We start from the raw sequence: 140,375 nt of genomic DNA on the forward strand, positions 1-140,375 counted from the left end.
TTTAAGTTTGCCCTAATATTCAACAACCAGTTCGACGTGCTGCAGTGGCCTCATTCATGGTTTTACTGTGTGTTTTATTGATCTACCTGAGATGGCTTCGTGAGGCGACGTGAAAGCTTCTGCTTGAACACAGGGACCTGACCTCAACTTGAGCAGTCAGGCCTGTTCGCTGCAACAACGTGAACATTGCAGAGATGAAAACTGATTTTGCAGGATCTATTTTGCACTAAAAATATTGGACATGCTTCAGTGCACCTAGGGGCCACCACTTGGGGTCAACTTGCATACTGCTAAGTGTCCTTAGAGATGTCACGGGACTAGTGCTTCTCAATGCAAATTTAAAGAACTCATGAAAAGAGCAAGGTGTGTGTAAAATTATAATAGAGGGGAAAGCTTGGCTTCAGAAGATAATCCTCTCCTTGACCACAGACCTTGGTAGGGTTTCCTGCTGCAGGTTGACTTAGGGGCTGCATCTTACAGCAAACTCTGAAATTGGATAGTACGTCTGTAGGAAACCACGTGATGGATGTAAAGCCAGGGAACAGAAGTGAAGACCAAGCAAAGCACGTTCTTACTCTTATACGAGATCAGCCTGTGTCCTGTCTGGAGGGTTCCAGGGTTCCTGCGTGCCCCAGCCCAGGACACACAGACAAACAAAAGCCAACCGGTCCAGAGGTGAGAGGAACTCTGATGACCAGAGACCACCAGTAGACATCTCAGTCTGGAAAGACAACTGATGGGAAGCATTTGGATGAAAGCTTTGGCACAATCAAGTAAATTTGGTGAAGGAGGGGAATTTTAGATTTGAAAGGTGATTGCAGGAATGTCTTTCCAAGACACAGAACAAGAGTGGAATGCATTATCCCAGGCAAAACATGACTGCAAAGACTACTGTTCTGGAAGCACGTCTGTGTAAGATCATGAATTAACCATGAGAGACTGGTATGGTGAAGCTTTGGAGCTGAGCACGGAAGTAGAGAGGAAACATGTAGCAAGCTAAGCTATGCGTTGATCCGTGGCCATGATGCTCCTCAGGCTCCTCTAGATCCCAGCACAGAGCAAACCGGTGCAGCTGGAGCCGTGTGCCTAAGATCACAGCAGCACATGGCCCAAGTGTCGGAAGCGAATCGTAGCCCGCGATCTGCATGATCCCACGTGCAGTGCGGGATATAGAGAAGCATCGTCTAAGTCATATCTGATTCATATGGCCGTCGCATCAATGTGGAGTCATGATCCATTTGAGATGCATTCAATATTTCTCCTTATCATTGTTCATTTCCTTAGCAAGTGTCTCGATATCCTCATTAATCTTTGTCTTGCACATTCCTGGTCTTATTCCCCCAAAGGAGTTCTCATATTGCCTCTTCTGTTTCCGTGATACTTTCCATAGATGGGAACCCCAGACTTGAAAGGGGTAAAGAGCTCATTGACATGAGTCTTAGGGAGAAATGACTAGGGACTTCTCCTGCTGGGATTTCCAACGGAGGGGTCCAATGGGAGAAAAAGCTCATCCTCTCCAACCGTAGAAAGGCCCCGGGTTCTTGGAACAGCACTTCACTGCCCTCTGCATGGCATTTATCACGCATTAGAGTAGGTTGGCACCCCAAGGGAGGTGCCCACCACATTGCTAGCTGCGGTCTGGTACCCGACTGGTTATACAGGGTTCTGAGAGTGTTCTATGTTTTCTTCAGCCATATATTCATCATGACCACAAAACGTTATGTCTTCTCCTTATGTCCTTAAGGTACTCACCAGTTGGGAGACAAAAAGATCATTGAAGAGAATTGCATTATCTTGCTGGGGTTTCAAAGAGTTCTACCCTGAGGAAGAAGCCATAAATATTCATAACAGGTCCTGCTTCCCTGGATTCTGATAGAGATGGAGACTTTGTAGGTTTTTAAGAAGGGTGTTTAAGACGTTAGCTTTGGTTGATAGCATATTTGTTTTTAATAAAACTCAACAAAATATATCTGTCTCGCATCTCCCCAGGATATTAGATTTTTGCTACATTTGGTTTCCTAATGTCCTTTTGTAAACTGGAAGGACAGGGGAAAAAATCATTCATTAGCAGAGGGAAAATTAGATAATCCACTGCCTTTCTGGAGGTTTTGTCAACCGACTGGTCTGACCTTCAGGATGACGTTCTTCATTTTGCCCTTATCTCCTTGAATTACTGCTATGCTAATAATGCCTGATTTTGTGTTATTCCCATGGTTGGATTTTCTCAGGGTTTTTTACTGAGGTCAAAGCTTTCAGATATTCCATTGTTATTGCTCAAAATAAACATTCTCATTATTGAACTTAACCTGGGACTCAAAACAATGAAAAGTTTTCAAAAAGGCAGAAAACCAGGAGATATTCAGCTCTTTCAACTTTTGGTTTCAGAAACTTTATCGTGGTCATTCCAGGAAATGGAGTCTACCCAGGCGGCGAGGATTCAAAGGGGAAAAAAAAAAAAAAAAAAAAAAAAAAACTTCTGAGACGCACATAAAGAGAGTCTCTGGGAACAGAGCACTTGGCCGACGTGAAGCTCTGGATGTGCACCGTCCAGGGCTCTTGCCTCCCTCCTGGCGATGTATAATTACCTGCAAGTGCTGAGGTATTCCCTCGGGCTGTCTGCCTGGACCCCTTTGAAGACCAAAGAACTATTTCAGATTTTCAGATTCCATGGCAAATATTCTCAAAAATAATGTGTAGATTCACCTCTGCTTGCGTATCAGAAAATTCAATCATCGTGGCTTGAAAGTGTGTCATGTAACACCTGACTGAGTAAGGACTAAATCCAGGGCCTCAGCACACACGGGCAAAGGTAACGCAGTGGACAACGACTGCTCTGAAGGCCTCCAAATAGAAGATGGCCCGTGATTCTGTAGGTGGAACAGGACCATCTAGCTATTGATTGGCACCCCCGTTGGAATGGAAATAATCAACATCACCAAGAAGCCCATCATCACCAAAGCCTTCAGTCGGAGTTTCTCCCAGGCATCCCGAGCTCCTCATGAGCTTCCGAACTCGTGTCTCAAAGGCAACGGGCCCCTCAATCACCATCCCCCAGGCTGGAGCACCTGCTTCTCCTGCCACAATATGAGCTGGTCCTCAACAGGAACCAGCACACTTATGTCTGTCTTTCCAGAGCCCCGTGCACAGCCTGACACCCTTCCAGGCCTCAAACAAGGATTTATTGAGTCAATGAGTGAACAAATGAGATGATGTACTGTGTTTCAAAAATCTATCTACCGTGCCTGTGATATGTAGAGATGGGAAGCCCTCACGGGACAGTTGACTTTGTCACTCTTTACCATATACGGTGTGACCGACGGAGCTGGGGTCTGACGTCTGCTCCCCTCTGCTTCAGCATGCTTGCACCACCAGTGTTGCTTGGCTTCCTTCTTTCCTTATTGATCTGGATGCATCAGGATGCTGAACCTCCCCCGTGACTTCTTTCTTTCCTGCTTGCCGCCTCTCCATCCCCCAGTCCCATGGCCCCCGACACCAGCTCTGACTCGAAATCATGTTGCAAAACCCAGCAATTTCACTCATGCGGAACTCTTAACTGCTGACCTGATTTTCACAGCAGAACGATCCAAATGTCCTTGGCCGTCAAGGGGGCTCCGCGTATTCACCTGCCTGCACACCGCAAGGTGTGCAGATGTGGGATGAGCAGCTCTGTCGTCAGATCCTGAACGTGCGGCCTGCCCTCCCGGCTGCTGCCCTGCTCGCTCTCTCAAGTCAGCGCCCCCAGCCCACCAGAGAGCCCCTGTACCACAACGACTCCATAGGTGCAGCCTCTCAACTTGGACACACGTCTCTTGGGGTAAACCCCTCCAACAGCCACCCAGGTCAGCTTCCATCCTCGGGTCATGAGGGGCTGCCGCTGGGCTTCCTGAACGCCCCGTGCCGGGTCCCACCCTCCATTCCTCGGCCCCAGGACTCAAACAGGTGCTTCTCCTTCTGGATTCCAGGCTAAAATTTCCTGAAGGCAGATCTTTTTCCAGATGTGTGGAAGTCATCCATGATGTGCTAGGCACCCTAAGAAGTGAACAAGGTGGATTTTGGCCTAACTTTATAGAACTTTCCACCGGGACAGGACAAGCAGACAAGGAAACTGGCAGGTTTGCAGGTGGTGGTCTGTGCTGATGAAGGACCCCTCCCATGGGCGGAGTCCTCTGCCCGGAACACAGCCACGGGGGATGCCTGGCTCTGGCCCCTCCCGGGTCCAGTCGGTTCTGGGGTAGGCAGGCCAGGACCGTTTCAGAGCTAAGGACTATTTCCAGCCAATATCAGAGATGTGGCTGCTACTCAGGCAGGGAGGAGACCCATGAGACCCAACTGTCGTCTTCCCCAACTGGGGGAGTCCTCAGGGCAGAAGCTGGGGTGACATGTGGGGAGGATCGCAGAGCCAAGGCCAGAGCGATGTGTTCACCCCGCAGGCCCGGCATGGAGCGTTGTTCCTGTGCCCTGAAAACACAGCTTAGACGATGAGATTTCAACACCGGGCAGCCTCGATACCCTAGAATAACATGATCCACTTTGGGCCTCGTTGGGCCTCCCAGCCTTGGTCTTGGACTGTTTTTAGCAAACATTTTTCTAAACTTCCAATTAAAATCTCTTTTCAAACCAGTTCACATAAACTTCCTGCTTCTTGCCACCTGTTCTCTCGAGATTTTTTTTTTCCTCCTGTCACTTAACTTTTCCTGAATCAAGCAACATTTCTTTCAGGAGAGGCATGAGATATATAGGAAGGATGCAACTTTGATCCTCCCAGATATGGTTCTGATAGGCAAACAGAATGATCAATAAATATGTATGGAGAACCAACGACGGCCATAGACTCTACAGCAGGCTTGACAGGACCTCGCAGAGAGAAGCCGCTCACTGCACGACGGTCAAGTTAATATGACCAAGGGGCCAATAGGTGCCCCTTCCCTTTGTTCAGGAAATGTGTGGCTACTGTAACCAAAAGTAAAGAAGCATCGTTGATTCCTGCTTTGAAAGAAATAAAATCTTGGGGCTTTTCGGTGGCTCAGATGGTGAAGTATCTGCCTTGGGCTCAGGTCATGATCTCAGGGTCCTGGGATGGAGCCTCACATCGGGCTCCCTGCACAATCGGGAGTCTGCTTCTCTCTCTCCCTCCTGCTTGTGCTCCCTTTGTCTCCCTGTCAAATAAATACATACATACATACATAAATCTTTTTTTAAAAAAAAAAGGAAAGAAAGAAGTAAAATCTGCCACCACAGGCATGTTCTGTGCATATGAAATAGAATTCAGTTTAGAAACAAAAAAAAGAAAGAAAGAAAGAAACAGGGGTGTATGGGATAGCTGGGTGGCTCAGTGGTTGAGCATCTGCCTTTGGCACAGGGCGTGATTCTGGGGTCCTGGGATCGAGTCCCGCATCGGGCTCCCTACATGGAGCCTGCTTCTCCCTCTGCCTTTGTCTCTGCCTCTCTCTCTCTCTGTGTCTCTCATGAATAAATAAATAAAATCTTTAAAAAAAAAAAAAAGAAACAGGGGCGTGGATAAGAACATATCCACATGGACTTGGGCAGAGGGCAGGGATTGTGTCCTAAGGGGATTGATTTTTATTTTTAAATTTGGAAGACAGCAGCCAAGGGAAAGCGAGACAGTCATCATAACGGGCTAACTGAAACTGGAAGCGCTGTTAGAGATTCCATTTTCTTTTTTTTTTCTTTTTTTTAATAATAAATTTATTTTTTATTGGTGTTCAATTTACCAACATACAGAATAACATCCAGTGCTCATCCCATCAAGTGCCTCCCTCAGTGCCCGTCACCCATTCACCCCCACCCCCGCCCTCCTCCCCTTCCACCACCCCTAGGAGATTCCATTTTCTGTTATAATAGGGATAAAACTTGGAGATGGAAATTGTCACTGTTTTCATTACTAGAGAGTCCTTAAGCACCAAAAACGTTAACTCTATTGAATTGTAATCACCTGATATTCAATCCTTGTTACAATCCTCCAAACCGGTGTCCCCGCAGGGGGAGGCTTTTGCAAGTTTGATTTCTGCAAAACAATTTGCAATTCACCAAAATATATTCAACACAAAATCTAATCATATTAATATCAGTGCCTGAAATGAACAACCCGTGACAAGAGGGGAAACGAAGAGAGAAATGAGCCCCCTTCTCCCGACCCGAGGAGCGCGGGCACCGGGGCCGGCTCCTGCCAGCCGCAGGGGCCTCTGCTGCCACCGCCACTGAGGGGACACGCGCGGGCATCACTTCTGTCTGCAGGTGCAGCTCAACTCACTGCAGAAGTTCCATCCTCTTGCGATTTCCTGTTAGAATATTTTCTCCCAGAAATGACTGTGATTGGAGGCGCACTTTGCTAAAAGGAAGTGTGTCTCGGGTTAGAAAAGCCAGGGGCTTCCTAGGGTAATTTAGGGTTATTTTTAATATCCAGGGTGATGTTGTGCATCTCGGAATGAAGATGTTGTAAGACTTAAACTGATAGCGCTTCTGACAGCAGAATGGCAGAAGGGAAGGCAGGGTGGGCAGGGACGCAGTCTGACGGTCTGACGGTGGAGTGGGGCCACGCAGAGCCACGCGGGAGAAAATGCCAGCAGGAGGCAGCATGTGAGACACCCAGGTCTCAGATCACAGCATCCGTATGACTGTGTCTTTATAAACATGGACAGAGGAAAAGCTAGAGGTAAAAGCACCAAATATTGGTAGGGGAGGCAAAAGGGCTCAAGGCTTAGGGGGTCGGTCGGGGATGGCATCGCAGGTGAGCCAAGTCCTATAAGAAGTGGGGCAGGGCGGCCTTGGTGGCTCAGAGGTTTAGCGCCACCTTTGGCCGGGGCTGGGATCCTGGAGACCCGGGATCAAGTCCCACGTCGGGCTCCCTGCATGGAGCCTGCTTCTCCCTCAGCCTGTGTCTCTGCCTCTCTCTCTCTCTCTCTCTCTCTCATGGATAAATGAATAAAATCTTTTAAAAAGAGAGAGAGAGAGAGAGGGAGAGAGATGGGGCCGCAGGACACAAGCTCCCCACACGGAAAAGACACACCTTCAGTTCTCCAGCCGTTTGGCGATCTCCCTCCAGTCCCAGGATGTCAGGCTGTGACGCCGACATGGAGGAGCAGGTGCGTGGATAGACCTGAGTCCGATCTCCCCGTGGGGTTGGAGACGTGGGCGTGCTCGTCACGGTGAGGCTGCTGCAGCTGCGTCCGCGACGTCGGTTCCGTAATTCTCGAGCCAACGGGTGGGTGTCCCGTGCTCTGATCCCCGACACACCAGGGACCTCAAAGATGCAAAGCGAGTGAAGGCAGGGGAGGGGAGGCTTTTCTAGGAACGAGGCAGTTTGTCCAAAATTATGGCAAGAAAGCAGCCAAGTCAGAAAATCGACAGGTGAATTTCGGCTTTGGATCTCAGGGAGTTCGGGTTGTCAGCGGGAGAAATTGACCTAAAACCATGAAGCTGGGGGCGTCTGGGGGGACTCAGTGGGTGAGCATCTGCCTTCGGCTCATGACCCAGGGTTTTGGGGTGGAGCCCCACATCCAGCTCCCTGCTCAGTGGACTCTGCTTCTCCCTCTAACACTCCCACACCCCATGCTCTCTCTTTCTGTGTCAAATAAATAAATCTTTTTTTTTAAAGGCTGTAAAAACCACAGAGTAGAGAGAGCCCCAGACAAGACCAAGCGTGGGGTGCAGGGAACGGGGGAGTCCTGCTCTGCCCTCTGCCGGCTTCCTCCGGGGGCCCACGCAAAGAATGGAGTAGCTTTCCTTAGAGTCCCCAGAAAAGTTCTAGGAAAAGGATTTTGTAGTGACGTGGCTCCAGTGGCTCCTTGACTCCTTAACCCCATTCCTGGGTCTGCAGTGAGAAAACGCTGGGGTGCAGGCCTGAGGGCCTGTTCACACTGACCTCCGTGGACACCAGGACTGGGAGCCACACGGGGCTCACACCCAGAGGTCTCGGAAGAGAGGAAGGTGAGGCACCTGAGAAGCGAGGCAGCCCACACGCCTTTCGGACCCCAGACCCTGGGCCGGTCCGTCCTGAGACACTGGCTCCGCGCGTGTATTTACAGATGGTCAAGGCTCCAACAGTGAAGCTCCAGGAAAGCTCCTAGGCTTTGGGAAGCTCCCCTTTGCATCTCTCTCTCTCTCTCTCTTTTTTTTTTTTAACAGCAGCAATTGCTTTTTATCTCGCATTTCCTTTTGACAACAGTCACCCGCGCAGTACGAAGTGGTTGTGCATCGGAATAAGTGTCACGGATGCGATGTCTGTAAAAATAAATCAACCCCCGTTAAAGGACGGGTTTACTCAAGATCCGACTTCTTGCCGAGGAGACGGAGGATGTGGAAGGCAAGGGCCCCATCTAGTGGCCGCGCTGCCCACGTGATGGCAGGTCGCTTCGCCCGCGGATTTGGGAACCCAGCTCTGCTGTTTGGGGAGAACTTCTGCACCAGCCGGAGGAAGACTGGCCATTAGTCTGTACATTCAAAACTAAGCCTATATGTAAAAAAAAAGTTAAAGTTATCAATTATACTAAATAAAATTCAATAACTTAAAAATGATGGGATGAGCACTGGGTGTTTGTTATATGTTGGCAAATTGAACTCCAATAATAATAATAATAATAATAATAATAATAATAAAAACCTAAGCCTAGACCAAACTGCAAACCATGAGGGCGTGCATCGGAGGGATGGGTCTACAGAAACTACTTGCATTTCCTTTGGTTGTGTCTGTGATATACTGAGCCCTGCTCCTACTTCCTGCGGGAAGCTAAGGTCTCCGGCACGGACTGGGGAAGCCTGCCCATGATCCCAACAGGCGCGCTGCATTCATGGTCGCGGGACCTCACACGGCCACCGCTGGCTTGACCGCAACGGCCAGCCCCGGAAGCCTTCGTAACCTGAGGCTACATGGAGGTGGCAAGTCCCCCACATGTGTCATGTTATGGCGTGATATGACATGACAGCATTTTATTTCTTTTTATTTATTTACGAGAGAGAGAGATAGAGAGAGGCAGAGACACAGGCAGAGGGAGAAGCAGGCTCCATGCAGGGAGCCCGACATGGGACTCGATCCTGGGACTCCAGGATCACACCCTGAGCCAAAGGCAGGCACTGAACCACTGAGCCACCCAGGGATTCCCATGACAGCATTTTATAAGGTGAAAATCCACTACCATGAGGAAGACGTGTATTTTAGGAGAACGTACAGATGCAATAAGAATCCGTGAGAATGGGATCCCTGGGTAGCGCAGCGGTTTGGCGCCTGCCTTTGGCCCAGGGCGTGATCCTGGAGACCCGGGATCGAATCCCACGTCGGGCTCCCGGTGCATGGAGCCTGCTTCTCCCTCTGCCTGTGCCTCTGCCTCTCTCTCTCTCTCTGTGTGACTATCATAAATAAATAAAATTTTAAAAAAATAAAAATAAAAAAAAAGAATCCGTGAGAAGTAAAATAAGGGAGTAGTTCTCTTGGGTTGGAGGGAAGAGATTGTACCTACTTCTCCAGGTACAAAATTGCTCTTGTCACATCTTAAAACATCACGAAACACACAAACACATGTCATGACGCGGGTACTTACTTGTACACTAGAGGTCTAGCCACCTGCTCTGTTCCTCGGCAGGATTTCCGTTGCGTCTGATGTGAAACTGGGTCTGAGCGGCTTCGGGAGACAAGCGGACAGAGGTCTGTTTTCCCTGATGTTTACAGGTTTCAAAGAAAAGAGGGAGATACTTGTTTAAAAGTTGGAGTTCTCCGCAGTGTCATCTGTGCTGTCCAACCAATTCCTCGAATAACAGAATGTCAGAACAGAAGGAGCCCTGGGAAGCCTGCTGGAACCTCTGTAATTCTGTAGAAAAATGAATCGGAAGGCCAGAGAGGTCAGGTGCATCTCCCAAAGCCACACAATCACGTGGGAATGAGGCTCAACTCCCAGCCCAGGGCCTTTGGAGGCAGACTTCTACACAAGTACACAAATACAATTCAAGATCGGAATCACATCCAGGGCCTTGTTCGGCGTGACCTTGCCTGCCTTCAATCGACACTTGCAACGTGCCTGCCAAAAGCCTGGGATAGAACAGTTAACCTATGAAGTCCGAGGCGGAGTAGATGCATTTACGCAACAGCTTTATTTTGTCCAGGAAGCGAATGGAGTTGATGGTGCACAGAAAAGACTTATTTTCCTTGCAAAATGTTTCATTAAAGTATTTCCACTTCTCAGATCCACTGAAGTCAGATCGCTTCTATTAGATTTTAGATAAACTGTTGTCAATCAACAGCCACAAGGTAGGTTTCAATATTCACTATTGAACCTTGATGAAAATACCACTCTGGGATGAGAAGACACAGACCATCGTATTCAGAATCCATGCAAAAGAAAATAAAACGACACTGAACGTGAAGGACCGGGCAATATGTGATCCACCTAGACCTGCCATTTGTGTTTTTAAGAACATTATAACATTTTGTTATCAAAGGCACCCAAAGGTTTCCTCAAGAAGGCATCTGTTGTCACATTGCCTATACTTTGAAAAATGTGCAACTTCCCATCAAAGCAAGGGTGATCTAAGCTCCCTGTGCCCTTGACTGACTCAGCACTGACCCTCGATAATCAGTTCAACTTGCCAACATTGGTCATAAGAGGGCTTGATTGTGAGTATGCATGAGAGGCAATAAAGGGATTGAATCTCAGAGGAAATGTCTAAAAATCCTAAGAGGGCCCGATGTGGGGGAGTTAATTGCACGGTCCTTCAAAACCTCTCCAAGATCCCACAAGGAGGGGCCCTGGGACCCCACTCCCCATCAGCACAATTCAACTACTCTGTATTCTACACAATCCCCTCACTTCCTACTGGCCTGGCCTTTCCTTGACTTCCAATATAATCATTAGGAGAAGCCTTCCAGTCGGCTCAGCTGATAGCATCAATCAATCAATCAATCAATCAATCACATCTAAGTGGACCCTTTGGCCACAGACCCAAGGCCAGCCTATGAACCCACCGTCACTGGTGGAGGAGCAGGTTTCTAAATCAATCTGGGCAGAAGGATGTGGTCTTGGGGCTCACACTGTCCCTGACAAACACCGGATGCCCCACAAATGGTGGCTGTTGTCCTGAGAGGCTGTGGATACATCAGGCTGTGACTGATTTGTCTCAGATGTGTGTTAATTTAAGGAAATCCACCGCACATTCTTTCTGCAAACGCAAGAATAAGCCTTGTTGAACGGTGTTTCGTAGAGGGGTTGGCTTACCTGGTCCATTGGCTGAGCGCCCATTGGGTACCTGTGTTGTTCAACCAGTATCTCTTAAGTTCAAAAGTACTTCCATAGTAATATGTCAAAGTATGTGTAGTCGAGAACTAACCATACCCACAGAGCATTGGCGTTTGCTCCCCCTCCCCCGCCACGCCCAATCCTGGAAGTTCATCTCTACAATGTCCTGCCTGATGGGAATATCTGTTTACCTGGGGCCATGGGCCACACAGATCTGATCATCTACAGTGTCATTTATGGTGGGACACGTGGTATCAGCTCAAGGTCAAGAGGGTCTGGTGACTAAATGTCGGACGGGTGGACAGTATCCTAAAAAATACTCTGAAGACCAAGGCTTGGGAAGCTTCCCTGGTTGGCAAACTCCATGCATCATCGTCACACATGATTGCCAGGAGAAGTCAGTGCTGCCCACAGTTGCTGGGACAGGACAACTGGAAACTCCGTGCCTGGGCGTGTCCTGGTCACCGCCCCCAGGCCCCCTTCCCTTGGCTGACTTTCCTCTCTATCCCTCTGCTGTAACAAACCACAACCGTGAGTGTACCAGCTTTCCATGATTCTGTGCATCCTTCTAGCACATTATCAAATCTGAGCTTGTCTTGGGACCTTCCTAAGTCTGCAAAGTATGATTATCCTTTGTTGAACTTCTATGATTTAAACGACTAGCCAAAAGAACTTCAAGTAAAATGCGTGTGCAATTTAGAAAAAGGACAAATGTAAACACATGTACAAAAATAAGCCACGACAGGTGCATCTCGGGAGTTAACATTCAGCCTCGCTGGGGGAAATGCCTTCATCAGGTGTTGGTCAAGGGCTAGGAGAAACATCCTTGGCCTTGCCAACTTCTCTCAGTGTCCTTGTTCCGGCTCATTGGAAGTCCTTTTCTCTGACCCGGCCCGTGTTGTTCTGTTATGTTATACATTGTTACTTTCTTATATGCATCTGTCTGCAGTTGCCCGGATATTTGGCGTGGTTCTCGGAGATGTGCTGGAGCTGGCTTGGCTGGTGGCAAAACGCAGTCATTAGCACCTCTGCCCTTTTGATCCCCACGATGGTCCCTTGGAGTCATGATGGGTGTGTTTACAATGAGGGCAGTTGCAGAAGCTACAGATTAGGCTTTCCCTCCCCTGCCCCTCAAGGCAGTTCAACATTTACCTGCAAAACACGAGCCTTTAACAATTCATTTCTACATCCATCTGCTGCATTTAACCACCAGCTATAAACCATCAGCTACAACTCCCATCTAGACTAGAATCCCAACCTCTGCCCAGAACACTGGCTGTTTGCATGTTTGTGCTCCAAGCCACATCTTGTAGATCACACCGTATGGAAGGGGGTCTGTAGGTCCTATCTTTTCAGTGGACGAGTCGCATCCAGAGGCTGAGCGACCCCTGAATAAGTGTCTCTCGTTGCAGTGAAAGTATCCCTCTTCGTCAGTACTTCCCTTGATGCAGGACAGGTTCTGTATTTCTTTAATTTCCAATTCTGATGGATTGATTCTTCTCTAAAATACAAAAAAAAAAGTCCTTAGAAAAAAGAAAAAATAGGAACTCTACATTTTTAATATGAGATCTAAAGAAATAATATTTCTGTTAGAATGTTATAAAAGTCTCTAAACTTTCTAAACTCAATTTCTACACTCAAGTTTTTCCATTTCTAACCTCCTAACTTCAGTACTTTACCCTCCAAATGCTCCTGTAGGCTTAACTTCCTGAGGCCAGGAAGACACTGTTCGTGGGCCACACCGAGTAGCACAGATGACGATCTGATCGCTGCCAGAGCAGGTGAGCGTTCACCTGTTAATGTTACTATGCTCCCGGTCATGAAGGTTATACATTCCTATTTTCCATTGTTAGGCACCAGGCCTCGTGAGTGAGAATAAATCACAATTTTGAAACTCAGTTTCATTTCATGTAATAATTGATCATGGACAAGCCATTGAACCCTAACCAGGTTGTTCCAATTAAGTAAATTTATCTATAAACCCACTGTATACTGATCTGAAGGCTAAGTCTTTATAATGCAATGAATTAAGTCTATTGGAATTCATTGAGATAATCATAAGGCAATTGATCAGATCCCCAATTAGTTGATCCATATCATTTATAATGACAACCAGGACAGCTCAACAGGCTCACCCGTTACAAACAGATTTTCTCTGACTTTTAGCTCTGTGCTCCTCTTACAATATTCTAAGAAAATGAAAATTCAGAAGGTCTCCTAAAAGCCAGAATCTGTCTTGAAACGGTTATACATAACTTATATTGAAAAGATAAAGCCCTACATGAGACACGTTGATGTGATGGCTAGATTATCTAATACAAATGCGGTGAGTAAATGCAGAAGAGTAAGCATGAGGCTCCATTTGATGGAAATCAGTGGAGGGTGTTGCAGTGGGTTACATCTTTATTGGTACTGGGGAAAAAAATTCATTAAATCAGGATGATGCTCTAACTACATGCTTCTGTAGCATACAGTTCATGTTAACATCAGAGCTAAAGTGTCAGGAAATGATTCAGAACCCTTGAAATGCACTTGCTAAGTGGACGCCCTCCGGAGCTGCTGAAGATCTGGAAGACAGGTGAGTACGGCCGACTCCAGACAGCCCCCCACCTCTTGTTAGGGAGCAAATACAGTACTACTGCAAGAGCGATTTGTGGGACGATGTGATTGGCTCTTCAGATAGTGTCTCCTTAAATTTTAGCAAAATCCTATGAGATGAGTTCTATTATGACCAGACCCACTTTGTTTGACAGAGGAGGGTAGTTTTATGTGATGAAGCATGTGTCTGGGAAAGTCTATGATGATCTGTTCCTTTTGGGTGAACTGCAACTCTCTCTAAAATATCAATGTCAAATTTAAATCTTTTCAAGAGAGGGAAAACTTTCCGCATTTATCAAAATTGCAAAGGCATAAAAAATCTTAAGCAGGGCAGCCCGGGTGGCTCAGCGGTTTAGCGCCGCCTTCAGCTCAGGGCGTGATCCCGGGGTCCTGGGATCGAGTCCCACATCGGGCTCCCTGCGTGGAGCCTGCTTCTCCCTCTGCCTGTGTCTCTGCCTCTCTCTCTGTCTTTCATGAATAAATAAATAAAATCTTTTTTAAAAATTGTAAGCAGTTGTGTTCTGTGGATATGTATTTTAAAGTGACATTTCTTACCCAAGGAGTAGATCCCATAAGAAATCTGTTTGGGATAATTTAGATTATTAGAGAGCCAGTTACCACTACAGCAGCCATAATTGATAATAGCTCTAAAGCTTTTAAAGTACCATCTCTCCTTCTATGTGAAAGAAACTCTGCTAAATACTTTATATTTTCTGTAAGATAGCTAACATTGTCTCTATTGCACGGGAAACTGAAATTTTTAGAATTTAGGTGATGCACTGAAGGTCAGATGGTTCATAAGTGGTGGAGCTTCTCTGACTGCAGAACTGTATTCCCTACAACGGTTTCCTCTTGATGCAAAGGATAATCCTAAGAAGTTTGATGAGAATCCTAAGAAGTTTATGCATTCTAATAAAAAGCAGTAGAGTTGAGTGAAGACGTGTTATAGGAATAAAGGCAGTGAAGCATGCGGGCAGGAAGACACCAGGTGTCGGGATCCCCGGGTGGCTCAGCGTTTGAGCGTCTGCCCTCGGCTCAGGGCGTGATCCTGGAGTCCCGGGATCGAGTCCTGCATCGGGCTTCCTGAATGGAGCCTGCTTCTCCCTCTGCCTGTGTCTTTGCCTCTCTCTGTGTGTCTCTCATGAATAAATAAATAAATAAAAATCTTAAAAAAGAAGAAGAAGAAGAAGACACTGGGAGTCTAACTAAGCCTCTTCTCTTTGTCAGAGGAAACAACAGAGGCTGCAGGGGACGGGGAGGAAGAAGAGAGAGAGACAGGAAGAAGGCATCATCTCGTCTGAGAAGCAAAGGGCATGGCGAAGGGGGATTGCTCTCAGCTTACTCTGTTTTTTCCAGGGATTGGCAAAACCAGTTGACAACAACAGAAACCGCTAAGCGCTCTCAACCTGCTAGAAATGCCCCTGGGAATGGCAGTGGGGGGCATAAATATAAATTGCACCCAGTCCCTGCCTTCAAGGGGCCCCCAGACAAGCAGAGGAAAATGAATGCAGAAAAGCAAAAGCAATGAGCAGCACACTCTAAATTCACCCAGGAAAGGAGCCGCCTGGAAGCCTGAGGCTTTTCCATGTAATGGTCTCGATATACCTGCTGGTGAGCGTATCTACAGAAATGGTACACTTTCCCACTCCGGGTATCTATTGAAGTCATAGCTACAAGTGAAAAAAAGTTTTAGAAAGCTGCAAAGGGAAGGATAAATGTCCTCGATCGCCCACATCCGTTTGTACCCTCCACAACCATTCATCATGGATCTCCATGCTTCCAGGCATTTTTAATTGCTGTGACATCGATATCTGTAGCTGCATTTTTATTTTTAAAAATTTTTTATTTTGTTGGCAAATTGAACACCAATAAAAAATAAATCTAAATTAAAAAAAGACAATTCAAAAAAAACTATTTTAAAAAAGGATCATACTGATGGTTCTTCAAAAAATTAAAAATAGGACTACAACATGACTCAGCAGTTGCACATCGAGGTCTTCACCCAGTGGAACTGAGAGCAGGATCTCGAGGAGGTGTTTGCACACTTGTGTTCACAGCAGCATTACTCACGCAGCCGGAAAGTAGCCCAGCGCCTGTCGACAGATAACACGGACAACAAATACAGACAATGGGATGTTTTTCCAGCCTTTGAAGGGAAGGACATGCCGATGCGGGCTACAACATGGATGAGCCTTCAGGACATGATGCCGAGTGCAATCTGCTGGATGCAAAAGTCCAACATTGTGTGGTCCCGTCCACCTGAGAGTAGTTGAATCCGTAGAGACAGAGCTGAAGGTGGCTGCAGGGCCGGGGAAGTGGGGAGAACTATCTTTGGGGGGTGCCCCATCTCAGTCCCAGACGATGAGCGCTTGGGGATGGACGGTGGACACCGGGACCCAGCAGTGAATGTGCTTAGTGCCACAGAGCTGTCCACATAAACAGGAGCAAAATGGTCAACTTTCCATTATCTGCATTTTACCCAAATTAAGAGTCATGTTTTTAAACAATGATTTGCTGTTTTTCGACAATGCTATTGATGGGCCGTCCTGTCATGTGGGTGCATGTAGCCCCGCTCCTTGTTATTATATGAAAAGACTGAATGGATTGTCCCCCTATTTCAAGCACCTGCTCAGAGCAGGGTCAGGCCCAGGGCCCAGGACACCAGGGCGCGCATCCCATAGCAGGGGGTTGAGAGCCCTATATCAGTAGAGATCCGGCAGGCCACAGGCTCCTGACCCTGGGAGCTGGGCAAGCACAGCTGAGCAGGCCTGGACCTATGCCGGGACGGCCGGGGATCTAGGTCACTATCCCAGGCAAGGTGGGGTAGGAATGTGCCACTGCAGCGGCTGCAGGAGATGGGAGGACGGCCTCTGGGTGCAATGGGGTGAGCGCACAGGTAGCAAGACAGAGAAACAGCACCTGCTGCCCGGGCTCCGGCTGTTTGATCCCCGGGGCATGCTCTCCAGGATGGCAGGCGTTTCCAGCACATTCCACGAGAGGGACGTTTAATAGGCTGCTAGATGACACTTGGGCACGTCTGCATTTACTGCGACCCTGCTCAATCAGTTCCGCAGTCCTTTGGGGTATATACGCCTCTGCTGAGCGGCGAGAGGGCAATTGGCCTCTCTCGGGAACATGCACTATTGCACCCCTTTTCCACCCAGACAGGTGCACCCTACGATCCCTGCAGGAGTCAGTGCTCCCACCACGAGCGCGTGCGGGGCTACCCCAGACGCCGGCAGTTGTCAAGTGCTTAAACCTCTGCCAACCAGATTGGCTAAAAACAGTTCCACATTTTCATTTTAATTTCTGTTGCCTTTGTTGTTAGTTGGAGGGCTTTTCTTTTTAATAATTGGTCATTTGTAAGTTGTGTGAAACAACTTTGCCTTTTTTAAATTTTTATTTGTTTTTCTTAGAGATTCTCAAAAATGATTTATATGCTATAGCCTTTTCCTGCCATGTGATTTGCTTTTCTTTGGGGGAGGGGGGGTTGTTGGTCTTTGGACTTTTTTTTTTTTAAGATTTTATTTATTTATTCATGAGAGACACACAGAGAGAGGGGCAGAGACACAGGCAGAGGGAGAAATAGGCTCCATGCAGGGAGCCCAACATAGGACTCGATCCCAGGTCTCCAGGATCAAGCCCAGGGCTGAAGGCGGCTCTAAACCCCTGAGCCACCCAGACTGCCCAGGTCTTTGGACTTTTTAACAATACTTTTGTTCCACACATATTTTTATATTTTATACTGACCAATGAACCAGATTATTTATTTATTTAAGAGAGAGCGTGCACATCTAGGGGAAGAGGGGCAAGCAGACTCCAGGCTGAACACAAAGCTCCACCTGGGGCTCGATCCCAGGACCTCATAGCAATTCAATTTTTCACCTGAGCCGAAATCAGGAGTCGGATGCCCAACCAACGGAGCCCCCCAGGTGCCCCAAACCAGTTTTTAAAAAATGGATTCTGGATTTTTATATCATCCTTATAAATAATTCCCAAATTGTGTTTTAAATGTATCCATTTTGGGGATCCCTGGGTGGCTCAGCGGTTTAGTGCCTGCCTTTGGCCCAGGGCGTGATCCTGGAGTCCCAGGATCGAGTCCCACGTCAGGCTCCCTGCATGAAGCCTGCTTCTCCCTCCTCCTGTGTCTCTGCCTCTCTCTCTCTCTATGTCTATCATAAATAAATAAATAAATAAATCTTTAAATAAATAAACAAATCCATCTTTCTTTCACGTTTTTATGCACTCCTTTTATATTAAATCCATTGACCTATCGGGACTCTCTTTTGGTGTAAAGAACGGGTCTATATCAAACTGATTTATTGCAGTGTCATTTCTTAAATGACCGTCACTTTCTCGGTGATTTAACATGCTTCCTTCATCCCGGATGAAAGTTCCCTATGATCTGCGGTTTCTGGACACCGTACCTGGGGTCCCCTGTCTGTACTGCCTTCCTGGGGCCCCTACAACCAGCAGCACAGACCAGGAGCTCTCACAACAGACTCCTTTGTGTCCCCATCCTGGAGGCTGGAGCCCGAGATGCGGGCGTGGGCAGGGCTGGCGTCCCCCGAGGCCTCTCTCCCTGGCTTGCCCACGCCGCCCGCCCCCCGCCCCATGTCCTCACATGCTCTTCCCTCTGGGTGAGTCCGTGTCCTCATCTCCTCTTCTATCAGAGACACCAGTCAGATTGGATCAGGACCCATTCTCACGACCTCAGTTTACCCTAATCGCCTCCATAAAAACCCCATCGCCAAATACAGTCACATTTTAAAGTCCTGGGGGTTACGGGAAGTTAGGGCTTCAACACAGGGAGTTTGGCTGAGAAACAGCTCATAACACCATCTTATAACCACAGATAAAGGATGGTTTCGTTGGAAAGATAAAATCAGTCGGAAGATAAATGCCTGTCTGTTTAAACCATGATGACTCAGGTTATCCACCGTCTGCCTTCAAAGCCTTGCTGATGATCACGGATGGACGTCCCAACCTCTAATGTCTCTGGAAGCATATCAGACGAGAACACAAATTCAGGAAGGAATCTGTGAGTCAGAAGGTGCAGAATTCCAGATATCTGCTCTACGCACACGTAGCACACGTGCCGGGGTTGGGGGGCAGGTGGAGGGTGAGATAGACGTGAGTACCAACCAAGGACCGACAGGTGGTGTGCAGAGGCCCCTCAGGAGCACGTGCCTTTCTCTCATCCAGTCCCCGATTCTTAGTGCTGTCTCCCCTTGCATTTAGATTTAATATACAAGTTGAGTTTTCTTCCCAACTTTGTATTTTCAGACTCAGCTCCCCAAAGACACTTGCATTAGACGCTGGACCAGTCCTGCTCTTCCCATGGCACGCTAGCTGTGCGGAAACCAGGGCCAGCCCTCACCCATCCTGATCCACTCCTGGCACAAATTTATCTGGCCCCTGACCCAAAAAGCCCTCATTGTTCCCCCAAGAAGTGTATTTCAACAAGGAAATGACTCCTTTGTTATCAATGTTATCAGTAAAGGAGTCATTTTGATGATCGATATGTCAAAAAATGTGTTGAAATGAACCCACTTTAGCAATGATGTGTTCTCTGAATTTAACAAAGAACCAATTCAGAAGTAACAAAAACAGCTTTTCTCCCATTGAGCTTTAAGCTATATAAATATGCTCTTGCCTCTGGCTTGTTTCCACTAAAAAGACATTTCACTAATGAATATTTATTTCACTGCCATGGATAATAATGCATAAAAATGCTAAATAAATGCCATCTTGGGCATTCTCTCCCTTCCTCTCTCCTCTGATATGTACCCATTTGTTCTCTCTCTAACTGACAGGTATTTGTTTCAAAGCTCCAAAAAGTGATGTCTGGAAATTCAATTATAATATTCATCTCCTTCTATACTTGGAGTGTCAAATTCCTCCTTCAAACAAATAAGCCAGAATATCGTAGAATGTTTTGCTGAAAAGACCAACAATTTGCAATAGAACGTCACATTTGTTGTGTGAAATAATGATTTCGATCAGTGAGTGGGACTCAGGGAAGAAGCTCAGGGGAAAAACCCAGGGAGTGAGGGTGGGGAAGGAAATGTATATACACACACTTCCTCTTTTTAGGATAGGAACCTGACAGTTGTATTCTAAAGTACCCATAGCAGATTAGTAAAATACTAATTTTAACAATATGGCATAAACATAAATGTTTCTTTTTTTAAGATTTTTTAAAATTTATTTACTCATGAGAGACACAGAGAGAGAGAGAGAGGCAGAGACACAGGCAGAGGGAGAAGCAGGCTCCATGCAGGGAGCCTGACGTGGGACTCGATCCCGGGACTCCAGAGTCACGCCCTGGGCCGAAGGCAGGCGCTAAACCGCTGAGCCACCCAGGGATTCCCTAAATGTTTCATTTTTAAAGATTCTTCTAGCATTTCATAATACAGAAAGTTGGCTTATTTTAATGCAGTGGTAGGCAACATAATGGGCCACATCCTAATCCCTGGAACCTGTGAATATGTTAGGATGCACGTCAAAGAGGATGTAAGGTAGCAGATGGAATTAAAGTAGCCAATCAGATAATTTTTTTAAAAGATTTTATTTATTGATTCATGAAAGACACAGAGGGAGAGAGAGAGAGGCAGACACAGGCAGAGGGAGAAGCAGGCTCAATGCAGGGAGCCCAATCCATCCCGGGTCTCCAGGGTCACGCCCTGGGCTGAAGGCAGGCGCTAAACCACTGAGCCACCCAGGGATTCCCTACCAATCAGATGATTTTAAGATAAAGAGATTATGTTGGATTATCTGGATGGCCCAGCATAATTACAAGGGTCTCTACATAAGGCAGCAGAAGGCAGAAGCATCGATCTAGAGAAATGGCATCAAGAGAAAGGCTGGACCAGCCATTGCTGGTTTGAAGATGGAAGAAGGGGCCACAAGCCAAGGAATGTGGGTGGCCTCCCAAAGCTGGAAAAGGCAAGAAAACATATTCTTCCCAGCATCTCCAGAAAATTGCAGCCCTTTAGACTTCTTTTAGCCCAGGGAGACCTGTGCCACACTTCTGACCTGCAGAACTGCGAGATAATTAACTCATGTTGCGTGAGGTCAGAAAATGTGCGGTAATCTGTGGTAGGAAATAAATGCAAAACATATGACATTATTTATTCATGCACTATTTGGGGAAAGTCCAATGTGTCCCCTTCCCCAGGAAGGCTTCTCTGAGCCACCCTTTGCTGGAACTATCTTTGCCTTTGCCCTCCCGGGGGCACTGCATTAGACAACACGGTAATTTTCAACTTATTTTTCTACAACCTACGCTAGACCAACAGTTCCCTAAAAAGTGGGGACTGCATCTTTAATCTCTGCCTGAAGAGCTGGTTTCTAAATCTTTATCCAAATTTCAGCAGCAACTCAGTAGCCTATGCTAGGAGTTCAATAAATATTTATCCAACCAGAGTGATGATGAACCCATTGCACTCCTCCCTGGAAACCAGTCACAAACACATTATCAGTTTTATAAGACGATTTGTCATATGAAAGATGTAACCCATGTCACAGAGCAGATAAAAGGTCACACGCAGAGCCTGGACTGGATGGATAATTCTGTGTCATAACCAACCGAACGAGCTGTGGGTTGCTTACACCAGCTCCCAAGTCATTCACAAGCAAACAGCAGCATTTGGGTTGCAGATAAAACACCGGATGCCTACAAAACCATTGGAATGTGAATAATGGTTATTAGCCTTGGAAAGGAAACATTCGAAGAAAATAAACTTAGACTTTCGAAGTCCCCAGGGTTTTGTTTTCCCCTCTCCATTTCATTGTTTCTACCTGGTGATGACACTGTCCTCATAGCCTTCCACCCCACTGCTCAATAAAAGTCAGTGTCAGTGCAAATTTTGGGGAATGAGTACTTGCATTGGAAGCACTCTGCTCACTTTGGAGCGCTCGTCTGTCTCCTGCTAAAGTATTTCAGGCACCAGTAAGTCCGTGCTAAGGACGAGATGCAGGTGGAGGTCCTTTCTCTGCTTGGGCTCTCATTCTAAATTTGCACATGGGGATGGGGCGGGGTCGGGGGTGGTGTCCAGTCTAATGATTTATTCTGCAGGCGTTTTAATCTTGAGGATTTCTCTGTTACAGGAAACAGAAATAAAATTCAAATCATGGGTACTAAAAGTATAAGTGAGAAGAGTAAAACCTTTAAGCCCTTTAAGAGATATAATGTTATTCTGGCTTTGGGGCAGGTGCAGACTGATTTAAACCAGCAATTCAATTTTTCCCATATAAATTACAAGATTTATTGAATCTGTTCTCCAGTGACCTACTTCTAGGGGTATATTCCTGGCTTTCTTTATATTCCCTTAGACTCCCTGACTCTCTCGGTGCTAATATTAACACACTCTCTTTTTTGTTACAGCTTTTATAGACTTGGAAACCTAAAAGTCCTGAACATTAAGACTTGTCTTAATATCTGCTAAAATAAGTTTCACACATTGTCCTTCTTCAAAATTGCTTTGCCTGTTCTTTTTTTTTTCTTTAAAGATTTTATTTATTTATCCATGAGAGACACACAGAGAGAGGCAGAGACACAGGCAGAGGGAGGAGCAGGCTCCCTGCGGGGGGCCCGATGCAGGACTTGATCCTGGGACCCTGGGATCACGCCCTAAGCTGAAGGTGGACGCTCAACTGCTGAGCCACCCAGGCGTCCCTCTTTGCTTGTTCTTGAATTTTTCTCCTTCATCTGTATTTTAGGATCATTTTGTGTTCTAATCTGTTGGAAATGTTTTTTTTTTTTTTTTTTGGTTTGTTTTGGAATTGCATTGCATTTTTTTCTGCAATGACATCTTTATCATTCTGTGTTTCCTATTTATGCATATACACTGTCTTGCCATCTATTTAGTCTTCATAAATTTCTTTGATTAGAATATTATGTTAGCGGGGACACCTGGGTGGCTCAGTGGTTGAGCGTCTGCCTTTGGCTCAGGGTGTGACCCCAGGGTCCTGCAGGGAGCCTGCTTCTCCCTCTGCCTGTGTCTCTGCCTCTCTCTATGTCTCTCATGAATAAAATCTTTTTTAAAAAAAATGATATGTTAGGTCCGTAACTAACATCTCCTTTCAACTTATCCTATTCCACGAGTTTTAGCCCCATTTAGCTTTTTTCCTTATTAATTTGTGTTATATATATATATGTATATGAAAAATAATGCATATCACTATTTTGGTATCTGTGTAGTATTTAGTTATATGAGTATCTTATATTTTATTAAAGAAAAGTCTTCTTGGTAGACATTAATGCTGTTCAATATTTGCTGTAGTTGAAAATGCTGCAGAGAACATCTTACCCAGCATTGTGCCCTTGTGAGAATGTAGCTATAGGGTAATTTTTCATAAGAAGTGAAATTTTTTCTGAAAGAGTACGCTCACTTAAAGTTTGTATAAGTAGCGCCAAAGTGCTTTCCAAAAGGTAATACACAGAGAGAGTAACACATTAGTACTTGGAGCATAAAAGCACCTGATCCCCGTAACTTCATTAGCCTCACTGGCCTTAAATTTTATCAAATCATCACATCTAATAGATAAAATAATATCCATTGTTATTTTAGTGTACTTTTTCCTTAATTATGATTAATCCTGGATTTTTTTCATATATATATATATAAATTTGTAAGATCTTTTAAAAATTATTATTATTATTATTATTATTGGCTTAACCAAGAGGAATCTCAACAACATCTTGTATTTTCTGAAACAACTTTTCAAAACATCTGAAGTCAAACTGCGTTCAAAGGAAGAGCTTATCTCCACCAAAGGTGAATATCAGAGAACATGCCTAGAAGCAGAAATGAAACCAAAATCTGTCAAATTAATGTGAATTTCTTAATGGGTCTTTAAAGACACAGAAGAAATAAAACTCAAGGATGGAGTCAATACTGTACCAACATCACAATAAATGTTTGTTGAATGAAAAGTAGTGAATGAGCACTAGGGTTGGATCCTAGGTTTCAGTAGGGGGATCTTTCGCCTTATTCCATGTTATTAGCAGTGTTTGTTGACATCTTACATATTTCTACAATTTATCATTTTAAATGTGGAAGCACTGAGCTAATCCCTTATCTTGCAGTTCTAACAACCATCACTTGTGGTTTATGATAAATTCAGGAATAAAGGATTTCCAAAAAGTATGCATTTATGCCAATGACATGCAATCCCAGGAAACAACACATGCAGTTGAACACTTTGTACTTTTCTTTGGGAGGTGAAAGGACCTTGACTTTTCTGCCTTAGTCAGATGGCTGGAGCGGCCATCGAAAAATACCACAAACCAGATGATTTAGAACAACAGAAATTCACTGTCTCGTAGTCCTGGAGGCTGCAAGTTGGAGATCAAGGTGTCCGCAGATTGGTTCCTTCTGAGGCTATGTGGGGGAATCTGCTCCATGCTTCTCTCGGAGCTTCTGACATGCCAACAACCCTTGGTGCACTTTGGTGTATAGAAGTATCACCTTGATCTTTGCCTTCATCTTCACACGGCCTCCTCTTCATGCCGGTGGGCCCAAATATCCCCTTTCTATGAAGAAACTGCTCATCTTGGATTAGATGCCTATCCTAATGCCTACCTTCCAATTTGATACCCTCTACAGAGACCCTTTTAAATGAGGTCACAACATATCTTTTTGGGGAGATATAATCCCATCCATAAGCCTCAAATATTCATTCCGTTGCTCTTCTATATCCCAGACAGCCCCTCTTCTGATCAATGCTCATCTTACTAAAACAGTTTCGTTATGACATTGGATGTGTTTTTGAAATATAGGATATTGTATAGACAATTCTTTAAAGAATTGCAATGATTTTTAATATAAGTCGAGATGACATACAAGTGTTAAAATTATATTGGGTGCTATTCAAAATAATTATTTATAAATTACTGTGTGTGTGTGTGGGCAGGTAGGTAGCCATCAACGGGGCTGTATGCTGTGGGAAGATATCAGTAAGTGGCAATTACTGGATTTATATAGCATCCATTTTTCAGAGAGATCAAAATACTCTAACTTCCCAGCACTCATTTCCCTAAACACTGTCAGTAGTGTTATAGTGTTAATGATACCCAACCGTCCCCCAGGATCACAGAGACGCTGTGGTGACTCAGTAACATTTACCACCCAGATTTTCCAAGGAAGAAAAGTTTACACACGGAGTGTGTTTGTATTAGTGGCTTCCTATCATCACCTCTGGTTCACCTGTTTTCTCCTCTGGATAAAGAGCTACTCGGTTTACCTGCAGAATCCATGGCACCCTGGAGAGTTTTTTGGAGGCTTTGGTGTCTCTGGTGACCCTCTCCATTGCTACTTAGAAGTTTTTCTTTAGAGCCCAGAAGCGATGGCAGGGATATTTGAGAGGGGCCAGGGGGGAAAGAAATGAGGGAGAGAGAGAAGCAAGGAGGTCGTGGCCCTGAGGATCTGCAGACAGAGGTGGGGCCGGACTTCTCCCCGCCACTGCAGCGCGCAGGTGAGGCTAACTGATCCCAGGTGCGCAGGCCCACACGCACGACCTGCCCCCCTGAAGCCTGGCTCTGCTGCTCCAGGAGGGCACGTGGGTACTTCGGACAACGCAGAAGTGCGGAGTCTTCCCAGACGTGAGATGCAGGTGGGGAAGGCGGTGAGCACCTGTGCAGGTGCTTTGAGCTGTCCCGCGGTTCCCTGGGGACACACTGAGCGGACCATTCATAAAGAGCGTGACATCATGGTGTGCTGACCCTCGAGACTATCTGGTGCGGTCCTCGGACCATTTCTACAAAACCCTATATTCAGGGGCTGAGGCACCAGGTGGGCCCCCGCTGGACATCCTTTACTGTCACTTAACTACCTGCAGACAGAGCTGTGAGCACCCACGGGTGCAGGTGCACGACCTCCCCCAGGAGACCAATGCCCCCAAGAGCAGGACAGGCAGCTCACCTGGTCGGCCTGAGTCAACCCCACACTGTGCCACACGCTCCACCTGCGGGGCCCCGCCCCTCCCTGCGCACGCCCCGCCCCTCTCCTTCACAGGCCCCGCCCCTCGCCCTCACAGGCCCCGCCCTCCCCGCCCAGGCCCCGCCCCCAGCGCGCGTCCCTCCCCACGCACGCCCCGGACACCGCGCCAGCCCCGGGCTCCGTTCGAGAGCCCCGCCCCCGCCGGGCGCCGACGCTCGGAGGCCGCGACGCTCCGCCCCTCCGTCGCCCCGCCCACCTGGGCGAGTCCCGCCCCCTTCCTCGCCAGCCTATTGGGGACGGCGTCGCCGTGCGCGCTGGCCAATGGGAGTGGCGGCCAGTGCGTCACACCCCCGCGCCGTGCGTCCGGATAAGCGGAGCGGCGGCCGCGGCCCTGACGCGGGTCACCAACCATGTGGCGCTGCGGCGGGAGGGCGCCGGGCTTCCTGAGGCGGCGGAGTGGCGGGTGAGGCGCGGGCCCGGCGGGAGGGCGGGAGGCGGCGGCCCCGGCCCCGGGGGCACCCGGGCGGCTCCGCGGTCTCGTCCCGGCCCCGCCGTGCCGCGCCGCAGCTCCGTGCCCTGGGGCCCCCGGACCCCGACAGCCCGGGCCCGGGGAACCCGAGACCCCGACAGCCCTCACCTGGGGAGCCCTTACCTGGGGACCCCGACAGCCCGGACCCGGGGAGCCCTCACCTGGGGACCCCGACAGCCCGGTTCCGGGGAGCCTGGACCCCGACAGCCCGGACTCGGGGAGCCCTCACCTGGGGAGCCCTCACCTGGGGACCCCGACAGCCCGGGCCCGGGGAGCCTGGACCCCGACAGCCCGGACCCCGACAGCCCGGACCCGGGGAGCCCTCACCTGGGGAGCCCTCACCTGGGGACCCCGACAGCCCAGTTCCGGGGAGCCTGGACCCCGACAGCCCGGACCCCGGGAGCCCTCACCTGGGGAGCCCTCACCTGGGGACCCCGACAGCCCGGGCCGGGGGAGCCTGGAACCCGATAGCCCTGACCCGGGGAGCCCTCACCTGGGGACCCCGACAGCCCTGACCTGGGGACCCCGATAGCCTACACCTGGAGGAGGCTGGACCCGGGGAGCCCTGGGATCCCGACAGCCCTGACCTGAGGGAGGCCAGACCCTGATAGCCCTCACCCGGGGAGCCCTGGGACCCCAGACCCCGACAGCCCTCGCCTGGGGAAGGCCGGACCCCGGACCCAACAGCCTGGGCTCGGGGAGCCCTCACCCAGGGAGCCCAGACCCCAACAGCCCGGGCCTGGGGAGCCCAAGACCCCCACAGCCTGGACCCGGGGAGCCCTCACCTGGGGAGCCTGGACCCGTGGAGCCCAGACCCCGACAGCCCTCTCCTAAGGGATCCCTGGGACCCTGGACCCCGACAGCCCTGACCCCGGGAGCCCTGACCTGGGGGAGCCCAGACCCCGACAGCCCTCTCCTAAGGGAGCCCTGGGACCCTGGACCCCAACAGCCCTGACCCAGGGGGTCCAAGACCCCGACAGTCCTCGCCTGGGAGAGGCCAGACCCGGGGAGCCTGGACCCTGACACTCCTCTCCTAAGGGAGCTTAGGGACCCCAGGCCCAAACGGTCCTCACCTGGAGGAGCCCAGGCCCCAGCACACCTCACCCGGGGATCCCAGGACCCCGACAGCCCTCTCCTGTGGGAGCCTAGACCTGGAGACCCTGACAGCCCTCAGCCAGGGACCCTGAGACCCTCATGGCCCTCTCCTGGGGAGCCGTGGACCCAGGGACCCCAGAACCCTGACAGTCCTGCCCTGGAGGAGCCTGGACCCCAACACACCTCACCTGGGGATCCCAGGACCCCAACAGCCCTCTCCTGCGGGAGCCTGGACCTGGAGACCCTGACAGCCCTCGGCCGGGGACCCTGAGACCCTGATGGCCCTCTCCTGGGGGACCCTGAGACCCCGACACCCGTCTCCTGGGGGAGCCTGGACCCCAGGCCCCCTCGCCTGGGGAGCCTTGCAGAGCCTGGGTGATGGAGGCGCAGCAGTCCCTCTCCCAGGGACTGCCCTGCCAGAGGAAGGGGGTTCCTGTGCCTGGTCGGCATTGGGAGCGGCAGCCAGAACAGCGCGTGGGTGAAGCCGGCCAGGCGAGGCTCCCCGGGCCCCTGGGAGGTCAGGCAAGCCCAGCGTGGGGGGCACAGGTGCGGGTGGGCCTACATGTGGATCTTCCTGCGTGATTACAGCAGCTGCGGGCCTGTGGTTCTCATGAACATGACCGCCCTGTTTGTGGGGAGCAGGGAGGGAGTCCTCTGGACACCTGATGCTCACTTGGTGCATCGGAGCTCCTGGAAATTGAAGTTTGTCTAAATGACTAGGTTCTTGTAAAGAGCGATGGAGTCTGACATTCAACGACGGTGGCGCTCCCCGCGTCCGCAGGTCGGTTTTGTCTCAGGCTGGTTCGCAGGAGCCCGTTTACTGCTGTGCGGGTGCCCTGGCGGGGCAGCGGGTGCCCTGGCGGGGCTGAGTACCTGGGGAAGCCCCCGTGCCTCGGGCGTTTCTGCATTTTCAGCCTGAGCACGTACTTCGGGGCTTGTGTTCTTGAGCGTAAACACGTCTGAACATCCTCTTTCTTTCCGGACATGGCCAGCTTTAGAATTAGGACCGTGTTGCTCCCGTGGTCTGACAGCGACTGGGTCAGTGGTTTTCTTTCCTTTTCTGTGTTTCCCTCAAAAGAAGTATTTTTGTGACCTATAGTAACGTAGAAAATTCTGTAAAGCATATAGTACAGTTGAGAGAAAATACTTAAAGATAGCGTCCCTGTCACCCAGAGTAAGGTGAGAGCTCTGACGGATGGGAAGCCTCCCTGCCTGCCCCTCAGATGGGCCCTCGCTCCCGGTTCATCCCTTGCTTTTCCCCATAGATCTGTGTACGGGAGATTGAGCTCCAGAGTCCCTGGGTCCACAGACCCTCTCCCCCTCCTCCCCGCTGGGGATGTCAGTAGTTCTCTGTGGTTAAGAGTCGGTTTCTTCACCTGCCTCTTTTCCCTTTGCTCATTTCTCGTTCCACATGAGCGACGTCCTATGGTCTTAGCGTCACCCTGTCCAGCTCCACCCATAGTGTCGGCGTTCCTTTATATTTTCACTGTCTGTGTATTCCTACCACACAGGTTACCTACTTGGGATGATACTGGGTCTGTCCTTTGTATTTGTCTTGGCTTAGCATTATGCGACCCACATTTTTGTTACAAGTGGTTGTTCCATCCATTCTTATGGCTAAGCTTATCTATTGAATAGTCCACAATCTACCTATTCGGAGGATGGACGTCCTGGTTGGTGGAGTTTGGGACTCCTAGGAATGGTGCCAATGCAAGGCCTGTGTGCTGCCACGTGATGAGGGCAAGTTCTCCAGGACACGTGGAGGTGAATCCTTGCTCATTTAAATGATGCCAAATGTTATTCCAGAATCGTTCTTATTTGCACACCTCAGTTACACCGCAGGAGTTCCTGGCAATGCTAGATTTCTTACTTTTTACCAATTTGGTGGATGCATAATGGTAGTTTATCGAGATGCTGTGTACTGAGATGGAAGAAGTCCTTTTGATGTGAGCGTTGTTTTTCATATGGGTAAGGAAAGTTGGTATCACAATTATAGTTAATGAACATTTGCATGTAATTGCAACATGCAGTTATTAGTTGATATGAAGCTTTAGCTGAGTAGTGAAAATGATCATAGAATTGAAAGAACTTGGGCACCTGAGTGGCTCAGCTGTTGAGCGTCTGCCTTCAGCTCAGGCCGTGACCCCAGGGTCCTGGGATCAAGTCCCGCATCGGGCTCCCTGCTTGGAGCCTGCTTCTCCCTCTGCCTGTGTCTCTGCCTCTCTCTCTCTTTCTCAGGAATGAAGTCTTTAAAAAAAAAAAAAAAAAAAAAAGAATTGAAAGAACTTTACTAAAGATTCAGGAAATGAATTTTCTGGAGTCTATTTGGAAGTTGTACAGTTTAAATGTCTTGATCATTCGAACATTTGAAAATGTTTTTGTGATGTTGCTGACTTAGCCACACAGTTGTCCTGCAGGAGCGTCTAACCTGGGTTCCTCTCCTCCCATGGAGCAGGGCCAGCCCCGGAGCATGGAGGAGGAGGGGCAGCAGCGCCTGTGAGAGGGCCCAGCAGCACAAGGTGGGAGAGCAGATCCACGGCTTCACCGTCAGCCAGGTGTGTGGGGCTCACCCTGTTCCACCTTGGGCTCAACTGAGCAGATTGTGCAAGTGAAGAGATTTCCTGATTCTTGGATACGTACAGATCCCTGGTCCCTGCCCTGAACCTAACCCCCTGAGGCCCCATGTCTCTGGATTGTAGAATGAAGTCACACGCGTTGATGTTTGTGTGTCCACACACTTGACTGGTCACTGTGCTGAGTAGACTGCCCCACATCTGTGCAGGTCACGTCTTCCTAGCACATGCTAGGAAGTGTGCTCCACACACAAAAACTTTATTTTGGAGCCATCTGGGTACAGAGATTGTGTTCCTGGACCTTCGTGATGTTTTCTCTTTAATGTAATCAAAAGGTAGTGTATACCATGGACTGGCTAGTTGGCTTCATGCGATGGGTAACACTCCTACAGCTTCAAGAGGCGGGCAGCTCTCAGTCCAGGAGGGTGCCAGTGTAGCCACAGCAAGGCGTAAGTGCAGAGACCAAGAGGATGACGGGAGGGGAGGGGTGCCTAGGACAGGTTCACGCAGAACTAGGGGGTGTGTAAGTGGAAGGAGGAGAGCTGCACGTGCCCGTGGCAGCAGTTCCAGACATTGTGGGGGTGGCCTCAGGACAGTGGGTGAGAGCACGTGTGAAGTCCCTGAAGGCCACGTGGGGGGGGTTGGGACGTACGACAGTGACTGTTAGGGAGGACCTCACTGCATTTTTCAAGTGTTGTAGAAACTTGTCATAAAACATGGTCCTTGTTTGAGGAGTAGGGGAGGCAGACAGTTCTGTGTGTCAACTGATTTTAAATACATTGATCATCTCTTGCAAGGTAAAGTGTTAGATAATTTAACGGCTTGTAAACCAAGCCGAGGCCCCTTAAAACGATGTGGTGCCAACGGCCATGGAACCTTTGTGAGGCTTACGTAGGTAGGAGATGACCGTCCTCGGGGTGAGGATGCGCTAGTTCTTATTGGAGGTGATTTGGACCCTCCCACTGGGAGCAAGTAACTGGTGGTAGCCCCAGCACCCCCCTCGGGACGCCTCAGAACTGCAGAGACCAGGCGAAGCACCTGCGGTCCCGGGCTGTGGCCCACCCCAGTGTCCCCTCCCAGCGGAGCCATTCTGGGCAGTCCTGGAATGACGTGTATAAAAGGAAGCCACACAGCAAGCTTGGCGGGTGAGAGCAGGACCCCTCCCGGGCAGCCTGGTGTGAGGAGTGGGGTCTGCTTCCCCGTCTGCTCCTCGGAGCCTCAGCGGTTTCCTCTGCCGATGGGGCTGAGGACCCCCCCCCCCCCCCGCCGCCACAGTTACCCGTGAACTGTTCAGAAAGTGTCTAGCAGACGGTAAGCCTTCAGAAAGAGGGTGCGTAGGATGGTCAGTGCGAGGCCTGCCTTTGCTCGTTTGTAAGATTAGGGTTTGAACAAGGTGTTGCTGATGTGCTGGTGCTGCCTGGTGACGCAGACCAGGTCCCGCGGTGCAGTGCGCGTGCCTGTCCGAGCGTCTTTCCATCTGACTAGCTGTTCACATGTTTCTTGTTCATTCAGGTGACGGCCATTCCTGAACTGTCCCTGACCGCAGTGAAGCTCAGCCATGACCGCACAGGCGCAAAATACTTGCACTTGGCCAGAGAAGACAGCAACAACTTGTTCAGGTGTGGGGGGCGTTGTGCACACACGCTCTTGACTGTTTCCACTGATGGCACCTGCCACGCCACAACTAGTTTAAAGGCTTTGTTCACTCATCTTTTATTTTATTTTTTTTAAGATTTTATTTTATTCACGAGAGAGAGAGAGAGAGAGGCAAAGACACAGGCAGAGGGAGAAGCAGGCTCCATGCAGGGAGCCCGATGCAGGACTCGATCCTGGGACTCCAGGACCACGCCCTGGGCCAAAGGCAGGAGCTAAACCGCTGAGCCACCCAGGGATCCCCTCATCTTTTATTTTTATTGCACATATCTTGAAAACAGAAGGGAAAGTTTAATTGAATTTATGTCCTCATGACATAGTTAAAGTTCGGGGTCTGAGTTAGTGATCTTCTGTGTTGTCATAAGAGACCGTTTTTGTGCAAGGGTACGCGGCTGGAGGGGTTAAGGCCGGTAACCGCGGTGAGCGGAGTCCTGGACGCTGAGCTGTGCACCTGAGCTCGCCTGCTGGCTCCTCTTGTTTCCCCGCAGCGTGCAGTTCCGCACCACTCCCATGGACAGCTCTGGCGTCCCGCACATCCTGGAGCATACCGTCTTGTGTGGCTCTCACAGATACCCATGCAGAGATCCTTTCTTCAAGATGCTCAATCGGTCACTGTCCACTTTCATGAATGCCTTCACAGGTAAGCTGGCCTCCTGCGCTGGGGCTGTGCCGGGGGCCACTGGGTGTGGGGGTGCTTGGCAGCCCGTAGGCGGGAACACGCGCACCACTCTCTGGTCTGGTTGAAAACTGCTAGAACTTTAATCCTTCGGGAAAGCCGCATCGTGGTCAGATTATAAAAACTATAGTTTTAAGGAAGAGACACCTGACTTTTTCTGGAAAATGTCATAATAATACTCTTTTGGAAACATTGCTATTAAAGTTGATCTCTGTGGCATTAAGTTAATGTGGCAGGGGTGGTGTTTGAGCTTAGTTTTAGGAACTGGGGCAGCGCGTAGGCTGATGGTGTGAGAGAAGTGCCCTGGGGCCCACAGTTCCCAAGTGCATTAAGTCAGCAATCTGGGTGAGGCCGTCTTTGCAGGCGTGTGAGGTCATGGCTGGCTGTGCCTGTTCCCCCCGCCCCAGCCTGTAGCAGCAGGGTGCTTCCTCTGTGCCAGGGGCAGTAAGGGCTCACCGTAGGGGGGTAGGAGGTGGTGGACATGACTAATTCCTGTGGGAATCTGTCGAATCTCAAAAATGTTTTCATTTACACCCAGCTAGCGATTATACTCTATACCCATTTTCCACACAAAATCCCAAGGACTTCCAGAATCTGCTGTCTGTGTATTTGGATGCGGTCTTTTTCCCATGCTTGCGGGAACTGGATTTCTGGTACGTAATGATTGATTGATTTAGACTTTAGTATTGGAGTCACTGTCACTGTGTAATTACTTATCATTATTTAGGCAGGAAGGATGGCGACTGGAACATGAGAATCCGAGAGACCCCCAGACACCCTTAATCTTTAAAGGCGTCGTCTTTAATGAAATGAAGGGAGTATTCGTGAGTTGTGGGGGTTTTTTGTTTTGTTTTGTTGTTTCCTTTTTAAAACTGTGTAACACTGATCCTCCTGTGTGAGATATTGGAATGTTCCTGGGTCTGGAAGACCGTTGACATTATCTCACGTTGTTTGCTGGGCTTATTGAACCAGCAGCTGGACGGTAGAGGGCCAAGCTCCCAGTGTTGCAGCTACAGCTCTCCACCTGCGGTGGGGGCCTGGCCTGGGGTCTGTGGGAGGTCCGTGAGGTAAACCTTGTCATCTTTTCTCACGCTGGCCAATGTGGAGTTTCCCCGGGCCTGTGTTAAGAGTTTTTTGATAGTTGATCAGACACAGAAACAAGTATATCAGAGTCCAGCCGTCTCTAATTAGGCCAGACATTAAGGAGATTTGCAAAATGTGCAAAACAGAGCTATTCTTTAATATTTCTGCTTTGTCTCAGAAATAGTTTCCAGAAACTATTGTTAACATGTAGTGATGGGTTAAGATAATGAGTGAATAAGTAACTTTTTTAAAGATCTCAGATTTTTAATTTCTAATACAGAAACATTATGTGTGTGCACACACACTCCTGTGCAGTCAAGAAACCCGCATCATCAAAAGCTCTTTGGGGACCTCATTGATTCTGGGGCGCATGAAAGATCTGAGACCAGGCAGTTTGAGGACCTCTGTGCTGGGGCCCGTCTTCCCAGCGCCTCTGACTGTGGAGTCCTGCCTTGACATGTGGGGCTGCTTTGCTGCACCATAGGGCTTCCTTACCTTTGAATAATCAATTAGGGTTTCATTTCTTCCAGCAGCTCCTGGAAACTCCTGTTAGAGTGGCTGCTTTTGCTCCGGAAGCCCTTGGGACCCCTCCCCACAGCTCATGGGCAGGGGTCCTTGCGCATCTTTCCTTGTTCCGTACATCCCTCCCCTGGCCCTCGGCTGTGTAGCTATTGGTGGCCCGTGCACAGTGCAAAGAGTTTTCCCTCTGGCGAGAGCCCTGATCCCTGGGTCCTGTGCGGGGATTGTGAGTGAGTTGTGTGCTTTGTTAGGATCCTGGGAGTGCCTGGTATACTGCTGCGACAGTGTAAATTTCAGGGTGTTACTCCCAAAATGTGGTTCATCTGCGTAGTTCATCTGCTGTGTTGTAACAGTGGGTGTTATTTTTCACACACATATATCTTTTCTTTTATTTGAAGACTGACAACGAGAGGATATTCTCGCAGCACGTTCAGAACCGACTCCTGCCTGACCACACGTACTCTGTGATCTCCGGGGGCGATCCCATGTGCATCCCAGACCTCACATGGGAGCAGCTTAAACAGTTCCATGCAACCCATTATCACCCCAGTAATGCTAGGTAATATTTCACGTTTGACGTTTAATTAATGGTGGGTGATGAAGAGTATACTGGTGTGCATACACTAAGTGATACGGCTTCTCTCACATTTGGCAAAGGATTGTTTATGAAGAGCTACGTAGATTTAGAGGATTCTTCCCTTAACGGATTGATGTTCATTCTGCATGTCTACAGCAGCAACTTTTCTGTGCCCAGCATGATAGTGACAGCGCCTCCTAAAGGAGGGTCCGGATACTGCCACCATCAGCCCCCTGCACCTCAGCTTTACGATGTAGGACGTGGGTGTACTGGCGACCGTCCCCCTCCTGAGGTGCTCGGGAAATGGCGGTTACCCTGGCTAAACTGGGGAACTTGCTGGTTTCAGCTGTTACTAATAACAAAACACCAATGTGTGTATTTATAAATAAAATGCTGATGGAAAATCAAATTTTCAAGATTATTTAAAATGTAAAAAAATTTGAATTTTGATAACAAAAACTTTGAAGCATACAAAAAACCATAGAGCGTAGAATGATGAACTTCATAAACATACCACATATAAGGGAGATGACAGTCCTCATGATGGTCTACCTCTAATACTTAAATTCGGGACCCTGAAACATTTTATGACATCATACTATATTTAAATACTTGCTTGAAAGCACCCACTAATTATTCCAAATCCGGATTTCCCGGTAGTACCTAAAATAACATGTTCAATCCAAATGAGGCGCATATATTTTGTAAAGCTCTGTTTTTCTCCCTGGAGAGACACAGGCCATCTGCAGGGTTGGTATCCTGGCATTCTGTGAATATTCTGTTTCTTACCAAGCTGTTAATGTTCTTTGATTTATTTACTTATTCGTTGTTTGGTGTGTTCACTGCCTGGAACAATTCCAATAGAGTTTGCAGAGTGTTCTAAAGAATTCTTTAATTTTGGGGGACACCTTGGTGGCTCACTTGGTTCAGCGTTCCAGCTCTTGGTTTTGGCTCAGGTCATGATCTCAGGGTCCTAAGATAAAGTCCTGTGTTCAGCTGTGCACTCAGCGGGGAGTCTGCTTGAGATTCTCTCCTCCCCCATCCCTGCTCCCTGTGTGTGCATATGCATGCACACACTCAAAAAAATTCAATTTCTTGTATGTTTATTAACTGGACTTGGGTGAACATGAGCTTCTCCCATCAGTAGGGGCTGATGGGTTAGCCTGAAGTACAGCTCTAACGGGAAGGGCGGAGACAGGCTTCTTTTCTTTGGCTGTCTAATTTTAAAGGGAGATGGTGGCAGTAGCTCCTCCAATGGCGACAGAGGAACCTTTTTTTCTTTTACTTTCGTATGGTTTATTTTTAATACCATTGTTATCTCACAGAAATATTTTTTGTATATGTGTATACTTCAAATTATATAATTGAATAGGATCTTTTTTTTTTTTTTTTTAGGATCTTTTTTTTTATGCTCAAAATTGTTTCAGCCGTCGTTCAAGGGAATTCCTTTAAGCTCATCTTATCTAATGGTGTCTTTAGTTTTCAATAACTGGTTTCTGTATCCTGCCCCAAATCCTGGTTCATCCTGCTCCTGATCTGTAGCTACTTCTTTCTCCAAGGAGTCCTGAGACTAAGTGGAGCCCGGCATTTAGAGATCAGCGTCTCCATGGATGCCAGGGGTGCTACTTGTTATTGGAGTGCCACTCTTTGAGCCACTGAGTGGAAAATTTTGAAGGATCTTTAAGATACTTGTTCCCCAAATCAGATGTGTTTATTTTTTTGGGATATAACCAACATATAGCATTGCAGTAGTTGTAGGTGTGCAACAGAACAATTTGGGTCATGCATATGCCATGAAGTGATCACCACAATAAGTCCAGTTAACATCTATCACTGCATATAGTTGTAAATATTTTTTTCTGATGAGAACTGTTAAGATCTGTTAGCAGCTTTTAAATATACACTACACTATTCAACATAGTCACCATACTGTATGTTATGTGCCCATGATGTAACTGGAAGCTTGGACCCCTCCTACCCATTTTGTCCACCCCCTGCCTCTGGCAGTCACCAGTCTGTTTTCTGTATCTGAGTCTTAGCCCAGAAAACAGCTTATTTAAAAAAAAAAAAAAATCAGTGTCATTGTACTCTTTTTCCCTAGATGGATAAATATGTTGTCCTAAAAACACGTAATCTGAGATTTGTAGCCTGAAATTGAACTTTGTGAAATTCCTTACTTTGACAGTAATAGATGGGTTACTGTACTCCTGTAGCTAAGACCATCAAATATTTTAACATATGAGTTACTTCATTTTTGAAACCCCTTTATATAGTACATTTAAAATAAGGAGCAACTTCCGGCAGATTTACATTTAATTAATTACTTTTACATGATTTGTGTTGTGTTTCTTATTTAAAAAAAAAAAAAAAATCAAAGCCAATATTTGGTCTTTCTAGTTTAGGTAAGTAAACAGGGGCCCCTGGGTGGCTTCATTGGTGAAGTGCCTTAGGTTGAGATCGTGATTTCAGGGTCCTGGAATCCAGCTCCACATTGGGCTCCCTGCTCAGCAGGAAGTCTGCTTCAGAATTCTCTCTCCTCCTACCCCATTCCCCCCTACCCAGGTGCACGCAGCATGCACACCCTCTCAAATCTTAAAAAACAAAACAAAAACCAGTGAATGCAATGTATTTCTATACAAACTTCATTTCAACATGGGAACTATTTTGCTATGAGGTGCTATATATATGTGTACCTTCTGGTTCTTTAAAGATTTTGTTCACTTAGCACTAGCCAGGGGAAGGGCAGAGGGACAAGCTGACTTCCCACTGAGCAGGGAGTCCAACATGGCACTGGATCCTGAGACCCCGAGATCTTGACCTAAGACAAAGTCGGACACTTAACCGACTGAGCCACTCTGGCACACCAATGTACCTTCCATTTTTAAGTTTGTCTTTTTAATTCTGTTGTAATTAACGTACAGTGTTATATTAATTTCAGGTGTAAAATAACATAATTCAACACTTGGCATATGTTATTCAATGTTCGTCAAGATCCCCCATCACCTATGTCCCCCATCAACCCACCACCTTACCCCTAATAACCATGAGAGTGTTCTCTAGAGTTAAGACCAGTTTTTTTCAGTTTTTCTTTCTCCCTTTGCTCATTTGTTATCCTAAATTCCACATGATTGAAATCATACAGTAATTGTCTTTCTCTGACTTAATTTCACTTAGCATTCTATTCTCTAGCTCCATCCGTTCTTGCAGATGGCAAGATTTCATTCTCTTATGGCTGAGTACAGCTCCATTATATATACCACATCTTTGTCCAGTCGTCTGTCGACAGACACTTGGGCTGCTTCCATATCTCAGCTATTGTATATAACGTTGCTATAAACACAGGAGTATGTGCACATATCCCTTCAAATCAGGGTAATATTGGCCTCATGGAATGAATTTGGAAGTTTATATTCCTCCTGTATTTTTTTTTGAAAAGCTTGAGAAGAATAGCTATTAACTCCACTTTTAAATGTTTGGTAGAATTCGCCTATGAAGCCAAACTGGTCCTGGACTTATTTATTTGGAGTTTATTACTAATTCAATTTCTTTCCCGGTGGTAGGTCTGTTGAAATTTTCTATTTCTTCCTGATTCAGTTTTGGTAGTTTTGTATGTTTCTGGGAATTTATCTATTTCTTCTAGGTTGTCCAATTTATTGGCATATAGTTTTCATGACGTATTTTTATAAATGTTTGTATTTCTGTGGTGTTGGTGGTTGTTTCTCCTCTTTTATTATTAGTGTTTTTGTTTATTAAGGTCCTCTTTCCTTTTTCTTTTTTTCTTTTTTATTTTTTTTTAATGATCCTGGCTAGAGGTTAATCAATTTTGTTGCTCTTTTCAAAGAACCAGCTCCTGGTTTCATCTGTTGTATTTTTTTAGTTTCTATATCATATATTTCTGCTTTCATCTTTATTATTTCCTTCCTTCTGCTGGCTTGGGGTTTTCCATGTTATTTTTCTATGTCCTGTAGGTGTAAATTTAGGTTGAGATTTTTCTTGCTTCTTGAGTTAGGCCTGTATTGCTATAAACTTCTCTCTTAACAAACACTTTTACTGAATCCCAAAGATTTTGGACTATTGTGTTTTCATTTTCATTTGTTTCCATGTGTTTTTTTTTTATTTCCTCTTTGATTTTTTGATTGACTCACTCATTGTATAGTAGAATGTTGTTTAACCTCCGTGTATTTGTGGTCTTTCAGACATTTTTCTTACTGTTGATTTCTAATTGCATAGTGTTGTAGTCAGAAAAGATGCATGGTATGACTTTGGTCTTTTTGAATTTGTGGTCTAACATGTGACCTACTCTGAAGAATGTTCTGTGTGCACTTGAATGTGTATTCTGTTTTAGGATGGAGTGTTCTGAACATATCCCTTAAGTCCATCTGGTGCAATGTGTCGTTCAATGCCATTGTTTCTTTGTTGGTTTCTTGTTTAGAGGATCTGTTCATTGATGTAAGTGGGGTGTTAAAATCCCTTACTGTTACTGTCGTCTTATTGTAAGTTCCTTTATAATGGTTATTAACTGTTTCATGTATTTGGCTGCTCCTATGTTGGGTGCATAAGTATTTTTTTTTTAAGATTTTATTTATTCATGAGAGACAGAGAAAGAGAGGCAGAGACACAGGCAGAGGGAGAAGCAGGCTCCATGCACAGAACCCCATGTGGGACTCGATCCCAGGTCTCCAAGATCAGGCCCTGGGCTGAAGGCGGCACTAAACCGCTGAGCCACCCGGGCTGCCCGGGTACATAAGTATTAGTGTTAGTAATTGTTGGATTGTTCCTTTTATGATTATATAGCGTCCTTTTTCTTTTTTTTTTTTTTTAAGATTTTATTTATTTATTCACGAGAGACACAGAGAAAGAGATAGAGGCAGAGACACAGGCAGAGGGAGAAACAGGCCCCACGCAGGGAGCCTGACTTGGGACTCTATCCTGGGTCTCCAGGATCACATCCTGGGCTGAAGGTGGAGCTAAACCGCTGAGCCACCAGGGCTGCCTGTGTCCTTTGTCTTTTGTTGCAGTCTTTGTTTTAAAGTTTATTTCATCTAATGTAAATATTGCTACCTTAGCTTTCTTTTCACTTTGCATGAGAAATGTTTTCCATTCTTTCAATCTGCAGGTGTCTTTAGGTCTGAAATGAGTCCCTTGTATCAATGGATCTTGTTTTTTTTTTATCAGTCACCCTCTGTCTTTTGATTGGAGCATTTAGTCAACTTATATTCAAAGTAGTTATGGATATGTATATATTTACTGCCATTTTGTTACTTGTTTTATGGTTATTTTTTTGGTTTTTCTTTTTCCTCATTCTCTCACCATAAGTTAGTTTTTTTTAGTGATATGCTTAGAATCTTTTCTGTTTATTTTTTTCATATGACTGGGTTTTGATATATGGTCACCATTAGGTTTGTATGTAACTTTTGCACATAGCAGTCTGTATGTAGCTGATGGTTGCTTGTTTGTACCCAATCTCTACTCCCCACCACCATATATGGTATCATACTTTACATTCTTTTCTGTTGTGTGAGTCCCTTGATTTTTACAGATATGCTTATTTTTACCATTTTTGTGTTTCCTGCTTTTTTAAAACTTAACTCTTAATGTTCTTTTTCCACTCAGAGTCCCCATTAACATTTCTTGTAGTGCTAGTTTAGTGGCCAGGAACTCCTTTAACTTTTGTTTGCCTAGGACACTGCTTTATATCTCCTCCTATTATGAATGACAGCCTTGCTGGATTCAGTGTTCTTGGCTAGATTTTTCTCAGCATTTTGAATGTATCATGCCACTTTCTTCAGGCCTGCAAAGTTTCTGTTGAAAAACCCACTAGTAGTAGCCTTTTGGGGTTTTCCTTTTACATAACTTTCTTTTGTTGCTTTTATAATTCTCTTTATCACTGCTTTTTGCTATTTTAATTACTATGTGGCTTGATATGGACATCATTGGGTTTATTATTTTTTCCCAATGGGGGTTGGACTCTCTGGCCTCCTGAATGGTAAACAGCTCTCCCTCCTGGATGCCTCCTGCCTTTTCACACTGCTGCTTTGGTGGTGCTCTTTCAGGGCAGGGACTCAGTTTCCCATCACCCTCCAGGTTCTCTCAGAACATAGCCTGCTCATGTTGAAAGTTCCAGCCATAAGTCCCATTGATTGTCAGAACTCCTAAAACTTGGCCCCTCTGGCTTTCAAACCAGGATGTCGTGGGGATTCACGTTCCTATGTCAGCTCACCAGTGTGACCCTCTGGTGCTCTTCCCACCCACAGGTCCTTCCCTCCTGCAGACCGACCCCAAGTCCCTTTAGCCCCCCACAGTGACTCCTCCCTCCCTTCCCACTCTCTCCCGTGTGGTCTCTTCTCTGCATTCCGTTGTGGCATTTGTTCTGCTGGTGTCAGGTGGTTTTCTGGGTTATTTACCCTGACGTAACTGCCCTATTTGTATCTGGGATGAGGTGAGTTTAGGCTTTTCCTACTCTGCATACCTTCCATTTTATATAAAAATCCATCTGTGTTAATTTCTAATCTTTTAAACTAAGGTAGACTTAATATATTCTCTGAACATTTTAGGTTCTTCACTTATGGCAATTTTCCACTAGAACAGCATCTGAAACAAATTCACAAAGAAGCACTAAGTAAATTTGAGAAAATTGAGACAAACACTGCAGTGCCAGCTCAGAAGCCGTGGGATAAGCCAGTAAGTGCCCCATCCAGAGAATAAGCAGTGTTTTTACCTACTAAATACACTGAGATGGAGAGTCAAACTGTGTATTAGTAATAGGATTTTCAAATATTGTGGCCTCTGACTTGAATGTAAGAGCTTCTTAACTCAAAGGAATGGTTATTTGTTTGAAAAGGTTAACTTAGTGGAAAGCATCTCTTGGGCCACTTTATATGTACACGGGTAACTTCTACTAGTTTAAAGGCAGTCGTTCATACTCTGCACCTACTTAAAGCATCACCTCCTTTTACAGAGGGAATTCCAGATAACATGTGGCCCAGACTCACTGGCTGCAGATTCCTCTAAACAAACAACCGTCGGGGTCAGCTTCCTCTTACCAGAGTAAGTGTCTGCTGTGAAGTAGGAAAAGTGCACCTTAGCAGGGCTGGAGGCAAATGCTCCAGGTATAAGTTCGTTGATGGTTAGGATTTAGGAGTCGAGCAGCTGTTGGGTGGCAGGGAAGATTTTAGCATCTGGGATGGTTCTGAGGAAATTGCCACTATAGTAGCTATCCAAAAAAAAAAAAAAAAACTTATTTTCTTAGTGCATTTTAAAGCTTATTTCTGTGGAGAAAACTGGCTTGGATGGCAGTTGTTAATATTTGTCGGGGTAGGACCACAAGGGCCCTTGCACGTGGGAAGAGCACAGTGAACACAGGCTTCAAAAACCTGCACGGCACGTGACACTGTAGTTGTGGAGATCTGGCACCCACGGGGCACGTAGGCAGGCTGCCATCCTCTGCCATCCCGCATCGGGGCTGGCTGCCCTGAGTGGCCACACTGCTGGACACGGTCCCCCGTCTCCTCTCTGTTCTTGTCTAGGTGTGCACAGTGCACTTTTAATTGAGATAGTGTGGGTCAGAGTGCTTGGCACACTAATGTGATGGCATTCGATATACAGCTAAGTCAACTTCATGGTTTGGGACCCCAAAGTAATCTGGTTTATGAGAGCTTTGCAAACCAAAAAACAATTACTGTCTTTTATCCATATAATTTAAAGTAAAGGTTAAAATGCAAGCGTTTGTAGAACATCCACTTCTTTGGAAGTAAAAGTGTTGATTTAGTGGTGATTTTAGTGATTGGAAAAAATTTATGAGGAGCAACAGTTTCCCTTTTTCTCTCCCTGCCCCCTCTTTTAAATGAAGCATCACTGATACATTTGAAGCCTTCACGTTAAACCTCCTGTCTTCGCTCTTGATCAGTGGACCCAACTCCCCTTTCTATAAAGCATTGATTGAATCTGGACTTGGTACAGACTTTTCTCCTGATGTTGGGTAAGTTTCATTATCAGATCAGGTCAGTGGTATTTGCACTTGGGGCCAGTTTGGACATTTGACAGTGTCTGGACAAGTGTTTGGTTGTCACAGCTGGGGAGGGTTATTAACATCAGGTGAGTGGGGTTAGGAACAGAGTATGCACAACATCCTACAGTCACAGAGTGGTTCCCTGCTCCCCAGCACCGAACAGTGCATGAGATGACAGATCCAGTACAGCTGTCTTCTGTCCCCTGAAGGGGACATTTGGGGGCGGGGGGGCGGGTGATAGCTTGTCCAAGATCTCAGAGTGGTGTACTGCGGCCTTCTTTAAAAGCCAGGTTGTTAAATATTCTTTCAAATCTTAAGATTTTGTAAAGCTCAGCAGTGTTATTTCCAGATTTAACTTAGCATAACTCTGAAGGTTAAATTGCGGTGAATTTTAGAAATATAAATGTGGACACGAATGCACGTATGACCAGTTATATCTGAGGAGCAGGTATCTGAAGACCCTGCTTCAATTGGCTTTTTAGTGGAAAACTTGGGAGGTTTAAGTGTCCATAGCTCTCTTCTCTAGAGTGTTGGATCTTTAAGTGAAGCGTGTTGTGATGATCGAAGCCATCGGAATTCTGCTGTGTGACTGACTTGTATGTTGCAGGTACAACGGCTACACGCGGGAGGCCTACTTCAGTGTGGGCTTGCAGGGGATCTCGGAGCAGGACACCCAGTCTGTGCGGGACATCATTGACAGGACGATCGAGGAAGTCATCGAGTGCGTGTGGCTGGTGCTCACATTCCTGACACTGTCCAGTGAGGGAGCTCACCTCCCTCCATGTTTTACTCTCTTTACCTCCTAAAACGTGTTCATTCACTCCAAGGTGTTTAAAGATGATCTCTGCTGCTTTGGTGTATTGGTTCCTTTTTAACATCCCCATTCTCTGTTTCTGTAGGAAAGGATTCAAAGAGGACCAAATTGAGGCTCTCCTTCATAAAATTGAAATACAAATGAAGCATCAGTCTGTCAGCTTTGGCCTCACCCTGACGTCTGTGCGTAATTTCTCTTTTACCTCCTTACATTTGTGTTTTCTTTGTTTTTACTGTTGTGACCAGTGGGTACTTGATGGCACTGAAAACACAGGTAGCAGCAACTCACAGCGCCTTTCATTGGAACCTTGAAAATTGTGCTATTTGGGGTCTGATATAAACTTAATTTAGTTTTATAAACATGTCTTTTTACCAGCCTAATTGGCTTTCTGATATCTTATTTTTCTTTTTAAGAATCATTTGTTTTAGAGAGAGAAAGAGCATGCTTGGGGTGGAGGGCCAGAGAAAGAATCCTAAGCAGGTTCCACACTGAGTGTGGAGCCCACCACAGGGCTCAACCTCAAGACCCCAAGATCATGACCCAAGTAGAAACCAAGGTCGGACACTCGACTGAGACACCTAAGCTCCCCTTATATCTTCTATTTTTATTTTATTTTATTTTTTTTTATTTTTTTTTATTTATTTATGATAGTCACAGAGAGAGAGAGAGAGGCAGAGACACAGGCAGAGGGAGAAGCAGGCTCCATGCACCGGAAGCCTGACATGGGACTCGATCCTGGATCTCCAGGATCGCGCCCTGGGCCAAAGGCAGGCGCCAAACCGCTGCGCCACCCAGGGATCCCTATCTTCTATTTTTATATAGGACAGATTCACATGGAGTATATACAGGTAGAGATTCATTACTGTAGGTCTGTTGGTAATTATATTTCCTAAAAGTAATTTTAATACCTGTGCTTTACTTTACTAGAGAAAAGACAGATTTAAAAATTGCCTAGCCAAGGAATGACTTAATTTTGGTTATAATCAAATTTTGAATACAGAAACCGAGATGATAATAAAATGTCACATTTGGTATTGAGTGAGCTGACTAGAGTTCGTCGTGTAATGTGCATGTGGATTGGATGTTCTTGGTTGCAGTACATTGCCTCCTGCTGGAATCACGACGGGGACCCTGTGCAGCTCCTGAAGCTGGGGAGTCAGGTGGCTCGATTCAGGCAGTGCCTCAAGGAAAATCCACAGTTTTTGCAAGAAAAAGTAAAACAGTATTTTAAGGTAAGGAAATTGGAGAATTTATGTGAATACATGACATAATTTCTTAATTATTAATTAATGCTCCTATTAACAAGTTTAGTTTTGATTCTGACACAAGTTGGCTTTTTATATGAACACGAGTGTTTTTTGTATGTGAGTGTATGTATACATGTGTATAAACAAAAACATCTGTAGGCATTTCTGTTCTGCTTTGTTGAAAGAAAGATTGTATTACTCCTCAGTTTTGGGGAAGGTTTTGATAAGAGTTGTTCAATTGTCATTAAAAGTTTGGTGGACTTGACCTATGAAGAAATACAATTCTGGGATTTCTTCATCAGGAGTGGTTGTGTGTGTGTGTGTGTGTGTGTGTGTGTGTTTTCATTACTGTTTCAGTGCCTTCGTGAGTTACTGATCTATTCAGAGTTTTCTCTCTTCACACTTCAGTCTTGGAAGGTGATGTGGGTTTCGGGGTCTGTTCATCTAGGCGTCTGGTTCATGCCCATAGATTGCTGTACTGCTGGTGCTGCCGGGCTTGTTTTCTTAGTGTATCTGAAGGGTTGGCACTTTTGTCAAATGTCTGAAAAAAAATCTTCTCTGTGATAGGAGTTTCATTGTTTCCTGTGTTCTGCTACCGTAGGTCTGGCTGGATTTCACTTTTCTATTTACTGAGGATACGGAGATAGTTTAAAAACTCATTGGTCTTTGTTTTTAACGTATGTGTGAATTGGGTACGTGTCCCTCTTACCACTGATTCTGTGGGGTCCTGTAGTTCTCTGTGTTCTGCTTATGGTTTCATTTGTCTCAAGGTATTTTCCAAGGTCCCTTACTGACTCTTTAATCTACTGGTTGTTTAGGGATGTCTTGTGTAAATTCCATATACTTGTGGATTTTCCAGTTTTCTTTGTACAGGCATTCCTTGGAGAGAGCGCATGTGTGGTTCACACCATCGCAGTAAAGCAAATAGAGTTGAGTGAATGTTTTGGTTTACCAGTGTACGTAAAAGTTAGGTTTACACTACCCTGCAGTCTGCTAAGCGTGCAATAGCATTATGTTTAAAAATAACTACATTCACATCTTAGGTAAAAAATACTGCTAAAAAATGCCAGTTATCTGAACTTTCAGTAAGTCGTAATCTTTGCTGGTGGGGAATGGTGATGGCTGCTGAAGGTGGGGGTGACTGGCATTCCATAAAATAAGACACTGATGAAGTTTGTCACAATGACAGACCCTTCCTTTCATAAAAAAATTTCTCTGTAGCAGGTGCTGTTTGAAAGCAGCATTCTACCCATGGTACAACTTCTTTCAGAATTGGAGTCAGTCCTCTCAAACCCTGCCACTGCTTTATCGACTGAGTTCATGTAATATCCCAAAATTTTTTATTTATTTATTTTAAAGAGAGAGCCATGCGCACAAGAGAGTGAGCAGGAGGGAGGGGCAGAGGGAAAGGGAGAGAGAAGATCCCAAGCACACTCCACACTGAGCATGGAGCCTAACATGTTGGGTCCTCTTTGATATTTCTTATAGGATGAGTTTAGTGGTCATGAATGAACTCTTACAGTTTTGTTTGCCTGAGAAACTCGTATTGTCTTCTATTCTTAATGATAGCTATGCTGGATAGTGTATTCCTGGCTGCACATTTTCCCCTTTCAGCACTTTGAATATGTCATGCTACTCCCCTCAGGCTTGGTCCTGCTAAAAAATTCACTCGTAGCCTTAGTGTTTGTTCCCTATGTAATGTCTTCTTTTCTCTTCCTGCTTTTTTTTTTCTTATCAGTACTACCATTTTAATTACTGTTTGTCTTGGTGTGGACCTCCTTAGGTTGAATATTTGGGGCCACCTCTGTGGCTCCTGGATCTGTCATCTGTTTCTTTCCCCAGGTTAAGGGAGTTTTCAGCTATGAGTTTTTCAAATAAATATTCTGTTTCCTTTTCTGTCTCTCATTTTGTAACACGAATGTTATTCTGCTTGATGGGAGGCACTGAGTTCTTGAAGACTGTTCTCAAATTTGCATAGTTTTTCTTTTTCCTCTCGTGTGTTCATCTTGATTCCTTTTCATTATTTTGTCTTCCAGGTCACTAATTTGTTTCTGTACTACTTCTAGCCTATTCATTCCATCAGTTGTATTTTTTTTTAATTTATTGTGTTCTTCATCTCTGATTCTTTTCATCTCTCTGTTAAGGGTCTCACTGAGGTCCTCTACTCTTTTTCAAGTCCAGTGAGTATTTTTGTGATCGTTACTTTAAATTCTCAACCAGGCATACTACTTAAACCTTATTACTTAGTCTCTCACTGTGGTTTGGTCTTTTCCTTTCATTTGGGACTTATTCCTCCATCTCCTCATTTTGTCAACTCTGTGTCTGTGTCCATGTGTTAGGGAAGTCAGCTATCTCTCTTGCTCTTAACGGTAGTGACCTTAGGAAGAAGAGATCTTGAAGTGCCCTGCAGTGCACTGTGCCCTGTTCCCTGTGCCTGGAACTTCAGGGAGTGTCTCCTATGGGTGCTGCGTATGCCTTGCTGTTGTGTCCTGGCTTCTTTTTCCTTCAGTTTTCTCTCCAGGCTCTCTTTGTTTGTTGTGGACAGTATTTGTTTCCCAGCAGGAGTGGGGCACATTTTAACAAAGTGTCCAGTGGTCTGCCTGTGAAGTGATCTTGCCCCCACTGCCGCCAGAACTGAGTTTCCCTCAAAACGCATGGGTCAGAGATGTGGTATTGGCAGGGTTTGTAGCAGTCTTCACGGGGAGAGGCCCACAGTGCCACGACTGAGTGCTACTGGTAGTGACAGATCCGCTGAAGCATAGAGGAAGTGTGGCTTGGTGCCAGTTAAGTGAGGAGTGTCAGTGTAGTTCTGGATCCCACAGATGACCATTGTTTAATGCTGGGGGTAGGAGAGGAAAGTGATGCCTATCAGCTCCCTTGTTCCTGCAGGGGTCTCCCCTTGATCCCTATCTCTCGGCCACACTCTTAAGATGAGCAAATCACTCTGCCCCTGACGGTTCTGAAACTGCTGGTTCCATGCTAGATCTGCAAGGCTGTTTGGTGTGCTGTCTCTTTAAGGGTGGAATACTGCTTCCTAACACCCTCTGATGCCAATGTTTTAGATTCCAGATTCTGTGTCCCATTGGGTGTAAGAACTCATGACATTCGGCCTCTCTCATTTCCAAAAGCATATGTTACAGGGATTCATTCTCCCTATTGGTGAGCTCCCCAGTGTGAGAGTCTTTCACCATTCTCTGCATCACCTGCCTCCTCCCTGCTGTGGACAAACCATGGTTTGTTTCTCTCCCAAACTGCATCTTTGCCCTTCTGACCTTCTCTTACATGGCCTCTTCTCTACCTGGAGAAGTTTTACTTCTTCCTTACCAATTTAGATGTCTTTTTATTTCTTGTCTGATGGCTACAGCTACAATTTCCAGAACTGTGTTGAATAAAAGTGGTGAGAATGGACTCCTTGTCTCATTCTTGATTTTAGAGCAAAAGCGCTCAGAGTTTCTCCATTCAGTATGATGTCAGCTATTGGTTTGCCAGATGTGGCCCTTATTCTGTTCAGGTATATTCCCTTTAATCCCATTTTGTTGAGAGTTTTTATGACAAACGATGTTAAACTTTATCAAATGCTTTTCTGTACCTATTGGCAAATGATCGTTTTTATTTTTATTTTTTTAAAGATTTAATTTATTCGTGAGAGACAGAGAGAGGCAGAGACATAGGTAGAGGAAGAAGCAGGCTTCTTGCAGGGAGCCCATTGCAAGACTCTATCCCAGGACCCCAGGATCACAACCAAAGCCGAAGGCAGATGCCCAGCCACTGAGCCACCCAGAGCCCCAGCAAATGATCGCTTTAATGTTATTGCTGAATGTGGTTTGCTGATAATGTGTTGAGAATTTTTGCATCTTGTTTTATCAGAAATACCAGCCTGTCATTTTCTTTTTTTGTAGTGTCTTCAGCTTTGGTACCAGGGTAATGCCGACCTCATAGAATATATTTGGAAGCTTTCCTTCCTTTCTGTTTTATTAGAATAGTTTGAGGAACTTAGGTATTAACTCTTTAAATGTTTGGTAGAATTCACCTAAGAAGCCATCGGTACCTTGACTTTGTTTGAGAATACAAGAACAATCACCTAAATGCGTGGATATTTGGGCTGTTTTCTTGATGAATTCCTTTAGGATTTGCTCATTTATTTGCATTTGCTTCGGGGCATTTGTACTTGGTGTGTATGCCCTGGTAGATTGTCATGAATGTAGTAGCACCTCCAAGGCTTTACCACAGAGATTAGACTGGTTCTGTATGAATGGCAGCTCTGTTGTGCTGTGTGCCATTTTGGCTTAGGTTTGGCACTTGACCTGCCATCTGTCTGTTCCTCAAAGTTACTTGGCATTAAGTTTATGCTGTAGTCTGGTTCTCTTTCCTCCCTGTAATATTGCAAATAGATGAGCTCTGTGTATGTGTTGAAGAAAGAAGCACATTAAATCACCTAATACTTTTACATTAAATGGATGTCTAGTTCATTCTCTTGATTTACAAAATGCTGAATAAAGAATTTAGTTCTAACTTTTTGAGAGGTTAAAACTAAAGAAGATTCAATAAAAATTACATTATTTTATTCTGTTATTTTCAATTTAGAGTGAAAGATTTATAAAGAAAATGTTGAATGTTGATACTTTTGGGGTTTAGACATAGTACCATAAGAGTAAGCATCCCAATAGTGAGAACCCCAGCATGTGTGACTGACATGTTACTTTGTGATGAGCGTGGTGGCTGGAGTGTCCCATACCTCCTGAGATTTCTGCAGGACGGCCTTTGAGGGATGGATGCTCTGTTGTCCTCACTATTCAAAACAGGTGGGCACATCCTGCCCCAGCATGTGGCGCTGGAAACTGGTCAGCATGTTGGGCTCCAGTGAGATCTTTTTTTTTTTTTTTTTTTTTTTTAATTTTTATTTATTTATGATAGTCACAGAGAGAGAGAGAGAGGCAGAGACACAGGCAGAGGGAGAAGCAGGCTCCATGCACCGGGAGCCTGATGTGGGATTCGATCCTGGGTCTCCAGGATCGCGCCCTGGGCCAAAGGCAGGCGCTAAACCACTGCGCCACCCAGGGATCCCTCCAGTGAGATCTTGTTTCAGTTTGGCCTTTGTTGCTGTGTCTGTTGCAGAATAATCCGCACAAGCTGACTTTGTCAATGACACCCGATGACAAGTATCCGGAGAAACAAGCACAGATGGAGACAGAAAAACTAAAGCAGAAGGTCAACTCTCTTTCCCCGAAGGACAAGCAGCAGATCTATGAGAAAGGTAGATGTTTTCATCCTAACTCCTAGCCTTCAGCCAAACCCAGTGAACTTTGTAAAGGGAATGTACAGTTGGATGCAAGTATCATTTCCACTAACAGACATTTATTGGGCACTGACAAAGGTCAGTGCTGGGTGTGATGGCTTCAGTGCCAGGGTTTGCCTTTATTCTCAGGAGATTCATCCTCTAGTTCAGCAGGAAAGACAGAAGTTGTAGGAAGGAGGCCTTACATTTTACAGATTTTATAAGTACTTGGTACTTACCAGGGGCTGTAATATACCACTAAAATCTGTTATGTTGCAGTCTGTAGTTATAGTTAATCACCAAGTGAGCACTGCAGACTGTATGATTTTGAGCTCGGAAGAAGTGAATCTCACTAGGGGTGGTGGAAGGGGAACTAGGGGTGGTGGAAGGGGAGGAAGGCGGGGGGGTGGGCGTGAATGGGTGACGGGCTCTGAGGGGGGCACTTGACGGGATGAGCACTGGGTGTTATTCTGTATGTTGGCAAATTGAACACCAATAAAAAATAAATTTATTATTTTAAAAAAGTAACAGAAAAAATAAAAAGAAGAAGTGAATCTCGGTGAGGGATGAAGGCCTTGTCATGAGGTCCCGCCCGTGTCTGTGTGGTGCAGGTGTGGGTGAAGACAGAGTCAGCTACATGATTTCTTACTGTCTAAACACACACTTAATGTTAGGCCCAGTGGTCTGCTCCAGAGTATTTGCCCAAAAGAAATGAAAGTGTATGTCCACACAAACTTCAGGGGAGCTATATTTCCATCAACATGGTATATCTGTACTGGGAAATACGGCTCAGCCACACAAAGAGGAGCAAAATCCTGGTACACTCAATATTGAGGAATCTCTAGAGCATTGTGCTGGGGAGTTAGCAGGCACAAAAATACCTACTCAGTCCATTTACATGAAATTGTAGAAGTGGTAAAACCATCCTAACAGAAGCTAGTGAGGGCAGGGGGTCACCTGCAGGGAGCCAGGAGGGAACTTTCTGGGGAATAGAAATGTTCTGTCTTCATGTGATGATTACATTACTTTATGCATTTGTCAGAATTCATTGAATTATCTTTACAACTGTGGATTTTGTCATATGTAAATTCTATATTAACAGAGTCTACCAAAATAGGTATACAGAACGTACAGACACCGCCTACCTCTCCAGAGTGGTAGTTGGCTGGGATTATGTGAGGGATGGTATTGTTGGCTTTCGATAGGAAGTGAGTAATGCTAGATTTCATGATTTAATCTCATCAAGGCAGAGTTAATTTCAGCATGTAACCTCTCCCTCTGTCTCAGAGTTCTTGTTTTGACATACAGCTATTCATACATTTAATAGCTAATTGTGAGTAATATAACAATCACTTTTGTTGCATGTGTGCCAGTTGACAAATGCCAACTTGCTTTTTTAAATTGAGATATTGATTGCTTCTTGGCCTTTGGTTAAGATCAACTGTAGTACTGTTCTGGTACATTTAACACATGATGATGCATTTCTATTCGGGCACAATCTATTAAGTGGATTTAAGTAAGTAAGTAGAGATGTAAGTGGTACATTATGAGTTTCAAGAGTGTAGCACCATGAATGGCTATTTGTGCAGATTGCTCAGTGATCACAATGCACCTCGTTGACATCTGTCACCACACAGTTGGAATTTATTTTCTTGTGTTGGGAACTCATGAGATCTACTCTTAGCAACTTTCAGATATGCAACACGGCACTATTACCCAGAGTCACCAATGCTGTGCATTGCATCCCATGACTTATATCTGTAAGTTTGTACCTTTTGACCCCCTTCATCCATTCCTCTCACCCCAGCCCCCAACCTCTGGCACCCACCAATCTGTTGTCCATGTCTGTGAGCTTGGTGTTTGTTTTTTCGGGTGCCATTTATGAGTGGGCTCATAGAGTATTTGTTTTTCTCTGACTTCTTTTACTTAGTGTAATGACCTCTGTATTGCCATAAATGACAAGATTTCATTGCTTTTCTATAGCTGGATAATAATCTATTGTGTATATACCACATCTGTATCCATCGGTACATCCACATGTACTCATGTTTTGGCTTTTGTGAACAACACTGGAATGAACATGGGGGTACAGATACCTTTTCAAGTTAGAGTTTTTGTTTTCTTTGGGTAAATGCCCAGAAGCAGAATTGCTGGATAATGTAGTGGTTCTGTGTTTGATTGAACAGCTTCCATACTGTTCTCCACAGTGGCTGCAGTTTGCATTCCCACCAACAGTGCCCAAGGGCTACCCCCCTTTCTCTGCATCCTTGCCAACACTTATTTCTTGTCTTTATGACTTTAACCATTCTGATGGGTGTGAGGTGAGACCTCATCATGGTTTTGATTTGCATTTCCCTATGTTGATTGTTATGGAGCACTTCATATTCTTGTTGGCCATCTGTATGTCTTCTCTAGGAAAGTGACTGTTCAAGTCCTCTGCCCATTTGTAACATTTTGGTGTTGAACTGTGTAAGTTCTGTTACATCTTTGGGTATTAGCCCTTTACAGATGAGGCTGGCCGTATTTTCTCCCATTCCATAGATCGCCTTTCATTTTGTTGATGGTTCCCTTTGCTGTGCAGAAACTTTAGTTTGATGAAGTCCCACCCATTTTCCATTTTTGATGAAAGCCCTTTGTAGCACAGAACATAATTCCAGGTCTAAGCAACAGAACGTACATTCTCTGAGTTGTCAGGTTGTTGGCATGGCCACAGAGGTATGCTCTTGTCCACACCCAACATGTGAGTGGATGGAGGCTCATTTTACAAAAGCATGTTACTTTACAGATTACCACAGAGTTCCATTAAGTAGGAGATAGTGCTAGTGCATGTAAGGGGGTATTGCAGGTCAGTAAGTCTTAAATGAGGACTTTAGTGTGAGCAATCTGTGAATCAAAGTTTAATCTGTAGCTGACCACCAATGAACATAGTGAGCATGGGAAGTTAATTAACTTTAAACCATCCTCCAGTTTGGGCCATCTCTGTATAATGGGTCACATGCTGTTGTGAAGGGCTGTAGCCTCTGCCATGGGGAGCGTGTTGCTGGCCGAGGAGAAGCTGCTGGTAGAGATCGCTGTGTGCCTACAGGTGCTTTGGGAAAGGAGCAGCAGGTGTCAGGGTGTGGCTGCCGACAGGATGAGGGGTGGGCCCTCCAGCTACTCCCCAGACTAGGTGAGGGGAGAGGCAGGAAGCAGGCTTTCAGGTCCAGCACACAGGCCCAGGGGTGCAAGGGGCAGGAGGGGCAGGGTCAGCCTAGTTGGTCGACGGAACAGACTGGTGAGGGCGGGCCTGGGAATTCTGTGGGAATTTGCAGGAAGCCTGCGCCTTAGTGCCTCCTGCAGCGAGTGCTGTGTGCCAGCCCCAAGAGGCCAGGTCCCTGTGTCCGGCCACCCTGAAGGCCCCTGGAGGTGATAGGTGCTGGGGACCGCAGGGGGCCAGACATGGAGGCAGCTCAGCCCAGCTCTTCACACTGTCGTGGGAAATGAACCTTTGTTTGACAGAACTTCACTGGAGTCTTTGCTAATGTACCATCCAGCGCTGTTGTCAGCGCATGTGCTGAGCCTTGGTTCTCTCCCTGATGGGCTGGGCCGTTGTATCTCCAGGAAGGAGGGGTCTCCCCCTCTCCCCAGATCCGTGAGGGCTCAGGCCCAGAAGGAGGTATGCTTGAATTCGTAATTTGTGAAATTTATGTGATTACAAGCATGGTGCTGAAATTAGTGCAGATGAAATAAGAATAGACAAGTTCAAAAGTTGGAGCTTCACGCCAGTGAGAAATGGGTTGAAAACTCTGGCCCACCACCACCCTCCTCCCCGTGAAGTGGTTCCCTTAAGTGACTGAGAGGAGGAGAGTTCAGAAAGCACGGTCTCCTGAGCAGGTTACTGGGCCTTGGAATGGGCTTGCTGGGAAACATGGGAACTGTAAAACCACAGGGCTGGTGGTGCGGCCAGGCTGACTGTCAGGATGAAAGGCAGCAGCAGGGACAGACAGACAGACAGACGGACAGCGTCAGACCTCCCAGTGGCCGTCCTGAGCGTTCATCACCTCGCTTTGCTCTAGGCTTAGAACTACAGGATCAGCAGAGTAGACTTCAGGATGCCTCATGTCTGCCAGCACTGAAGGTGTCGGACATCGAGCCCACCATGTCATTCACGGAGTTGGAGGTGGCCCTGGCAGGTCAGTCCCTGGGCATGGTGTCTGCAGGAGGTGCCACATGTGAATGATTCCCATGAAACGTCCAACCGCCCTCTTGATAGGCTTACTCTTCACGGTTCGTGTAGGTGGGATTTCCCGCGCGGTGACAGTAGACTTCCCTACTCAGGGACATTCCTCGCAGTGGGCTCACAGGGCGCTGCTTCCACAGTCCCACGAGGCTCCTGATCAGCCGGTGGCTGTACTGAGCACAGCCCGAGGGCCGCCGGCACCCTCTGTGCCCCTGGTCCAGCCTCACCCCGTCAGGAGAGGCGGCAAGCCACGCAGGGAGCCCGAGCACACAGCAGGGCCGCGGCGTGGTCTCCTGCCAGCCCCTTCCGGCCCACCCTGCATCGCTGCTCGTGGGGAGGCGTGTGAGACATGCTGCAGCAGCAGCACACTGTTGGGTGCCGGTGGCCGTCTTGGGCATGCTGTGCCCGAGGAGTCCTGATGCCCTGCTGCACTCCCACCAGGGCCATCCCACTGGTTCACAGGGCTCCTCCGTTCACCACGCTGATGCATGAATGTGCATGCACGAATGAGATCTTTGTTTCTGGGTGAACAGAAACAGGACGCTCAGGACGGCCACTGGGACTGTTTCTGCAAAGTGGGGTTACTAACGAGTTTGAGTTTCCCCTAGCTATGGTTTATCAGTGAGGTTCATTAAGTGTTCATTAAAAGAATTAGTGAAGGTAGACCACGGGTTGTCCATAAATGCCCTGCACCCACCGCTGCTGTAAGAAATTGAGCCCGCAACACCTGCCCCCGAGGGCCTTGGGACTCCAGAGGTCATGGGGGCCACGGTGGGTCCTCAGACCCCGGGTTTGGGGGTGGCATTTGGGAGGGGTGAAAGAGTGGGAGCTGTCAGCCCACCGTGACAGCATGGAGGGCTGCAGGTGGGCACAGGCAGTGTCCGGCCTGCCCAAGCACCAGGGCAGCTCCAGAGCCTGAAGAGCGCTCCTTGCCCAGCCCTCTCAGAGGCATGGGTTGTTTAGTGGTCACCAGGAATGGGCAGTAGTCTTTGCTGATGGAAATTTTAAATACCCTTGAAAAGCACCAGCATTTTAAAAATACTCAACAATGATCATGCGATTCAAAAGTCTGCCTTTTGCCTCTGCAGCTGGCGAGACCCCCGTGCAGTACTGTGCCCAGCCCACCAACGGCGTGGTGTACTTCAGAGCATTCGCCAGCCTGCACACCCTCCCCAACGAGCTCCGGCCCTACGTGCCGCTCTTCTGCAGCGTCCTCACCAAGTAAGGGGACACACGTGTTGGTGCAGTCAGCACGTCTTCATGTATTTTGTTACTGAATTTTTCTGTATAGGTATTTATTTTGCTTTGGTGCATCAGCAGTCACTTTTCAGCATATGTCAATTTTGAAAACCCATAGTGTTATTAAAGTGTGAGTAAAATGTGATATATTTGTTGAGAAGTCGTTCTACAAAAGCTGTATTTTCTTACTAAAATGTAAGGACTTAAAGTATTTATAAGCCCAGAGTACATGGTGATACTTAGACATATCTATGTCAACAACTTAGTTCCTTTTAAAATGGTGAGAAGAATGATTGTTGCATCATCAGCATATGTAAGTCAACAAGTGTGCCACATAGGCACGGGGTGACCTTGAGAGGCCAAGGCACGTGCCCCCCTCCGTGGAGCCAACTAGCTGCTGTTACTCTAGGAAGCTATTGTCTGCATCCGTGTGGGAACACGGGGGACCCAGGTGCCAGGACAGCACGGCAGGGGGACTCTAGCAAGTGGGCCAGCCGCCCCGAGCCCCCCGTGTGCTCAGCCTTCTCCGAGAGGGAGCCCGAGGATGTGGGTTCTGTGTGAAGACCCCTCCAGCCATTTCCACGTTCTCCTCCCCCAGGCCTCCTGCTGCTCGTCCTTCGGCGGCACGGCCATTCCAGGGAGACCTCATGAGTGGCGCTGTGGCCTGAGTTATTACCCAGGGAATAGAATGTTGTTCCAGAAAGCATCATCCACCTGAGAGGACTTCTGCTATTCCTGAAACTCAGGAAGGCTTGCTCTCCAGATGTCCTTTCTGACCTGAGCATTTGGGCAGGGGAAGTCTGTGCCAGGATGTCATAGAGAAAGGAAAACGTAGCGACCACCAGAAGCCCCAGAAAGCTTGGTGCTGCCGCAGTGGAGCTTAGTGTCCCGTTAGCGCTGGGCAGCTGCTGTGTCCGCCTGGAACGAGGCGCACGGTGGGATGCACAGCTGTGCTCTAGTGTTGCTGAGGTGTGAGGGCGGGGCTGCAGAGGGTGCGGCCCGGCCGACCCGTAGGCGGCTCACGGCTGATGGGGACGCAGCCAAGACCGTGCTGGCAGCTGGGGGAACCGTGCTTTGCTGTCGACAGGCTGGGCTGCGGCCTTCTGGACTACAGGGAGCAAGCGCAGCAGATCGAGCTGAAAACGGGGGGGATGACCGTGTCGCCCCACGTGCTGCCCGACGACGTGCATCTGGACACGTACGAGCAGGTAGCGCGGTGCTTCTGTATCCCAGGGCGCTCCACGGGGGTTCTCCAGCACCTTTTTTCCCCTCTTAAATAATTTTTCTTTCTTTCATGATTCAGGGTGTGCTTTTCTCATCTTTCTGCCTTGATAGGAACCTTCCGGACATGATGCACCTATGGAGTGAAATATTCAACAGGTAACCGTTAGTAAAGACCTAATTCTGGGGCTCAAGGGTTGTCAAAGCAGTTTCTACTCATTTCTCTGTGGTGGTTGGTTTCTGAGGTTAATTTTAGTTGTAATTCCTGAGGGTACTTAAATCATTTGGAAACTAATTTTCCATGATATTGAAAGGGGTTATGGGCGGGTGTCGAGGAACTTAACGCCTTTTTCTTTTTACAAAGCCCGTGCTTTGAAGAAGAAGAACACTTCAGAGTGTTGGTTAAGATGTGCGCTCAAGAGCTGTCCAACGGGATCCCTGATTCAGGGCACCTGTACGCGTCCGTCAGGGCGAGCAGGACCCTGACACCCACGGGGGACCTACAGGAGACCTTCAGCGGGATGGAGCAGGTGAGGAGCCAGGTCTTCCAGAGTTGGTGACAAACTGTTTACATCCCAGAAAACCAAATTTCATAGGAAAGGTTCTTTTAATTCCCCCTCGTCGGCCCACCCGTCCCCGAGCTGAGCCGGGCAGGTGCATCCCATCCCGGCACAGTCACATTCCCGACTGGGAGGGAGGAGCACCTGTGGTGGCCGCCCCGCCCGGGGGTCCGTCTCTAGGTGTCGGCTTCTCCGGCTCAGGTGAAGTTGATGAAGAGGATCGCAGAGATGACAGACCTCGGGCCGGTGCTGAGGAAGCTGCCGCACATCCAGAAACACGTGTTACACCGGGACAACATGAGGTAGCGCCTCCCCCGCCGTTCCCTGAGTGCGGTGTTCAGATTCTTCTCACTTGAAGTTGTAGTTATGTACACTCACCTTCAATCAGAGAGAGAGTCTGGGGCTTGGGGTCAGTCATGGAATTTGTTCTGGATTTCAGATGTTTCCCATCATCAAGAAACCTTTTTTTATGGGAAAAAAATATTTTAAGTTTAGTAAATGTGGAAGGTGGGAAAGCAAGCTATTGCAATCCTAGAACTGCAAAGTAGGTATTATCTTGCTAGTGTTCTATAAGCATGAGACGGGAAAGGTTAGCTTACTTTAGAGCAGAGTAAAGATGCAGAGTTTCTCGTGAGAGCAGTTACCTGATGACACGAGTCACACACAGTCGCCCTCAGGCCGGTGAGCACGAATGACATGGTAACAGGGTTGACAGTGTACTTTGAGTGTCTCACTAGCAGGGGCACAGATGTGGATTAGCTTGTAGTTCCTCATAGAGGGTCCCCCAGGGCTTCCTGGCACAGCACCTGGCTGCCACTTCTGGGCCATGGCCCCCCTGCACCCATGGGCACTCAGACCTTCTGTCTCCTCTGTAAGACACGACTTGGCAGATTTGTGCAAGAAGTGGATGATGGCTCCCGCGTGTAGTCAGCAGTAATATGATGGCACCTGCTATTAATTACAATAAATTCAAAAAAAGAAAAACAAAACAAACAAAATAATAATTAGAATAAATTCAGGAGCTACGGCCTGAAGGGAGAGACAGACGCCGTCGGTAGTCTGTACCGTCCAGTAACTTGTACGTGAGAACAGTATTTGTGATTTTGTGGAATTTCCAATAGTACATTTCTGGGAGCCTGGGACGTCTTTGGCAACTGCCACTTCACTTTAAGGACCAGTTCACGTTTCAGGGTGTTGATTTCTCTCTTAGACGGTAATGTAGGTTTTCTGCCTGCAGACAGTGTGAGTCGGAAGGCACTGTGGGCAGACCTTGCCTGGGTCCTGGGCTGTCCACGGAGCTGAGCGTCGGCGGTACGCTCGTGGCGTCCGCGTGGCCGTCCCCCGGCTCTGGCCCTGACCTCACGGGAAAGCACTGTGGAGACGGCTCTGTTACGTCAGCATTGGGCTACTCTTTACTTCTAATGTTTTTGAACACTATTTTTTTTTTTTTTTTAAGATTTTATCTATTCCTGAGACACAGAGAGAGACACAGGCTCTGTGAGAGGGAGAAGCAGGCCTCATGCAGGGAGCCCAATTTGGGACTCGATCCCAGGACCCCGGGGTCACGCCCTGAGCCGAAGGCAGATGCTCCACCGCTGAGTCACCCAGGGGCCCCTTGAACATTATTTGATACAAAATGGATGTAGTAGTCACGTCCTTGTGTTCTTGTGTTACTTCTACGAAATACTGAGTGAAACAGTGTTTTATGTTTTATAGTAATGGTTTCTGACATATTTGTGAATTTTTTTTTTTTTTTTTTTTTTTTTTTGCACAGGTGCTCCATGAATGCTACACCTCAACAGATGTCTCTGGCAGCAAAAGCAGTAGAAAAGTTCATTAGAAGCCTCAGTTGGAGTAAAAAAGAACAGGAGCCTGTGTGCCCGTATGTGGTCGAGGTGAGACCTGCTCCCTGGCCACAGCACCATCGGCCCCTTTCATTCCCACTAGTGTCCCATCTAGGGGGTACGATGTCTGTGGTGTCCCCACAGCATGGCAGGGCAAGGTAAGAAGTGAACTCAAAGTGCCCTTGTCACTCGAGCCTTGGAGCGAACACTTCCTGCCGGGGAAGAACAGTGGATTTGAGAGCCGCACCATTGGCGTGAGAATGGCCCAGGACTGACTCGGTGTCCCGTTCCCCGCCGAGCAGGTTTAGTCTGGCTCAGCAGAACCGTCAAGGAGCTTCTCCTGGGGGAGGTGGACAGTGCAGGGGTGTTACAGAGCATTCCTGCTCCCGTGACTGTGGCAGGGCCACTGGGCCTGTCTTTCCAGTGCTGGAGCTCCCAGGAAGGGGGCATGCTCCTGCCTCTCCCTGACCATCTGGAAATCCGTACAGAAATGTCATGTGCTTAAAGCGGGGTTACTGAAAATACGTAAGCACATGTGCCCCGACACTTGTCACTGGCTATGAGTTTTCGAGACTGTATCTTATCCGTTTAAGGGGAGTTGGGATTTTTCTCATCTCTCTTGGAAACATTTTACTTTCAGAAACCTGCACCTAGTGGATCCAGCGTAAGCTCCCACGTGAGCGGCCCCCGAGTCCTAAGGAAGCTGATCACAGTAAGTTAACACGGTCCCCGTCACCTTGGAGAGAGCAGGTCCGGGCTTGTCTGCCCTGCCATCAGGCCCCTCACCCCCCGGGGTCTCTCCCCTGCGTGCAGGGCTGTAGCCCGTCCTGCACCTGTCAGGGCCCTTGGGCTCCCCGCCTCGCTGTCAGCTGGGCACCCTACACCCTCTACCTGCGCCGCTGCAGTGCATGAGGGCTCCCGTTTGGTTCATCAGAGGATGGCAGTGTAACATGTTTCTGGAGAAAAACGCAAAGATGAGGTCACCAAGTCACTTACGGGTGGAAACCATGTAGGAGGAAATGTTTCTAACCGAGAAACTACACACTATAGCCCTGGGTCAGGGTTGAGTGCTTCGTTGTCCAGAGAGCTTGTGTGGAAGGACGCGGTCACCGTGCCCTTAGCCGCGAGGGCAAGGCCAGGGGTCCTGCGGGAAGAACCCACACAGCCTGCCTGTCCTCCTCAGGACCCCACCTTCAAACCGTGCCAGATGAAGACGCACTTCCTGCTGCCCTTCCCGGTGAACTACGTGGGCGAGTGCATTAGGACGGCCCCTTTCACAGACCCGGACCACGCCAGGTGCGGGGCCAGGGGCGGGATGGCCGGGGTGGGCGTGCAGGCCCGGCCCCCACGGCTGCTGGGGGTTTCCGTGAGGATAGAATTACAGGTGGCGTTCAGCTGTTTGGCCAGTTTGTTTCCATGCTCCCAGGAGGTAAATGTGTGTCCTGAGTGCTGAGCCCTCGCACCAGGGGTATGTGCTCCCCTGTTGAACAGGCTGAGAGCACGGACATGTCCTAAGGAGGACCCTGGCAGTAGCAGTACCCGTATTTTTTCCCCTTTCTTTGCTTTTGTTAGTTTTCCAGCAGTGAACTCGTTTTCTTTCTTTGAAAATAAGTGGGAGGTCAGCCCCCAGTCCCCGCTGGAGAGGGGGGCGCCCGTCTGCACAGGTCTGGCACCGTGAACCCACGATAGGAGCAGCTCCCCACCCCCCGCCATCTCCGGGGGACACCTGTTGGCTCCTGCAGTTGGCGGCTGGACTGAGACCAGTCAGTGGGGAGCGAGCAGGGCCCCACTCAGTCCTGGAAGGTCCTTGCTGGAACCATCCGTCTCTTCCAGCGCATCGGCCATAGCTGCACTTGATCTGAATGTAGGACTCAGAAGTGCACTCTCGGAGTGTGTACACCTGTGGAAATCTCCTTAGGAGCTTTCCGTGTTTCAGTGGAGACACACGGCCACATCACTGGGGGATCTAAAGAAAGGATGGTTTATACATTTGCCCGAGCGATAAAATTTAGTCACCTCTTCCCTTGCTCAGAGTCTCAGTATCCCTGTGTGCTGTAGCCAGAGGAGCCCGGAAGTGTCAAGGGGCGTCCACGTCCCTCTCACCACCTCTTCCCACAACCCTGCCTTGAAAATTCACCTCACGTTGTTCTCGTGATTGTTCTCTCTTGTTCATTAGAAAAGGGGAGACCATAGTGCATCTTGGTTTTATCCTAAGCCAGAAAGACATCAAATGTGTAACTACTTTGTTAAGTACGGTACTTCCCTGGCAGGCCTGCAGCTTTTAACGTGCTTTTTTTTTAATCATTCATTTCAGTCTTAAGATCCTTGCACGTTTGATGACTGCCAAATTCTTGCATACAGAAATCCGAGAAAAGGGTGGTGCTTACGGTGGAGGCGCCAGACTCAGCCGTGATGGGGTGTTCACACTTTACTCGTACCGGTGAGTCGGCGCCGCCCCTCCCGACTCTGGATCCCCCAGGCATCTGCAGGTCCCCCCATCTTACGTGTTGGGGTGAGTCTGTGAAGAAGCGTTTCCCCTTGTCTCGCTTCTTGGGCGCATCCCCACACCCAGCAACATCGTCTCTTTGTCAGTGTCTACGAGCAGTGGTACGTAACACGAACTTTGGCCTCAATGTTTACCTGTTACCAAACACCAAGATTTTAGTTACAGACAAGCCGAGAGCTTCACGGGCTCCTGTCGGGCCCAGTGTGGGTGCTGGGCGCTTCGTTGTCACGGCCCCTGACTCTTCTCGCCCCTTTTCTAGAAGGCTTCTAAGCATATGCCTTAGAATACCCCAGGTGCAGGATGAGGCTGCTGCCCCTGACGCAGTCTCCCTGCTTCCCCCTGGTCACGTCCTGGGACCCTTAGAGGACGCATCTGCGCCTACAGGACAGGAGCACGGCTGTGACCCTTACCTCCACGGCACCTGCAGGGGGCACATGCTGCCGTGACCAGAACAGGAAGGAAGGGTGTCCAGGCTCGCTGGCCTGTATGTGGGGGGTTATGTGTCTATTCTGGGTGCGTCTGAAGGAAGTGAGGGGTTTTACTCTTAGCTTCTGCACGCGAGTCTCCTTCCCTGTCTACTTGACTTCCCATATCTGTGAAATCAGGTGCATTTAATCTGTGGTGAAGTAGGTCATGGGTGTCTCTGCCCTCCTAGGGATCCACGTTCAACAGAGACGCTGCAGTCTTTCTCTGAGGCTGTGGAGTGGGCTAAGGCCGGGAGGTTCACACAACAGGACATTGACGAAGCAAAGCTTTCTGTTTTCTCCGTCGTGGACGCCCCCGTGGCTCCTTCAGACAGAGGTATTTGGAATAAGCAACAAACCACCTGAGAAGTGGTGTTGCCCAAGCACCTGCCCTGAGCTCCTCTGAGCTGTGTGCCTGTCCTCAAACCCCTCCGACCCTCCTTTAGGATGCGTAGACGTCCCCCTTGAGCTTCTCAGCACCCAGGCTGGGACATCTTGTGTTGGCCACTCACAGAGTGTGGAATCCTGTCCTCTCAGAGCTTGAGTGATGGGAGGCCCAGGGGCCCCAGGAGCACCCCAGAGTGGGTGGCCCGAGTCTGGGGGAGGAAGCCACTCTGACTTGGCCTCCACACCCGAGGGGAGAGGCTGGATGAGAATGTGAAGGTCACCAGCGTGACCTCTGGGCGTGTGTCCCTCGGGCGCCCTTAGAACAGGCTTAGCTGCCCCTGCCAGCCGCTCTGAGTTTCCGTGTCCATGGTCAGGGCTGGACCACTTTCTTTGTGGCCTCTCGGATGAGATGAAGCAGGTGCACCGGGAGCAGCTCTTCGCCGTCAGCCGCGAGGGTCTCATCAACGTGAGCACCAAGTATGTACCGCGTGGCCCAGTGTTCAGGGCTCCCCTGTGGCCGCCAAGGCTCCTAATGTGGGAAACACCCTGACGTGTCCCCGCCTGCCTTCCAGGTACCTTGGCGTTGGGAAGAGCACACACGGGTTGGCTCTGCTTGGACCAGAGAACGCAGAGATCGCTAAGGACCCGTCGTGGATAGTAAGATAGCGAGCAGTTCTGACTGTACGCAGGGGTTGAGCGGCACCGGCGGGCACGTGAGGCTCCTGAAAGTGAAGCCTGAGCTCATTTAGTTGGAAAGGTGAGAGAAGTTACTGGTTCCCTGCACATTTTGCTCACATCATTCTTAGAATTTTGGGTGGCCCAGTTAGACCAAGCTCTTCTGTCCTCGAAGGAAAGATCATGAAGAAATGAATTGAAATCATGTATTAAATGCTAGAGATGCACAAATTATTCTAAGAAATGGATATGTTTATTTTACCTGGAACACTTAACTTATTTTTAAAACGTAAAAATAAAAGATAACTCTGACTTGACCTACCTGTGATTTAGTCATTATTTTAAGTGACGTTTTGCTAGAGAAGTTCTTGGGGCCTTTACTGAAAAACAAACCGACTATTGATTTGTGAAACCGGTGTGGTCACACCACAGACGCTGGGGAAGTCTGTAACAGATGGGCGGCCTGAAGGATTAATAAGCACATTAAGCTTCTCCCACTGTCTTTGGGGGAGGGAGTATCCGCTGGCTCTCGTGGCCACGCCACCCTCAGGTCCCTGATGGAACTCGACTCTGCAGCTCCCTGTATGTCTCCAGCGACAGGAGAGGCAGAAACAGATGCCTAGTTCGCCAGCTCCCTGTGCCCAGGGAAGCCAGGCTCTCCGTGTCCCCCTGGCTGGGATGGCCCACGGCCCTATGGGGCCCTCCCCTGGGTCCTCCCCGACACAGCGATGAGTTTCCTCGGCAGGAGGGCCTCGGCCTCTGTGTGCAGTGAGGCTCCAAACTCACCTTGTTCTCAAAACACATCCCCAGTTCCTGTTTTTAATTCTACCCCTGGCCTCACTCAAGTTGGGTCGCCCCACCTGGCTGGTGTCCAGTGCAGGGCCCGTCTGCACACTTGACAAGTCGCACCTCTACCATGGGTCAGAGCGGAGCCTTTGTCTTTTGTGACGACTTTGTACGTGCAGAGGGCCTAGCTCACCCATCCCTGCCCATAAAACTGCTGGGAAAGCCTTGACGGTGGCTCACAGATCCCGAGGCTCTAAATCCCTATGTAAAAAAACAGAGTACCACGATTGGGGTTGTAGCTCAATGTTTAATTCTACTGGCCACGCACGTGGTAAAGCAGGACACAGTATGGAACACGGAACACAGCTCATGTTGGAGTCTCGGGGCCCGAGGGGGTGGGGGAGACAGGACGGGGGCTCCGTGACTGGGTATTCACGTCGACGATACTCGCAGAAAAGTGCCGATAAATAACTTAAGTGCTAGAAAACCAGGCAGCAAACGGAAGTCCACTGCAGTGTGGGGCGGGTGGTGTCTAGATGGCGGCGGGCTCCTCGTGGCCTCGGTGGTGCACATGCTCCAGCTGGCCGGAGTCGGAGACCTCGTAGCTAGCCTCGTACTTGGCCAGGATCTTCATTAGCGGCCGCAGCTTCAGCCACCACTGCTCTTTGGGGATCCTGTGCCTGTGGACAGGAGGAGCGGCTGTCAGGATGGCTGGCCATGGCCCAGAGCACGGCTCTGGCGTCGGGGGCGGACGCAGCGTTGGACGACGGGGCGGCTTTCTTTCCTAAGCTACGTGAGCCCACTCCGTATCTTCCCAGAGATCCCCCACCGCCCCCCCCCGCTCCTAAAAGGCTTGTCTAAGTTGCTTTCCTGGAGCTACTTCCCGGAGTTGCTGGGCTCAGCAGTTAGGACCCCAACTCCAGCCGTGCGTGGGGTCCCTGCAGGGCAGGGAGGGCTCCCCTGGCGACGGCTTGTTTACTTACTCGAAGTCGGTTTCCTTCTTCAGCTCTGTCACCGGTTGGAAGAAAAGATTTCTTTTGCTTATTCCCAGCACGCAGATGGAATCATCGGTCACAAATCTTTTTCCTGTAAAAGATGGAAAAAATGTCAGAACAAATAATCGGGCCTGCCGGGCACAGGAGAGGTGAGGGAGAAACGGAGGCTTGCCGGCGGCAGGGGGCACAGAAGAGCTGCGGCCGGAAGCCAGGCCCCACACTGCCCGGGGCCCTCAGAGGAGGTGGGGGCGAGGCCCAGGGAACCGCCGCACGACTGCGCTTCCTTGGGGGCCGTGGGCACCGCTCCGGTACCGCTGAAGCCCTGGGACTACAGACAGAGGGCAGAGAGGAGGCGCCCGGGCCACGGCATGGCCCCTCTCGCTGCACAGTCACCCCCAGAGGGGCTGGTGACCTGCCCTTGGCGGCGCCCCCAGAGCTCAGGCCAGAACGTGCTTCCAGGCGGTGAGCAGGTCTCGCTGCACACGCCGTGGGAGCACCCGCTTCCTCCACACAAAGTGCCAGCTCCAGTGACCTAGCACAGGAAGCCTGCGCTCCTGAGGGACATGGGGGAGGCTGCAAGGGCAGGGGAGGAGCATCCTCAGGCCAAGTAAGAACACCCAAACCTTGAGGCAGAGTCAGCTCTCTGAAGACTAAAATGAGGCTGGATCGTTTGCCTCGCTGCTTTTTAAGTCAAGGGTTGGACGTAAAACTAAACACACAGACTGGTCAGGGCAACAGCGGTGAGGTCAGGACGTGTCTGCAGTAAAGGGGGCTAAGCGTGCCATGGGAGCCAGGACATTTCCTAGAAAGCAGACTGAAACTGATTACAGAGCTGCTTTGTTGTTTCTGGAAACATTGGAAACTCCGAAGTCCACTCTCCCAAGGGAAGCAGGAGGCTCGACACGTCCCAGGGGAGTTGTCAGGCGTCCAGAAAGCAAAGTACAACTGCCGTCTCACAGACTCTTCTGACAGGGACAGGACAAGAAGGGAAGTCTCTGGAGCAGGAGGCCATCACGGGAGACGGTGCAGGAGCCGCACACAGACCCCCCCACCCCCACCCCGGGAGGCGGTGCACCCTGGGAAGCAAGGTTGGGCTGGACAGCAGCTCATCAGTTAAAGGAAGTGCCCACCTCGGTCAACGCTAAAGGGTGTACGGGTATCCCCCGCTTTCACGGAAGACCTGCACTGGTACCTGTTTCCGCCAACTGAAAGGAATCCAGAGAGGATTTTCAGTTTTACAAAAAAAAAGAAAAAAGAAAAAAAGGCGAGAAGCAGCAAGGTCCTGGGGGCAGTGGGAATGGCGCCACCCCGCGCCTTCCCTGGGAACTGCAGGCAGCGTCTGCACATGCAGCTGCCTGGGCTGTGCCTGCGAGCGCCGGGCTCAACCTTGATAAGCCTCCTGCATCTGTGAGCAATGCATGCGTCCTGAGGGATTCTGGGGCCTTGGGGATGCTCAGGAGTCTGTGTGAATTAATTGCTTCGTCATGCCATTCTGGCTCATGAAATGGTCTCGTGACATAGCGAAGGAAACCCAAAATATCCTTTTGTGATCAAAAGACTACGTAACAAACACCAGCATCACGATCCCCAGTTTCTCACAGACCTACGGGTGTGACTGACTAACAGAAAGACCTCCGTTAAATAACAACCCTGGAAGCATTCCCCGTGCCACCAGGGCTGAGGCCTGGACGGGAGCTCTGCTCTCACTGCACCTCTTCGGGATTTCTCTGGAGCAACACTCACCCGCCCACAAGTAGCAAGGAAGAAGTAAAAGGTTGTATACGAGACGGGCATATGTCCATGGCTGTGAGAAACAAAACGTCCACAAATAAGGGCTGGAATTCAGTGTGTAGGAAATTGTGGATTGCAAACTGTGTACAAAAATTATGTTTCCACAGGCCAACGATAAAAAAAGATAAATACCACTTACAACACATTTTTTAAGACTTCAGGTCAGGAATAAACTTAGCAAAAGACATGCAAGATCTATATGCTTTCATAAGAGATAAGGAAAGGCCTGAATATATGGAGAGAGAGTCCATGAATTAGAAAATATTTTTAAGGGACGCCTGGGTGGCTCAACGTTTAAGTGCCTGCCTTCGGCCCAGGGTGTGACCCCGGGGTCCTGGGATCGAGTGCCGCATCGGGCTCCCCGCAGGGAGCCTGCTTCTCCCTCTGCCTGTGTCTCTGCCTCTCTCTCGGTCTCTCACGAATAAATAAAATCTTTAAAAAACAATATTTTTTTTAAATGTCAGTTCCTCCTGCAAATGATTTATTGATTAAATGTAATTCCCTCAATCAAAACATCCAACAGAGTTTTTGGAGGACCGTGACAATCTGGTTCCATTTCTGCGTCGGCACAAAAGGCCAAGAGAAGCTGAAACCAGAAGCAGCCCCAGGGGAAGGGCCTCGCCTTACCAGCTATCAGGAGCCATCTACAAGGCTGGGATACCAACAATCAACACTGATGGCCCAACCATGAACCCCGCAACCCAGGTCGTCCCGCCAAGTTCACAGGTACCTGGTCTGTGGAGATCAGACTTCTCAACAAACGGCTCCCAAGTAAGGGATCATCCACATGAAATCAGACCTCAGACTTCACATCAAGTGGATCAAAGTAGTAACGCATCCAAGTGTTTTGGCAAAAAAGAGCTCAAACCACAAAGAAAAACGTTCACTGTCTACAGAAAGACTGAGAGGACGTCACTAGGAGATGCCCTTCACAGCACGACCAGCCCCACGATGCCTGTCTGCACCAAGGGGGGAGCAGAACATGAAACACAGAGCAAGCTTCCGCAATCAAAATACGGTTCAAAAGCAAGAAAAAGTCAATAAGGTAAGTGTTCGCAGGCAACGGAAAGGTAGGCAAAATGCCAGCAGAGCTCACGGGAGCAGCGAGAGCCTGAAGGCAGCCTGAGGGCGGCTGGCTTTCCCTCCTCGCTCTGGAAGGTTCCCCTCAAGGCCACGGTGAAACTGCCACGTCACAGCGACAGCCCGAAAGGGACGGGTCACGTGGTGCCTGGACAGGAGGAGAGAGGCTACACTCCCCACGGTGGGCCTGTGCACGGGGACGTGGGGATGCAGGGCAGGGCTCAGGGTGGCTGGCCCCCATGCCCCAACACCAGCTGGGCCCCCAATGCCCTGCACAGGGACCGCGCCCGGGCTTCCATATGCCTAAACACACACCCGCTCAGGCGTGGGAGCCTGCCGAGGCATCGCCCAGGCGGCAGGGCTACAGGGTGGCAACTTGGAGGCCCCGTGGGGCGGTGGGGGGCGGGGGGGGTGGAGGGTACTGCACAGACATCTGCCAGTTCCTGGGTGTCTCTGAAAAGAAGGGTCCCTGTATCTGTCCAAAGTGCCGCGGGGAGGCCAGGGTAGGGGCAGCATCCTCCCGGAAAGGAGCCCCGCGTGCAGCTACCTGGGCCCCACGGAGCAGGAGCACAGCACGGCCTCAGCCCAGCCACCCACTCCTAGGGGCGGCCTGGACAGAGGGTCACGCAGCAAGTGCAGTCGGGCGGCGGCGTGCCACGTGCGGCCCGGGCCTGGGTGCGTGCCCACGAGGAGCACCCCCAACCCCAAACCGCCAAGTGCACTGGGTCCACGGTGTGTCGCGTGCGGCCCGGGGCTGGTTGCACGCAGACGAGGAGCCCCCCCGCCCCCCGCCACCAAGTGCAGTCGGGCCGCAGCGTGCCATGTGCAGCCCAGAGCTGGGTGCGTGCCCACGAGGAGCCCCTCCACCCTCCGCACCGCCCCACACGGCCCCGCACCTTTGCCCGGAGACTCCTTCAATTTCATGCTGATCCACTGCATGGCTCTGGCGGAGATTTTGGTTCCGAAGTTTCTATCGAATGGTGAGGGCGCTCCACCCTGCGGGCGGTCAGTTACGGGAGGTCAGTGCCGCGCCCGCCCGCCCCTTTTGCAGATTGCGCTGGGAGGTATGGGCACTTAACACAATTCAGGTCACACGCTTAAGAGACTCCACTCTAGACAGCGGTGTGGGGGTTCTGGTTTTTTGTTGTTGCTCGTCTTCCCTGCCCTTCCCCAGCCCTTCTGCTGTTGGGGCCTGTGGCTGGAGCTCAGCCCGAGGCCCGCATCCCTGTGCTCGTCCCCCCCCCCCCCCGCCCGCACCCCTGGCAGCTCACAGCTTCCAATCGTCCATCAGGGTTACTTTGTCTTGTTTTGGGGGGGGAGCCAGTCCCAGTTTCCATCAGGTTCTGACCGACCTGGGGGCTAGCCCCCACAGAAATACAGACGCCCACCATCTCGGCACGCACCAAGAGCCGGGGCCCTGGGAGCACACGAGCCGACCCAGGACGGCAGGGCCGGGAGGCAGTGCTGGCACCAGGATGGGCCTGTCACCCTCGCCCACCGCCGGCTTTGTGGTCCGCCGAGCACCCCCAGAGCACTCTGATGGTGTGCAAACCTCACGCGTCACAGTCACTAAGGCCCGCTATCCAATGATGTACCCAATTCAATCAGGTTTCCCCAATCAGCGGGTGTCAACTCTACCCATCAATGCTTTGCCTGAAAACCGCCCACCCGCCCGCACACAGGATTTCTGGGTTGCGGAGTGGGGCGGGACTGTTAAATGGAACCGTAACAGAGCAAAGTAGATGCCGAAGTGACGACGACCGTGTCTCCCGCGCCGACGCTCCCCGGGGCTAACAAGGCCTCCCACCAAGTGCCCGGGACAGGCCGCACCTGCTGCATGTGGCCCAGCACGTTCTTCCTGCAGTCGAACACGCCCTTGCCCTCCTCGGAGTACAGCTGGTAGATGAAGTCTGTGGTGTAGTTCTCACTGCAGCTCTCGTTCCTGCAGGGAGCATGGGCGCGGGCCGTCGGGGGGCGCCCAGCCGGCCCCACACCCGCCCGACTCCACCGCCCTTCCTTGGACATGCCGGTGCCTCAGAGAAACGACTTGGTATAGCCATAGCAATAACTACGAAGTGACCCTGGACTCCTCATTGTACCCTGTGGGTACACCCGTGTACGCAGCCTGCAGCACGCTGTGCAACGGGGCCCTGAGCTGGGCCCGGGAAGGGGCTCCGTGGGTGGGGACGGGTTGTCCCTACCTGAGCACGAGCCCCCTCTGAATGGTGGTCTTCATTTTCTCCGTCAGGTGCTCCACGTTGGACTGGGGAAGAGCAGGCATTCAGGTGGTTCGGCCTCGTAGGTGCCACCCCGCGTGCTGTGTCCTCGGCGTCCCGCCACCCCGGCAGGCAGGCCTCGGCGCTCCAGGGATGTTCTCCAGCCACCGCGGACCCTCCCACACGGACACCCATCCAACCCGCGTCAGCACGTGCCCCTCCACGTGGTGATGGGGTCATTGAAAGCGCGTGGAACTTGGTGCACCGTCACCCCCGTCGCCCGCCCCTCAGAGCCAACCCCATCGGGGCCCCGAGAAACCCTCACCTAGGGGCCCCGACGCATGGCCATACCTGCAGATCTCGGATGTCAAACGGCTCCTCAAAGATGTAGGCGGCATCGGCTCCCGCGGCGAGCGCCCCCATGTTGGCCAGGTAGCCGCAGTAGCCCCCCATGGTCTCGATGATGAACACGCGCCGCTTGGTCCCGCTGGCCGACTGTTTGATGCGGTCGCACGTCTGGCCACAGAGAAGGACACAGTCATGCCCCCGCGGGGGTGGCCAGGTACCGCGGCTGGGGGCCCTGCCCACGGCTGGTGTGGTCACCGTCCCCGCGCCCTGACACTGCCTGCCATGGGGCGCCTGCGCCCAGCTCACTCCAGCTGCCCTCGCGTCCTCGCGGCACCCCAGGGTTTCACGGGCACGTCCCTTGGGTCGGCTTCTGAAAGCTCCCGGTGACCTGCGCTCTGGGCGCCCTCATCCTAACCCTAAACGCTACGTCCCGGAACGGGATGCGGCTCCTGCACACAGGCCCCCGGGGGTCTTCTGAGGAAACGTCCGCCACACAAGCCAAAGGGGGACAGCAGACGCGGCCGTGCACCGCCCTCCACCGCCTCACCCCTGCAGAGCACCGCGAGTGCTCCCGGGGCAGCCCACGTCGGGCACCAGCTCCAACTGCAGCCTTGCTCTCAGCATGGGGGGCGGCGCCCCCAGACCGCCCGGTCCTCCTCCAGCACGTGCAGCCACGGCCCTCGGTTACGAAGACCACCGCCGACCAAAGTCGCGGCACCAGACACAGCCCCAACCCGCCGGTGGTGCTGGCAGGGGGACCTCTGGGGGACGGGGAGGACTCCAGGGCTGCTCGTGTCCCTGGCCTGGCCCAGTCGGCCCCATCCACGGTGGCAGCCCCCACCTCCCAATGCAGACGCCCCATGGCGGCAGCCACGGCTCTCTGAGCACGATGGTCCAAGCATGGAGTCGGTTCCAGCACTAACACATCATCACACTCGAGCTTTAAGGACACACACAAGATTAGGTAGAGCTTGGCGCGGGGCTAACGCAGAGCCCGTGGACCTGGACGTGAGGACAGAGTCGTGCTGAGCCCGGGAGCCCGTGCTTAGCCCCCGTGACGGAGGCCTTCCCGACAAGTCAGCAGTCTGCTGAGCATGGGGGCGGGGTGGGGCGTCCCATCTGGCCGCTGAGACGCCCCCGGCGAAGCGCAACGGATGCAGGGAGCCTCAGAGCGGGGTGACGCCTGGCACCTCACGGCGCTCCGTGGCCGCGTTGGCCACGTACACACAGGCAAGTCCACGGTCACATGCGGGGCCCATGGGAGCTGCCACAGTGGGGAGGATCTGGTACAAGAATGAGCAGAAGGCTCCAGGTGCAGGTGCCACGTCACAGGTGGGGCACCAGGCGCTCAGGAAAGAGCTGTCCCCTCCCCGTGGTCCAGCTCAGAACCCCCACCTAGACCCCGACTGCACACTTCCAGGCCTCTCCAGCCCCCAGGGCAAGCGCTGCAGGCTCTGCAGCCAGCCCACCCCTGGCCACCTTCCCTCCTCCTGTGTGTGTTGGGGGACCGTGCCCCAGACAGCCTCCACCCCACAACAAGGACCCCAGCAACCGGGGGGCGCCAGCGGGGCCTGCCTCCGCCCACACAGCCAAGGGCGCATCCGAGCCGCAGCCGCGCCTGTCCTCCCGGGAGCTTCCCCCTCAGGCCTCCGGACACCCGGGGCGGGCTGGCTGCCCCCCCCCACATGAGCAGCCACCTCGGGCCGCAGGAGACCCCCCAGGGTGCTGGGGGCCCTCTGCCTTCCAGCCGCCCGAGTCCCGCTCAGCCCCGACCGGGGCTCGCTCCTTGCGCGGCGTCAGGCGGGCCAGCTCCGGCCATCCTCGCGGGGCGGGAAGGACCCAGAGCAAACGGGGCAGCGAGGGCCCGCTTACCTCCATCACGGCATTGAGGCTAGTATCACAGCCCAGGCTCAGCTCTGTGCCCGGGACGCTGTTGCTTATGGTGGTGGGCAGGACGCACACGGGCACGCAAAACTCCCGGTGCTGCTCGCGCGCCTTGGCCAGCAGGAGCGAGCTCTCGAAAGCCTGGAGCGGCGGGAGGCCGGTCAGCGGGGCGCCCCGGGGCTCCCGGGAGATGGAAGGTGTCGGGGGTGGGGGGGCCCGGGGGAGGCGGCGCGAGCAGGCGGGCAGCAAAGCAGGGGCCGGAGGCAGCGGCCGGTCCTTGGCGCCTGGGAGGTGGGCTGGGGCCGTCAGAGGGCCCGGGAGCCGCGAGCCTCTGCGCTCCCCAGGCCCCCGTGACCCCCGCCGCCCGGGACGCCAAGGACGCGGGCTGTGGCCACGCGCAGGCCAAGGTTAGTGGAAGTACTCGTTAGTGTCCGCCCCCCACCATCGCCCCACGGCCACGCGCGCTCCTCCGCTCGGGACTCCCCCCACCCCTGCCCGGAGCACGGGCCCGCTGTGGGGCCACGCACAGCTGGAGGCGGAGCCGGCCTCGGGGGCATGTGCTCCCCAAACACCCTGCTCCTGGGGCGGCGGCCGGGGCGGGCGTGGAGGCCTGTGCGGGTAGCGCACGGAGTGGCCGGCACCACGCAAGGGGGCGCGCTCCAGCCCCTCCGTCTGCAGCCGCGCGTGGAGCCCAGGCAGGCAGGCGGCTGAGCCCAGGAGGCCAGAGGCGGCTAGCACCTCCGAACCCAGGTTAGAACCCCAGGAACGCCCTCCGTCCTGGTTCCTGTTGCTCCTCCTTCCCTTCGATCTTCGGGAAGCCACCGGGCCCTCCTGTGGGGACGGGACGGCCTGCCAGGACGGGGCCGGCACCAGGAATGTGGCCCGAGGCCCGGGGGCAGCGATGCACGGCTCGGAGCTCTGAGTGCACAGCGCGTGGAGGCGACAGGCCCCGCGGAGAACGACCCTGGCTCTGACTCCCTGCACTCCTGACCCGGGCCGGCCAGCAGGGCAGCAGCCACCCTCTGGCATTCGCGGCACCTCGGCCTCGGCGCAGACTGGGGCGCATCGTGCCACTTCTGGGGACCCCAACGCAGCCGTGGGGGGACGGCTCTCTGGACCCCTGCTCCAAGGGGCCGGGCCTGCAGCCTCCACGACACGCGACACGCACAGAGCTCCGTCCATTCTGAGGGACACCGGGAAGCGGAGCGTTCACACTGGCAGAAGGAAGTCACCCGTGAGGACAGTGACGGAGGAGCCCAGGAACGCGACAGTCCCTGCGGCAAGGCCACCTCCCAGGGCCTTGGCACTGCGGGCGGCAGGGCCGTGCTGAGGTCGGGGGCCAGCATCATCGCTCGTCATCGCCAACGCACCCCAGGGGCCGAACCCAAACACCACAGGCGCTCGGCCCTCAGCACAGCCACATCCGGACACGAGGCCACAGGCCCGCGGGTGGCCCATCTGGGAAGGAGGTCCTGAGGGAGGCGCACAAACCCACGGTGAACTCACTTTGGCCCCTGGTCCCCAAGGGCCTCTTGGATCCTGCGGAGCAGATGGGGAGGGATGTGGACCGCCCAGTGACCCGTCACCTCAGGCCCCTGAGGCCAGCCCTGCCGGGTTCCAACCCAGATCCGAACCTCCTAAGGAAGACACGCCTTCACCGCAGCTCATAAAAACACAACCCTGTGGGAAACCAAGGGATGTGCACACGCCGTGCCCACACCAGGGCCCCTACAGCACCAGGACCGTCTCCCCACACTCAGCAGCGGGCACCCAGGCTCCCACCCAGGTCACAGGCAGGACCAGGACCACGGTGCCGGGCAGGTCACCCTTGGGCTTGGGGCTTCGGCGCACACCTACTCGCCCAGTGAGGGTTGGCCTGGCACCAGCACCAACACAAAGCTGCCCACTATAACTTGGTAACTGGCTTTGAGCAACTCAGAGGAGAAACCAAATTCAAGACATCACAGGACAAATTTCCAAATCCCTCCACAGGGAGCAAAGCACCAGGATCACTTAGAGCTTCCCTACATGTTTAGGTTTTCAAATTTTGAGCAACACCCATGTACCCGATCTTTATAACCTGGAAAACATGTCTCGTAGCGGAGGAGCCTGGCAGGTGCCAGAGAGGGCACGTCGGATGTGGCAGGGAGACGAACACCAGCCGGGGCCAGGGCCCCAGACAGCCCCCCAGGCCCCACCCGCCCCGGGAGTTCCAATCAAGTGACAACGAGGAAACACGAACTTCCACTTGCTTCTACTGAGCGTAAGCAAACTCCAGCCAAGGGCAGAGAAAAGGGCAGTAAAGCACTGGTGAAGGTCATGGACAGTGAGGGACGGACATCGACCCTCCCACGGCAGGTGCAGCCGGTCAGGAGCGGAATCGGCTCACGGTGGCCAGAGCAGGAGCAACAGTCACCAGGACGGGGCGCGCGGTGGCCCAGCAACGGGTTAGTGGTGCCAACAGGGCCGCTCCAGCGGCGGAGACCCCGGAGACACGGGGCAGAGCTTTTTAGTAAAGAAACCACAGAAAGTTTAAGGAGCACAGAATAGCGAAATAGGACAAAACAGAAAAACGCAAGCGCAAGGCATTCCTTACCATCCGATTTTTATTTAAAAAGCATTTCTTTTATGTACCGGCACTAGAGACAGGTTTGAGCCCACAGGGTCAAGGAGGAAAATCCGAGAGCAACATTCACAAGAAAACTACTGGGGAATCTGCAGCAAAAGTTCAGACGCCAGATTATAAAGAAGAAGAAACGTGTCTGAAGCTCCCGCGCCATCTCCACAGCGTGGCTTACACACGTGGTAACACGGGCCGGGTCTGTCCTGCTACTGCCCTGTGGCAAGACGCAGGATGGATGCCACAGGGACTCAGGTCGGTGAACAAAGTCACAAGACCTCAAACATCCATGCACAGCCATCAGACCCAGGATTTATCACAAATCACGTCATGGGAATAAAGTGAATTTGGCCCTGACAAAAAAAAATAAATAAATAAAACCACTACACTGACTTTAACGAGTATTCGAATCACAAAACCCTAATACACAAGTACTTGAGCTGTAGATGCTCCCTGTCACTCGATGGGCCTCAGCGGGCACACGGCATCCTGGCCGCGGGGCAGGAAAAGAGGTGGCAAGAAGCCACGGCTCTGGGCATTGGATTAAAATCATCAGGCTTTTTTTTTTTTTTTTTTTTTTTAAAGACCTTTCTGGAAACAGACCCAGGTGTCACTCCGGTCTCTAGTGCGCTGGCAGATAAAAGCGGGCCAGGTGCCCTCGGGTTAGTGTCTGCGGCACCTGCTTTGCTGGCCACGCCCACTTACGTCGGTGATGGTGTTCAGGGCGGTGTCCGCGCCGATGCTGAAATCGGAGCCAGGCACGTTGTTGGAGACAGTGGCTGGGACCATTACCATGGGGACACAGAACTCCTCGTACTTGTCGCGGGCGGCTGACAGCTCCAGCAGGCCCAAGTAGGCCTGTCAGCCAGTGTGCAGGGGTGGGGGCAGGGGGGAGGTGGGAGGGGTGCAAAGGGGCCGTTAAAAACACAGTAAGGCGTTAGGGTCACAGGGAAGCGACACCACGGCTCCTGTCCGCAAGAGTCGTGTTATTGGAGGTCCTTAACGTTTTCTTCAAAGCAAATGGGAAAGTTACTATGGGACCGATCTTGGTTAAATAGACATGTTAAGGAGTGGGGTCCAACGGGCACGGGACGCCCCGTCCTGTCCCAGCTCCAGGCCTAAGCTGCAGGGGGATGCCCGTTCCTGCCCCTGGAAACGCCACAGAACATGCCGGGCAGGGACGCACTGGACGGGGATCCCGCTCTGGCTCCCGGGTCAGCGGCTGCCACCAGGGGAGCACCCCGCCGCAGCGTCCCGGGACCCAGGGGTGCCCCCACCCCACCCAGAAGCCTGCGCACAGCTCACCCCAGCCCTCCGGTCCTAAGGGGCCCGCGGAGGCAGCCACGGGGACGTACCTCGAACCCGCCGATGATGAGCAGCGCATTGATGCTGTGGGTGCGCATCTGCTGGGCAATGTCCTCCAGAAACTTCCCGGGCAGCGTGCTAGAGGCAGTTGGGGGGGACGTGAGGCCAGCCAGCCCCGCCGAGGCCCCCCCACCGCCCCAGCCCGCGGTCCCCAGGAGCAGCGCCAGGGAAGCAAGGCTCCGCTGTATTCAAAAATCAATCGCTCCATCAATAGATGGGAAGAAACGCACGGCAGCCGGACCTAAAAGAATCCTACTGCCTCATCGGGAAAGAACACAAACTGCACCACAACAGCGTGTGAACATTCGTAGTAGCGCTTTGAACGGAAACTTCCTATTTGGAATCCGGTGCGAGCCACGCCCACCTGAAGCCCCACGCGCTCCCACTCACGCCTCTCCTGCTCTATCACCTAGAACCATTGGCAGGGCCCACGCATAGGGACCAGCAGCCGTGCGTGGGGGCGCAGGTAGTGGGGGGTCTGGGGCCTGCGGTGCACACTCTTGCTCCCAAGGGAGCCTGCGGCCCACACAGCACCCCGGCTGGGCTCTGCGGGGCCCTGCTGCACCCGCCACGGGGCCTGCACAGCCCCGGCGGTCAAGGACCCCGGGAGGACAGCCCCCATGTCGCGGGCCTCGTCTCTGCCCCAGGGCGCACATCGGGGACCCCCCAAGCACGACCCAGGGCTCTGGGGGGGTGGTGGCCCGGGAGCCCACGCCAGCGCCCTTCGGGATGCCTTCCCAGAGCGAACAGGGGCAGCTGCTGGTCTAGGACGGGGGTCCCCCTTCCTAAGCACGGGGCACGATGGACCCAGGGATTTACCGTTTGGTCCCGAGGATGGAGCCTCCTTGGCCGGTCCAGCCTCCGACATCCCCCCAGCCGATTTCCTTCACCTGAGGAGCACACACATGGTCCCACGGGAAGCGACCAACGAGGGACCCACCCCCATGGCAAGGCTGAGCAGCTCGGCGGCCCCGGGGTGAAGCCCGCCCCCCACGTCCCGCCACGCACAGCAGACCCAGGTGTGGCCACGCTCTACCCCTGGGAATCAGGTGCGTCTTGGTCGATGTAAGAGACCGCCCCTTCAATAAGGCTGGAGGAGACGTGAGGGACCCAGCGGCGGCCAGCCAGATGTGCACCCGCGCTCCTGGGGCCCCTCCCGCCTCGCCCCTCAGGGCGAAGGTCTCATCCTCCGACCGGCGCCCTGGGGGTGCCCTCTGCCGATTCCCCCCCCAGCTCCGTCTTCGGCCCATGCTCCCTACGGCCCCGCTGCTCCCCGGACGCCTCCCCCAGGCCATCCCGCGACCCCTCCACCTGTCCCCATCCTGCCCTAAACCCTCTGTGTTCCCCGAGCAAAAGCCAAGTCCTCCCAGTCACCTACAAGCCCCCGCCCCTTCCACCTCTCCCCTGTGCCCCCCAACTCCCCGCTGCTGGGCCCCCTGAGCCCACCGTCCCAACCCCAGTGCCCTGGCGCTGTCCCGGGCCTGCCGGCACGCCCTCGCAGCCACAGGCTTGGCGTCTCCGTCCCCAGCCTAAGACCCCCTTCCCAGGGACCTGCGTCTGAGAGTCCCAGGGCGGACCCTGCTCTGTGCCCCGTGGGCGCTGGCCCTGCTCGCAGCCCACACCCTGAGTTCCACCTCCTGAGGCTGCACCCCTGCCCGCAGAGGGCACTTTGCTTTCTCCCTGACCCGGCTTCCCGGGAGTAAGGACTCTGTGCACTGCCGGGAGGTAAGACAACCGATGTCATCCCGTGGGGCACGCTATGGCCTGTGACCCAGGTCTCGTTCACCAGTGTCTCTGTGCCTCAGTTTCCACGTAAGGAGAAGGGGACTAATACTGCAGGTTTACCACGAGATTTCAACGAGTTAACGTGTGCGCATCCCGTAGGAGCAGGAAGTGTATGCAGTTAAGCGCTCAACATGCGTTTGTTCGCTTTTTCCACCAAAGCTTCTGTCCGAGTGCTTGCCGGCCTCATGCGCTTGGCCTGCAGCGTCCCAGGTCCCCTCCCCCACTAAGGCCGGAGCCCACGAGCCCCGCTGCCTATGGCTCCTGGAGAAAACCGCGTGGCGCGCTCCACGCTGAGCCTCAGGGCAGGGCCCAGGACGCGGCCCCAGACAAGTCATCCCCGAGGGCAGCGGCTGTGTTCACCACCCGATGGAGCCCTGGTGTGAGGCTGGGAAGGCAGCTCCTGTTTCCCGCAACGTCCCCCGGGGCCTCACCTGGCCTTTGGCGAAGCCCTCAAAGCCGTCGTAGATGGCGAGCATCTTGTGGCCATCGGCGATGCCCACCCGCACGGCCGAGCGCACGGCGGCGTTCATCCCGGCGGCGGGCGCCCCCACGTTTATGACGGCCACGTTACAGTTGCTCTGCAAGATGAGAGGGCACGGTGCGTCCCTACCCCACGCCCCGGGCGCATGCTGAGCGCACGGCCCGGGAGGCTGGGGGCGAGGGTCCGCGGAGAACACGGTGGGGGGGTGTCCCCTACCTTCACAATCTGATCATCTGGGAACTTGATGGCAAGCCGCTTGTAGGTGTTGAGGTTGGTCTCGAAACTCCTGGAAGGACAGGGCGCCACGGGCCCGAGGTTAGAAGGGCTCCCCTGGGAGGTCACCTGAGCCAGATGCAGATGGTCCAGGCACCTGCCTGGGGCGCTCGGGGCAAGCAGCAGGCCCTGGCGTCACCCCACGCCAAGGCCCCGGTATTCCGTTACATAAGGAGCGTGCCGTGTACGCGGCCGAGAAACTTGGTCTCTCGTACACCCGAGTGTCTCTCAAAACGCCATCCTTGGGCGACTTTCCATCGTCACCGCGCTAACCTCTCCTCCACCCCACCGGCCAGAACAGAGACAGCAAACCAGCGCGTGCCCCCGGCTACCCATCGCGTCCCCACGGCCGGAAGGGGCGCAGCCCCGGAGCACATCTCAGCAGCAGCAAAGGCCCCAGGGACGCAGCAGCAAAGGCAGCAGCAAAGGCCCCAAGGACGCAGGGCCCTGCAGAAGGTCACCTGCCGCGGAGCCGCACGGCATCCTTGAATCTCCTCTCGTCCATGGCCTTCTGCACATCCTGGGTCTTCAAACAAACATGCAAGAGAGACTGTGTCAAGGCTCAGACGCCTGTGGACAGGCCACCGTGCTGGCCGCCTCCCGCACGCCGACCCTCCAAGGCCGCCAGCCGGACACCTGCCACCGCCCGGCGGCTGCCAGGGACAAGCCAGGCCCGCCTGGCTCAGGCCGCTAAGAGGGCTGTGAGGCCGCGGCCAGCAACACCGGGCGGGAGATCCCGGATCCACCTCCCGCCCCACCTTGGGGGCCCGGGTCCTGGGGAAGCTTGTGGAAGCCCACGTGGCACCAACCAGCCACAGACTACGGACAGGACGGCGAGCGCGTGGACGCTGCAGCTCACCATCTGCACACACTCCACCAGGGGCAGGCGCACCGCCTGGTTCCCGCTCAGCGACACCACGCAGGCCGGCGTCTCCGGGGTGGCCTGGAGGAGGGCAACCACGGCCTCCACCCCCATGCGACTGGCCTGGAAAGGACAATCACGAAGGTCACAGACCGGGTCAAAGGCCAAGGCAGCAGCACCCCCACACCCGGCCCCCGCTCCACAGACGCATGACCACACCCTCAGCAGGTACATCCATGGGCGGAGGCCTGTCCCCCGTTACTCAGCCGGACTCCAGCTGCCTCCCTGCCTCCCGTCCTCCTGGCCTTGGGGCTCTGCTGACCCCAGGGCCTGCGTGCACAAACCACACGGGGGCTCTGTTCCCGGGGTCCCGGCCACCCTCAGCCCTCGGGTCTGGGGTCTCCCTGCATCTGCACGTCCTGGATGGGCCACCCCAGCACAGGCACAGACTGTCCCCTCTCGCCCCCAGGGAGGGCACCTGACCATTTGCATCCTCACCAAAATCCGGTCGAAGGCCGAGGGAGTCCCTCCTCTCTGCACGTGCCCAAGTATGGTCACCCGCGTGTCATATCCCAGCTGTGTGACCACGAGCTGCAGAGACAAAGAGCGTTAACGCGGGGGCGAGGGGCAGTCATCCTTCCCCTCCCCCTCCTGCTTCCCACTGACGTGGAAACAAATACTATTTTCCAATCTTCACTTCCTAGAAGGTTTAACGTTGAGCTTTTTTTTTTTTTTTTTTTTTTTAAAGAATGTCTTTATTACCAAAAAATAAAACCCTGGCCTGTCCTGCCTTGCAAACGAACATAAGTAAGGTGATCAAAAATAAAGAAACGGACACGTCTCCCTGACCATCGCGCCAGTCGACCGCGGCGTCCCTCGGGCGGGGCGCCACCAGCGGCTGGGCCACCGTCCTCGCAGGAGGAGGACAGCAGGCCGGGGTTGCGGAAGCCGGGGGCCCCTCGCTCTGCCCTTCATGACCCCGTCCGTCTCAGCTTTGCCCCGGAGGGAAGGAGAACCTTTGCCCTGACCCCTTCCCCGGGCTCGGCACTGGTCACACCCAGACACCAGGCTGCAAACCTACGCACACGGCGTCCTCGGCCGTGAGGGACAGCTTCCGCCGCAGCCCGCCTGTCTGTGTGTCTGTCTGTCGGGAACGTGTGCCGTCGCCTGCCCAAGTGGACAGCCCGCCCCTGGGACCCCGCCCCCTGCCCCGTCCGTCTCCCTAGGGCCTCTGGGAATATTCGCGACCCTAAGACTCAAGCCGTTAGAGTCCTGAGTCATTACAGAAGCATCTCCAAACCCCAGGAAGGACAGAAAGCGCTTTAGTGATGACCACACCCGCGCCAAGGGCGGACCCCGTGCTGCGTCCCCAGCTGGCCGCCGAGGAGAACCGCAACTGACGGACACACTCACCTCCTTGATCTGCTCGGAGGTGATAGGCTTATTCTGGGTGTCTATGGCGCCCTCGGCCACGATGATGATATTCAGTCTCTTTTTCCGGGCACGGTTCTAGGGAAGTAGAAAATGAGCCGCCTCAACCCCTGAACCGTCTCCACGACAGGCCCAAGGCCCTTTGCCCCGGGCGAGCTGGCCTCTGTCCAGGGGAAACCTTCACCAGATTTCGCAAGCGGGTTTCCGACTACCTGGGCGGGTAGGTGGAGGCGGGGGTAGGTGGAGGGGAGGGACACATGGCTCCAGGCGCGGCCGCGCTCCTTTGCCATCCGGCCCCAGGGGGCAGTGAGCTCAGCCCCGGGTCCCCGCAGGGCATCTATACCGCAGGCCAGGCCTCCAAGCTCCTCCAGCAGCCAGCGCGGCCCGCCACCCCCCTGCAGACCTATCCAGGAAGGCCGGACTTCCCAGCCACCGCAGCCAGAGCACAGGGCCAGGGCCGCGCAGGAAGCAGGAGGTAGGAGGGTGGGGAGGGAGGGCGGAGGGGCACACCTGTGCCCGCACCTGCACCCACACCTGCACCTGCGCCTGCACCTGCGCTCGCACCTGTGCCCACACCTGCACCCGCACCTGCACCCACACCTGCACCCACACCCGCACCTGCCTCCCCACAGGCCCCGGCGGCCATCACCCAGCAGCACCCAGAAATCCTCCTCGGCCCGTCTGCTCTCCATCACATCCCACGTCACGGCCCCTCCCGTGGAGGCCGTGGGCCCCGGAGTGGCCAGTGCCTGAAGCTGCCCCTGCCTGTGGCGCCCGGGGCGCATCACCCAGGGGGTGGTTCCGCGCAGGCCCACCCGGTGCCTCCTCGGGCATCACGTGCTCACTGGCTTGTCTTTGAATAGACATAAACGTGCTCAACTTCGAAGAACTTGCTGGTCACAAGTATTTTCTAAAAGGTTTTGTAAAGCTGTGGCTTCCAGAGTGGCTGTGACGTGTCCGTGAACGTGGGATGGGCCCCAGAGCCACGGCGTCCACATACCACACTCTCCGGAGGCTGCCAGAGGAACAGCGTCCTCTCCACCGTGCGGGAAGATAGGCCCCCGGCCCCACAGGTGCCCAGCACCTGGACCACCCCAACCCCCCGTGCTTGTGGAAGCGCTCGGGTGGCAGCGGGACCCACAGCCCGTGGGGAGTCAGGACTTGGACGCGGGGTGCTGAGCCCAAAGCCCCCCTGGGGGGAGAAGCCGAGACCAGCCCTAGGCCCGGGGCGCCTACCCTCATGTGGAAATGCCCGGGACGTGGGGCGAGGGCCCGGGCCTGACAAAACGTTCGGGAAGACTCGCAGTGAGCAATGGGAATTCATTACAGACGCGGTGATCTCAGCTGCTTCCGCACGAGGAGCCCGAGCCCTCCGCCTCGGCTCGGCCCATGCTCAGGGCAGGGGCGCAACACGCTCCCGCCGTCCCCGCATACGGGAACGCACGGATCTGAAACCCACGGAGTCTGCAGACGAGACCATGCGGTCATGGCAACAATGGGCACCTAAAGCTCAGCTCCTAAACCCAAATAGGGTGTCAGCCCTGCCACCGGCCCTGACCTCCACCCTGTGTGCACCCTTCCCCCCACCATCTCCACCACCGAGCGTGCTCTTCCCTGACCCACACCCTCCCGTCCCCCCAGCTCCACCATCATGCACCCCCGACCCCTGACCCCCCGACCTCCACCCCTGTGCACCCCCTCCCCCCAGCTCCACCATCACGCACCCCCTCCCTCCTCCCCCCCACCTTCACCCCCGTGCACATCTGTGCAGCGGGCCTGTTTCCTCGTCTCCGGGTGCTGCCTGCAGGACTTGGCCTGACCCCGGGGGCCCTGGACCAGGTCCGGGGGCATCACGGGGGCGGGAGGACAGCTGGCAAGCACAGGCACAGCCCCTGGGGAATGGGACCACGGGAGCGTCCCTGCGATTACAGACTCAGCACATATCCTCAGGCCACACAGAGGTACTGTCCAAGACCAGTGCCACCCCGTCAGGCAGCCACGGCCCCACGGCGGCCGCCGGGGAGCGCTGCCCTCATCCACAGCCAGAACCAGGACAGGACCAGCGGCTTGAGCGCGTGGTCAGCAATCCCGGGGCCTGGGCGCGCGTGCCCTGACCCGTCCGCAGCCGCCAAGCCTCGGCCCCAAGTGCACGGGGCCTCCCGGGAAGCGCTGGCCTTCCAGCAGTTCCCCACCTCACTGAAGGTCAACAAAGCTTTTCGGTACGTCCCCCAAACGCCTCTCTTGGACCCTGTCACCTGGAAGGTGGTGGCAGGCTCTCCCGGCACGCAGAGCGCGTGTGCTTGCTGAATACGTCTGTGACTCGCCTGGGCCGCCCGCTGACGGTGATGACACGGGAGGGAAATGCAGCACCCGCCGGGGCTTCTGCGCCGGGAGCGAACCCCGCACACCCCCCAGGGAGCCGTCCCCCGGGAAGCCGTCCCCCGGGGACACAGAGCGGGGCACACAGGCCGCCGTGGGCCACACATGGAGAGGCCTGGTCAGAGCCACGGGAACCCCACCCCACCTGACACACGCCCGCCGCTGGGGACACACGGGTAGCCAGGTCACACACACCCTACGACACCGCTAGGACTCGCTCCAGAACCGCAGAGTCTCCACCTGTGTGACCCCAAGCCAATGGGGAATCCCCCAGGCCGCCGCCACACGTCGTGGTCAGGCGGTGGGACCAGCAGCCCCGGCCGTCGAGGGACACGCACGTTACCTCTGAGAGCTTGATGCACATATTCTCCTGCCAACCCTCTTCTGGCGGCGATTCCGGAAGGAACACCCAGTCGGCGCCGCAGGCCAAGGCGCTCACCAGGGCGAGGTACCTGTCCGGAGCAGCATTGGCCGTGTCAGGCTGCCACCAGGAGCCACAGCGCGGAGGCCACCGTGGCGGATGCGCATCGGTGACCGCGGGCTCCACCCGGCAGCATCGGCCCTGTGGGGCGCAGGGCTCTCGAGGGGCCGCGCTGAGGTGGCGACGCGTACATACCCGCAGTGTCTCCCCATAACCTCGAGAACAAAGGTCCTCTGGTGGCTGCAAGAGAGACAAAGGAAACGTCCACTTACCACCACGCGGCCCACGTGACAGGCAAAGAGGCACGTGCTTTCCTTGCCAGCTGTGCAGAAAGCCTGCCTCGTGTCGGTGGCAGGCACCTGTGGGCCACAAGCACCTGCCCCGTGATGGCACCTGCCCCATGATGGCATCTGTCCCGTGATGGCACCTGCCCCATATGGGCCACAAGCACCTGCCCCGTGATGGCACCTGCCCCATGATGGCATCTGTCCCGTGATGGCACCTGCCCCATATGGGCCACAAGCACCTGCCCCATGATGGCACCTGCCCCTGTGAGCCACAGGCACCTGCCCCGTGAGGGCCACAGGCACCTGCCCCGTGATGGCAGCACACAGCTGAGCATCCAGAGGGCCCATTCTCTGCAAAAGCAGATGCCACTGTGCTAGCATCTCAAGGTTGTATGGGCAAAGGGGCCTCAGGGTTACACCCGCCCAGCGTGTCACCCACACATGCTCATACCCCCGGGCACCCGCCGCATCGCTCAGCACACGCAGGACAGCGAGCCGGCCGCCTCCGTGGCCCCCAGGCACCGACAGCCACTGGATCACGGACGGGAGGCAGCACTTTCCCCGCACCCGCAGTGTCCTCGAGCGCCCATCGAGCCAGGCCCGGAGCCATGGCTGGCCTGCTGTTCCCGTGGGGACCTTGCTGGGGTCCCGTTGGGGTCGTTTTTTCTAAAATCGGGGGTAGGTGTAACTTTTTAAGTCGAAAATAAAAATCAACAGGAAACAGTTCTCTAGCTCTGGTTTCGGACCTTCAGGAGCAACGCCGTATCCGATCACCCACCGGGGACACCCACGGATGTCTACACCGCAGCACAGAATGTCCGTCTGGGGAACCTCCCAGGGCCGATACGGACGTCCACACCGCAGCACATGTCAGCCCCATGCCCCTCCCGGGGCACTGCTCGTGCGTTACCTCTGGGCGGTGGTCATGATGGCGTCAACGACCTCGATGATCCTGTGCAAGGCAGAGTCGGTGCCGATGGTCATGTCCGTCCCGCAGAAGTCGTTGTCGATGGAGCCCACCATGCCCACGACGTTGAGGTACGCGTGCTTCTGCACCTGCTCCTTGTCGATCTCACCTGCGTGGGAAACGGGCCCGTGTGACCGGGAGCCGCCCGATGCCCCTGCAGCGGGCTGCTGAGCACCGGGCAGCAGCCGCCGGCCTGCTGTTTTGAACCACCTCGTTCTGCACACGTGGGGCGACGGGCACGTGGGGTCCTGACACTAACAGGAAGGAAGGCCTGTCCGTGCTGGTGTTGGGCAGTGGCCCGGGCACATGTCCTCTGGAGAGGATGCGGCCCCATCAGAGGGGGGTCCTGAGGGCGCACGTTCCCGGCCACGCTGGGGCTGCTGGTGGCAGGGATGTACCCGCCAGCTCGCGGCAAGGACTGTGCAGTTGTAGGTGTGCAATCGGGAGGGGCAGTCGGCAGGGCGCCAGGGGTGGGGGGGACCAGGGCCACCCGAGCCACGACGACGGCCGACAGCCACCTGCACTCCCCAGACCCGGGGCTCGGGGCGACCGACTGCCTCTGCCTCGTTCACACCTGAACACCGGAGGGTTCCCTGGCGAGGGGATGGCCCTCATGGCCCGGCGGGTGACAGGGAACCCAACAACGGAGCGCAACTGCATCTCCGCTCATGTCCTGGCAACAAGTGGACACTCGGGAGCCTGTGCGCCCTCCCCTCGCGCCCCCATGTGCCCACATGGGGACCCCCGGGAAGGCCTATCTCAGGGCTCCGTGAGCACCACCCGGAACCGGGTCAGATGGGCGGTGCCCGGTGGGGAACAAGTGCACAGGACCCGCTGTTCCCGAGGCACAGAGTGCAGGGCCCGGAGAGGGGGGACTGGGCAATCGCGCCGTCCCCAGCACGTGCATCTGCGTAGTCGGCTGGGCGGATGCAAGAGCTTGGAGCTCTCTGGGGGCAACGGAGAGCCCACGGGGGCGACGCGCAGGCCCGGGCTGTACCGTGTTGGGCCAGCTCCTCCAGCAGCCCGCTCCACTCCTTCCGGAAGATGTTGGCTCCCGTGAGGCTCCCGTCCCCGCCGATCACGCACAGGTTGGTGATGCCCCGCTGAACCAAGTTACACGCGGCTTTCAGGCGACCCTCCCGCGTCCGGAAGGCTTTGCAACGGGCACTGCCGATAATGGTCCCTCCCTGGAAGACAAAGGACGTGGTGTTTATCATCCTTCCTCCCGCGGGACAGGAAGCAGCGGAGCTGGCACACGCGCCGTCACCTGCGGGACCCACGAAATCTGGGCTCCCCTGGGGCCCATGTATTCAGGTGTGGGTACAGCGGACAAGGCTCGGCACCGGGCCCAGGACGTCAGGTAAACGCCGAGGAGGAGAGTCCGGAGGCGCCCCAGCCTCCCGGGGGCCCTGGGGTGGGGGTGGCCAGACCCCACCGCCCGGCCTCCCTCAGGCCCAGGTGGCACGGCCCCGTCCGCCAGAGCTCGCCGTGCGCGCAGGCAAAGCAGGGACCTGGGAGCCAGAGGATTCCTGTTTGCCCAGGCGCCCCGCCCACCTCTCCAAGGCCAAGTCTCAGGAAAACTCAAGTCGGATCACGCAAACTGCCAAGAGCGAGAGGCCACGACTCCTCACACTTGGTCTTTTGATCACGAAAGATTCCCGGGCATTGGGAGAAAAGAGCAGGACCCTTCACGTCCCCCGCGATGTGCTCACAAACCTCTGTGGTGTGTCCTCCTCCAAGGACACCCCTGGGTCATAAGCACAGGGAGCGGCGGGAGGGCCGTGGGGATGGTAGGTCCGGGTCACCCGGTTCCCTGGATCAGACCTGACCGGGAGCCATCGGAGGGTCACGGGATTTCGCCCCACTGGAAGCTGCCCGGGCAGCTGGTCCACACCGAGGGGGTCACATGCTGGGGGCTCGGCGGGAAGCCGCGGCTGAGGAAGGCGCAGAGGTCGCGCGGCCCGTCCTGTGTCGCCGGGTGGGGACAGCGCCCAGGACAAGGCGCCCCCCGCATGGGGTTTAGGTCAGGACCTCGGAAGACGCCGCCCTGATGCTGGCAAGTAGTGCTCCCCACAGAGGCCTCACCGGCCGGTCCGCCTCCCAGGACAGGGCACAGGGGTCCAAGTGCAGGCCCCACCAGCTTACAGGGTACGCCCGCCATCACCTCCCGCGGGGTGACGGGCGCCAGCCGATCCAGAACGTGCTGCGGGTCCGGGGGCGCGGGGTGCCGGGTGCCCATGCCGTGACAGGGGTTCTCAACAGCCGCATCGTCGGCCTTTCTGTCATGGGAACGTCTAAGGCCTATGTTTTTAGCAACGTTCAAGGTCATAGTTATCGTGCAGCAGCGTGGACGTTCCCGAAGGTGCGAGGCGTGACGATCTTACACTCGCCCCGTAGGGTGATCACCATGCTCCAGCTCACGAGCTCGTCCGTCACCTCTGGCTCCTGTCTGTGTGCGTCGACAGCGAAGATTTATTCTCAGCAACTTTCAAGGGTACAATGCAGGGTCCTTAACCACAGCCACTGCGCTGTACGTTCCAGAAGCTGTTCGCCTTCTGCCTGAAGTCAGGGCCCGGCGTCCAGCAGCGGGTCCCTGTCTGCACCCCCCCCCCCCCCCCCCCCCCGCCCAGCTCCCGCCAGCCATCAGCGTGTCCTGCTTGTCAGCTGAGCTTAGGTCCCCCAGGGTAGGGGGTGGCGTGTGTCCATCTCTCAGTGGCCGACCCACGTCGGCCTGTGGGTTGCCCCAGAGGTGCGCACGCCGTCCCGGCCGCGCGGGTCCCCCGCCTCTTACGGGGGAACGTGCTCCACTTCCACCCGGACACCACGGGAACGGGATCCACGCTGTTGCGCAGGTGCCCACGGCACGGCGGTGCCAGCTCGTGGCTCCCTTCTCTTAAAATATTAACGGGTACGTCTCAACAGGTCCAACCGCCAGTGAAGAGCTTATTGTCAAGTCCGTTCTTCCCACGTAATCCGCCTCGTAATCCGCCTCCCACCAGGCCTGGAGGCTTCCCCGAGCTAGTGTTTGGGGAATTTGCAGGCAGGAAACAACGAGGCAGATTTCTTTTAAATTCAAAGTAAGCAATTGCTCTGCCTGCAGCTGGTACTTGCCTCATTCTTGTGCACATCAGAGCAATTAGCCCCGACGGCTCAGGCTGGAACAGGGAGGCTGTGTTCCTCTAAGGCCCTGGGAGGCCCTGGGAGGCCACCCTGGGGGACCGTTCCCAGGCCTGCCTGCACTGACACCAAGTGATGGAGAATCCAGGGGGCGGGGGCATTGGCCAAGAACGAGGCACCAACACACCCAAGCCGCCTCGGGGCTCATCCGCTCTTAAAACAAAGGCAAACCCCGAAACCACTAGGAGGACCCCAGTGAAGGCTGGCGGCCGCTAAGGACCCTTGGCGGCAGGAACACTGCTCCGTCTGCAGGATGGAAAAGCCAACCTGGGAAACCCGCACGAGAGCCGTAGCTTCAGCTCAAATCCCCGCGCGGCTGGCTGCCCAGGGACGGATCCCGGGGACGGGCGGCTTGTGACTGTCCTCCGGGGCCTCGGGGCCGCCCCGGGGCTTCGTGCTGAGCAGGAACCTTGTCCCGGCTCAGCCCCCTCCCACCCCCCGCGGGTCCCCGTCCCCCTCATCACAGGGTGTACAGTCAGCCACTGCTTGCCCACCCGGTCCTGCCCTGGGAGCCTGGGGGGCCCGACTCCCCCAACCGGGCCCCGGTGCCCCTGGCAGGTGGAGGCGCCAGGACGGGGCATGGCCAGAGGGCTAAGGGCAAAGCCAGACAGGAGCTCACCGCCCCTCACAGCCCCGGGGCCACCCGCTAGGGACCCGGGACCCGCTGGCCCCACCCGCACCTCCTGAACCTCCACGTCACCCCGTGTGTCCGCGCGGCTCATTCTCTGACTCCCTGTGATCCTGCAGCAAAGCTCCTTGAGGACTTGAACCGAAGGACAAAGCAAGGCTGTTTCCTCACCGGGCGAGGAGGGGAGAGGAACGCAGGCAGCAGGCTCACGCGTGTCACGTGCCGCCGCCGCCTCTGCACGAAAGGTTCGCAGCTGGGAGGGGGTGGGCTTTAGGGACCCGGAGCATTGGACTCGGCACGTACCACTTGCAGGATGCTCGAGACGCTTTCCCAGTCGGCCTCCACGATGTTGCTGCCGCCGTCGACCATGCCCTGGTAACCCTGCGGGCGAGAGCGGGAATCCTCGTGAGATGGGGTGACTGCTGAGCCGTCAGGTGGACCCGCGAACCCCGTGGGTGCGGACGACGAGGACTCCGAGCCCCGAGGGCCCCGGGGTTAGAAGCAGTGCGAGACCAGTGCTGGCCCGACGCATCGAAGGTGCACGAAAGCCACCTAATGGGTGCGACACGTGGGACCTTCTTGCCAGACCCGTCCCAGGTACCGGGGGGAACAAGACAGCATGCCTGTCACCCCACAGCACCTGAGCGCCTCAAACGGGGGGAAACTTACCCAAAAAGCGTCTGTAGTTTAACAAACTCCCATGCAAACAGTGCTGTCAATCACACTGCACACAAGAGCACATGCCTGCCGGGGCCTCCGTTTCCCCGGGCGATCCACGCCCCCCCCATGGCGCGTCTGAGAAAGCACCGCAGCCAGCGGTCCTCCCTACCTTCCAGGTCGGGGCTGCGGGCTCCCCGGGGGCAGCGTCAGCCTGCACTTTCCCCGGAAGCCCGAGGGCCGTGCCCTTCAGACCCCAAGCACAGCGGCTCTCCCCGGGCTCCCCCCGCAGGCCGCGCGACGCCGAGGAACCTGGGAACATCCACGAGCACCTTTACCTGCGTGACTCTCCCCAGGACGCTCAACTTTACAAAGGAACAGACCTAGTGGGTCATCAGCAGGGACTCAGAAGTCCTAACCAGGGGAGGTCAAGCAGGAAGGGGAAGGAAGGGGTCTTCAAGACGGCCCATAGGGCAGGGGACCGCGGCTGCCTTTCGGGGCCAGGGATGCGCGCTCCTACTATGCCCGCCCCACCAGAAGTCTGGCACAGACCGCGTCGTCTAACGTGCAACGCGCATCCACAGAGTGTTCAGTGCACAGAACGCGTCACGGTATCTTTATATCGTGAAACTTGGGGTTATGGGATTCTCTCTACGCCGTAGACAGCGCGTTCCCTGGACTTCTGGAAGTTACATGGGATGAACCTGCTCTCGACACCTGCTCTCGACGTTCAGTCGGAGCCTCCGTCCCCCTTCCTGTGTCACACGTAAACGAGGTTTCCATCAGCACCCGTGTCTGTGGATGCATGGGTCTCAGGTCACATAGATACACGTTGTGTGACACGTAATGTGTCGTGGATGCTCACTACTTATAATCTATCGATACAATTACAGTATTTTATATGTACACTGAGCGTAGTTGTAGAGGATACATTAGACCTTGCAGCCGTGTGGTATTTTATACACAGTATGTATGGATAAATACGCACGTGCCTGCACGTGTCCTCGTCACATAGGCATCATGTGTGCCAAGCAGCAAAGGGACAGGTGCACAGGATGAAGGAGCACAGAGAGGCCGACGGCGGGCTCATGGTGGAGCCAGCAGGCCTTCCCGCGCCCCCGGACGGAGGACGGACGCTGGGGCTCTGGCTCCCGCAGCCCCCAGAGCAGCCCCACCGTGCACCGGGCAGTTTCAGCCCGCTCCAGGTAACGTGCTGAGCCGCCGCGGCTGTCACGTGCAGGAGTGTGGTGGGATCCAGGCCCGGCCCCGGAAAGCCAGCTGGTGAGAGAGGCTGTATCCACGCCGGGCCCGTGCATGAGCTGCCCAAGCACAGACGCCGCTCGGGGACGGGGCGCCCAAAGCCAGCTGTCCCCCCTCTGAGTCCTGGGGATCGTCGGCAGGAACAAGTGGGGCCCCGGATGACAGTAGGCGGACAGGAGAGGCGGGGGACCCAGATGGAGACCGCCCCGCGCTCTGCACACCCCACACCGCAGGCTCCCATCAGCAGCTCCCCGCCATCTGTGCCATCTGTGCACGCACCGCAGCTCGCCCTCTCCCCTGCAGCTCCCTCCTCGGAGGCCTGGGTGGGGACACCCCACGTGAGCGGGCCTGCGGGCCTCCAGACCCTGGACACGGACGCAGCCCTACGCAGAGGCCAAAGTTCCTAGCGCCCTGGCCGTGGGGGATGGAGGGGAGAAGCCGGTCCTGGGGAGCCCAGGAGGGCAGGTGCACACGGGCCGTCAGGGCAGAGCGGGGCAGGTGCGCACCCACAGGCTTTGGCAAAAGCAGAGCGGACACCCTGGCGGTGCCCCCAGCCGCTGGAGGACTTTCTGCAGGCTCCCCCGGACCCCACAGTGCTGACAGGACACGCGAGGCCCTGAGAGCGATCCCAGCAAGCGCATTGCGGGCCTCCAGCGCCCGCCCATGCCCCCCGACAAGCACCGTCCACGGTCCGCTCGGCAGGTGCCGCGCTGAGAACCCAGAAATTCCCTCCGCCCCCGCAGCCACTGCTCCGCACGTCAACACGGACTTAATAAAAACAGGTAGAAACCCCTTTGCTGTGGGAGCAGGAACATGGAGAACCACGCTGCAATCGCCACGTACCTCCAATCGTAGAATGTTCTCCAGAGCTACTTTACGTCCTGGGGTTTAGAGGCGCCTTGAACAGCTGGTGATAAAGGGCCGCTCAGTGACCCGGGGACCCGGGAGTGCGCTCCTGGCTGCGCGGGGGCAGGAAGCGACTCACCCCCTCCGCAGGCTCCTGGAGCTGGGGTGGGGCATCTGAAAATCCCTCCCAACTGCGATTGTCAGCGGTCTTCCACTTTCAAGGAAGAGGTCACTGAATTAAGAGAGGACCGGCCTGCGCGAGCGTCCCCTGAACCGTAAATCCGGATGAGCGGTTCTCCCCTGACGTCTCCTTGCAGGTTTGAGCACTTACTCCAAAGCAACCAGAGCCCAAAATATTTTTCTATGATTCTCCTTGGAATTTGCCTGCAGAGCCAGTTCTGTGACTCACGGAGGAAGAAAACCACAGAACACCTTGAAGAGCCACACGTAGTTTTTCACCCGGAGTAACAGTCCCCACCCCGCACACACGGCGGGCCCGAGTGGCCGCATCGCCCTGCAGGAACCTGCTCTGGGGCCGCCGGGGACACCTGAGCACGCACCACACGCTCGGACAGGACTTTGAAGACCATCCTGAGCAAAGTACACCAGGTCCCCCGATACGGCGTCCTCTGGAGACCGCGCTGCACTTGGGGGTCACGGTGGCCTGCGTTTTGGGGCGCCTGGTAAGCACGTCCTGCGTCAGAGCCTGTCCACGAGGGGGGCCTCCTCGGAGAAGGGACCTCCCACCACGTAGGGTCTAAATCAAGGACCCAGTCCTGTGCCATGTTTGAGGAGCACACCTGTCACCTCACACCTGATAATGTTTTTTTTTTCCCAGACCTGATTTCCTGGATTACTGGGTCAGCAGCCCACGGGCGGAGAGGCGGCATCCCGACTGCCGGGGGAGCAGCCTCTGGGTATCGCGGTGACGGAAGCCAGACCTCTCCCCAGGGCTTTGCTGCCCGGGGGACATACCTGCTTGTGCTTCCCTCCTTCTACGCTACAGCAGGTCGCTGCCAGAACCCGAGAGCGAGCACACCGCGAGGCCAGACTAGGCAGGCGGGAAAGGAGCGGCAGGGGCCCCCCGGTGGGCGCTGGCTTCCAAGTCAGGGACTCGCGACTGTATGGCTGAGGGCGTTGACCGCAGAGCCTCAAGTCCAGGTCCTGCCCACGCCCACCCGCCGCTGGGCGCCCCCCACCCCAGGGCACCCCCCCCAGGGCGCTCCGGATGCCCGGCAGCCTCCTCTGCTCTCGGAGTCCATGACCGCGGGGCACCATCTACACAGTCGCCTCTGCTTGGTCCCCCCGACATGTGGACCGGCTCAGAGGCGCCAAAACAGGTTAGAAGCCGGGCGGTCACAGCAGAGCCCTGCGCCCCGGAAACCTGACAACAGGCCGGTGGGATTTACGGGGCCGCCCGGCGTCGTCAGGTGGCTTGGACGCCAAAGCTGGTGATACCCAGTTCCAGGTACGCGGAGAATCCCGAGGCCGCGGCAGGACACGGCGGGTCCGCATCCTCGGGTGGGAGAGCCTGCCCCCCACCGGCCGCTCAGCCAGCCCCCGGGGTGACACGGGGACCCCCTAGCGACTCAAACGCCGGGGGGTGAGGTGGCCGAGCTGGGGCAAAGCCCAGGCCATGGCGGCGGCGCGCGGGGCAGGGGCCCAGGGAGGGGCTCGGCGTCCCCTGCACAGCAGCCACGGCCCTGGGGCGTCCGCGCGGGGACCCAGCGGCCCAGCCGCTCTCGGCAACAACCCTCCACGCCTGCCAGCGGCGCGGGGGACGTTTAACCGCACGTCCGATCCCGTTACTATTCTTAGACGTTTTGTGGTCAAGAGGCTCCAACTTTCAGGAAGTTGAAATGCAGAAGCGGCGACATGTGAAATGTCCAGTTCACGGGGCAACGTGGTTCTGGTCACCTTGACGGGCCTGCCAGCACCGGGGGCAGGGGGAGGCCGAGAAGGGGCCCACACGCCCTCCAGGGTCCCGGGGCTCCCTGGCCTGCCCCCCACCCCACCCCCCCGCAGGCGGCGGACCAGGAGCTCAGGCTCGGGCGCGACCCGACACCCAGGGTGACCCGGGGACCCCCCAGGACAGGAGGTCAGGCGGGTGGGAACCAGCCCCGCCGCGCGAGGACCCGCAGCCTCAACGGGAAAGGGGGGGTGGGGCTGTCGGGGTTTCTCTGCCGTGAGCAGGGCAGGTCTTACTTCAAAAATGGTGAAAGCAGGCAGCCCGCAGCGCCAGCCACGCGTCCACGGCCAACAGACGGCTTCAGTCCGCAAGGGGAAGCAGGTAGGAATCGGGCGGACGCGTTCAGGCTTGTTTGCCGAGGATGACATGGGGCCTGATGCACAGGACCCGGGCTGCTAGGCCCCGTGCCCCTCCGGGGGAGCCCCGGTGTCCTGTGTAGACAGGGGCTCGAGGGAGGCCCCGGGTGGAGGGAGCCCTGGGTGGAGGGAGCCCTGGGTGGAGGGAGGTCTGAGGCAGGGAGCCGGGATCCCAGGAGAAGCCACTCGGGGCGGCAGGGGCAGGTTGTCCACCTGCAGGGGGAAGGCCTGACCCCACGTGCTCAGGCTCCTGCCTTAGCCCCATCGGCTGCCTACCGGGCACGACACCAGCCTTTCCTCGGGGTTCAGAAGACGGGGAGATGGAGACACAGGGCCAATGCCCAGGCCCAACTGGAAGGCGTCATTTCAAAGAGGTAAAGACTTTTAAGCTAGTCCCAATGACAAGGCAAGAACTGGGGGCACCTGGTTTAGCGCCGCCTTCAGCCCAGGTTGTCACCCCGGGGTCCCGGCATTGAGTCCCATGTCAGGCTCCCTGCATGGAACCTGCTTCTCTCTCTGCCTGGGTCTCTGCCTCTCTCTGTGTGTCTCATGAATAAGTAAATAAAATCTTGAAAAAATAAACAGTTATACCCGTTGTCAATCTGTAAGAAAACCTTTAGCTACAAGGACTTCGAGCCTGCTAATTGCATGAAGCAGGACGGGCCTCCTATTCCCGCCAGGAGACCACAGAAACAGACCCCAGGGGGTCTCCTCCCCGGCCCCCCAGAAGCCAGGGCGTCTGCAGACCGGAGTCTTGCCAGGCTGAGGGACAGAGGTGCCACCACCATCCCCGAGGGGCCGAAGACACCCGTAGGTTCTGCGGGGAAAAACCTCGCCCGGAGGGGGGGCATCAACAGGTGCAAGGAACGGGTTAATCCTGCGGCCGTCCTCCCCCGATGGTGCCCAAGGGCCGGGCCAGTCCAACCCGCGCAGGCCTGGCCCAGATCTGCAGCAGGCCCGGCTGCAGCCAGACAAACAAACCCGCTGCCAGGCCCCAAGCAGAGATGCCAGCGTTTCCCGCTCAACACACCTCCCACAGACTTTCCGGAAGGAAAAAACCCAAGAACCCTGTGTCTACAGAGCAGCACCCTGTTCAACGGTCCAGGGGTGTCGGCACGTTCCACGGAGACCCTCGCGGCCGTCCAGGCGGGCCGACCCCAGCCCACGGTCGCCTCCCGGGTCCTCTGATGGCCGCCCCCCGCGGGGGAGCGGGTTTCCCCCGAGCACGGGGCGTGGATCAGGGACGTATCTGCTCCGACTCACGATCCATCCTCACGCATGAAGAGTCACGCTTCCCCACCCTTTTCATCAGGATGTCCGTGACCTCAGCTCCTGGTCCTCCCCCTGTTTCGGGAGGTGGACTTGAGGCTTTTTCCCTCCCACCTCCTTGTCTCTGTCTCACTGCCTCTTGAATCAACCCTTTCCTTGCCACACACACACACAAAAGACAATAAACGAGCAAAACGTGTGGAACAGATGCCTGAATGAGGTTTAAGAAGATAAAACTAAGGGCCCCTGGGTGGCTCCGCGGTGGAGCAGCTGCCGTCAGCTCAGGGTGTGACCCTGGGTCCGGGGATCGAGTCCCACCTCAGGCTCCCTACGTGGAGCCTGCTTCTCCCTCTGCCCGTGTCTCTGCCTCTGTGTATGTCTCATGAATAAATAAATAAAATCTTAAAAAAAAAAGTCCAGTCTGAGAAGGATTAGTGTGGAAGTCGCTGTGTCTCCAGTTTCCACACCCAAACACTCAGCAGGTGCACGGCCGCCAGGCCCACCCCGTGCGCTCCACGACACGCACGCCAAGGGCACATCCAGCCCTACCGTGGGGCTTCCTGACCTTGGCACCGCGGACACTGGGGCAAAATCACGAATTCCTCGATGTGGGAGCTGCTCTGGGCTCAATGGCCTGGGAGCACCAGCCCCGGTGTCCACGCCCGAGATGCCAGGAGGTCCACTCCCACCCCGATAACCGGACCGTCGTTAAACATCTCCTGACACGTCCCCAGGGGTGGATCACAGCCCTACTATGGGCTCCACTGGGCGCGTGAGCTGTCGCCCCAGCCCCACCAGTGACAAAGACGCAGAAAATGCAGACTTCCTTCTACCGACGAACCACGGGTCCATTCCTTTAACTGTGAAATACCGGATAGGACTGGCTTGTCCCCCCACCGCCACCCCCGCACCCCGTGAAGCCCAGTGGGGCGGGGACCCAACGGCAGCTCCGCAACGTCACCGGCCACGGCGACAGGCACTGCGGGCCCGCGGGCCACAGGAGCCAGGGCCCCGGCACATCCGCCCTCCGAGAGAGCCTTCCCCAAGCCCAAGCCTCAGGAGCTGCCGTCAGGCCCGGGGTGCAGCGTCCCTGCGGCTCTCGGGCGAACGCAAGCCTCCCCAGAAGGCTGTGGAGCGAGATCAGGAGGCAGAGCGGCCTCTGCGCACACGGCCAGCAGCCGCCGCGGGAATGCACACACGTGTGCCTGCCCGTGGGACCCTGAGCATGGAATGGAGGGGACGGGGCGGGGGGCACGGGGGATGATGGGGGACCGGGGACGGGGCAGCGGGGGGCTCCTCCATGCCGGCCAGCGGCAGCTGTGACCCCGAAGCGCCCGACACAGGGGGACCGAGCGATGGCCTGCAAATGCTCCGCGGGGCCCGTGGCCTTCCTGTTGCCCAAACGGGAGCAACGGCAACCTGCGTCAGAAGCGCCGCGCGAGGAGGCCTCCCAGGGCAGCAGGCAAAGCAAACTCCCTCCCGCACGCGGTGCGCGGCCCAGGGAGCCACGGCCCACGAACGGCCTCCTCCCGGGGCAGAAACACGCGCCGCGGGCACCGGCTCCACACCAGCTCCAGGGCTCAGGTAGGGCCGCGCACGCGAGACAGGCGCCCGCAACCAGCATCAGAAACCGCTGTGGCCCACGGCGCCAAACCTGGCACAAGGGACAGTCACTGGTGCCCAGGGTTGGGATCAGGGTCATCCCAGGGGTCTACGTCCAGAGCAGGCCTCCTGCCTCAGGACACGGGCAATGTGGGGCTGTGACCCACAGCGTGCAGCCGCCTGGGGACGGAGGGGCACTGGGGGGACGGGGGGGTCACCAGAGGGACGGAGAGGATCCTGGGGACAGAAGGGTCACTGGGGGCTGGGGGTCACCAGGGGAATAGAGAGGGTCCTGGGGACGGGGGGGGGGGGGAATGGAGGGGGGGAGAAGAGGGGGGAAGGGGAGGATGGGGAGGAGGGGGGCTGCAGATGAAGACATCCATCCCCCAAGACCACCAGGTGCAGACAAAAGGGCATTATGTCCCGGTATGCTGTCCCTTCCTGCTGCACCTCCGGCCCCCCATCTCACAGACCGGCATCTGGAGCCCCCCACCCCACATCCCTGCAAGCCCCCCCACCCCGCATCTGGACCAGGGAGCCCCCCACTCTGCATCTCTGCAAGCCCCCCCACCCCAACTCCCTACACCTGGACCAGGGAGCCCCCCACCCCACATCCCTGTGAGTCCCCCCACCCTGCACCTGGACCAGGGAGCGCCACCCCCTCCCCAAAGGCCCCCCCACCTGGATCCCATCTCCCGCCACCTGGTGCCAGGTCGCAGAGCCCGGGCCCGCGCCAGGCACAGGTCCCCGAGCCAGACTAAGCCGCAGGGAGACGCAGCACCGACCTCATAGATGAAGTACACTTTGGCTCCCACGTATATGCCCATGCGCACGACAGCTCGGACGGCAGCATTCATACCTGCGGAGGGAACGGGACAGTCGTCAGTGACCAGCGGGGCGACTCTGGCGCTGCCCTCGGACCCACCCGAAGGCTCCCCACCTGGACGACGGGCCTGGGGCGTCCCTCGGGGGTCCGTGTCTTGGGCCCGCGGAGCGTCACCACAGGCAGACCCGGGCGCCACCCCGCGGGGCCACAGGCCACGGCGCCCCGTCCTCAAGACCCCGGGGAGGACGCAAGGTTGTCAGCAAGCCAAACTCCCAGAAATACAGAAAATGACAGTTCCCGTGACGTGAGGGGTAGAGAAGAACACGGGATTTCATGAGCAGCTACTGCAGTAAACGACTCCTCGGGCCACGGCAGTGAAAGGCTGCGAGTCCCGAAGCCGGACAAGCTGTGCACGCTCGGCGTCAGTCGGGCTCGTCACCCGAGAGGTCGACGCGGACGCGGACAGGTGCACGTCCGGGGGCCTCGTCACCTCACGTCCTCGAATCTGAACAACCTACTAACGGGTGCTCGGCCCTCCAGACCCTCGACTCCCTGCATCCAGGCACGAGCGGCCACTGTGCCACGCTCACACCCTCTGCGCATGCACCTGTGCGGAGGCCCGCCCCCCGCCCCCGCGCCCCTGAAATGGACATTTCCCCCCACACCAGCTCCGGATCCCACCATGTCCCTCTAATGTCACCCACGCTGTGGCCAGAGTGACTTACAAATACTTTCTTGGTTTTTTTTTTTTTGTTTTTTGTTTTGTTTTTTTAAAGATTCTGGAAAAGGCAAAACTATGGAGACGGCGACGAGATGCGGGGCTGCGGAGGGGCAGGGGCCGTAGCGACCAGTCCTCGCCGCCGCTGCACGGTGGCCGGGGTCCAACCACATCTGTCCAAACCCACGGGACGCCCCCCGGCAGCAGCGACTCTGGCGGCGGCTCCGGGGGAGGAGGGCGCGTCCGCGTTCCCCGAGGCAGGCCGTGCAGTGGGGGAGCCGAGCACGCGGGGGCACGGGTCCTCCTTGTACCTTCCATTCAGGTATGAACGGGCCAAAACGGCTCCAGAAAATAAAGTCTTTAGAGCACGGACTGGGGGCACCTGGCGGGCTCGGTCGGAGGGGCCGTGATTCTAGACCTCGGGGCTGCACGTTCAAGGCCCACACACTGGGCGTAGAAGTGACTTACAGATAAAACATTTAAAAATAAGTTCGAAGGAAACGCTGGCCTGCGTCCTTTCCCCTGGGCTGCCCCCGCAGCCGGCCACGGAGCCCCGCGGCTGCACCGTCCTGGCACCAGCCCGAGCGTGCCCCTCCACCCTCCAAGTTCTCCAGAGGTTACCGGGTGGGAACCCACGGGCACCAATGTGGCCTCCACGGGGCCTGCATGCAGGCAGCCACACCTGCGGGAGGAGGCAGCCCCTCACTCCGCCCTATTACCCTGGAAGGGCCGCCCCGCGCCCGTGCGCACACCGTGTGGGGCGCTCACGCATCTGCACCTGGACAGGTGCGCTCTCCATGGCCCGGCCAGGTGTGCACATGGCCTGCAGCCTCACCCCGAGGCCTTACGGATGGAGGAGCACAGCTGCTCACCGTCCCTTCCGACAGACCCCAGGATTCTAGGCCTAGCTCCGTGGCCCCCATCCCAGGGAGATAACCCCAAACACTCCACCACGTGAACACCATCCCCAGGGGACCGGCACCTGCAGGCCTGCGCCCACCTGAGCACCCCTCCTTCCTCACGAGGACGCTGGCTCCGGGGGTGGGGTGGGGTGGGGGGGAGTCCTCTTGTAAAGGCCTCCCTTTATGGGGAGTTTCTAGAGAATGTAGGACACAGCAGAACACTGTGACGAGTGACCCCCGGAGACCCGGGTCACGGAGGTCCGCAGACCTTCAGGCCAGCCCCACGCCCAAGTCCCAGCCTGGCCTCTTGGTGTTAACCTGCACTCACCTGAGAGGGGGGCTCGCCGGGTCACCTGCGGCAGTGGGCGTCCCTGGGGGGTGGGGGCTGGGGGGGCTTCCCTGGTGGGGAGAGGAGGTTCCTGGGAGGGCGAGGGCTGTTCACCCTCTAGCAAACAACTATCCCTCAGCCCTGCTCAGATTTTATTCATTTGCAAGTGAGTGCACTTTGCTTAAACCAGCGGGCCTCCCCCAGCTGGGGCACACCTGCCGCGCGAGGGGCCTGGGAGGTCACGCCTCCAGCTCTGCAGCAGATGGACGCACTCCAGGGGAAGAGGAAGTCTGGTCCCCGCAGACAACCTGAGAGCCAGGGGAGCAAAATGAACAAACGGCCCCGCTGGAGCGAGAACCTTAGTCTCTATTTTATCTTCACTTAAAAGGCGAGCGGATTCCCTCGGGGCGGGCGCACCTGCCCTGCTGTAGGATGGCCCCAGAGGAGCGAGGAACGAAACCGCCTGCTGGCCCCAAGGGAGGGCTTCCCTGCTTGGGGCGGGGCCTGCGCTGGGTCAGCTGGTCCTGGGAATGGGGTGGGGCCGGGTGGGGCCGTGGCCCTGTGGGGGACTGGGACAGGGACGGGGGACAGGGACAGTGGACGGCTGCGAGGAGCCGACCCTCCAGGACATAAATCTAGCCTTACAGAATCGCCCGCGCGCCCCTCGGTCCCAGGGCCTCAGTCACACACAGCTTGGACGCGGCATCCATTCCTTGTGCTTTCACTTTTGTTTCGGCACCAGATCTGGGAATTTACGACCCTCCTGGGGTGGCTCCGTCCTGGAAGCCTCTGCCTGGGGCTCAGGTCATGGTCCCCGAGGTCCTGGGATCGGGTCCTGCTTCTGCTTCTCCCTCTCCCCCTGCCCCTCCCTGTATGGGCTCTCTTGCTCTCGCTCGCTCAAATAAATAAAATCTTAAAAAAAAAAAAAAAAAAAGAACAGATCAACAACAACTCTCCTAACGATTTCCACGGGCAAATGTCATCCTGCTACCAAGTCAGAATCTTAGAATTTGGAAACACTACCAGCTGATGGGAACGGTGAGATCCTCCGTTCAACCCAACAAACGGAACAGGTGCACCAAGTGCTCCCCGGATGTCATGGACGGGGAAGCCCCTGCAGGTGAGGGCTGGCGGCCATGAAGACCATTCCTTCCTCAATTAAAATAAGAACTTAGGAAAAAAAAATGAATGACAGAAAGGAATTGCGGAACCAATCACTGTCCTGGACGTCCGACACGAATGTAACTACACTGCAGTAAAAGTAAAGGCGGTTAAAAAAATAATTTTAAAAAAATAACTTAAATGATGTTTTTAAGAAATCATTTAAATAGGGGATCCCAGGGTGGCTCAGCAGTTTAGCTCCTGCCTTCAGCCCAGGGCATGACCCCGGGGTCCCGGGATCAAGTCCCGCATCGGGTTGCCCGCAGGGAGCCTGCTTCTCCCTCTGCCTGGGTCTCTGCCCCTCTCTCTCTCTCTCTCTCTCATGAATAAATAAATATTTTTTAAAATAATAATTTAAATAATTAAAAAAAGAGAAAAAAGACATCCTTCCTTCCCCGAGGTCACGGAGTGCAGTGGCCCCGTGTCCAAACGCCTCCGGAGGTCTGCTCTGATGGAGACCAATCTGCAAGGAGCGAGGAGTCTGTTGATGCTGATAAAGTAACAGGGGCTCATCCCCATCGGCGCGGGCTCCTCACTTAGCCCTTCCGACCCTCTGGAGCTACGTACCCCCCTCCCGCCCCCGCCACCGCCTCATGATCGCTCCCTCACTGATTAAACTCCTTTTTGAAAAATCGAGTGAGGTTGTTCAGTCGCACTGGCTTCCCCCTGAAATCCTGTAGACCTCAGCTTCGGACCGAGGCAGAGATGTCAGGAAACAAACTTAGAGCCCCTCATCTTGCCCTTGCTCCTCGAGTCCTTCATAAAAGCTTCCCCATTTAACAACGGAGGAGTCCCAAGGACGCCCGCGCCCCATCAGCGGCTTCCTGCATCCTGCTGCATGCGAGGCGCTGGGCCCCGGGCGAAGGCGTGGAAAGTCAGAGGGCGGCCTGCGACGGGTGTGCGAGGGCAGGCTGGCTCACCGCGCGCCCACCCGACGCCAGCGGACGGGGCACCCTGTCACTGATGCATCGGCAAGCGTGGCCTGCCCGGCTCTGCGGGGCGGCGAATAGGGCCCGACGGGCACACGGCGCCACCGCCCTGGCAGGTGCCGAGGAGAAGCATCCAAAGCACAGCAGGGCTGGGGGACCCGGGGCAGTACAGCGGGGGACGCGGGGAGCCGGCGCGGGGCCCTGGAGAAGCCCTGACGCCCAAGAACCGGACGACCAGCCAAGGGGACATCTGCACAAGGAGGCTCCTGCAGGCCCTGCCGGCGTCCCCTGCGCGCCTCCCGGACTTGGCCACGTGCACACAGCAGGGCCCCTGGGTGCTCCCCCCGCGGCGCGGGCCTGACGGATCTCGCTGATGACGCTTATCCTGGGAGGCCCGGAAACCCTAGGGTGCGCAAGACGAACATTCACAACGAACTTCTCCGGTTTCTTTTCCTTCCGAGATGTGATGATGTCACCTTCCCCTCCTGGCCGCTCTGCTGCCCTTATCAGAAGCACCCAGTCTGCCCAGGTGGCTTCCCTGCCCCTACGAGGTAAATCCAAAGTCCTCCCTGCCTGCCCCTCCCCACAGCCTCACCCAGCGGGCCCTGTGCCCTTCTCCCGGCCCCGGGCTGCTGGGCACTAGCTCAGCCCTCGGCGCCGGGGGGGATGAGGGCAGGAAAAGGGGAAATGAACCCCAGGAATACTAAGCCAGAGCTGAGCCAACGAGGAGGAGGGGCTATGGCCAGTGGCCCTACAGCACCCTTCCCACCATTTTCTGCCCAGAAGGGACATCCAGTCTCGTCACGTATTTGCACCTTTGTACGCAAGGGGTCCCACGGTCATGAACCTTGCAGTCGAGGTCCTCCTCGAGGTCAGAAAGCCACTCCATGAAACTGCCCCAGGGACCCAGGACACAGGCACCAGCTGTGGTTCTCAGGCCGCAGCAAGACCCACAAAACCAGAATGTGCACCTCACCAGGACCCCGGGGCGGCCTCTACACAACCCAGAGGGAGCGTGTGAGCCCCTGGGGGCGTCGGGCCTGCAGGGCCCTGGGCTGGGCGCTGCCTTCCCCCTTCTATCCTCCTCCTTCCACGGAAGACATTCACTGGGGAGAAGGAAGGAGGACAGAGGGACTCTGCGTCCTTCATTCTGCAAACGAGAAACAGAGGCCTGCCCGCTGCCCCGAGGAGAACCAGGGAGGGGCCCATCAGTCAGTCTCCTGGTCCCCCAGGCGGCTCCACCACGCGCCTGCTGCGGCTTGTCCTGACAAGCACAATTGCCGGAATTCCCAGCGAGCTAAGCCAAGGGTGGCGGGGACGCGTGGGGCGAAGGACACGGGGGCTTCCTGGCAGGCGCTCGGCCGTGCGTGGAACCGGAGCGCCAGCCCAGGCCTGCGGAGAGGGATTCGGACGGCACCTCAGCCTCCCGCTTGACACGAGGCCCTCCCGACCTCATCACAACCACGCGGGGTGTGCAGTTCGGGGGTCCCGGCGCCTGCCTTCCCCGCGTTGCCGGCCGCCACCTTTCTAACGGGGACGGCTTCCTTCCCGAGTCCCGCCGGCCCCAGTTCTCCCCGACGAAAGGTGTCCGTCCTGAACCGAAGCCGTTTGTTCCCCATAAGGCAGATCTGGGGTTTTCGGACCTCAGGGTGTCCAGCTCCTAGGAGTCGCCCGGACCGGCCCCGCAGGGAAACGGGGCAGCGGCTGCAGGCCCATGGCACTCGCGGGGTTAATGCTCTAACCCCAACATGCTGCCTCCTAGACGCACCCATACTTCCTAAATTAACCATTAAATGTTAAGTGGGGGAAAAAAAAATCCCAGTACAGAGCGTGCGTACAGAGTTCCAGGCCCGGAAGGGGCCCCGGGGAGATGAGACACCCACGGGTCCCCCGTTTCCGCGGCGCACTGGGAACCTGCCTGCCGGGCTCGGGGCAAGCGCACGGGGAAGGCGCCCCCTGGAGGTGTTCGGGGAGCGCGCAGTCAGCCGCAGGAGCACCTGGGCCCTGGCCAGCAACGGGCGCCTGGCGTCTGTGACGGCGGCAGGAGAGCTCGGGGCACCTGCCCTTCCCAAGTACCGCTGCGCAGGTAGAAGGGAGCCTCTGAGGAGCGACGGCCCAGGTCACCGAAATGACTTAATGGGAAAGGGAAGCGGCCAGAGCTGGCAGTCGCCCCCGCATTTTATGAAAGGGGAGCGGCCCACAGGCCTTCGCGGGATTCAGGAGACCGACCGCGCAGCAGACAGGAGAGCCTGCTGGGGTGGCGCACGGGGCGGCCGCCACAGAGGCCCCCGGGAAGAGGCTCTTGGGTCCCGGCCCCACTGCCACTGAGAACGCAGGGCACCAGGTCCTGGCAAAGCTCACTGGCCTCGGCAGGCACCGGGCGTAAGCTAGCAGCCCGCCACCAGCCCCCGCTGCTCCCGATGTCCTGTCCGACCTCTCCGGGTCCCCTGCTCCCTGCTCCGTCTGCTTGCCCCGAGGTGAGGGAGGGAGGGCTCGACCTTCCCAGCCACGCTGCCCCCCAGGACACTCGATTTCCCCTCCTGCTCCTCTGCGCCGGGGCCCACGGTCTGTAGCCAGTGATTCATGTTCGGCGAGTGACACAACCTTGCTCGAGGGCGGCTACTTAGTCACGGAAAGGCTGTCCGTCCGTCCGCCCGCCCGCCCGCCCGGCAAGGTGCAAGTTCAGTTTAAACTTGCAGGCATTCCTTGCGACAGCAGAAGAAACCAGAAGCTTGAGAAAAATAACTAGCCCTGGAAAGACTCTGCCTTCGGGGGCAGGGCTGAGGCAGGATCCTCTTCCTTTGGTTTTTTTTTTTTTTCCTCATTACTAAATTCGTTTGGAAAACAAAGCACTTCATTGGGCGCAAGGATGTTGCCGTAAAAAAAAAAAAAATGTTTTCTGCTCTGATACCAAAGCTGTTTAAAAATCATCGGGGTGGGGAGTGCCCGGGGGGCTCAGAGGGTTAAGCCGGGCTCAGGTCCAGATCTCAGGGCCTAGAGATGGAGCCCCAGGTGGGGTCTGCGTCAGCAAGGAGTCTGTTTGGGATTCTCTCTCCTTCCCCAACCCCCGCCCTGCAATACATAAATACGTATATATACATATATATAAAAAAAAAAAAACCTTTAAAACCTGGACTTTAACTTTACAACCACACCTGAAGAGCATGGCCCTACTGGGAAGGAGGTGGGATCCAGACCCCACAGAAGTCGTTTTAAAGCCTGTCTCCTGCCACAGAGGACCTGGGTAGCCCGGACCAGGTCGCGTATGTCCTTGTGGGTCTTTCTCCCAATCCTCCACAGTGAGGACGTACCTATCTGGGAGCAATGTGAGCAGGCCTGGGGAGAACCGTAAGGCTCCTGGAACCCAAAGCGTGCCCAATAGACAGTCGCTGCTGTTTATTGGCTTCCATCTCCCGTGGAATCCTACCATAATTTCACATTTGATCGGAAAACCTGAGATCAAGACTCGCGTCTTTAGCGAGGGGAGGAACTCTCCAATCTCAGGGAAATTCTGCCAACAGAATCTGGACTCAGCCCAAAATGGCAAAAGAACCGAGTGTCTGACACATTATCTCTGTCGGAATAACCTCGTCTAAGAGTCTGTGAACGTGTTGCTGCTAAGACCAGACCCTCTGAGCTCACGTCGGGATCAGCTTTCTCCGGAAGAAACGCATCCAGAGGCTCCGGCAGGTCTAAGACGGGATAAAAGCAGGAGATGGCGCTTTGCATGCAGGCCAAGAAAAACCCCGAGCCAGCGGCCCACCCTTGGAGTGGGGCCCCAGGCATGTTGGTCTCTCCCTGGGGTGGCCCAGAGGTGCCAAGTTGAGAGCATCCATCACCTCCCCTGACCTCACACCAACAGCGCAGCCTTCTGTAATTTTGCTTCTCAGACTATCCTGTCCCACTGCCCATAAGGCGTGCAGCCTTACTGGCCTCTATCGTGACTACTCCCAAGTGGCTGAGCCAGGCTAAGCAGTGGAAAGTGCTGACTCTGTGTGTTGCCCCAGCATCTCCAGGGCCTGCACGTCAACTACCAGGTAGCTGAGCAAACCCCAGGACAGGGATTCAAAAGAATGACCCACTATATAAATTAAAAAAAAAAAAAAAAATCTATTTAAACAGACACACCACCTTAATTGTAAAATCACCTGGAAAGTGGCCTGCTGCTTAGAGCCTCCTTCTCTTCCTCTGCCAAAGACGCATTTCTTTCAGGTTAAGATTCACTCAAAATGCTTCCTACTTTGGGGCACCCAGGGGGGCAGTGGTTGAGCACCTATCTGCCTTTGCTCAGGGCGTGACCCCGGGGTTCTGGAGTCGAGTCCCACATGGGCTCCCCCTGCATGGAGCCTGCTTCTGTCTCTGCCTGTGTCTCTGCCTCTGTCATGAATAAATAAATAGAATCTTGGAAGAAAAAAAAAAAAAAGGCAAAAAAAAAAAAAAAAAAGCAGATGCTTCCTAATTTGTGCTGGGGCAGGCAGGTCTCCGGACGCAAGTGCTTGCTAGGCCATGTGACAGGGAAGCCGCCGCCGCACCCCACCAGGCCCCACGTGGCGCGCCCTGGGGTGCTCCTTCAGGTGCGGCTCCGGACTTCCCCGTCGGTCGGGGCCTGTGCTCTCCAACGGTTTCCTTCCCCGGGAAGGGCAATGTCTACACCGGGGCCCGTTACTAGGACGCCAGGGCACGGAGCCGCCGGGGCTGGGGGCGGGGGCGCAGCGGGCACCCGAGCGCCCTCCCCGCGCCCAGGGCGCGCCCCGCCGATGCCGAGGGCCCAGGGCGCAGGGCGCAGGGCGCAGGGCGGCGACTGGCCGGGCATCACGTAGACGCGCGGCGGGCGGGGCTGCGGCCACCGCGCCCCGACCTGCCGCCCCCGCGCCCGCCCCGCCCGGCTCAAGGGCGCCGGGAAGGTCACGCGCGCGGGGGGCGGGGGGGGGGGCGCGGCGCCCGAGCATCCCTGCATCCCTGCACCTGGCGTGACCTGGAAGCCTGGGAGAGCCGGGCACCAGGGCGGGAGCAAGGGCAGGAAATGACCGAACCCGGCTCGGGGAGGCGTCCCCAAGCGGTCTGTGAGCTCCGGGGACGCGCCCCGCCGCACGGCGGCCATCCGCTGGCTGGCGGGGCTGGCGGGGCTGGCTCCTCCGGGGGTGCACCTGCATCCGGGGCGCCCCCTGCGGCCCCACGTGCACGCGGCGCCGGCCCGGGCGTGGCCCCGTCACCCTCCCCTTTAGGCGGTGGAAGTGGTCTCCGCGGGTGTCCGCGGGCCGGGGCTGGGCGCCCCCCGGGCTGCCCCACGTGGCGGGGACGAGCAGGGGCGCTGCGGGGCGCACCCGGGGTGCCCGCTTCCTGCCGGTGGGCGGGCCTAGGCACCCATTTCAGTGTTCGGTTGGGTCGGGAGGGCGGCGGACAGCGCCCCGCGGGGCATCCCCGGCCGGGACCCCGCGCCCCCCGCGCCCCCGCGCCCCCCCCCCCCGCGCCCTCTCTGCTCCCCTCCGCGCCCCCCCGCGCCCCCGCGCCCCTCCAGGCCACAGCGGGGACCCGCCCGAGCCGCGCGCCGGGAACCCGGCCGTTGTAACCGCGCGGTGGGGGCGGGGGCCGCGCGGCTCGGGGCCCGAGGGGACCCTCCATTCCCCGACTCGGACGGGGCTGGCCCGGAGGCCCCGCCGCCAGCCTCAATCTAAAAACTAAACGTGGAGGAGAAAGTAACTGGTCTTCCCGTTAGAGGAGCCGCCGCATCCCCCCCCCCCCCCCGCCCCGCCAGGTCCCCGCGGCCCCCGGGCTTCCCCGCCTCCCCGTCCGCCCCGCGGGCCCGCTCCCCTCGCCTCCTCCGGGAAGTCCCCGCGCCTGCCCCCGCCGCCCCCGCCGCCCCCGCCGCCCCCGGCCCGGCCCCTCCCCCGGGCCCCCGCATCCCCATCCCCGCGGGCGGGGTCGGGCGCCGCGCACCTTGGGCATCCCCGCCGCTGGTCAGCACGCCGATGGCCTTGCCGGCCCCGGACAGGTGCTCCAGGAACGTCCGCAAGGACACCTTGCTGTCGGAGGCCTCTTCCCCCGCCATGGCGAGCAGGCCGACCGGCGCCGGGGCGGGAGCGGGAGCGGGAGCGCGGCAGGCAGGCAGGCAAGGAGGCAGGGAGGGAGGCAGGGAGGGAGGCACGGGGGCCCCGCCCGCGCCGCCGCTCCGAACCCTCCGCCCCCCCGGCTCGGCGCGCGCCAATGGGCGGCCTGGGGCGGGCTCCCGGGCGCGGGAGGGCGGGGTGGGGCGCTCGGAGGCGGGGGCGGGTGGAGGCGAGGCGGCACCGCGGGAGGGGGGCAGCTCCGGGCCGAGGGGAGCGCCGCAGGTGGGGGGATGGAGGCAGGGGCAGCGCCGCAAGTGGGGGGAGATGGAGGCAGAGGGAGCGCCACGGGAGGGGGGGCAGCTCCAGGCTCAGGGGAGCGCCGCAGGTGGGGGGATGGAGGCAGGGGCAGCGCCGCGGGTGGGGGTCGGATGGAGCAGGGGAGTGTGCAGCAAGGGGGGGCACATCGTCTCAGGGGGGGGTGTGCTGCGGGGGGCTCACTGTTGCAGGGGGGTGTGCAGCAGGTGGGGGTACACTGTGGAAGGGGGGTGTGCAGCAGGGGAGGGCTCACTGTCGCAGGGGAGTGTGCAGCAGGGGAGGGCACACTGTCGCAGGGGGGTGTGCAGCAGGGGAGGGCTCACTGTCGCAAGGGGGTGTGCAGCAGGGGAGGGCTCACTGTCAGCAGGGGATGTGCAGCAGGTGGGGGCGAACATCGTCGCAGGGGGGTGTGCTGCGGGGGCACAGTGTCGCAGGGGGGTGTGCAGCAGGTGGGGGCACACATCCTAGCAGAGGAGGTGTACAGCAGGTGGGGGGCGCACTGTCGCAGGGAGTGTGCAGCAAGTGGGGAGGCACATCGTCGCAAGAGGGGTGTGCAGCAAGTGGGGGTGTACGAGGGGAGGGGGGCGGGAGGACCCCTCGGGGAGCGCCGCAGGTGGGGGGGCAGATGGAGCAAGGCAGTGTGCTGCAGGTGGGGGGCACTGTCGCAGGGGGGTGTGCCGCAGGGGAGGGCGCACTGTCGCAGGGGGGTTGCAGCGGGTGGGGGGCACATCGTCGCAGGGGGATGTGCATTAGGTGGGGGGCACATCGTCGCAGGGAGGTGTGCAGCAGGTGAGGCTCACTGTCACAGGGGGGTGTGCAGCAGGTGGGGGACACATCGTCGAAGGGGGGTGTGCAGCAGGTGGGGAGGCACAACGTAGCAGAGGGGATGTGCAGCAGGTGGGGGGCACATCGGAGGGGGGTGCGCAGCAGGTGTACGAGGGGCGGTGGGCAGGAGGACCCGTCAGAGGAAGCGCCGCAGGTGGGGGGGGCGGATGGAGCAGGGAAGGGTGCAGCAGGTGGGGGTGGGAGGAGGACCGCTGGTGGGAGGAGGACCGGGTGGGCCGGCGGGCCCGGGGGCCAGGAAAGCCAGGCAGGTGGGCGGAGCACCTGAGAGGGGCGGGCACAGCCCCGGGGCCTGGGTCGGGGGCACTGGTGGGGGAGGGAGCGGGGAGCTTCCAGGACGCCCGGGAATAGCCCCCAGGTGGGGCACCCAGGGCACCCGAGGTGGGCGGGGTCGCGGCGGGGGGAGCCCGCGGTGGGAGGGGTGCTGGGGGGCCGGGACCCCGACCGCAGGGCCCCCAGCTTCTCCTCAGAGTAGCCGACTCCGGGCCTGGCCTACAGTCCGGGGCTGGGTGCACCTGCCCGGGGTCCCCCAGCTGGTGGGCAAAAGTGGGCGACGCTGGCTGACCTGGGCCTGCTCCGGGCTGGAGGAGGAGCAGGAAGTGACTGGAGGGGCCCTGGCGCCACCCTAAGCCGGATTGGGATGCGGAGAAGCCTGGGGGGGGGCAGGAAAGATTAGCAGGGAGATTAGACTTAAATGCTCACCTGGGGACCCCGACTTGTGCCAGCTCTGCTGGGAATCTCCAAACCTAGAACATGCGCATCCAGTACCCTTGGGCGATGCATGAAACCCGCGCCCACTCTGCACAGAGCTCAGCTCAGGGCCAGGCCCCTGCTTCTGTCGTGGAGCTGGGCCCTTTCCGGGCCTCCTGTTCACCGGGCACACAGCTCTGTGCTTGGAGTACAGGTGACCCCAAGAAGCGCGGCTCAGAAATCCCCCACCCACAGTTCTCCCTCCGGAAGGCCTCAGCCTGCAGGTGGATGCGCAATAGAGGTTTGTGGGGTGGACATGAGAGGGAAAAAGAGCTCGAGGAAAGACTTGCTGAGTTAACCCGAAAAGTAATAGCAACACAAACAAGCTACTTGGGCCACCCCAGGGGAACAGTGGGGGCACGCACATTTAGGTTGGGGTGCTCGGCCCTCCCAGTTACCCCTCATCCTCGAGCTCGCCCCTCTGAGCAATAACATTTATTGTAAAAGAAAAAGACCAGGGATCCCTGGGTGGCGCAGCGGTTTAGCGCCTGCCTTTGGCCCAGGGCGCGATCCTGGAGACCCGGGATCAAATCCCACGTCGGGCTCCCGGTGCATGGAGCCTGCTTCTCCCTCTGCCTATGTCTCTGCCTCTCTCTCTCTCTGTGACTATCATAAATAAATAAAAATTAAAAAAAAAAAAAAGACCAGGCTGGAGGGCTGACCTCTCCTCGGCCGGAATTATTGGTGCCTCCGTAACCCCGCAGGAGTCAGAACCACCCTGGCCTGATTTCCACAGCCCCACCAGAACCGCTGAAGTCCAGCTTTGGGGTGTTTCCCCGAGAATATGTGCTTTTAGCAAGCTCCCGGTGTCTTCTGAGGATTGCAAAGCCTGAGAGTGACTGCTCTGAGCAGGGCAGGGGCTGCTGGAAAGGAACGCTGGGTCTTCTGGGGGTGGCGGGCGGGTGCCCCTCACTCTCCCAGGGCAGGGGAGTGGAGCCAGGCTGCGCCCAGAGGTCGTGCACCCCCTGCACCCCCCACCTAGGACTCATGCTCTAGAATCGCTCCTTCCTAGAGCATCCTGCACTCGCAAAAGTGGGTGCACACTGAGCTTTAAGCTAAGCCCCGAGGCCCTTACCTTCTTATACAATCGGCATTTCATAATGTAAAGTTAGAGATGGGTCATTTGTCTTTGAATTGTCCATAAGGTAGGGAACAGTGGCTATACACGGGGGCCAAACACGAAAGTGGGTTAAATAAATTTTGGCAAAAGTCTACACTGGAATAGTTGTTAATTATCATGCTGGAATAAATATGTGATCGCTAATTTAAAACCATTATGGTTGAGAGTTGTCAGAGCTGACCCCCCGCCACCCCCACCCCCCGCGCGCCCAGCTCCCCGCCGCCAAGGTTCTGTGTGTTTGCAAAAGCTAAGGTCTATGTCACCGGGGTTGTGGCTCAGGTGGGTCACCCAGCGCTCTTCCCAGCTGCACTCTGGAGCCCTGACCCCGTACAGCATACAGGGACCGCCAGCTGCTGGGAGGGAGCCACCGCTCTCTTCTTCTTCTTTTGCAATACAGGTATTTTAGTCCTCCTTCAAACCCTTCAGCTGGGTGGTCGTTATGGGGTTTTGTTTTGTTCTGCTTTTTAACTTTGGCCTTGGAAGAGCACCTCTGGCACCAGGGGAGAAGGTTGCCTGCCCTAGTGACTGCATAGCTTACCTCCAGCCGGACGGGACACGTGCGCTGCCTCTGAGTGACCCCTCACTTCTGTGGCTCATCCCAGCATGCACATCACAGCCAGAACTATTCTGGGAAAAAAAAAAAAAAAGAACTGTTCTGGGGTCTGGAATTCGGGCTCGAGCGGGCTTTGCTGGCCCCTGCCCGGAGCCTGCCACGGGCCGCAGCCTGGTGTGGGCCAGGTCTGAAGGCCCAGCTGAAGGCTCCCCCAGGGGAAGGGTCGGCCTCTGCACACACTCCCGGGGTCCGGGCAGATCCGCTTTCCTCGGGGCTGCTGGAGGAAGCGTCTCCATCCTCCCTCCTGGTCCTCCGGGGCCTGCAGGCTTGAACTCTGCCCCTCATCCTGGCAGTTGCCTCGCCTTCCAGCCTTCCAGCCGTCCCCGTCCCGCTAGCTCCAAGCTTATCTGCACACACACCACCTGACCTAGCCTGGCCACATGCCCCGCATTCCCTCTCCTCCTTCCTAGAAAGTCCACGCACAACGCCCAGTCATCTGCTAAACTAGGCGTTGCCGCCGCCCCCGCCTCCCCGGGGCCGGTTGTCTTTCAGTGTCCTTGTCCACACTTAAAAATAATTGTGCTCCGTGCCTAATAGCTAAACTTTGCATTATATATAGAACACTTGGATGCTTTCCAAGACCTTGATGCACAATCTCGTCCTCCCGAGCCAATGAGAATCTCTAGAAACTGGGAGGCGGCGGGGGCAAGGGAGCGGAAGGCAGTCTCACTATTTCTACCACGTATGTGGCTGTTCCGAGTTTCCACCGTCGAGGCAAACTCCATCCAGAGACTGGAGCCTCTCACGGGGCAACGGTATTTCCTTCGCGGGGTAGGTTGGCAGCGGCCGGGCCTCCTCCTTCCAGCAGGGCTGGCCTAGCAGGAGGCCCCAGTGATGGTGAGGGTGGGGGTGAGGGGTGGAGGGGCTGTCCCAGCAGAGGAGCATTGCCCGAGCACTCCCGTCGCTGCTGGGGCTCGTTTCCCCTGGAAAGCAGAGGGAACGAGGGGTGGCTGTCTTGAAAACGAAGTTGCAGGCGCATCTCCCAGCTGGGAAAGGAAATTGTGATTCGAGCCACGTGAAGGACTGACTGGTGACTTTCTGTGTCGGGCTGGCCGGGCAGAGGCCGCCCAGATGTTCGGTTAAACATTACTCTGGGTGTGTCTCTGGACGGCTTCGCATTTGAATCCAGTGACTCAGGGAAGCAGACAGATTCCCCTCCCCAGTGTGTGTGGGGGGGGGCCTCCGCCGGTGCCCTGAGGCCGAGAACATAATAAAAAGGCAGAGGGAAGGAGAATCTGCTCTTGCTGCGAGCCAGGACGGCCTGTCCTCCTGCTCCGCTGGGCCTCGGCCTGTGGGTTTGCACGAGGATCCCACACGGCCTTCCTGGATCCCCAGCCTGGGCCTCCAGAGCGGCGCGAGCCTCAGATCCGCATGATCACCCTCCCCGTGTGTGTATAAGTATATCCCACAGGTTCTGTTTCTCCAGAGAACCCTGAGGAGTCGAATTCCTCCCTAAGGCCAGGTGAGGTCCTGCTCCGGCTGAGAAATGCGAAAATCTGAGCGTTGGTTTGCATAGCGTTTACGCAGACCTGTGTCCTCCATGGGCGCCTGAAAGTTTGGATGGATAATACCCGGTTCACGCGGGTCCAGCTGAAATGATTCACGGCTGAGGCGTTCCAGGGCAAACAGTCTGAAACATCTGAACGCAAAGCCATCGATAATAACCCTGTTTCAGTTTGCAAACGGGCACGCGGGCCATACGTGTCTTAGTGGCACATGCAGCATCCAGCAGGTGATTTTTAACATTTTGGGGGTACGCTGCCTGAGATTCTGGTGCAAGCCACGGACCTCTTGCTCTGCCCAAGAGTACGTATGTGCACACGTAACTAGCACCTGCTGCACACAGTCCGGGACACTCCGGGCCTGGCGACTGGCCAGGCGGCCCAGGGCTGATGGCAGAGAGCAGAGAGGTCGCCACAGGCCCCGGGGCACACGTCTCCGACTCTGAATGGTCCCTGGCTGCCCACATGCAAGCCCTCTTTTCCTAGGGGGCCAAGCCCAGCTGGTGGGGTGCAAGCCCATGGTAATGGGAATGAGCGTCCTATGCCCCGGGGGGGAAGCAGGTGTTGGGCCTGAGTCTGTTGCCCATTGGTGCTCAGACCCCCCTCCTGTCCGAGCACCTGAGACCCACTTCAGAGCTCCTGTTTCTCCCACTGAGGGGGTGCATGGGAACACCTCCAGGCACACTGCTCTTTGATGAGCCTCTCCAGCCCGGGCCCATCGGGTTGGCTGTTTGTCCTCTCGTCCGAGGCACTTCTACTGTGGAGCAAGTGACTGTTGCACCCATGGGACATGCTCTCAGGGACGCCTTCTGCACAGGCCACATCCTGGGGACCTGCTTGTTCCTCCTGGAGTGGCCTCCCTCCTCACCTGGGTCCCTACAGGCAGCGGGCCCAGGGGCCCCACCCGGCTTTCCCTGGCACTCCACCCACCAGGTCACCAGGGGCTCAGTGCCTAGGGCACTAGGTGCTGGCCAGCCCCCCAGACTCCCAGCCCCCCAGGCTCCCAGCTCCCCAGGCTCCCAGGCTCCCAGGTCTCTGTGGTCAGGGTGCAGGCAAGAGTCATGTTGGCCAACACCCCAACCCCCAGCCCCCCAGCCCTCCAGGCTCCCAGGCCTCTGTGGTCATGGTGCAGACGAGGGTCATGCTGGCCAACCCCCCAGCCCTCCAAACCCCCAGGCTCCCAGCCCCCCAGGCTCCCAGTCTCCCAGCCCCCTGCTCTCAGGCTCCCAGCCCCCCAGGCTCCTAGGCTCCCAGGCCTCTGTGGTCAGGGTGCAGGCAAGGGTCATGCTAGTGAACACCCCCAACCCCCCAGCCCCCCAGGCATCCAGTCCCCCGCTCTCAGGCTCCCAGGCTCCCAGGCCCCTGGCCTCTGCAGATGGGGTGCAGGTGAAGGGTCATCCCATGAACAGCCAGCTTGCTTAGTTAGCTTAGGAGACTGGAGAGGTGCAGAGAGAGAGAGGGAGGGAGAGACGCACCCCTGCAGTAGCAGGATGCAGAAGCGCACCTGGCTCCGGCTGCAACCCGCCTGCCTCCTGCCGGGTACCCCCCCACTTCCAGGGGCCACCAGACCTGGTAGCGTGTGGGGCCCCTTCCTTGCACACTCGAAGCCACACTCCCTCCTGCCCCATGTGTCTGCAAACACCTCCCTGCCCCAGGGACCAACCAACCAACAAGAAAGCTCTTGAAAGTGGTGAGTCTGGTCCTTGTTTCTCAGCTGCGGTGAGGCCGGGGTGCTGTCTCCCACAGCCCTGCCCGCCCCCCACACCCCCTCCCCGCTGGGGTTTCACTGGGGCCAGTGGCTCTCTTGCGTGAATCAATGCCGTTCTTTCCGCGAGGTCCTGCAGGTCATTTTGGCCACCAGTACCCTGCCATCTCCCGGCCCCTCACGATGCCACGGCTGCCGTTCGTGGCTAATCCCGTCCTGACTCAGGGCTGCTGGCCCGGGGGCTCGCAGCCGCCCCGGACTCGCCACGCTGGCCAGCTCTGATCTGCCCGCCACGGCTGCTGATACAGGGGCATCGGGTCACTGAACAAACGGGCGGGCGTCATAAGGGGAAGGACAACCGAGACGGCCCCCTCCCACTTCTATTATTAGGTAGAGTCATCGTCACTGTTTCCTCAACATTCGCCCTTAAACTGAGCTCTATAGGCCCATTACCATCTGCTTTTAGTGCCAATAAAAGAAATTCCAAAAAAAAAAAAATAGAAATTCCAGAGCCCTTTCTTAAAAAAAAAAATCAATTTTACTTAATGTATTACCTACTATCCTAATTCTTTATTTTATTATCTTTTTTGCTTAAAGAGCCTTGGAGACGGAGATGTCCCCGCTGCAGGCAGGGAGAGAGGAGCCTCTCCCCACAACCGGGTGCACCTGTCCAACAGACACCAGCCAGGGGATGGGGGTGCGGGTCCCGGCGCAGCGCCGAGGCGGGAGGGAGACCCCGGCCCCTGGGACACCCACTGCCCCCCCCCACCCCCCCCCCCGCCGTATTTGTAATCTGCAAACCGTCTCCCGAAGGCAACTGCCTGACTGGTGGGTCCCGGGGAAAAAGGCCTAGGGGTCTGTGCTCCAGACCTCCTTGGCTCTGTGCTTGGGCGGCTGCATCGGCACCTGCTCCACGCCCCCGCGTGGGGACCCAGGAGGCTGGGCAGGAACAGGCCCAGGCACCGCGGTCGGCAAGGAAGACAACAGTATTTTGGAGACGGTGCGGTTGGTTGGAGACGTGGTGCTGATGGTTCCTTGGTCCCCCCTGGAGGGCAGTCAGGGCACTGCGGGGGATGCCCGCGCCCCTTGGTCCAGGGCTGTCAGACACCAGCACTGGCTTGCGGTGGCCCCCGGGGACATGGGGGAAGGTAGGCCGGCCCCGCCGGCGGAGTCTCCATCCTCCCCGAGGAGAATCACGCGGATTCCGGCCCCGGCCCCTCCGGGTGGCCGTCCTGTCCTTGCCTCACTCGACCTCCGCCTGGCTGGCCGGCGCGCGCTGCCTTGGGCGCCCGGGGAGCCACACACAGGGACCTTTGTCCCCCCCCCCCCCCCCCCCCCCCCCGCCCTGGTGACGAGGCGCCGCCCCGCTGCCTGGCCCCTGGGCTTGCTCTCAGCTCCAAGACTCTGACCTCAGCAGAGGGTTCAGAAACTTCCTCTTAAAACTCATTCTTGTTGTTTTTTTTTTTTTTTTAAGGCAGACAAACAAACAATAGACAAAATAAAAAGAATCGGCTGTGAGCAGCAAGTGTAGGCACTGAAACGAACCCTGCGGGCACGCTGGCCACCGGCAGGCCGACCGGGGAGGCAGGTGCTCTGGCCATGAAGTCTCGGGTTGGGGATAAGGTGTTGTGCAGATGGTATTTTTCTTGACTTCTAGCGATTTGGAATCCCAGAGATCAAACAACAAGTAGCGCGGGCTTTCGAGGCGGGCAAAGTAACCACAAAGCAATGTCCAGAGCAGGGGCGGTGTGGAACACGGGGATGCGTAGGAAGGATGCTGGGTTGTCTTGAGGGAGTTTCCCCCAAAGGGCTAACTGGGGACACAGAGAGAGAGACACAGAGAGACAGAGGCAGAGAGGATCAGGCTCGCCCAGGGGTCCAGGGACCCGGTACGGGTCGTCCGAGCCTTCCCTCGAAGCATGTGGGGAGCGGCCGGAGCAGCTCGTGCGCTGCGCTTTCCTGGGCTGTGACGAGGCTCAGGCCGCTCTGCTTCTGCCCTTCACTCTCTATTTTGAAAACGAGGCTCTTAGGATCGGAGCTTATTTCCCATCTCGCTGGCTGTGGCTCAGTGACGGGCCAGAAGGGACTGGGATCCCAGGAGCAGATGGGTCCGGTGGGAGCTCCTGAGGGCACTCAAGGTCGCTGCTTTCCCCGGGCTCCTTCTGCGGCTGTGTTACCGCGTGTGCACGTGTGTGTGTGTGTGTGTGCATGTGCGTGTGCAGGCGAGTGTCCCCGCGCACACACAAGGGAGGTGAACAATGGATTTGTACTCCTGGCTGCCCCAAGGCCAGGCAGCGGGACTCGGGGCGCCCCTGGCAGTGGACACTGGGCTCCTGGCCCCAGGGCCGCCTACTGCCAGCGTTTCAGGGCCTCGGGCCGCATCCCTACCTCTGCGGGGTCTTGTCTCCAGGCCACTGAGCCTCTGGTGGCCGCCTGGCCAGCATGGGGGGGGCAGCCCTGCAGGGGGTTCTGAGGGTCTCAGCCGGTCCTGGGGGTGTCACTGGCTTCCAGACCTGGTGATGTGACCCACGGGGGATGATGTGGGCAGGAGGATGTGTGCAGGGGGTGGGCACAGGGTGCAGGGAGGGGCCGGGAGAGTTGTCTGCAGGCACGAGGAGAGGCTGCGGCCCTGTGGAGAGAGGGCGCAGGGAGAGTAGGGGAAGCAGGGGGGAGGACGGGAGCACAGGGAGAGCAGGGGGGTAGCAGGGGGAGCAGAGGAAGCAGGGGGAGCAGGGATAGCGGGGGCGGGGGCAGAAGGAGAGCCCTGTTCCCAGTCTACAGGGGCACTGAGTTGCAGGGGAGGGGAGGGGCTGAGAGGTGAAGGGCAGGAGGTGCCCCCTGACCCCCTGCGCCCTGGGCCCCTGGGCCGCCAGTGGGCGGGGACTCCCAGCGCAAGGGCTGCCACAGGAGTGAGGCCCCTCCCTCCCAGACTTCCGCCCTGCTCTTCCAGGGAGGAGGGGGGGACGTGGGGGGGGTGGCTTCCAGCAAGGAGGAAACCTGCCTGTGACCGCCAGGCCCCCCCTCCACAGCGCCTGAGCCGGGGCTGACGTCATCCTGGGCAGGGACTTCCTTATGAGGCTGAGCAGGGCAGCAGCAGGCGGTTGGGGAGCAGGGCTGGGGGAGCCAGCGGCAAGGGAGGAGCAGGGCTGCGGGGGGAGGTGCAGGGCTGGGGGTGGGGCGGGGGGGGGTGCAGGGTAGCTGGGTCCCCTCCACATCCGGCCTGTTCCAGAGGAGGAGAGGGGGTAGTGGGGGAGTGGCTCGGGCTGGGGTACAATCCCCACCTCACAAAGGGTCCCTGGGCTTCAGCAGCAGGAGGGCCGGTGGGGGGGGTGTCTTGGTGCCCAGATGGGTGGTGGGTGGTGTGTCCCTGGTGATGCCGGGAAGTCAGGGCGATGGACTGGGTGGCCCTGGGTGCGCGTGCAAGCCCTGTGACACCTGCAGGGGCCCTTTCCTGGGTTTCATGGTCTCCAACAAGCGGGGCAGCCTCCTCTCGGGGAAGCTGTGAGAGGTCCCGAGGGTGCTGAGTTGGGACCCCGCATGCTGTCCCCCTCATGGGTGGGGCGGAGGGCTGCACGCTGCGGGGGCACATGGGCCCAGGGTCAGGAAGTGCTGCCCCCTGAGGCAGCCCTGCCGGCCGTCTGGGGACCGGGCTGAGTTTCTTGGCACCGGGGTCCACGGTACTCCCGCTGCCCAGCGTGGGACTCCCCATCGGTACCCAAGGCGCGAGCGCAGTCCCATGCAGGAAACCAGACTCACCCTCTCGGCGCTTTCCCCAGCCAGCTGAAGCTGGGGTGTAAAAAGCACATACATATATAAAAAGCAATTTCAAACAAAGAAGCTCTATCCAAGTGTTAGGACGACTAGAATAGCCAGAAAGCAAAAATGGTGATCGAGCTGACCTGGGATTGCATTCGTTTCTGGCGTGCTGGCCAGATGCTGGGCGCGGCTCGATCCGGCCAGGAGTCTCCCCGCGGTGCATCTCCCAGGGATGCACCGAGCTGCACAAAGCCACGGTTCTTCACGGCAGTCAGGAAAACGCGCTGCGTGCCACATGGTATTGTATTCTTTTTCAGGTTTCTATCATGTTATTAAAAACGACCCTCCGTGGGGCTTCTGGGTGGCTCGGTCGGCTAAGCGTGTCGCTCTTGATCTTGGCTCAGGTCTCGGTCACACGGTGGGGAGTTCGAGCCCCGCGTTGGGCTCGGCCCTGGAGGCAGATCCTACTTTTAAAAAACGACCGTGGGAGCACGTCTGCATGTGTCCCCACCGCCTCCCGCACCCTCCCTACTCAAGTGTGCTCTGTGCTCCTGGGAGTTGCCCCCCCACCCCCGGGGATGCAGGCCCCGGGCTCCCCGGCTGCTCCCTTCTCCAGGTGCCTTCATGCCCCGTAAGATGCGAGAAGCACTTCAATCACTGCACGTTAGCTTCTTTATTATTTTTTTTTAAGATTTTATTTATTTATTCATGAGAGACACACAGAGAGGCGGAAACACAGGCAGAGGGGGAAGTAGGCTCCCTGCAGGACTCGATCCCGGGACCCCGGGGTCACGCTCTAGGCCAAAGGCAGACGCTCCACCACTGAGCCCCACACCCACCCCGCCCCGGGCGTCCTGTCTCCCAGCTTTTACCTGGAAGATGGGAAGTGTCGAGGTTCACGGTGACTTTGCGGACTCCGTGTGTGGGAGAGCCCACGCATCCCACCCCCTTGTTGCGTTCCTCCCGTTGGCCGTGAACAGGCCGCGCAGCCCCCCGCCCCCCACGTCTTCCCCGTTGCCGATGACGAAGCGACCGTGTGGCAAGTCTGTGCCCCACGCTCCACCGCGGAGCCGCGTGCCCTTCCCTTCCACCCACCCCTTCCTGCCGCCCATCTCAGGACTTCTAGAAAGCTCTGAACCAGGTCCTGTGAATCTTGCTCTGTGTGTCCTCTCCACTGGGTCGCATTTGAACCCTTCGCGACACAAGCTTCCCAAGGAACCACGGCTGGCACTCGGTTCTGCTCGTTTCTCCAAATCGGCTTCGTCCACGACGGGGGTGGCGCGGGGCCCACTTCACCGAGTCCTGAGCTCCCCCCGGTCTGAGCTGCCCCGCTCTGCTCCGTGCCCACCTGGGAGACAGGAAGACCAAGGCCCTGCGTGTCACCTGCCCCCCGACTTGGAGAGTTAAAAACGTGCTGTGCAGGGTCATGAGAAACGGTCGTCGTCGGGAAGTTAGAACGAGGAGGGCCACGTGGTCACGGTGCCAGTCCCCAGAGAGGTGGGAAATCCTCCCGATTTCGTGCCTGCACAGAAAGTGACGGCTTTCTCTTCCCCACAAACCCAGAACACGCATCTTGACGTGTAGACAACCAGAGGCACAGGCGGCCCTGGGCCCCCTTCCACTGTCTTTTTGTGTTTCTTGTTTCGCTTCTCCGAGGCATGTAGATGTGCGTCAGGCATCCGGGATTCACCGCGCCACATGTCTGGCAGGCGGGTGTGCGGGCCGCTCTATCACATCTCATGCCCCATGTGCAGTGACCTTGGGGGAGGCCATCGCCCGTCACCATGGCTGCTTCTGTGTGAGCGAATCTGGGCCTGGGATGGTTGAGGACACACGGGGAGCCCGCTACAGACGCCGGGATCACAGCATTGCAACCTCCGGGGAGCTCAGGCCGGCTGCACGTGTGCTGCGTGTGAAACACGGCTCCGAGCAGTTGGCGCGCCCCACAGCACGTAACCCTCAGACCCTCGTGCAGGACCCACATTTTATGGCGGAGGACGCGGAGCTGCACGGAGGTCACAGACTTTGCAGGTCTCTCAGCAGTGACGGGGCGGTGGGACCCAGAGCCAGGCACTCACCCCCCGGAACCCTGTCTGCGGTCCTGGGGCCCGAGGCCAGCTGGCCGTTCTAGGACAGTCCTTCGCTCCATGGAATAGAGAAAGCTTTAAAAATAAATCCTGGGGATCCCCGGGTGGCTCAGCGGTTTGGTGCCTGCCTTTGGCCCGGGGCAGGATCCTGGAGTCCCAAGATCGAGTCCCTGCCTCGGGCTCCCAGCATGGAGCCTGCATCTCCCTCCTCCTGTGTCTTTGCCTCTCTCTCTCTCTGTCTCTCTCTGTGTCTATCACAAATAAATAAATCTTAAAGTAAATAAATAAATAAACAAATAAACTAATAAACAAACAAATAAATCAATCAATCCTAACTTCAGAGCGCGCCCAACAGCAGACTCCGAGAGATCGGCGGACCCCAGCGAACCACGCTCGCCCTCAGCCCCTCACCCGCCGCTCCCGGAACCTTGGCGGCAGTGGCGGCAGCCTCCGCTGAGCTGCTCATCGTCGGCCGGTACACGTCCCGTGAGCTGCTGCAGGTGTTCCCGGAATGCTGCATTTACTGCGTAGGATTCACTTTTCGAAATCTTCCAGGGACACAGCCCATTGCAGAAGCGAGGTGTCCAGGTGCTCCCTGCAAAGGCTGGCATACGTGGTGTCGAGGACCGGGCGGCAGGTGTTGGGAGAGCGCTGGCAGGGGGGCCCCGACTGAGACCCCTGCCCCGAGCCCTGGGCGGCCGTGTCACCGGGTGCTCCTGTGCTTCTCAGCCAGCATGGGAGCCAGTGCCGCACAGGAATGGGGGGTCCCCTGTGCTCTCTCCAGAGGAGCATTTGCCAAGGTCAGTGAGGGGCCGGTAGGCCCCCGGAGAAGCAGCACCCACAATGATGACAATACCAGATCCCTTCCAAACCCCTTTGCACCCTCCCACTGTAAGCTCCTGGAGGACAGGGAGCACCTCTACAAAAAATAAAAAACCACCAGTACCTCCCCCATCTCGCAGTGTCCCAAGACCCTGTGGAGTGGTGGAGGTGCACCAACAAATAAATAAATAAATAAATAAATTAATTAATTAATTAATTAATAAATAATAAAAAAAGAATCTTAACTTCAGATTACCTATAATCGAACAAGAGTATTTGGGCGCCACTTTCTATTCATGGCGCACCTTTGCTGCTTTTATTTTAATCAGGCAGTCATGGATAATATTAATTTTTTATTCCTCATTACGCATTTGTGGCTTCCATTGGGTGACCTTGGTGGTGCATCCAGACGAAGCTTCTAGAGTGTAAACTACACTCAACTGTCCCATCGTCTGGAAGCTTCCAGTATCTGGAATTGCTGTTTCTTTCTTTCTTTTTTTTTTTTTAAGATTTTATTTATTTATTCATGAGAGATGCAGAGAGAGAGAGAGAGAGAGGCAGAGACACAGGCAGAGGGAGAAGCAGGCTCCATGCAGGGAGCCCGATGTGGGACTGGATCCCGGGACCCCGGGGTCATGCCTTGAGCCAAAGGCAGGCGCTCAACTACTGAGCCACCCCAAGCCTCCCTGGAATTGCTGTGTTTTCTGTATTTTCCTCCTCACATCCCTCCTGAGCTGGGGACTGGCTTATCATTTCCTATATGCCTTTTGCAGAAATCCCATTTTCTCATCTCTTCCTGAAGACTCCCCTGCCCCGCAGGCTCTGAAACGCCGGGATCCTTGCAGGCCCTGGCTGCTGTGCGCTGCCCTAGTGGGGTAAACGTGTGGTTTGATGCCGACGCTTTGACTTTTGGGGTCTGGCGACAGGCCGGCCCCTGCAGTTAGGCCGCCCCCACAGCTGGCGAGGGACTTGCCTGGGGGCTGACCTTTTGGAAGCAAACCCACCGGGACCCCCGCCCTCCTTTGTTACCTGTTACATCCTGGGCCACTGTCCCTAGCCCTCCGCCCTGCAGGGCCAGTACTCGACCACCCGCTGGGCACAGCTCCTCCCCGAACCCACCTACGAAGAGGACGAGGAGGACATTGCTCAAACGAGCCAGCCCTACCCTGTGCAGGCCTCTTGGGTTCCTTCTGGTGGAAAGCACGGTAAGAGCTGCTGCCCACATTCCCCGTGGCTCTCACTGCCTCCCGTCCACCCTGATGCTTCCCGCTGGGCCTGTGAGGCATCAGGGTTACCCCACCCACCCCGCCGCCAGTAAACCATCTCTTCAAAGACAGTCCTCCCCATCGGTTCGCCCCACCATCCTGAACAATGATAACACCTACACTTAAAAATACACTTCCAGGGGCACCTGGGGGGCTCCGTGGCTGAGCGTCTTCCTGTGGCTCAGGTTGTGACCCCGGGGTCCTGGGATCGAGTCCATGTCGGGCTCCCTGCAAGGAGCCTGCTTCTCCCTCTGCCTCTGTCTCTGCCTCTCTCTGTGTCTCTCATGAATGAATAAATAAAATCTTAAAAAATAAAAAAAAAGCACTTCCAGGAAGGATTCTTTTCTTCACACAGGAAGTACTTGCCAACTAGCCCGGAGCCATGTGTGCAGTCCCTTCTGAATGAGGTGAAGAGACAGGTGCTCCATTTCCATTAAACTCTGATCTTCAAGGCTGAGACTACACGGCCCTGCTTTTTATGCTCCCACGCCACCACGTCAGCCGTGAAAAAGCGGCTCGTTATTGCTTACGTGTTGATAAAACAATATACCCACACGAGATGTTTTCCAGGAGAAAACCTACGCGATCATAAACTCCTAATAAACACATAGCGTCCATCGCTTGTCAGCGCAGAATGACGGTATTTCTCTCCAGGGTCTCGGATTTGCTGGAGAGTCTCCCGGGTTGTGAAGTGGATGGCTTCCCAGCGCAGATGGTGTTCGTTCTGCTAAAAAATAAAGGAATACCCGCCACGTGTAGGTCGAAGGTCTCGCTTGGAATGCCAAGGCCCTGCTGCTCCTTGGAGCCCTGGAGTGAATGGTTCTCATTATGCATCTGGCAGCCCATACGGGGACGTACTTACTGAGACTTAGATGCTTTACAATATGCTTAACCCGCATGACATTGAGCTCTATGTGATCAGTGATGTTCCTGAGTAGCGTGGGGTGCGAGGGAGATGCCAAGAGGGGCTACTGTGTCACATAGGACAGGTCACAGCGCTATTCCAATGACTCATTGGAGGTTCCTCTCTTGGGTAGGAAGTGGTTTCCTGGTAAAAACAAGCCTAAAACCCCACCCTTGTTGCCATAACAGAAAGAAGGAAACAGATCCCTGAAGGGGAACAGAGGGAATACACTGGGGGTGGAGATGCGTAATGCTTGCAAATCATGTCTGAAATCTTCTAGAACATATGGAAGGGAAGCACGGCTTAGCATAAACCAACGGGATCTACAGACTCAACTTGGCACGAGTTTATAAGGCAAAGACTACACTTAGGATGAGAATCTTGGAAGGAGAAGTAGGTGTGTCAGTGGTGTGAGGTCCGGGACGCAGGTAGGATGCCGAGGGAAAACAATCTTGACCGGTGGAGAACGTTCCTGGAGGGACCGTACATACAGCTAATCGCTGATTCTTTTTTTTTTCTTAGGATTTTATTTATCTCTTCATGAGAGACACACAGAGAGACACAGGCAGAGGGAGAAGAGAAGCAGGCTCCATGCAGGGAGCCTGACACGGGACTCGATCCCAGGACTCTAGGATCACGCCTTGAGCCTAAGGCAGATGCTCAACCACGGAGCCACCCAGGTGCCCCGAATCACCGATTCTTTACTGAGAAGAAGTGAGTGCGTGGAATCGAGGGCTATTTACTATCTTTACGGCCCATGTCCTACTCAGTACTATGAGGATGTTGTGGTCTTTATTTTCACGAAGTTATCACTTAAATAAACGGCTTTAGATGTGCGGGGTTGACGCCGCCTGCCAACGAAGACTCTGGTGCTAAAGGATATAAAACATCAGGTCACAACCCCTCCTGCAAGAATTGGGACTTTAGGAAGATGCTTTCTGTTTGAGCGTTTCCACTGCATTTATTTTTCAGACCATCGTGGCTCCGCCCTAAGTGTTTCTCTGGATCTAACAAAGGCCGTATCTGCTTTAGAGGGATATGAGTTAATTATTACTCTGGGATCTGAATTAATTATTACTCCGGGCCCTTTGGATAAACTTTTTAAGGAGATGCTGACTCATGATGAGTGCCTTTCCCGCTGAGCGTTCCCTCTGGACACGAGGTTCCCATGTTTATAGAAGGATTTGGCCCATTAAACATCAAGATGGGGGGAGGGGAAGGATGTCTAGAGGTTCCTTTAAAAGAATAACTTGGTTTAAAAGGACACAGACACACACAAAATGTGTGACGCCTTGGGAGGGGTCAGTATAACGGTCAGAGGGATGTTTGGGTTCCCCGGTGGTCACCGAGGACACCGGGCATCTTGCTGTTTACTCATTTCAGGTCATCTTACTCTTTTCAAGGGAAGATGAGAAATGTCTGCATGGAATGTTCCTGGTCTCCAAGAAAGTTTTAGCTATTTTAGTCACAGGGAGGAAATGGAGCCCAGCGATGAGCCACAAGGGCCGGACGGTGACGTCTGCACTGTGTTGTTCCCTGGTGTTCAGGGTAACGGGTCATTCTGACTCCCTCCACTCCTTGCGGTTCCCCAATATTCTTATTAAAAAGGCTATTTTGAAGTCATGTGGTAACCAAGGGGGACTTCCAGCCCGATCCCCTAACCGCATCGTAACTTCCGCCCTGTAGCACAAGGATCCCGGTTTATTTGACCTTGAGATGACTGAGATTCTTTCCTAAGAATCTGTGGTATTTATCTGATCCTAGAAAGAATTTACACCGTTCAAAGTCCTCTTCATGGGGGATCACGGCTGTGCTCAGAGACGTGGGGCTTTACTATGGGACAGAAAACTAATCGCCAGTTGACTCTCCTTTGCCACCTCTTTTCCTGCCGTGTCACTTATGTTTGTAAATCACATCCGGCGAACACCGTGGAGATCCTAGGCTGATAGAATCGGAAGGTGTACATGGTGTCTGCTCTCTCAGGGAGGGGTAGACTGTGTAGACTGTGCGGGTCCCCTTGGGGAGGTGCGGACAGTGTAGACCATGTCAGTTCCTTAGACTGTGCGGGTTCCCTCAGGGAGATATAGACCGTGGCAGTTCCCTCGGGGAGGTGTAGACTGTGTAGACCATGTGGGTTCCCTCAGGGAGGGATAGACCGTGCGAGTCCTTAAGACTCCCTGGGGAAAAAAAAAAAAAAAAAAAAAGGACTCCCTGGGGGGTGGGTGTGTGGACTATGTAGACCATGTCAGTTCCTTCAGGGAGGTATAGACTGTGCTGTTTCCCTCAGGGAGATATAGACTGTGTCAGTTCCCTTGGGGAGGTGTAGACTGTGTAGACCGTGCAGGTTCCCTCAGGGATGTGTAGACCGTGCGAGTCCCCTTGGGGAGGTATAGACTGTGTAGACTGTACAGGTTCCCTCCAAGAGGTGTAGACCATGCAGCTCCCCTAGGGGAGGTGTGGACTGTATAGACCATGTGGGTCCCCTTGGGGAGGTATAGACTGTGCAGTTTCCCTCAGGGAGATATAGACCGTGTCAGGTCCCTTGGGGAGGTGTAGACTGTGTAGACCATGTGGGTCCCCTAGGGGAGGTATAGATTGTGCAGGTCCCCTCAGGGAGGTGTGGACTGTGTAGACTGTGTGGGTCCCCTCAGGGAGGTGTAGACCATGCGGGTCCCCCAGAGGCCAGTCCGTTTACTGCAGTGCACCCAGCATGCACCCCCAGGGCAGGGCCTCGTCGTACCCTGTGTCCCAGCCCCTCCCGCAGGGACCCCGTCCCCCTCCTTGCGGGGCGCACAGGCTCCCGGGCCGCTCGGGGAGCGCGGTCAGGAGGGTGCCCGGACGCCCATCCCGGGACCCCCCACCCTGGCCCTCGTGGCCCCTGACATGGCCCGTGCCCACAGCCTCGCTCCTGCCCGCGCCCCGCGATCACCGACTCCTCTGGGAGGGAGGGCGCGGGTCAGTGACGTGGGTTGTGCTCACTCTGGCATGGTGGCTTCTGTCCTTTCCTGAGGGGTGACGACACGCAGGCGGCCGTGTGCATTCGGTGTACACTGCACCACGCGTGTGGACCCAAGTAGACCGACTGACTTCCCCCGCGTTTCAACCCGCAGCTGGAGCAGCACCAGGGCTGACCCGGATGCAAAGCTCAGTGCTGCGAGCAGGGCCTACGTGGCCGCCCTGCCCCCCCGGAGTCCACCGGAGTCGCAGGCCGCAGCCAGTGGCCTTGGGACTATGGGCAACAACTGCCTGACCCTGATGACTCTTAGTCTGGTTCAAGGGTCCCAAAGCGAACAACACAATCTGTCACCTCCCTCAACCCCTGAGCCCCCCAGGCGCCCCCGGCACCGATTTTAAAGCCCTCTCAAGGCTCAGGGGTGGAGCATCTGCCCTCGGCCCAGAGCGTGACCCCAGGTCCCAGGATCGAGTCCCGTGTCGGGCTCCTGCGTGGAGCCTGCTTCTCCCTCTGCCTGGGTCTCTGCCTCTCTCTCTCTCTCTGTGTCTCTCATGAGTAAATAAATAAAATCTTTAAAATAAAATAAAATCGGTGCCAGGACATGATCATCTTCCCGGAACTGGCTGAGCCGGGCGTGCGTGCGTGTGCAGCGTGTATGCATGTGCAGCGTGTGTGCTCAAGCAGAAGCACGGCCTTACTCACGGATACGGTTCGATCACCTTGGGGCTCACTCACGCCTCCCTCGTTTCCCAACAAGCACATCTCACGGCTGAGTCCCAAACGCCAGGGATGTCGGGTCAGGGACATGCTGAGGGACCGCGTGGTCCCTGCTTTCACCGCCTGCCCTGGGGTCACAGCAGGTGCCCGTGAGGTGCAGGTGGAGAGAGGAGGGTCCCGGGGTGCGTGGGCCGGAGAGGGACACGGGGGGAGTGGCGTTCACGGCCTGACCTGCGGGTTGGTGGGTCGGGTGCAGAGTGGGGGGGGGTGGCGAGGCCGGCAGGAGGCGACAGGGGCTGCCTCGAGGGTCTACCGTGTGTGTGCTTCCCGCACCTCGTCCCCGGGCCGTCCACGCAGCAGGGAGCTGGGGACGTCAGCATTTCCCACACGGGAGTGGCCCACCTGTGCCCGACCTGTGCCCCACCTGCCCCCCACTGCCCCCCACCCATGCTCCACCTGCCCCAACTGTGCTCCACCTGCACCCCACTACAACCCACCCATGCTCCCCTCACTGCACCCCAACTGTGCTTGACTTGCCCCCCACCTGCCCTCACATGCACCCCGCACCCCACCTGTGGCCCACCTGCTCCCCACCTGCCCCCCACCTGCACCCCACTGTGCCCCACCTGCCCCCCTGAACTCCACCTACACCCCACCTGCCCCCACTGTGCCCCACCTGCACCCCACTGGCACCCCACATGTACCCCACCTGCCCCCACTGCACCCCACTGTGCCCCACCTGCCCCCCTGCACTCCACCTGCACCCCACCTGCCCCCATTGTGCCCCACCTGCACCCCACCAGCACTCCATGTGTACCCCACCTGCACCCCACTGTGCCCCAACTGCCCTCTACCTGCACTCCACCTGCACCCCACGTGCCCCTACTGAGCCCCACCTGCACCCACCTCCCCCCACTGCACTCCATCTGCACCCCACCGGTGCCCCACTTGTAGCCCACCTGTGCTCCACCTGCTTCCACTGTGCCCCACCTGCCCTCTACCTGCACTCCACTTGCACCCTACCTGCCCCTACTGAGCCCCACCTGCACCCACCTGCCCCACTGTGCACCACCTGCCCCCCCGCACCCCTGCACCCTACTTCTCCCCGCCTGTACCCCATCCGTGCCTCTGCGCAAGTGCTCTCTCACCTGGCCTCTCCTTCCACCTGGGCGTGCCTGCTGTGCGCCGCCGTCCCGGATCTACCGGCCACCCTGCGGCCGGGCACTCGGTCTTCCTCTTACTCCACGAGGGTTTCCCGTGTTAGAAGCCATCACCTTAGGCAGCTACTCAGGTAAGATCCCCAGTTTATGGTGGAGTCGCGGAGCCAGCCCCAGGACGAAGGCCCTTAAGTGAATCTTTTTCAATATACGACAGTTAATATTAGCATTAGCAGGTGACGCCGCCCGATTGGTCTGTTTGGGGCGTCAGGATGCGGTGTAATGGGACTCGCCCGAGCAGCCTTGCGTTTCCGGCTAGAACGTAATTTAATTATTTGTGTTACTCCCTTTCACACCAATGTACCTCGTGTGTCTTTATGAGATAAGGGGAAGATATCACCCTCTAGTTGTCACACATAAGGCCTATGTTATTAAGATAGCTTTTAAACCAACAGAAGCTTTTTTAAAAAAAGTTTAAGTAATCTCTTCGCCCAACGTGGGACTCTAACCCACAACCCCAAGCTCCAGAGGTGCGTGCCCTTCCAACAGAGCCCCCAAAAATGCTTTTATCTAGAAACATTTTAGACGAAATTTTATATAAGAATGGAGGAATTGACCCATCAACGCTGCCTGAAAGCCGTCGAGGACTCTTACGCAAATAGTAGAATTATAACAGCAAAAGGGAAGGTAGCCGGACAGTCATCCCGAAGAGTCTTCAAGGATTGAAAGCCACGCGAAGGACATATTTAAAATTCTGAGACCCCTTCTTTCCACCTGTGAGTGAGCAAAGGAGACGATCTCTGGCCGAGGACACATTCCGCGTGGCAGGTGTGTCGCTCTGCGAGGACCAGGACCCGCGCGCCTTCTGGCTGCCCAGACCCCTGTGCTGATGGAATCTGAAGCCGCTTTCTTGGTGTCACTACCTCTACTCCCAGGGAGCGTGAATAGCGAGTGGAGACACGTGGGCGGCAGACGAGCTTCTTTCTGAGGAAGTCTAACGAACGGGCCCGAGGTGGAGTCATTACGAACCGGGTATCCTAGAAACGGTGCGACTCATCAGCAACGAAGCCAAACGACCGGGGTGGAATCGTGAGGAAGGGTGCACTTCGGTTGCAAAAATGATAAAACTGTCTCTATTCGTTTTTCATGGATTTTCATAGCAGGTCCTAAATCAGTAAAGCATTGCTTTTCCTGGAAATAGTTGTGACTCGCAGGACGCCGGCCGTTACTAGCGCCAGCTGCCACCAGGTTCGGAGACACGCGGGTTCCGCACCAAGAGCTTCACGGACGCCGAAGGTCACGACAACCTGTTAGAGCAGCTCGCATCAATGTCCTCGTTTTGCAGAGGAAGAGCTTGTGGCATAGAGAGGCCGAGTAGCAGGTGCATCTGGAGCTCCCACCTGGTCCCCGCGTCGGTGATGGCAGCCACGGTGCGGTCCTGGGGCTCAGGCAGGAACGAGGCTCCTGGAGGTAAGCAGGCTGCGCAGAGTGACCGCGGGCACTCCGGGTACCCTGATACCCCAGCTGTGTGAAGCTGAGGCGACCTTCGGCCTCGTACGTCACGTCATTGCTTCCGCAGCGGCCTTGGTTGGAGGCTCTCCCCAGGCTCACTCACAGGCGAGTCCTTCCTCTGGGCTAAGCTGTGACCCGGCGACCGCGGGAAGCAGTGCAGCCCCTCGGTGGCCTTGGGCACGTGTATCAGCGTCCGATGGCCCCAGCGACAAATGATCACAAATGTGGTGATTCAAAGCAGCACAAACTGCAATCACCTCATCATCTATTGAAGCGACTTATGTCTGGTAATAATGGTTTAAAATCATATAAAAATCAGTCCTCCTCCCACACGGCAGCAACACACAGCAAAGACAGACAGTATTCCGTTTCTTGGCACAACAAAATACCAACAAAAGTAAGCAAAACTTGCACCTAGAAAGGGCTGTATAAAGTTTTATGAAGAAAATAATATGGGGTTCAGGGGCACCTGAGTGGCTCTGTGTGTGGTGTCCAACTCTCGATCTCAGCTCAGGTCATGAAGTCAGGGTCATGAGTTCCAGCTCCGCACTGGGCTTCCCATTAAGTGGGGGGTCAGCCTACAAAAAAAAATAGCGGCACCTGGGTGGCTCAGTCGGTTAAGCATCTGACTCCTGGTTTTGGCTCTGGTCGCGATCTCAGGGGCGGGAGATCAAGGCCCAGGTGGGGCCCTGCGCTCAGCATGGAGTCTCCTTAGGATTCTCTCTCTCCTTCTCCCTCTGCCCCTCTGCCCCGCACTGACATGCTGGCTCTCTCTCTCTCTTATGTGTGTGTACTTTCTTTCTAAAATAAATAATTTTTTTTTAAAGAAGAGAATATGCAGTTGTATTTCTGGCAGGTTCTATTCCTGGTAAACCAAGCCACTTGAAACACCCCTTCTGCTACAAACACTTGGAAACGTTGGATTCAGTATAAACGGTGTGGGGAAGGGGAGGGATGTGACTTCTCCGCTAAGTTCTCGAGAGGGAAAGGAGAATTCCTGGGGGCAGAGGAGACAGAGAGAGTGAAAATCAGCCTGGAAAGTGGATGAGCAGATGCTGTCGAGGCCTCGTGGTGAGCCCATGACCTCAGGGTTGTGGTTTCTGTACAGATGGGCTTTTACCTGCCTGCGGCCTCCAGAAGTGAGGGAGACTGCGAGGCCCGGGGCCCTCCGAGTGTCTGTCCCTCAGGGCAAGAGGTGGGGTGATAAGAAGTAAGCCAGCAGAAAGGCAGAGCGGGGCACGCGGGTCGCCGTCCCCGATGGAAATAACATCTCCCTTGGGAAATCTCATAAATATTGACTTTGCCTCTTGGGAGGACTTGGATTTGACATTGACACTTCCCGTGCAGCCCGTAATGGAGAAACTCTGTCCGTGATGCCTGCCAGGAGCAGGGCTCAAACCTCCCCGAAAAGACGTTCCCACGCCTCGGACTACGTGGCATTATCGAGGCCCCTGAAGATGAGCTCGCAATTCAAAATATGTGCACACACACACACACACACACAAACCCACAAAACTTGATACCCTGTGGTCCTGGGGGGTCAGAAGATCACAGTGGGGTTCACTGAGATAAGCTTCAGGTGTCAGCAGGCTGGTACCTTCCTTTGGCACGGGTGGGGGCGGGTGGTATGGATTGTGTTTCCTTCTCTCTTCCAGCTTCCAGAAGCCGCCTGCTTTTCGGATCTTCAGAGCTGGGTGGGTCGCTTCGTCTCATCCCTGATCTCTCCCCTCTCAAGACCCCAGGATCCCACTGGGCCCATCTTGATCATCTGCAATAATCTTATCATTTAAAAATACTTAATTAAAAAAATACTTAATGTAATCCCATCTATAAAGCCCTCAGGGCACGTGTCCCCATCAGGTTCCCAGAACTAGGTCTCGGACATCTTCGTGGCGCGGGGCAAGGGTGCATCATTCCAGTCACCGTGGAGTTTTTGGATAGTTGAGGTCTACGGAATCTCCAGGTCTGTAGAAGGTCGGGCCAGACCAAATTTCTGTGTTTTCTTTTCTTTAAATTGTGGCTGTCCTTTTCATTTTCCTCTCCGTTTATGGCAGCTGATGGGAGAAGGAAAAGAAATGGCTTATTTGGCTATATATAGTCAAATATATATATATTATATATAAAATATAATATTTTATATTATATAATTATAATATGTATACTTTAATATATATTAAATATATATATTTATATATATTTTAATACATATATATTTTTTCAAGTGAGACCTGAAAGCATTCACGTGTGTCTGCCTGAGGTGCAGGGGTGCACGTGCTTATTTCATACCCCCCACCCCCCGCCCCGCCTGCAGCCTGGTGCCTCAGGCCAGCTCCTCCCTGTTTTGGGGACCGGAAACTATTTTCTCCCATTTCCAGACATTACGAAAGGCCAAGTCCAAGTTGACCTGGGTGTTTCCCATGGCTCCCACACGCATCACGGCGTGGGGCATCCTTCCCTCTGCTCTCCCTGGTTTTCTCCCACCCCCCTCGCCCCTACTTCCCCAATGCCGCACCCAATAGTAATACTCACAGGTTCAAAGTCAAATGAGAGTCCCGATGTGGTGTTTCCAGGAATATCCTCCGGTCCCTGGAGCCGGGGTCACCCAATTCCTCCCATCCCCACATGACACCCCCAGCGGCCAGGAACGGAGCGAGCCTGTATCCTCGTGGGTCCCACATGGCTGGAATGAGGCACCATCACCACATTTGTCCCTCAGTAGATCCCACCTTCCTGATTCATGGAAAATTGTGCTAGAAGAGTAGAGGGGAAGGAAGACTCATGGGCCAGGAAACCCCCTGGTCTACACCAAAGGATGGCCGTTTCAGAGATTTCCAACTCGACGTCTTCCTCTCCCTTCAAATGCACTTTGCTTGCTTCCCTGTGGTCGCCCAGTCCGGGTGGGAAAACCAGAGGCTACGGACTAAATTAATAAATGAAAAGCAGCTTGCTGTATCCGTGCTTGCGAGTGTAGTCCTTTCACAGCCCATTTTCCCTTCTTCTTATTTGTGACCTTTTTTTTTATGCCATCATTTTCCTCCCCAGCTGTGATGGTTGGTTTCATAGGTCAATCTGGCCGGGCAAATGGTGGCCACATATGTGGTCAGGTGTTATTCCAGATGTTTCCGTGAGGATGTCTTTGGATGAGATTAACATTTAAATTGGTAGACTTGAGGAAGGCAGATTTTTTTTCCCTGTGGGTGGGCCTCACCCAACTAGTTGAAGGCCTGCGTGGAACAAAGACTGACCTCCCCTGAGCAAGAGAGAGTTTTGCAGCAGGTGGCGGGCTTTGAGCTCCAGCTGTAAGTCTTCCCTGGGTCTCAGCCTGCCAGCAGCACCCCCCCGCCCCGCCCCGCTCCCCGCCCAGGACTACAAGATATGAAGTTTGGGGGGTTGGATTGACCAAGTCTCCACAATCCTAGAAGTCAATTCCTTAACGTAAATCTCTTCATCTATTGCTCCATTGATCGATCTCTGTATTTATCCTGTTAGTCCTATTTCTCTAGGGAAACCTGGCTGATAGAATGGCCTTTTCTCAAACCGATAACATTTTTGTAGAACCTAGATGAGGTGGTACTTAGTGGTTTGGGCCATGCAGGAGCGCCACGGAAAGACTCAGCATGGAACAGAGCCCCGTAGGGCGGTGGGATGGGCGGGGGGCCTGCCTTGCAGCTGACTGGGGCTTGGAGTCCGCCCTGCTGTTTACTGGCTGGGTGAGTGTAGGTGGCTCATGGGACCAGACTCACAACAGAGGATGTGAAATGGCTCACACCTGCTTTTCTATGGGATGCAGTAAGGCTGAACAGGAGCACCATTGTTAGGATAATTAGGAGGAAATCTGCCAGGTTTTGTCTTCAAAAATACACGTTTTCAGGAATCAGGACTGACAATGGTGTTGCTGCTGTGACACTATCACCTAAGAAGAGCATTTCTGGGCTGGGGGGATGAGGTGGCTGGGTGATAGGAGGGCACTTGATGGGATGAACGCTGGGGGTTATACTATATGTTGGCAAACTGAATTTAAAATAAATAAAATAAAATAAAATAAAATTTAAAAAATGGGGAAGCCTGGGTGACTCAGTAGCTTGGTGCCTGCCTTCGGCCCAGGGCGTGACCCCAGGGTCCTGGGATTGAGTCCCACGTCGGGCTCCCTGCATGGAGCCTGCTTCTCCCTCTGCCTGTGTCTCTGCCTCTCTCTCTCTCTGTGTCTCATGAATAAATAAATAAAATCTTAAAGAAATAAAAAACCATGTTGGCCACATTCCTTTCAATCTTAGCCTTCTTGTCTGGGCTTTGTAAGGTTTTTGTTTTTGTTTTTGTTTTGCCAACATCATGCTTTCGGTTCCCAAAAGCAAGTACCATTTCCCCATAAATCGCACAATTGCTCGCTCAATTCGTTAGTCACAACTGCTACTGGTACAGCGTATTGAGGCGCCTTCCAGGAAGTCTAAAAATCCTAGATCAAAGATGAGTGTGCGGTTGCTGGAAAACCATAGTCTTGCTCAATCGACGTCTTAAGAAGTGGAAGTTTAGGGTCCTTGCACGGCGTGGCCTCGGGGATTTGAGCAGCCAGCCTCGGGCTCCGCGTTGGCCCCACGTGCTCCCGGACGGCGAGAGGCAGGGCATCTCTCATCAGCCTTGTATCCCGGGTGCTTGGCCCTTGAAAGAGAACGACTGATGTTTGGCGAATGAATGACGGAGCTTCCGGGTCACTTCAGGGTGGGTTACTCCTGAAGACACATTAAAACTCGTTCTTTCAAAGGTTCACTGAATCCGCGTGAGGTTGGGTGCCCACTGCGCGCTGGGGCCTCACCCCACGAAAGCTAGGCTGACGTTTGTGTGGAGCAGCCAGACACTCCCTCCCGGGGGGCAGCGGCCGTGACCCGGGCCGTGACCCAGGCCGTGACCCGGTCCTTGCAGGGCACGGCCTTGCGGCACCGAGGATGGAGCTGCAACGGGGGCTCGTGTGAGCCGGGGCTTTGTGCCCTTCCTCTGTAGCTCGGGGCTCCGGAGGCAGGCGTCCTGGCGGCTTGCTCCACAGGAGGGGACCCCTGAGAGCCCGACCTCCCCACGCTGTGCACCCTGTAATGTGCGGGGACCTGGAAGCTTCAGATTTCATGATCCCCACCCAGGAGCTGGGGTTTATTCACTACGGTGACATTCGGGCAGTGGAGTGTGGACGGCGGAGACCCAGGTGATTGGTCCCTGGTGGGCGGTGGGATATGAGCTCTGCTTGGAAACGTGCAGGGGTGTTGGCGGTGCAGGGGCTCTGGGCAGAGGTAAGAGGGGCTCCCGGCCGGTGCCCACGCGGACCGTGCAGGCTGCACATCCACCCACCGTCTCCCCGCAGCTCCTCGCTCCCGTTAAAGCCCTGTTTTCGCTCCCGTAGGAGGAGGGGTGACGACCTGAATATAACCAGTGCCCCCCCCCACACACACACCATCCCGGGACTGGGCTGTGATTAATCTGAGCGCCTCATGCCAACTGAGCCTCCCTTTGCGAGCGCTTGTCTTGGGGGTGAGTGCACAACCCCACCGTGGCCAACGGTCCCCGTGCGAAGTGTGCAGGGGGGAAAGATTTCTTCCATCCTCTTGGTTTGAGGATGTGATGTCCGGAGCTATGGCTGCCTCTGTGACCGTGAGTCAGAGGTCGAGAGCATCTCCGAGACGCTGACCCAGGACGGACCCTTCCGGAACCTCCTCCCTGTGAACCTCGTGTTACGGGGGTGGTTACATCTCCTCACCCGTGACCCCCACTCAGCAGGCGCTTTGTTACTTGCAGCAAAAACAAGAGCCAACGTGACCTCACCGGCCCTGCCTAGAAGGTTCCCGTGTGAGAAACGAACAGATCTTAGATTTGACACGACCAGAGGAGCCCACGGTGTAAGTTATGAGCACATATAAGCACCTGTACGCGTACGTGTGTAAGAAGGAGGTGGGGCTGCTGCTGCGGGCGCGAGGGGCCTTCAGAAGTGAAGCGTCCGATCAGTCATTCGGGTGTTTGCCTACACGCTGCACCCCAAGCCGGTGATCCCTTGGGAGCGCCCCCAGGATTCAGAGTTTCTGCTGCTGCGCTTCCCACTGACAATCTGGCCGCGGCTCGGCCGGCACCCAGAGATGGGAGTCCCCACGTGGGCGAGGAGCCAGGAGCCGAGGCCAGGACAGGCAGCGGGTCCAAATCTGTCTGTTCCAGGAACGGCGGGTAAAGGGAAGAAAGTCCTGGAAAGGGTACTGGCTTACGGGAAAGTAGTGAAACATCAGGCTGGGAAGAACGGACAGTAGGGGTTATGGTCCTTGGGAAGGTGAGCTAGATCTCAAGAGGCACTGACACCGCTGTTTAAATCATTTTATTTTATTTTATTTTATTTTATTTTATTTTATTTTATTTTATTATTTTATTTTATTTTATTTTATTTTATTTTATTTTTTTTTTATTTTATTTATAAGAGACACAAAGAGAGAGGCAGGGACACAGGTAGAGGGAGAAGCAGGCTCCCTGCAGGGAGCCCGACGTGGGACTCGATTCCAGGACCCCCGGCGTCATGCCGTGAGTTGAAGGCAGGTGCTCAGCCCCTGAGCCCCCAGGCGCCCCATGAGCCACCAGACATCCCGCATTTTTCCAAGGAAACAAACGTGAGCACCCCTGTGAGTGGTAACTGGAGCAGCAGCCTCGCCAGCTGATGGCCGCGGGCTTGCCGGTGCCCAGGGTGCAGGCTGCAGACAGGACGGCAGGTGCTCTGGGGACCACACCTTGGCCTGGCCCTGACCTGTTACCTCCATCCTCCACCCGGACCGAGGGGCTGCTGGCTCAGGGCAGCGGTCACTACGTGGATGGAAGGATTCAATTTTCTTTATTCACTTAGGGTCTTCTACGCGCCTCTGCTGGAAAGACGGGAGCCCTTCCTGCAACAGCGCAGCGGTGTCACTGCACACGGGGATGCAGACCTAGGCAGGTGGCACAGCCACGCGGGCCAAGCCTGGACTGTGTGTGTTACACTACGGCATGGACTGCAGGTCAGCTGCTGACCACTGACCCTGAGAGGAGGGTTGTCGCGTCAGGGGAACCCCAGGAAACCGACTGCTCCTCACCGCGTGGGGGCTTGTGATCCTGGGGCAGGATAAGTCCTGCAGGATGGGAGAGCAGGGACGGGAAGGTGCACAAGGGCACGCAGAGCGGCCGCGTAAAGATCCACCGGGCGAGTGTGGGGACGGAGGGCATGAGCTGCAAGTGGACGTCACAGTCCTTGCCCTGACCTCAGATGGGTAGCACACAGCTTCCTCGGCTGGAGCAGGAGGACAGACATGACCTCTGCCCCACGGGTCTATGGCAGGATTAATAGTTCATGCTTGTAGAGAGCTTATCACCCTGCCTGGCAAACAGTCTACACAACAGGGACATTTATTCAATACAGAAAATAATAAGAATCAATGATTTATATACAGAAGATCCTGAGGAATCCAGTGAATAATTATTAGAAGTAATAAATGAGGTGAGCAAGGTTGCGGGATACGTTGTGATCAATAAATTAAAATCAATTGTGCTTATGATACAATACAAAATAATATTTTACTTTCAAAGATTTTATTTATTTGTTCATGAGAGGCAGAGACACAGGCAGAGGGAGAAGCAGGCTCCATGCAGGGAGCCCGATGGGGGACTCGATCCCAGGACCCCGGGGTCACACCCTAAGCCGAAGGCATACGCTTAACCACTGAGCCATCCAGGTGTCCCTGGAAATGATATTTTAAACACAATAGCATCAAAAAGAATAGAATATTTGGGAGTAAACTTAACAAAAAGCGGTGCAAAATGTATGTGTTGAAAACCACAAAACACTGTGGACAGAAGTTCAATAAAATCAACATAAGCAGGGAAAGATCCCATGTTAATTAGTGGTTGGAAGGCCTCACACTGTGAAGATGCCGATGCTCCCCAAAATGTCGTACGGAGTCAGCACCAGCGCATTCAGAATCCCAGCTCTCTTCGCTGTGGAAATAGGCCGACTCGAGAATTCCTGTGTCACTGCAAGCGACCCAAGAAGAAAATAGGAGGATTCCTATTCCCTGATTTGAGAATTTACTGACAAGCAACAGCCATCAAGACACAGCAGGACCTTGGAGGGTGGGGGGCAGGCTCTGTTGGTTTAGAGTCTGACTCTTGGTTTTGGCTCAGGTCACGATCTCCGAGTTGTGAGGTTGAGCCCCACATCGGGCTCTACACTGGGTGTAGAGAGTGCTTCAGAGCCTCTGTCTCTTTCTCCCTCTGCCCCTGCCCCCTGCCTCTAGCATGCATGCTCTCCCTCTCAATTTAAAAAAAAAAAAAATCCTTAAAAAAAGACACAACAATAAAAAAAAAACAAACCTAAAAACTTCTGTGCTTCCAAAATAAATAAATAAATAAATAAATAAATAAAAATAAATAAATAAATAAAAAGACAGCTCTCAGAATGGGAGAGAAGTATTTGCAGACCCTATATCTGACAAGGGACTTGTATGTTGAATATACAAAGAACACTCACAATTCAGTAATAAAAAGACAAATACCCAAGTTAAACACGGGCAAAATCCCTGAGGATTTATTTCTCCATAGAAAAGACACAAAGGGGGCAGCCCGGGTGGCCCAGCGGCTTAGCGCCACCTGCGGCCCAGGGCGTGATCTTGGAGATCAAGTCCCACGTCGGGCTCCCTGCATGGAGCCTGCTTCTCCCTTTGCCTGTGTCTCTGCCTCTCTCTCTCTGTGTCTTTCATTAACAAATAAATAAAATCTTTAAAAAAAAGAAAAAAAGAAGAGAAAAGACACAAAGGGCCAATACACACAGGAAAAGGTTCTCAGCCTTGTTAGCCATCTTAAAAATGTGAATCAGAAGCGTGGTGACGTAGGACATCAGACTCTCTCAAGTAACTTGAACCAAAGGTGAGAAACACGTGTTGGGGGGTTGTGGCCGAATGGGAGCCCTCGCACATTAATGGTAGAGACTCAAACTGGTGAAGCCATCTGGAAAGCCATCCGGTGGCTCTGCAAACAATTGGACGTGGTTGACGTACACCTCAGCAATTCTGCTCCTAGGTATCGACCCAAGAGACATAAGAGCATGTGTCGGCACAGGGACGTGGCGCTGAAGGCCCCTCCTGGTAATTCCCAGGATGTAGAAACAACCCAGATGTCTAACATTCGGCGAATGGGAGAACAATATGTGCTGTATTTCTGCAGTAGAATATTCTTCTTCTGTAAGACGGAATGACGCGCAGAGAGAGGGCACACGTGGATGGGCTCCCACACATGGTGCTTGGTGAGAGAAGTCCAGCATGAGGGGCCATAGACGCAAATCCACTGATGGCAGATATCCTGAGGAGGAGAGTCTACAGGGACAGCAAGGAGGTCCATGGTGGCCTTCGGCGTGCGAGAAGGGCAGGGAAGGACCAGAGAGTAGCTAAAGGGGATGCGATTGCTTTTTGGGGTGACATAAAATGTTCCAAAATCGACCGCTGTGATTGTGGCATGTGTCGGTGAGCATGCTAAAGACCACATGGTCGGACACTCGAAACAGAGAGTGGTGCAGTGTCGGGGGTCTGCGATAAGGTGCGTGGTGGCGGTCTGCTCCCACCTGGTTTGGGAATTGGCTTTCCAGGTGCTAATCCCCGAACACCCTCCTGGTGGCTTTGTAGCTTCGGCCACTGCCTGGATGTTACCGACTTCTTAACATAAACTTGGCCTCACTTGGCTTAAAAGCCAAATGTCCCTGTTTGTGCTCAGAAACACTCGTTTTCATGGGAACGGCACCAGGATGTCAGGTGGTTGTTTGTTGTTTCCTTCATTTTGATGAACTCGGGACACCGGGACCTCGCGCTGCTCGGGTCTGGGAGGCGCTGTGACCTGGACGCTCCCCGAGCCTGCGAGGTGGCAGGGGCTTTGCTGCAAGCACACCTGACCTGCACTTAGGGCAGCCCCGGTGGGGTCGGTCCACCTCCCAACTGAAACCTCCCAGAGAGATGGTAAGTACAGGATCTGTCACTGACAAGGGAACATCTCTGGCAACTGGTAAACCCCAAAGTCCATCAGGATAAACACCCCCAAGAGTTCCCCGTGGGGGTCGGGGGAACTGGGAGCGGGGACTGTGGCAGGGTGGAGGTAGAACTGCCCTGTGCATGGGAACCCTGACATCCCACAAGGCCCTCTGGACCCCTGACACCCCTCATGCCCCTCTGGACCCCTGACTCCCCACCTGCCCCTGGACCCCTGACACCCCATGTGCCCCTCTGGACCCCTGACACCTCACATGCTCCTCTGGCCCTCTGACTTCCCTCATTTCTCTCTGGACCCCTGACTCCCCCATGTGCCCCGGGAAGCAGTAAAGCCCTGCAAAGCCTCCCCTGCAGAGGGACACAGCTCCTGTCTCTGAAGCGTGCCTTTGGGCTTGTGAGATGACTCTTCACCACACTCGGGGCCACAACTGCAAATCCCAGGCTATAGCCACAGCTTAGTGTATGTGGAATCAGCTACTCTGCCCAGCAGTAGGCTGGGGTCCCAAATAAGCCTCCATGTTTTCTTAAATGTAATTTCTGGAAGGAGATTACTCTCCATGGATTGCTTTTGAGTCTGGGGAAATCAGAGAGCCTGTGGAGAGAGAGGTCGAGCCTCCTTCTTCCACGTCCCGGGAACATGAAGTGGAGATTTTCTTTCAACCAGGGACTGGTTTGGGCTGACTTTATGTAGGTGAGCTGATGAAAAAACTATTTGGAGCCCACTTAGTTTATGATTGAT

General features: G+C 54.9%; 2 protein-coding genes and 2 long non-coding RNA genes across 8 annotated transcripts; 2 read left to right on the plus strand and 2 right to left on the minus strand.

Annotated features, from left to right (window-relative positions):
* The first annotated feature begins 26,124 nt into the window (after positions 1–26,124).
* On the plus strand, positions 26,125–63,267 carry PITRM1 (pitrilysin metallopeptidase 1). Of its 2 annotated transcripts, none has more exons than XM_072825945.1 (27): positions 26,125–26,249; positions 29,866–29,965; positions 31,496–31,602; positions 32,125–32,276; positions 32,851–32,965; positions 33,040–33,136; positions 34,313–34,473; positions 41,046–41,172; positions 41,450–41,538; positions 42,341–42,469; positions 43,107–43,220; positions 43,399–43,495; positions 44,411–44,545; positions 49,676–49,814; positions 53,891–54,007; positions 55,143–55,275; positions 56,381–56,501; positions 56,597–56,673; positions 56,879–57,044; positions 57,255–57,376; positions 58,849–58,969; positions 59,559–59,630; positions 60,102–60,214; positions 61,233–61,358; positions 62,080–62,225; positions 62,650–62,752; positions 62,848–63,267. In XM_072825945.1, exons 1-27 carry the CDS (start codon positions 26,197–26,199, stop codon positions 62,939–62,941), a joined length of 3,126 nt encoding a protein of 1,041 aa, XP_072682046.1. In that variant the 5' UTR covers positions 26,125–26,196; the 3' UTR covers positions 62,942–63,267. The 2 variants fall into 2 exon arrangements, with proteins under 2 accessions (XP_072682046.1, XP_072682047.1); XM_072825946.1 differs by having other exon boundaries at positions 57,276–57,376.
* LOC140633456 (uncharacterized) lies at positions 61,436–63,839 on the minus strand. The gene is made up of 3 exons (XR_012031070.1): positions 63,737–63,839; positions 63,273–63,330; positions 61,436–61,558 (listed from the first exon to the last, which is right to left on the minus strand). It is a non-coding gene; the product is annotated as an uncharacterized lncRNA (long non-coding RNA).
* Positions 63,840–64,023: 184 nt separating this feature from the next.
* On the minus strand, positions 64,024–107,724 carry PFKP (phosphofructokinase, platelet). Of its 4 annotated transcripts, XM_072825947.1 has the most exons (23): positions 107,487–107,724; positions 97,471–97,544; positions 89,030–89,107; positions 85,919–86,108; positions 84,865–85,030; positions 83,863–83,907; positions 83,590–83,698; positions 80,850–80,945; positions 79,935–80,027; positions 79,434–79,559; positions 79,036–79,100; positions 78,518–78,587; positions 78,252–78,398; positions 76,855–76,925; positions 76,026–76,113; positions 75,376–75,528; positions 72,039–72,191; positions 70,170–70,334; positions 69,804–69,865; positions 69,433–69,544; positions 68,499–68,598; positions 64,720–64,822; positions 64,024–64,416 (listed from the first exon to the last, which is right to left on the minus strand). In XM_072825947.1, the coding sequence occupies exons 1-23, from the start codon at positions 107,596–107,598 to the stop codon at positions 64,269–64,271; spliced, it is 2,526 nt and encodes an 841-aa protein (XP_072682048.1). In that variant the 5' UTR covers positions 107,599–107,724; the 3' UTR covers positions 64,024–64,268. The 4 variants fall into 4 exon arrangements, with proteins under 4 accessions (XP_072682048.1, XP_072682051.1, XP_072682050.1 ...); XM_072825950.1 differs by lacking the exon at positions 75,376–75,528; XM_072825949.1 differs by lacking the exon at positions 72,039–72,191.
* Positions 107,725–123,422: 15,698 nt separating this feature from the next.
* Positions 123,423–124,901, plus strand: LOC140632930 (uncharacterized). The gene is made up of 2 exons (XR_012030575.1): positions 123,423–123,706; positions 123,801–124,901. It is a non-coding gene; the product is annotated as an uncharacterized lncRNA (long non-coding RNA).
* Positions 124,902–140,375: the final 15,474 nt, after the last annotated feature.

This window comes from Canis lupus, chromosome 5 (genome assembly GCF_048164855.1).
Source record: "Canis lupus baileyi chromosome 5, mCanLup2.hap1, whole genome shotgun sequence".
Lineage (NCBI taxonomy): Eukaryota > Metazoa > Chordata > Mammalia > Carnivora > Canidae > Canis > Canis lupus.

Excerpts from the sequence above, each read along its gene's own strand:
- PFKP (XM_072825947.1), bottom strand. The coding sequence starts at position 107,598 with ATGGCGGGGGAAGAGGCCTCCGACAGCAAGGTGTCCTTGCGGACGTTC. Across the intron at positions 83,699-83,862 it reads GTTATGGGGAGACACTGCGG|GTACCTCGCCCTGGTGAGCG; the intron begins GTATGTACGCGT and ends TGCTCCGGACAG. Across the intron at positions 64,417-64,719 it reads AAGAAGGAAACCGACTTCGA|GCACAGGATCCCCAAAGAGC; the intron begins GTAAGTAAACAA and ends TCCTGTCCACAG.
- PITRM1 (XM_072825945.1), top strand. The coding sequence starts at position 26,197 with ATGTGGCGCTGCGGCGGGAGGGCGCCGGGCTTCCTGAGGCGGCGGAGT. Across the intron at positions 41,539-42,340 it reads GTCAGCTTCCTCTTACCAGA|CATCACTGATACATTTGAAG; the intron begins GTAAGTGTCTGC and ends TTTTAAATGAAG. Across the intron at positions 58,970-59,558 it reads TGTGCCCGTATGTGGTCGAG|AAACCTGCACCTAGTGGATC; the intron begins GTGAGACCTGCT and ends TTTTACTTTCAG.